General features: G+C 35.4%; 1 protein-coding gene and 1 pseudogene across 1 annotated transcript; one reads left to right on the top strand and one right to left on the bottom strand.

Annotated features, from left to right (window-relative positions):
• Positions 1-67,068: 67,068 nt before the first annotated feature.
• PECT1 (phosphorylethanolamine cytidylyltransferase 1) lies at positions 67,069-110,517 on the bottom strand. The gene is made up of 9 exons (XM_088206683.1): positions 109,856-110,517; positions 109,499-109,734; positions 107,635-107,816; positions 97,755-97,826; positions 93,371-93,438; positions 78,493-78,613; positions 67,837-67,902; positions 67,610-67,732; positions 67,069-67,380 (listed from the first exon to the last, which is right to left on the bottom strand). The coding sequence occupies exons 1-9, from the start codon at positions 110,182-110,184 to the stop codon at positions 67,309-67,311; spliced, it is 1,269 nt and encodes a 422-aa protein (XP_088062809.1). The 5' UTR covers positions 110,185-110,517; the 3' UTR covers positions 67,069-67,308.
• LOC148253445 (U2 spliceosomal RNA) lies at positions 76,754-76,932 on the top strand (annotated as a pseudogene).
• Positions 110,518-144,179: the final 33,662 nt, after the last annotated feature.

The raw sequence follows: 144,179 nt of genomic DNA, 5'->3' as shown, positions 1-144,179 counted from the left end.
CAAGACACCTCAGCAGGTAAGAGAGCCGGTATCGATCATGCCAGCTACCTCCTAATAATTTGGATCCAACCGGGATAACCCACAGAGAGTGAATGGGGTAAGTATCTCCACTTTTGAGTCAAATATCCAAACTGACCAATCTAGTAAAGAACATGGCTACAAAGAGCAACCAATGAGCTCGAGTATGCGGGATTTGTGCACACACGAGGCATCCCACAACTATGTGCCCCATGCTCCAAGATGATGACCAGTAACACGTCAACGCAATAGGTGGTTTCCCTAGCCAACCACAAAGGAGGTATGATCCTTTCTCCAACACATATAATCCCGGATGGAGAGACCACACAAATTTTAGATACATAGCAAGATAACAAAACTACAAGCAATACCCGAGTAGACCAGCACCACCACCATAAGCAGCACCTCCCAAACAAGGTATGTCTCTCGACCAAATTGTTAAGTCACTCACCACTAACACACAACAATTTTAGTAGGAGACAAGAGCTAGAATATAAAATGTAGAGATGCAAGTCAGCCAATTTGTGACTTCTATGAGCCGATTAGAATCTCAAGGCAAATTGCCATCCCAAATAGAAGTAAACCCACGACCCAATATCAAAACTACCCTTGGTCGAGGGTTGCAAAAGGAAGTAACCCCAAAAGCCTTGGGCAATCACTCATACCACCCTTCCTTTAGAGATTGGCCAAAACAAAGAAGGAAAAAAGGGATAGAGAAATCCTAAAAATATTTTACAAGGTCAAAGTTAATCTCCCTCTTTTTGATGCCATAAAGTAAATACCCAGGTACGCCAAATTTTTGAAAGAGTTATGCACACACAAAAGGAAATTGAGCAACAATGAGAACGTAAGTGTGGGAAAAAACGTTTGAGCTATCATCGAAAGAAAGTTACCTCCCAAATGTAAATACCAAGGCATGTTTGCTATTTCTTGCAAAATAAGTACCTTGGGCATAAGGAAGGCCATGTGCGACCTTGGGGCTTCGATCAATGTAATGCCCATATCTATGTACTCCAAGTTGGGGTCAGCACAATTGAAGAAAACAAGGGTTACCATCCAATTAGTAGACAAGTCCATTATTTACCCTGAAGGAGTCCTGAAAGATGTGCTAGTTCAAGTGAACAACCTTATATTCTCAACCGACTTCTATGTGTTAGATATAGAAGATTAAAAATCTCCCAGTTCTTTTAATCTCTTGCTAGATAGACCCTTCCTTAGCATCACAAACATAAAAATTGATGTCTAAGATGGAATCCTCACCATGGAGTTCAACGAAGAGGTGGTAAGATTTAATATGTACGATGCTATGAAATATCCTACTAAATTATCTTATTTGTGCAGCATCGATAGGTTTATAATGACTTAGATGCTAATAATCTACAAGTGTTGGAAGGAGAACACGTGATTGACTAATGCTTGCATAAGTTGCGTTTAAACTAGACTCGTTTAAGTGGGTAAAAAACCTGACCCCATACCTTGATCTCCCCATAACTTACACGAAAATTCCACGTTCTATTTTGTAAGCCCCCAAGATAGAGTTGAAATCATTGCTCGAACACCTCAAGTACATGTTTTTAGGTGAAGAAGAGACCTTTTTAGTGATAGCTTCCAACAAACTCAGTTAGTTTGAAGAAAAAAAATTAGTGAGGGTATTTCGAGAATACAAGGAAGTCATAGGCTGGACAATTACTGATATCAAGGGGATTTCACCCTCTACCTGCATGTACAGGATCCTGCTAGAAGAAGGTAATAAATTGAGCAGACAAGATCAAAGGTGCTTGAACCCACCAATGATGAAGGTGGTGAAGAAAGAAGTCTTCAGACTACTGGATGCTAGGATCATCTACCCAATCTCAGACAGTAGGTGGGTAAACCCAATGCAGATTGTGCTAAAAATATGGGAGTTATCGTGATAGAAAATCAAGAAGGGAGAAGATTTCAGCAAGAGTGCAAAATGGATTATGGGTTTGCAATGACTATAAACTAAATACCTCAACAAAAAAAGTCATTTCTCACTACCCTTCATAGATCAGATGTTGGAAAGACTAGCTGGCAAAACCCATTACTGTTGTCTAGATGCCTACTCCGAGTTTTACCAAATCCTGATGGCCTTTGAAGATCAAAAAAATACCACATTCACTTGCCCCTTTAGGACCTTCACCTATCGGCGAATCCCATTCGCCCTTTGCAATGCACCTGTAACCTTCTAGAGATGCTTGGTCAGTATATTTTCTAATTTTATAAAAAAAAAGCATAGAAGTTTTTATGGATGACTTCACAATCTACAAGGATTCCTTTGATGAGTGCCACGACAACCTCATGAACTTTAGTAGGTTGTTCTCAATTCAGTACTATTTTAATCCTACGTAGATCTACTTATACTCCATCAACTGATATTACATGTCTTAAAAATATGACTCAGTTTGTCCAAGATTCACACTTGCTTAGCTTAATATACGATTTTTTCTCTTTTAGAACTTGTAAGGCCTGTGTCAAATGTTGAGCATGCTCTTCCCTACTCTTGGAGTATATCAAAATAATATCAAAAAAGACTATAATAAACTGATCCAAAAATAGTCTAAAGATTTTATTCATCATATCCATAAAAATCGCAGGTGCATTAGTTAGTCCAAATGACATGACCATAAACTTGTAATGTCCATGTCTTGTTCGAAAAGTTATCTTCAGAATGTCTTTAACTCTAACCTTTAATTGATGATATCCCAAACACAAGTCAATTTTTTTAGAACACCTTGGCACCCTGAAGCTAATCAAAGAGATCATCTCTTGTTTGCAAAGGTGACCCCAACACCCCAAGGTGATACACTATGCCAGATGAAGCCTTTGTATAATAGTTCTTGAATTTGCTTCCCCATTTCTTTCATTTCAAAACGACTCATCCAGTAAGGGGCTATTGAGATTTGATAAATTCCCAATTAGAGGTCAATAGTGAATTCAACATCTCGATCTACCGGGAACCTTGGTAGGTCATCTGGAAAAATATCAGGGAAGTCCCGAGCTATAGGGATGTCTAACAGATTAATCTCTTCTATAGTTTTGCCTATTCTCCAAAAAGACCTTGAGTCAATTTTTTTTAAGCAAAATTTAATTGAATTGATTTTATTCACACATGTAATGAATTAAAATAATGAGAACATTAACAAGAAAATGGCTCTTCATTAAGGATATTGAATATAAGTCTTTTATAGTGACAATCCATGATAACATAATATCTAACCAATCCATTCCTAAAATTACATTAAAATCCTCAAAATCTAACAATATTAAGTCAACCCCTAATTCCTTACCGACAATCTTTATAATATACTTCTTATATATTACATCAGTATATAACACCCCACGTGTCGAAGTTGATACGACTAACTTACAATGCAGTCGGAGTGGATTGACATTTATATATGATGCAAGTGTGGGTGATATGAATGAATGCATGGATCTAGAATCTATTAAAACCGTAACAAGATGTTAAGAGAGAGAAACAATACATGGACAACCCTAGTGTTGCCCGAAGGATTGTGATGTGTTCAGAACACACAGAGGAAGATATAACACAATCTAATATGCTCTTTTTGTACTTTAAAAATTATATTACAGGTAAAGATCAAATCTAAATATATTTGACAGTGGGTTCTTAAATTAAAATTCTTCAAAAACACGAAAACTGTATACGTATCCACACCGAAACTAACTTTTCCTAATCAACTCTTTGATTAACAAAACACACGAATAAATTAAATAATATTTGTGTTAAAATTTCTCACAAAATTTTAACAGAATTAAAAGAAAAATTCACTCAATTTTTTCTTTTTCTTTTGGTGTGCGTGTGGCTATAAGGTTTTCTTTTTATTTTTTTTAGGTTTTTGCAATACCCTCTTAATATATATATCACATATATATATAGATGGCATGGGTAGTTGTTAAGTCCTGTACAAGTCCAAATTAATTTGGATTTATTTCTTTTCTTTTCCTTTCACCCAATTATATATATATATATATATCATATATAAAGTCCAACTTCTTCCTATACATGTCCAAACCAATTTCGACTCCTTTTTTTTCTTTTTAACACCCTGATATATATATATATCTCATATATATATATTGCCTTTTTATTATTATTATTATTTAATAAAATAATTTTATAAATCAATTCAATTTCAAATTGGATTTTACAATAATCTCCATTATTGTAATAGCCACACATATTATATTATTGTGCTAATAACATAGTAACAAAGAAATATAAATATGAATTTTCTATTTCTAAAATAGAAAAATGTAATTTTTCTCCAATATTTATTATATTCTCTGTGCTAATAAAGAATATAATAATATTCTATTTGGATTAAAAATTTTATTTATTTGATTAAATTAAATTCTCTACTTTAATTATAAAATAATTAAAATAATTAATCCATTTAGCAAAAGTCAGAAAACTCGTTAGGGTGCGACTCCCACAAATTCAATACTAAACCGGTAGTGAATTGGTCAAACCAATCTACTAATCAAGGTTGGCTTCTAATAATATTTCTTAATGATCGGATAGTATGAAGTGTACAATTACTCTTAAGAATCTATTAAAGAATGATATAATATTTTCTTCTGTTATTATTGCTATAGGTTAACCCTATGATATAATTTAACTGTCAAATCCTAATAGATAATCAATTATATTTTATTTAATTATAACTGACTAATAAATGACATAAAAAACTATTTTCTTTTTTCATTCAATTGTCCTAGCCAAGGTCTTAGCGTAGTTGTTATAATAAAACCTTGGCTAGGATTATAGTTCTATGACTATAGGTGTGCAAAATCAAAGTATGATAAATAACTTGTTAATTACCATAATGATCTCAAATCAAAGAAAATTCTTACATCATATTATTTTAAGAGAATATTTTATTAACAGTTTAAGATAATATTAACTATTAAAATTCTCAATTCGGTTGTTCAATGATCATATCTCCACATACATTATCTATATATGTAATTTAGTTAATGAGATTAACTAATCTTTATCTTATAGAGACCATCACATATATATTAGTTTTACCGGATCATTACTATCTTATTTTGATGATATAATGACCAAGAACATTTTCGATTAAATCATAAAAAAGTTTACTCTAATTATCGAGATATCCATCTTGATGAAAAGTCTCTAAATTTAATCAATGATTTTATTATATAAATTAAACAACAAGATAATAAATATGATAATAAAATATTATTACCATATATTAAAATAAATTCGCAAAAAAATTATATTCAATATATAACATGAATAATTGGATCTTAGGCCTAACAATTATATCCCTAATAATCTCCTACTTGCACTAGATCCAATTTGTAATATACCTCATTCCCAACTTCTACTTATGCTTGTCAAACTCCTTTACATCAAGAGCATTAGTAAATGGGTCAGTTGCATTATCCTTTCTATCAACCTTTTGAATTTTAACATCCCCACGTTCAAAGATTTCCCTAATCACGTGGTACCTCCGCAGAATGTGTTTGGACTTTTTATGCAATCTCAGCTCCTTTACTTGAGTGATAGCTATAGTATTGTCACAAAATAACGAAACTGGACCTTCTATTGAAGGAACCACACCAAGTTCGGTTAAGAACTTTTTCATCCGAACAGCTTCCTTAGCAGCTTCACTTGCCGCTATATATTCGGCTTCGGTCACTGAATCAACTATCATAACTTGTTTGAAACTTTTTCAACTCACTGCACCACCATTTAAGGTGAACACATAACTAGATATAGATTTTCTATCATCTTTATCTGAAGCAAAACTTGCATTGGTATAACCTTTCAGTTTTAACTTAGATTCTCCATAGATGACGAATTGATCTTTAGTCCTTCTCAAGTATTTGAGAAAAGTCTTTATGTGACACCCTCACCTATCACTGTGCTAAAATGATTTAGAAACTCTAACGTATTATTTTAATATTCAAACAAATAGTTTTTCCTAATTATGAGTTAGGTAAACAAAGAAGCTAAACAGTAAGAAAAATAATAAACTTTTGAAATCTTACGATGTTAATTTAATACTATTTTTCTTACTGAGCATATGGAACTCACTCTTTTTATCTCCTCCCCTCCCTAGATGAATAAGAAAATGAGGAACCGCAGGCAGACCTACTCTTGGAAGTCTATAAGGATCCCGTAGATCCACAAGTCTGAGTACATGTCTATTTTCGCACTCTGATGAATTCTAGTAGCATAGTCAAAGAAGTGGCTCTCATGTTTTATATTTTGTAGCCACTTCTGCCCTCAGCGATGTATGTATTTGGAACATTATATATATATGTATCTGTAAGGGATTTGTTAAGATTTAATTCTAGTGCATGAATATTATCATGCACTCGTTACCAATACTAAGATGTATTGGTAGTCAAGAATGAAGAAGGATATATTTGACTATGTCTCCTGATACTTCTTGTTAACAGATAAAGGCAGAACATCAAAGACCCAGTGGCTTGCTACAGGATTTTCCAATTCCTGAATGGAAATGGGAGCATATAACTATAGATTTTTATCACCAGATTGCCCAAGACCTGCTATGATCGAAATGCCATTTGGGTCTTTATGGATAAGCTGACCAAGACTACCCATTTTTTGCCTATTTAGACCATGGACTCCACTAGTAAGTTAGCCCGCCTATATATGGATGAGATTGTCCGACTCCATAGAGTTCTCTCATCCATTATATCCGACCACGACCCCCAGTTTACCTCTCACTTTTGGGACAGCTTCCAAGAAGCCTTGGAGTTTGGATTATACGTCAACACTGCTTATCATCCCCAGACAGATAGTCTGTCTAAGCGTACGATCCAGACACTAGAAGACATGTTACGTGTTGCGTTCTCGACTTTGGTGATAACTGGTATGAGTATCTTCCTCTTTGTGATTTTGCTTATAATAACAGTTATTATTTCAGTATCGGTATGGCCCCATATGAAGCTTTGTATGAAAGGTCTTGTCGTTTTCCTACTTGCTGGAGTGAAGTCAGGAACTAGCCAGACCTCATTCAGGAGACTATTGAGAAAGTTGCAATCATTTGTAAGAATTTGACAACTGCCCAGAGCCATCAAAGAGCTACACCGATAATCGTAGGTAACCCTTAGAGTTTGTTGTAGGAGATCAAGTTTTCCTGAAAGTCTATCCCTACAAAGGCAAGATACAGTTTGGAAATAGAGGGAAGTTGAACCTTCGATATATGGGACCTTTTTCGATCGTCGAGCGCATTAGACCCGTGGCTTACCGCCTCAATCTATCTCGGGAGTTCACGGGTTTACATGATGTCTTGATATCTTGATGCTCAAGAAGTATCACCCTGATCCTTATCATATTATTCCTCATTATGAGGTACAAGTACAGGCCGATATGACCTACGACGAGGTTCATGTGGAAATTCTCGGGTAGATTGATAAGGCCTTACATAATAAGATGATTCCCATGGTGAAGGTACATTTGTAGCATCACACCCCGAAAAAAACCACGTGGGAGTTGGAGGACAAAATGCATAAGAAGTATCTAGACTTATTCGAGACAAATTTAGGGACAAAATTTTTTTAGGTGGGAGGGATGTCACACCCCGTTTATCACTATACTAAAATGATTTAAAACCAATATTTATTCGAGCATTTGGCCGCCTTAAATTTAATTAATTTACGATGTTCTGAGATCCATGTTTTTAATCTTTTTTTATTTTTTATTTTTTATTTATTTTATTAATTTTATTTTTATTTTATTTTATTTGAAAATAAAAAGTTAGAAAAAAATTAGAAAACGGCGAAACGGGAAAAAACTTACTAGTAAAAAAAATCCCGTGAGAAAATAGTTTGCCCATGTGGGCACTGGGCACTGTGCTAGCGCACATACGTACACAGTGGTCGCAGGGCGAGCGCACAGCATGCACGTCTCATCCACACGCCAGCACGCACGTCACCCTCGCGCCATGGTGCAGGGTCAAGACCTGCGCACGCGTCCTGTCTCGCACAAGAGAGCCGTCTGCGCGTCATTTCGCGCACAGACTGGCACTGCACGTTGTGCGTGTCGTCCGCGCAGTAGGCCTTCGCAGACAAGCCCTGTGCGACTAAGGCTTGCGCACGCGGTACCCAGTGCACTAAGGCTCTATACACATGGTAGAAGGCCTATGCACCTGCAGACTAGCCTATAATGTGTCGGCTGGGCTCTGCCACCTCGGGCAATGCTCTACCATTGCCTTGGGCAGCGTGCCACCGTCGCCGATGAAGGAAATTTTCCTCCCTCGTTTTTGTGCCAGGAATATTTTTTTCCTCTCTCTTTACTAGATTTCACCACTTGGTGCGAATCCAATGATTCTGAAATTCTATAAATTGCCCTCCCCCTTCCCTTCCTCTCCACACTTCCATTTCTTCCATTTTCCAAAGGTTTAGAGAGAGAGATATATAGTAAATTAGTGAGAGAAGAAGAGAAAAAAAGAAAAAATGCTGAAGAAGAAAACATCAAAGTTTTGATAAGGAATCTAGTATTCCTTTTGACATCTTAAGAGGTATTTTTAGATAAGAAAATTTAATATGATAGTTATTTTGCCTGTTTTGCATGCCTCTGTATTCAAATGAGTTAAATTGTTCTGATTTTCAAGCATGATGTGTGATCTATTGACACTTGATAAATTTGCATATAATATATGTAATATGTAGCCCATGATAATAAAAGTAAAATAAAAGAAAAAGAAAAAAAAAGTGAAATGAAACCTATATGGTCTGAAGTGTATCTATATTGATATGCATATTGCATCAAGTGTCTCGTTAGGCTTTATATCTCTGAGGGGTCTCTGTTCCCCTTGCCTTTTCGGGTATCTGTTTTCTCCTCCTCTATCTGGTCGAGAAAGACGTAAGAGCACCACTCCCAGTGGATGACGGTGTGCCCTCTGACGAGAGTGGTATCACACTATTTGTAAGGGTCACCCGTGGCTAAGTAATCTCCTAACTATAGACTATTTGTTAGGATCACTATGGTTTGTACGGCCATCGTCTGAGTGCATGGTTTGGCCAGCCGGAAGTTGGTTTGAGCAAATTGTCATATCTGTATCTCATATGGTCATTCCACTTAGGCAGTTGGTAATCTGTATCTGTATCTGCCCTTAGAGATGGAAGTTTGTAACGACTTCGCGAAGTATGACATGAAAAATCTATGCATTTCATGATTTATTTGATTTTCTCTATTATTTGGCATGATATACGTATATTTGATTTTCTTTGCTAATATACTATTTTGATATTCAAACAAATAGTTTTCCATAATGATGAGTTAGGTAAACGAGGAAGCTGAACAGTAAGAAAAGTAATAAACTTTTAAAATATTATGATATTAATTTAATACTATTTTTTTTACTAAGCATATGAAACTCACTCTTTTTATCCACCAGATAAGGATGAAAATGAGAAACCGCAGGCAGACCTACCCTTGGAAGTCTATAAAGATCCCGTAGATCCACAAGTCTGAGTGCATATTTGTTTCTACACTCTAATGAATTCCAGTAGCATAATGAAAGAAGTGGCCATTATGTTTTGTATTTTGTAGCCACTTTTGGTCTTAATGATGTATGTATTTGGAACATTATATATATATCTATAAGAAATTTGTTAAGGTTTGATTATGTTGCATAAATATTATCATGCACTCGTTATTCTTAATCTGTATCTAAAACACATTTGCCTTAATTGGCACCTGAGATGTTACATTTACCACTTTTCAATGTTCTTCACTAATATTTGTTTGATATCAACTAGTCACTTTGGTGCATACGCCATACCAAGATGTGCACATGTCATGGTATATATGATAACTCCCACTGCGTTTCCATATGAGACTCTACCCATGTGTTCTCTCTCTCCAGAGATCTTAGGACAATTCTCTCTACTGAGAGAAATTTCAGTGCCTATTAGTAGATAGCCCCTTTTGGAATTTTTCATATTAACCCTCTTCAAAATGGTGTCAATGTACACATACTGAAAAAGCCCAAGCAATTTCTTATATCTATCTCTATAAATCTTTATTCCCAATATATAAGTTGCTTCTCCCAAGTCTTTCATGGAGAACTGTTCAGATAGCTAAATCTTAGTATTTTATAATGCTAGTATGTCATTTCCAATGAGCAATATATCATCTATATACAGCACTAAGAAAATAATTATACTCCCACTAACCTTTTTGTACACACAAGGTTCCTCTTTGCATCTAACAAAATTGAACTTTTCAATTATTTTGTTAAAATGAATATTCTAACTCCGGGATGTTTGCTTTAATTCATAAATGGATCTTTGTAGCTTGCATACTTTATCACGATCAGACGAGGATATGAATGAAACCTTCAGGTTGTGTCATATACACTTCATCTTCCAATTCACCATTTAGGAAAGTTATTTTTACATCCATCTTTAATATCTCATAATAATAGTAACCAGTTACAGCAAGTAAAATCCGAATTGATTTTACCATTTCTACAAGAAAAAATGTTTCGTCATAATTGATTCCTTCTTTTTGACGATATCCCTTAGTAACAAGACAGGCTTTATAAGTCTCCACCTTTCTATCTGCTCCAATCTTTTTCTTGAAAACCATTTACAACTAATAGGCTTTATATCCTTTGAAGTTTCCACCAAAGTCCAAACTTTGTTGACCTTCATAGATTCTATTTTAGATTCCATGGCCTTTATCCATTTCTCATAATCAGAGCTTGGCATAGCCTCTTCAGAGGTCTTGAGGTCATCATCATCATGATTAACCTCATTTAATACATCATCTTACACCATAAGATTCAACCTATCTGGTGCATGGTGTTGTCTAGCAAACCTTCTAAGAGGTTTATGTACAACTTGCTCACTTTGTACTAGATTAGGTTGTTGTTCAATCTGATTTTGAACAGGTTCACTAACTAGTTCTTGAACAACATTTATTTCTTGAACCTCAACCATTGGAGATGGTAACTTTCATATCATCTTTAAAACATCTAGTAAAGGTTGTTCAAGCTGTTTCTCATGATCCTCTTATTATATTGATTCATCAGTTTCTTGAACTTCATCAAGTTCAATTCTTTCACCATGATTTCTTTCTAAAAGAAATTCCCTTTCCATAAAGGCTGCTACTCTGGCCACAAACACTTTATGGTTCGATGGGTGATAAAAATAATATCTCATTGTTTCTGTAGGATACCAAATGAATCTACACTTATCAGATCTTAAGTCAAAGTTTTTCGGTTTACAATCTCTTAACATAAGCTTAACAGCCCAAACTTTAACATGTTTATGGCTCGGTTTACGTCCTTTTCATATCTCATATGGTGTTGTAAAGACTAACTTAGTGGGTACTTTATTTAGCAAATATGCTATAGTTTCTAATGCATATCCCATAAATTAATTGAAAGATCTATAAACCCCATCATTAATCTCACTATATCTAATAAGATTCGATTTTTTCTTTCAGACACACCATTGTGTTGTGGTGTTCCAAGAGTGATCCACTATGAGAGAATCTCATTCTCTTTGAGATATCTAGTAAAATCATCACTAAGATATTCTCTTCTTTTATCAGACATTAGCACTTTAATGCTTTTATTAGTCTATTTCTCATCTTCACCATGGAATCTTTTGAACATTTCAAAAGACTCATATTTATGCGTCATAAGATTCACAAATTCATATATTGACATATTATCAGTGAAGGTGATAAAGTAAGAATATCCTCCTCTGGCTCGAATTTTCATCAGGCTACAAACATCAATATGAATTAGTCCCAATAATTCAAAAGCTCTTTCTCCACTTCCAATAAATGGAATTTTGGTCAATTTTCCTTTTAAACAAGATTCATAAGTTGGATATAATTCATAATTATATTTTTCAAGGTAACCTTTTTTGTACAACTTGCTTATTCTTTTCTCTCCAATATGACAAAGCCTATAATGTAAAAGATATGTATGATTTATTTGATTATCTCTTTTTCTCTTAAAGTTAGAAACATGCAAAACTGAATTTTCATTCATATCAAGTAAGACATAAATACCATGTTGGAGATAACCATTTGTATATAAATCATCAACATGATAAATAAAGCAAATTCCATTATTCAAAATAATACAAAAACCATGTTGGTCTAAAAAAGATATTGAAGTTATGTTCAAAACAAATCCTCCAACAATCCTCCAACAAAAGTAGGCATCTTAAAAGAAATTAATCCTATAGCTAGGGCCACAACTTCTGCAACTTTTGCACAATTCTCAACTTGAAGATTAACTTCTCCTTTCTTTAGTCTTCTATTAATTTATAGTCCCTGTATTGTATTACAAATGTCAAAATGACTACCGGTATCTAATACCCATATAGATGGATTAACAAAAGTTAAAGAAATCATGAAAACACTTTTCATTGAGATCTCACCTTGTTTCTTATCTTTCATATATGCAAGATATTCCTTGTAGTTTCTCTTCTAATGTTCTATTTTTTTGTAAAGAAACATTCAGCATCATATTGGTTAGCTTTTCCCTTACCTTTAAGTTTGGTCACACCACCCTTAGGTGCAGTGGGCTTCTTCTTGGGTTTCTTCTTACCCTTACCCTTCTTATAAATAAATGAAAGTTCCTTTCTTCTTCTTAGATGCAATTTAATTCCCATAATCAACCAACATATTGAGCATCTAATGAAGATTAAAATCCATTTTATTCATGTTGAAATTAGTAATGAATTGTGAAAAGGACTAGGGTCGTGATTTTCAAGATCAAATCTTAAGAAAGTTTTTTACCTAGTGTGCACCCTAATTTTTGTAGTTCTTCAATAAGACCAATCATGTTCTAAATATGGAGCCCAACAAGAGAGGTTGTAGTCAACTTGGATCCAAACAGAGACTTATATAGCTAGTATCTCATTGTCCTACTTTGTGCACCATACATCTTCTTTAGATGTTCGATGATTGCAAGGGATCCATATCCTCATGTTTACTCTGGAGTTTAGAACTGGAGTTTAGAACTCATAGAAGTAAGAATGATGCATTTGACAGTAAGATAATATATGAAGTAATTCTGAAAAATCCTTGATTGCCTCAACATCATCCTTAGGTGCAGGCTTATCGATCATATCAATAAGTTTTCATGCATGAGAACTTATTAATATGAGAACAATTCTTAAGTTTCGGTACTAGTTATTAAAATTTAGTCCAACCAACTTGTTGGCATCAATTATGCTTTACAGTGATATAACAGATATATCGAGAAATATGAAATTATGAAAAGAAAATGTAATAATATAAGAACACATTTACATATATCATAAAGAAATGGACTTTTATTTAAATGATATTTCTACTAAATAAATCAAAAACTTTAAGAAATCTATATTTTAATTTAATAGAATAAAGGAATCCTCCAACAATATGAATGAGCCCCTTGGTAGTCAAGTCGATTCTCACACATATTTTAAATGTTGGTATTCTTACCAATTATATCCCTATATAATTTCTATAAATTACTCTATACAAAATAGTTACCTGGTTCTCAAGTCATTCATATTTGTATAGTTGAGTTCAATCATTATAATTATAAAGAATTAATAAAATTTCATATTTCCTAGGTAGTCCAGACAATAATATAAAATTAAAATAATTCTTTCTATATATGTATCTTAAGCAACAAATAACTTTATTTTATTCTTGAACTACAAGTCTCCTGAATATCAAGCCGTTCTTTGTAAAAATAAAAAATAAATTCATTCGTTTTGATGGCAAATTATATAATAAAATATCTTATATTTTGTTATCATGAAATTAATTTTAAATTAGAAAATATAGTTATTAAAATAATTATAAAAAGTATAGTGATCAAATCACTACTATCAAATTAATTTTGTTTAAATAGTCTACATACAATTAGTTCTAATAAATTTACATTACATGTAACACTTAATTTAAAATTACACAAAAGACAAATATACATGCAACAACTAAAAAAAAAATGAATATGCTAATGATATATATTTAGGATTATCAAAATATAAAAAAGATATTCCAAAAATTGTTGTAAATATATAAAAAATTATTCCAAAAATTTTCACCCACACATTATATATATATATATATAAAAGATGGCGACAAGGCCTACAACCCCAATTTGCAAACTATTTTACTGAACAGTTTATATATATATATATATCATATATATATATATTAGCGCAGAGGGTACAACCCCAATTTGTCCTTTCCCTTTTTCCTTTTTTTTTTATATGTATATATATAGATATATCTCATATATACATATATATATTTCAGTAGCAGAGCGGCAGGGGCTACAGCACAAATTTTTTTTTTTGTTTTTTCATTCGCATTATAATATATCTTATATATATGTGTATTTATTGCATCTTAATTTTTCCAGCAGTCCCAAAGATTATGTATATACATCTCATATATATATATATAGATATTACGGCTGCCCTAATTTTTCAGCAGTCGCCAAAAATTGTGTATATATATATATATGAGATATATATAACGGTTGTCCTAATTTTTCAGTAGCTCAATTTAATATATATATATATATGAAAATTTCATATATATATATATATATATGCTGGCAGCAATTAAACTTTTTTTTTCTTTCTAATTCATTATATGAATAAAAAAATTAAAAGAAAATATTCAAAACAAAATTAAAATAACCAAATAATAATTCTTATATTTGAACTCTTCAAATATTTAAAAATTAAAATTTAACAATATAATTTACATACAAAAAATTTATGGCTATTATATTGCTAAAGGATTGTAATGTATTCGCAACATATAGTAAAAAATATAATACTATCTAATCTGATCTATTTGTATTTTAAAAATTATATTATATATTAAAAATTAAATTTAAAATATACTTCACAGCAAGTTCTCAAAGTAAATTTTTTAAAAATATGAAAATTCTATGCGTATTTGCATCAAAATTAATTTTTATTAATTAACTCTTTGATCAATAGAATACATGAATAAATTTTATAATATTTATGTTAAAATTTTCCCCCAAAATTTTAACAGAATTAAAAAAAAAATTCGCTCAATTTTTCCTTTTTCTTTTGGTGTGTGTTCAGCTACAGGGTTTTCTTTTTCTCTTTTTAGGTTTTTGCAATCCCATCCTAATATATATATCACATATATACATATATCATATGTAAAGTCCAACTTCTTCCTGTATACGTCCAAACCCATTTGGACTCCTTTTTTTTCTTTTCAACACCCAATTATATGTACATATATCATATATATGTTGCCTCTTATTATTGTTATTATTATTTAGTAAAAAAATTTATAATTCAATTCAATTTCAAATTGAATTTTACAATAATCTCCATTATTGTAATAGTCACACATATTATATTATTATACTAATAATATAAGAATCAAAAAATATAAATATTGATTTTTTATTTCTAAAATAAAAAATTTTAATTTGTCTTCAATATTACTTATATCCTCTGAGCTAGTAAAGAACATACTACTATTTCATTTAGATTAAAAAAATTTATTTATTTGATTAAATTAAATTCTCTAATTTAATTATCAAATAATTAAAATAATTAATCTATTTACTAAAATTCAGAACACTTATGAGTGTGCGACCTCATAGATTCAATAATAAACCGATAGTATATTGGTCGAACTAATCTACTAATCAAAGTTAGTGTCTACCAACCCTCCTTAATGATCGGATAGCATGAAATGTAAAATTATTCTTAAGAACCTACTAAAGAATGAGGTAATATTTCTTTTCATCATTATTGCCCCAGGTTAATCCCAGAATATGATTTAACTGTCGAATTCAAATAGGTAACTAACTATATTTCATGTCAATTATAACTGACTGATAAATTACACAAGAAACTATTTTCTTCTTTCATTTAATTGTCTTAACCAAGGTCTTAATATAATTGTTATAATAAATGACAACATAGAACTTTAACTTATTACCAAAGTTGACAGATTCCGTCTTGATCAATCACTAATTCTACAAGTATTTAATCACATCCAATATCCTTTCAGCTATAGTTCTATGACTATAGGTGTGCAGAATTAAAGTATGATAAATGACTTGTTAATTATCACGATGATCTCAGGTCAAAAAAAATTCTTACATCTCATTATTTTAAGAGAATATTTTATTAATAGTTTAAGATAATATTAACAATTAAAAATTTTCGATTGAGTCGGTTTAATGATCATATATCTAAATGCATCATCTATATATGTGATTTAGTTAATGAGATCAACTAATTTTTATTTTATAGAGACCATCATATATATATTAGTCTTACTGAATCATTAATGTCTTATTTTGATAATACAACAAATAAGAACATTTTGCATTAAATCATAAAAAATTTTACTCTCATTATCGAGATCTCTATCTTGATGAAAAGTCTCTAAATTTAATCAAGAATTTTATTATATAAATTAAACAACAAGATAATAAATACGATAATAAAAATATTATTGAAATAACTTGTTAAATAAATATGTACTCAATATAGTACATGTATAATTGGATATGGGCATAATAATTATATTCCTAATACTATAGTAATACCCGGACCCGGAATTTAGTCCGGGATTAATTTTAAAATTAAAAAATATATATAAAAATATAATTTTGAAATTACTAAATTTTTATTTAATGTGAAATTAAAAAAAAAAATAGGTTGATGATGAAATTAAAAATAATTTTGGGAAAAAGGGATGAAACTTTGGTTCGGATAGTGTTTTTAAAAGAAAAATCAGAAACTGATGGTCAAAACGCAATTAAAAAAATTGTGTCATGTAGGACTAACGAACCGGAGCGCGTCGTGTGGTAAGGCACGCTGACTTGGTGCTACACAGGAGGGCACACTAGCAATCTACGTGCCCATGATCGGATGGCCTGGAAGCATTCTCATGTGTGTGAACGGTCCAGATCCGTTCCCTCCTCAGGCACGATTGGATGGTCGCGATTAAACGCAATGAACGGCCAAGATATGTTTCCTCTTTAAACGCGATCGGACAGTCGAGATCAAATCGCGATGAACGATCAATATTCATTTTCTCTTTAAACGCAATCAGACGGTCGAGATCAAACTTGACGAATGGTCCAGATTTAAGCGAGACGGGTATAGATATCTTGCATCATACCAAATTCAAACCTTAGCCGCTAGCCTCCCACTAGAGAAGAGGAACCAACCGCCAAAGAAGGGAGCCAATCACCACCTGCCGTCATGTTAGAGCCACCTCCGACCGCCAAAAAAGGCAAAAATTCTCTTATCCGCTCAGAATTTTATTCTGAGCAACCCCATGGCTAAGTCAGAGCAAAAGAAATGGTGGATGAGCTGAAAACTGCGAGTAAAGTCCGGTGGTACCGCTGCGAGCAAAATCCAAAGCCGCTTCCAATGAGCCCCTTTCCGTTTTATGTTTCGTGTGATTTTTTCACAATTGTGTTATCCGTTCTGTTTTCTATAGGTTGAATGAACAAAAACACCCAACTGCAAGGTGAGCCAGCCAAGCCACTGCACTGAAAAATCCTGCCGGCGATAGGTTTTTGTTTTTTGACTTTTTTCAGCCAACCAAGTCCCCCTAACATATTTTCTCGCATGGATGAGTATAAAATTAGCTAGAATTGGTTGAAAACGGCCAGGCGAGGCAAACCATCATCGCGGGCGGCGGTGCCGCCGTGCTGCTATTTTGAAATTGGTCGAAAAAGGTTTTAACACTGATTTTAAATTTTTTGGGGGTATTTTTAGGTACATGAAACGTGTTTTAATCTCTGCAAGAAAATTTTGGAGACCCAGGGACAGGCAATAGGCGTAGTAAAAAGTTCGGTATTTCGGACACCGATTCAGGTAAGAATCCTCACCTTATTCTCTGTTATTACATTAAAGCTTAATAATCGATAATATGATATTTTGTGTAATTTAAAAAACTTTGAGAATAATTACAAGTTACTAATGGAGTCAAAAATTAGTTAGTCATTTATTTGTTGTCCTGTTTAACTTATTGTTAAATTTATAACTTTAAATACATGATGATTTACTGGAATAGTTAATTGATTTAATTGTATTTTCTTGATATATATATTGCTTGTCTTGTCTGATTTACGGTTGATTTATGAAATTGGTAATTAAAATGCAAACGAAAAATTGATTGGTCATGTGAATTAATGAATAATAGCCTTACTAGATATCCTGTGAGATGGTGGATGGACCGGGTACATAGGGAGCCCTACCGTGAACGTTGCCTCATACTGGACGAAGTATTGAGGATTGATATTTTTGGCACTTATATCGGACGGGGTATGGGGACGGTCCGTTCACCCCTCATAGCGGACGGGGTATTGAGAGATGATATTTTTTGCGCTCATATCGGATGGGGTATGGGGACGGTCAGTTTGTTGATAGTTTTGAATATTGGTTCACGCGTAGTGGAACATCTCTATGGGCCCCCAGGGATACCAGTAGACAAATAAAAAAGAAAAGTTATTATTCTTACTCACTCGAATATGAGATTTGAATATTATTTGGGTTATTGTCTCTATAGGTCGATTTTGAAAATCTCACAATGGTAAATATATGCAATGAGTGATTTTCTTTATGATAAATGAATTTACTTAAATCAAGACCTCCACTAGTTATTTTTATGATTTTTACCAACCTTCAGTTTCTGTATCGGTGAGTAGTATGATATTCTTACTGGCTAGTGTAGTTTACCATTTCATTAACTATTCCACATGAAAAAGACCAAGACCCAGATTCCGATCAACAAGAGAGTTGTAAATAGTTTACCACCTTGACTCCCTTTAAAAGTTAGTGAAGGTCATCTTAGAATGCTCAGCATGTTGCCTTTTATTTATTTTCTTGATTTTGTTTGTTTTTTTAAAAGTGTTATTCTCATAACCCTATTGGGCGTTCTAAATTATTATGTAAGGAATGTAAACCTTAAACTCTATTGTTTCGCTTCCGCATTTAATTCATGACTTTATTTCCTTTTAAGTTTTAGGCTTTTACAGTTTAATACCAGAGCCGCGTTTCTCGGAACCATTCCTTACACAAAAACCTTAGGGAAAACAGAAAAAATGAATTATCACTCAACCATTCCTTGTGCAATGCAAGTACAGATAGATGAGGAGAGGAAGACTCCCATTAAACCGAGCAGCCCGGGAGGGTTCGCTTCGAGAGGATGTCGACCGATTATTTAAAAAGTTGGAGAGACTCATCGCTGCCCAACAAGCCTGAGAGAAAAGGAAGGAGCTACCTGACCCTCCCACGCTGCCACAATTTGAGCCACCCCTGCAGCAGCAAGATCCTGAGGCACCCCGGTACGACCCTGCTCCTCTACAATACCATTCGGCACCACCATAGTATAGTCTGGTACCCTAATCGCATCACCCGGTACTACTACAGTACAATCTGGTGCCTCCACTGTATCATCTACTACCACTACAAGGCCATTCGGTCACTCTCCAGCATAATCCAATCCCTCTTCTATGGGAGCCAGTTCCACCCATGATGGACTCCAGCTATATTGAGAGGTATAAAGGATTAAACCCATTTACTTTTGCAGGGGCATCCTCCTTTGAAGATGCTGAGTACTTGTTAGTTAAGATAGAGAAAGCTTTCACGACTCTTGGAGTGATTCCTGAACAAAGAGTTATACTCGCTACGTACATGATGGTGGAAGAGGCAGGTCGCTAGTGGCTACTCAAGTAGGCCACCATGCCCGTTTCAATCACTTGGGAATAGTTCCTGATCGCCTTCAATGTAGAGTACCTCTCAGAGCATTTCTGACATCTAAAGAAAATGGAGTTTACACACCTAGTTCAGGGTGATATGACTGCATTAGAATATGCCCGAAAGTCACTAGAGTTGGGCTGGTATTCCCCTAAGAGCATGATGGATGAAGGCAGAAAGGCAAGAAAGTTCGAGTGGGGCCACCATCCTGAGATTAGATAGCAGCTGTATGTGTTCAAGCTCAGTACTTAATCAACCGTTCTAGCCAAGGCACAACTAGTAGAGATGAACTTTCGCATCTTTCTTCCAGTAATAGGGAACCTTAGGCTCCTAGTTTCATACCGCAGACCAGCACCCACTACACATGTTCAGCAGAACAAGAGACCGAGGCCAATGACTCAGGCTCCTCCTTAGATTCCGACAACAGGACACGATAGGACTTGCTAGTATTGTGGCAAAGATCATGGGGACCGACCTTACTATCACCTCAATAGTACTTGCTGTATATGTGGGAGTGCCTGAGGAATCAGAACCAGGCCAGACCTCCCATACAGGGTAGGGCTTACAATCTCACTCAGTAAGATGCAGAAGGCAACCTAAACATGATTTAGGGTACGTACACTATCTGTAATCATCTTGCACATATTTTGATTGATATTAGTGCCTCATATTCATTTGTTTCATATGCTTTTACACCAGACTTGAATGTATTATCTGAAAAACTTGATTCTGTGTTATTTGTATCTACTCTTGTGAGTAAGACACTATTGGGGGAGGTTATATACAGATCCTATATCATAGATATAACAGATAAAAAATTGAGTGTGGACCTAATAGAGATTGACGTGGGGGACTTTGATGTAATCTTAGGAATGAACTGGTTAGCGGCGTATCATGCTACCGTAGATTGTTTTCACAAGAAACTTATATTCAACCCCCCTAATGAAGAGTCATTTACAAATTAATAAAATTCTTTAAACATTATTCTCCCGTGGTAATTTTCCTATTACCAAGTGTTTTAACTCGATTGTTTTCTCGAACTAGGCAAACCTAAAAAAAAAATTATATTCGAGAGATTTCAGTAGTCCGAGACTTCCCGGATGTGTTCCCGAATGAACTACCCGGACTGTTAGTGGATAAAGAAGTTGAATTCACCATAGATCTTCAGCCAAGTACCCATCCTATTTCGGTTGTTCCTTACCGCATTAGTCATGTTGAGATGGAGGAGTTGAGGAAACAGATCAATGAATTGTAGGATAGTGGATTCATCCGACATAATGTGTCCCCTTGGGGTGCTGGAGTCACATTTACAAAGAAGGGGGAGGGGATATTAAGGTTATGTATTGACTACAGAGGACTGAACAAAGTCACGATCAAGAACAAGTACCCTCTCCCCAAGATCGATGACCTTTTTTATCAATTACAGGGAGCCTAGGTCTTCTCTAAAATAGACCTGCATTCAGGTTACCATCAGGTAAAGATCAAAGTAAAAGACATTCCCAAAACAGCTTTCTGAATCAGGTACAAGCACTATGAGTTCCTGACTAAGCAACGCACCAGCTATCTTCATGGATTTAATGAAGAGGGTTTTTAGATAATTCCTAAATCAGTTCATTATTGTATTTATCGATGATATCCTAGTCTATTCAAAAAGCAAAGAAGAACACGCTTACCATCTGACTTAGGTTTTGTAGGTTCTTAAAGAAAAGAAGTTGTATGCAAAGTTGAGTAAGTGTGAGTTCTATCTCGAGCAGATTACCTTCCTAGGCACATCATATCAAGGGATGAAGTGTTAGTGAACCCCAAAAAAGTTAAGACAGTGCTCTGTTGAGAGAAATTAACCTCGGTCAAGGAGATTCGTAGCTTACTAGAGATAGTAGGTTATTACCACAGGTTTGTGAAAGAATTTTCTAGCCTAGCTGATCCTTTGACTCGGCTCACAAAGAAGAACGTCAAGTTTAAGTGGAAAGAGGACTGTGAAAGGAGCTTTTTAAAACTAAAGAAGCGGTTGACTACTGTACTTGTATTAGCCTTGTCGAGTGGGACATGTGGATATACAATTTATAATGATGCCTCCTATCTGGGGTTAGGTTGTGTTCTGATGCAACATGGGAAGGTTATAGCCTATGGGTCCAGGCAGTTGAAGAGTCATGAGAAAAACTACCCCACCCATGACTTAGAACTTGTCACAATTATCCACGCCTTGAAAACTTGGCGCCATTACTTGTATCGGGAGGCTTTTCAGATCTATACCGACCATAAGAGGTTGAAATACATATTCACTCAAAAGGATCTCAACATGTATTAGAGACGATGGATAGAACTCCTCAAGGACTATAATTACAACATCTTGTATCACCCGGGTGAGAGTAACGTGGTAGCCGACGCACTCAGTAGAAAAAGTGCAGGTATATTAGCTCACCTAATGGTTTCAGAATGCAAGGTAATAAGGGCCACACAACAGGTACAATTTCAAGACTTGAAGAGAGTTACATATTTGGCCCACCTGACTGTTCAACCTGAGTTGATGTAGAGAATAAAAGAAGCTCAATCAGCCGATTCCACCCTAGCAGCCCTCAGGAAAGATGCAAAATATGGAGTAAATTCAGAATTTCGAGTTTTTATCGATGGGTTGCTCAGATTTCAGGACATAGTGTGTGTTCTATGTGACAGTGAACTAAAAAGGGACATCATGATAGAGGTTCATAGCTCAAAATTTGTCATGCATCCCAAAAGTACTAAGATGTATCAAAGTATGCAACTCCGATTTTAGTGGAACGGGATGAAAAGAGAGGTTGACAACTTTGTTTCTAAGTGTCTGGTGTGTTAGCAAGTTAAGGCAGAGCATCAATGTCCAAATAGGTTACTTCAGTCATTACCGATTCTAGAGTAAAAGTGGGAACACACCACAATGGATTTCATGATAGGATTGCCTAGGACACGCTCGGGACATAATGCTATTTAGGTAATTGTTGACTGACTCACCAAGTCTCCTAACTTCTTAGCCATCAAGGTGATCGACCCCTAGGACAAGGTAACAAGAATATATATTCAGGAGATAGTCAAGTTACATGGAGTGCTAGTGACAGTAGTATCCGATAGGAACCTCAGGTTCACTTTTCGATTCTGGTCTACTTTTCAGCAAGCCATGGGAACGAAACTGTCTCTTAGTACCGCATTATATTCTCATATCGATGGACAATTAGAAAGGACCATCCTTACACTGGAGGATATGCTCCGAGCTTGTGTTCTTGACTTTGGGAGCCATTGAGATGATCATTTAGCTTTAATAGAGTTCGCCTACAATAACAGCTACCGAACAAGTATCGACATGTCTCCGTACGAGATGTTATATAGCTGTCCATGCAGATCACCAATCTATTGGCAAGAGGTGGGTGATAGAAAATAGTTCAGCCTAAATCTTATGGAAGAGACTACAGCCAAAATAGTTAAGAGAGAGAAACTAAATCCCTGGTTTATTGGGTCATTTGAAATCTTAGAATTGGTACCACCGCCTACAGACTAGCACTACCTCCAGAACTATCCAAGGTCCATAATGTGTTTCATGTGTCCATGCTACGCAAGTACAACTCAGACCCCTCTCACATCTTGGCCCACAAGTCACCTTTACTTCAGGAGGATCTGTCCTATGAGAATGTACCGGTGGGTATTGTGAGCTGAAAGAGTAGAGTACTCCGCAATCAGAAATTCGTTAAGGTCCTATGACAGAATCACACACACACAGAGGTCACATAGGAGCTAGAATCAGACTTCAGAACCCAGTATCCCCAACTATTTGATTGAGTGAGAGGGAGACAAATTTGAGGGATCAAATTTCTTTTAGGAAGGAGAGAGTTGTAATACCTGGTCTCAGAATTTGACCTAGAATTAATTTTAAAATTAAAAAAAAGTATAAAAATATAATTTTGAATTTAATACATTTTTATTTAATGTGAAATTAGGAAAAAAGTAGGTTGATGATGAAATTGAAAACAATTTTGCAAAAGAGGGGTGAAAATTTAGGTTTGAAGGGTGTTTTTGAAAGAAAAATTAAAAATTAGGGGTCAAAATATAATTAAAGAAAATTGCACCACGTATGATCGCCCAATCAGCATGCTCGATGAACCGGAGTGCGCTACGTGGCAAGGCAGCTGACTCGGTTCCATGCGGGACGCCATACTAACTACCGCGTGCCTACGATCGAATAGCCCGGAAGTGTTCCCGTGCACGTGGACGGTCTAAATTCGTTCTTTCCTCAGGCACGATTAGACGATCGCGATTAAACATTATGAACGGTCCAGATTTGTTTCCTCTTTAAATATGATCGGATGATCGAGATCAAATCACGATGAAAAGTTCATATTCAGTTCTTTCTTAAACGCGATCGGACAGTCGAGATCAAACGTGATTAACGGTTTAAATTTAAGTGAGACAAGTATAAATATTTTACATCACACCAAACCTAAACCCTAGTTGCTAGCCTCCTGGTGGAGACGAAGAACCAAACGCCAAAGAAAGGAGCCGACTGCTGCCCGCCGCCGCGCTAGAGCCACCTCTGATCGCCAAAAAATGTAAAAAATCTCCTATCTGCTTGAAATTTGATTTTGAGCACCCCATGGCTAAATTGGAGAAAAAAAGAATGATAGATAAGCCAAAAACTGCGGATAAAATCCGACGGTGCTGTCATGGATAAAACCCGAAATCGCCTCTGATGAGCCCCTTCTCATTTCTTGTTTCGTGCAATTTTTCTATCATTGTATTTACCGTTCTATTTTTTACAGGTTGATCGAAGAAAAACACCAAGCCATGAAGGTGATAACTCATCGCAAAAATTCTGTCGCTGGTAGGTTTTTATTTTCTGATTTTTTTGGGCCAACCGAAGCCCCTTAACGTGTTTTCTCACAGGGATGGATATAAAACTTATTGAAACCACCCAAAACTGGCCGAAAATGGCCAGACCAAGGCAAACTGCCATTGTGGGCGGTAGTGCCATCGCCGGAGCACGGCAGTGCCATCATGCTGAAATTCTAAAATTGGTCGAAAAAGATTTTTAACAGTGATTTTAGATTTTTTATGGTATTTTTAGGTACGTGAAGCGTGTTTTAATCTCCGCAGAAAAATTCAAGAAACTCAACGACCGCCAGTAGGCGCAGTAGAAAATTCAGTATTTCGGACACCAATTTGGGTAAGTATCTCTCACGTTATTCTTTTTTATGAAATTGAAGCTTAATAATCGGTAACATGGTATTTTGTGTAATTTAAAAAAATTTGAGAATAATTACAGGTTACCAATGGAGCCGTCATTTATTTTTTGTCCTGTTTAACTGATTATTAAATTTACAGCTTTAAATATATGATGATATATTGGAATGGTTAATTGATTCAATTGTGTTTTCTTGATATATATATTGCTTGTCTTCCGTGATTTACGGTTGATTTATGAAATTAGTAATTAATATACAAACGAAAAATTGATTGGTCATGTGAATTAATGAGTGGTAACCTTATTGGATATCCTAATAGATAGTGGACGAACTGGGTACATAGGGAACCCTACTGTGAACGTTGCCTCATACCAGACAGGGTATCGATGATTGGTATTTTTAGCACTCATACCGGATGGGCTATAGTGACAGCCCATTTCACCCTCATACAGGGCAGGGTATTAAGGGATGGTATTCTTGACACTCATACCGAGTAGGGTATAGGGATAGCCAGTTTATTGATAATGTTGAATATTTATTCACGCGTAGTGGGACATCGCTATGGGCCCCTAAGGATACCAGTAGGCAAATAAAAATGGAAAGTTATTGTTCTTGTCCACTTGAATATGAGATTAGAATATTATTCGAGTTATTGTCTCTATATGCTGATTTTAAAAATCTCGCAACGGTAAATCTATGCAACGAATGGTTTTTTTATGATAAATTAATTTACTTAAATCAAGAGCTCCATTGGTTGTTTTTATTATTTTTACCAATCTTCAGTTTCTGTATCGGTGAGTAATGTGATATTCTTTTTGGGATAGTGTAGCTCACTCTTTCATTAACTATCTCAAATCAAAAAGACTAAGACCCAAATTCCAATTAACAAGAGGGTTGTGAATAGTTCACCACCTGGACTCCCTTCAAAAGCTAGTGAAGGTTGTCCTAGAATGCTTAGCATATTGCCTTTTATTTATTTTCTTGATTTTGTTTATTCTTTTAGAAGGATCATTCATGTAGTCATATTGAGTATTCTAAATTATTGTATAAGGAATGTAAACCTTAAACTCTATTGTTTCGCTTCTGCATTTAATTCATGATTTTATTTCCTTTTTAAGTTCTGGACCTTTACAACTGCCTTGACCTCTTTTGTGGAAAGAGAAAATCTCTAGCTTATCCTGAGAGCTCTGGGTTGTTGCGGACCTTGTGTTGGGTACTACCACACTTGTAGCATGCATTGTTGAGACGATAACAAGGTCTAGTCCCATGATTCTTACCACAGTGTTGATAATTTTTATTTTGTCCCATATTCAAATTCTGGGGTGGCATGGATAGTGCAGTCTTAGGTCTCTTACTTTGTTGATCTAGTATTGTGGGTGCGGATCTATGGTTTGGGCTGAGGATCTGGAACTACTTGTAACAGGTTTAAAGCTCTAGAGTTCACTCTCAATCAACTGTGCTTTAGTTAACACTTCTTTGTAGGTACTGAGTTTTAGTACATACAATTGACGTCTGATCTCTGTACGTAAACCCCACTGAAATTTTTTGGCCTTTTCTCCTTCATCAATCATAACCTTTGGAGCATAACGACCTAGTTCTATGAACTTGCGAGCATATTCTATGACTGATAGATTCTCCTATCTAAATTGCATAAATTCTAACTCTCTCTAGTGGCATAGATGCTCCGAAAAATATTCTACGTTAAATGTTGCCACAAAATCCTCCCAAGTGATTAGAGTGGACAAGATGGTCTACTTCACTTCCCATCAATGTCGAGTTTCTCCCACAAGCATGTAGGAGGCATGAAAAACCTTCTATGCTAGAGCAACTTTCAATACTCAAATGCCCTCTTAGTCTCATTCAGCCAATCTTTTGCCTCCTCAATTGTGGATGCACCTGTAAATGTAATAGGATTTAGCCTCTTGTAGCTCTCGATGTAACTTGGATCTATCACAAGTCGTGCCAAGTCACGCTGGGGACGAATTGGATTCTGCTAGGGTAGAGGTGGTGGAGGATAAGATAAGACGATAACAAAGGTCACTTGCAGCATACATTGTTGAGATGATAACAAGTCTAGTTCCGTGATTCTTACCACAGTGTTAACAATTCTTATCTTATCCCATATTCAAATTCTGGGGTGGCATGTATGATTAATGCCTTCTCGCAGAGAGCCTTCATGGGCAGCTTTATATAGTGGGGCCTTCCTCGCCTTATTTCATATTCCCTACAACCACAAGACGATAATTCTCAAGGTTAGTAATTTGGATATTTCAAGAAATTAGGCTCTGATACCAACTGTAACAACTCGAAATTTAATAAGTAGATATGGTTGTTACCTTTCATTCATCTATATCAAAGTAAATAATAACTGTGACTTTGCCAATACTAATTATAGTATAAAGATGTCAGATACCAATGCAGAATATGAGTGCATTAGATAAAATATATGCAGCGAAATTTTTTTTTTTTACATTAACAAAATATATGAGTTTCTAATTACATATAAAACTGAAACCAAAAGTGGTGACAAATGAAAAATAACAAAACGAAAAATAAGGCAACTTCTATCATTATGTAAATGGACTCATCAAAGAGCAAAACAAGACATGCACTCGTCAACGATCATGGATCCACGGGATCTAGACAAACTTCAAGAGGTAACTCAGATAACTCATCGCAAACATCCTCTTCGACGTCATTTGAGAGAGCCCAGCATAGAAAGGGTGAGTTCTATGAAACTTAATAAGGCATGCAGTATTAAAATGACATAACTAAGAAATTTTATAAAATTAAAAGTGTTTAAGAAAGCACTTTTTTCTGCTTACGATTTTTCAACGATCCATTGATGTAAGAAAAATATTTAATATCAAGATCATTAAATAACACAAAGATAATGCATCAAAGGAGAAAATCAAACAAATCATGCAATAACTATTATTAAGTCTTTTACCATACTTCGTGTGAAGTCCGTTAATACAGACTCCTAATTACTATTGTGGTGACACTAACGACAACTTACGAGTTACATGTAATCTATTCTTATATCGATTGCATCTCAACTTCATTTATAAAATAACAATTAAGCCTTTACACGATGCATGTATGATTAAAACAATCATCATAATTAATAACTCATGATACTCTCAAAATCATGCTATAATCATGCAATAAAATCAACATTCTTTTTTTTTAAATCATGCCACAATCAAGTAATAAAATCAACATTCATTTCTTTGTTTTTCAAAAATGTATCTTAGAAATGTTGAATCCTTTACCAATACCGACGACTCTTTGTAAGCTAGTCTTTCTTTCTTCAAACTTTCCTTCTCTCTCTAGAATTTGGTCTTTAAAGGTGAAAATAGGTGAGGAAAAGTGGGGAGGAGGTCCTTATTTATAAAGAAAAAGAATTGTTGGATTTATGACAAGTGTCATAAATTTTTTAGGAGAGAAAAAATGATGATGTTATCGGTGTCAATTGGTCAAGGGAGGCACGATGCCCAAGGCAGCAGTGGCAGCAACACAAAGCTCGAGGTTACAGCAACGTCATCGGCAGCGCGGCGGTAGGGTGACAATAGGGTGGTAGTAGGGTGGAAGTAAGGTGACGGCACGAGGCTCAATGGGCTGCGCACACGGCTAGCCTAAGCACTCGGATGACGCGCTGACTCATGCGTAGGGCTAGGCCCATATGCACACTAGCATCCTGCACTTATCGTGTCGCATAGGCGCGCGTGGAGCTGTGTGCCTAATGCAACAGCACTACTCGCGAGATCTGCGTGGGAGGATGTGCGCGCAGATGGTGCTAGGTACGGCGCCCAGGGGGATGGGTCATATGCCTCATGCATGCGCGCAGGCTGGGGGTTTTCCCATGACAATTTTTTTTCCAATTTTCCTCTTCTTTTCTCTTTTAATTTGAAACCTTCAAAATTTTAATAAGGTAAAGTAAAATAAAATAACATAATAAAATTAAAATAATTTTGATAATTTAAGAAAAAAAGGGCAGAAATTCAAAATAAAATAAAATAAAACGAAAAATATTGCATCTAAAAAATTTAATGGCCAAAGGCCCAAATAAAATAGAGTCTTAATACCACATGAAGTACAAAGGTGCGGGGTGTCAGAATAACATTCATATATTTCCATGAGGATTGTCATTCTCACAACTAATTTCAACATGTTTCAACTATAACCTATTGTAAAGTATTTAAAAAATTTTTCTTAATATACTTGAAATCTAAGGGGTCATATGACACTTTAAATTATGAGAGATCAAATTAACAAAAACAAGTGTCTCTCTATCCTTCGTTCCTTTTAACCAAGATCTTCCTATTTCGACAGTCCCTCGACTTGGTCTTGTATTCCCTGTTCTGGAATTATAAAAAGGAGTGAGCCACCACTTGCTCAGTAAGAATAGTTTAAGAATTTAATCCAAAGATCAAAGATACTTTATTGATTTAAACCATTAACATTGCCTCAGCTCACCATGCCCTTCGCAACAATCTGATTTCCATACCCTACTATAATTACTTAATCTTACCAATCACATGTTTTCACTTATCATATATTTCATTTCACTTTAAAGAATAATCATCATTTCTCAATCTCAATAGCATAACGTCATAACCATATTGATTGCACGTATTCACATATAGAATATCCTTTCTTCTTATCTATTTTCAAATCATCTAACAGGTATCTACTATCACATAACTACATTCTAATATATTACTTTTGGCTCGTTTTTAGGCTCATAAACACAATATTATATTCATATTAATTTCATATATTCACAGAATAATAAATTCTCATCATTTGGTAAACATATCCAATACACATGCATAAACTGTTTTGTTTCATATAAAAACATTTAGCTACAATCATTTTAGAAAATGATACTCACACTAACCCATTCTAGACGACATATATACTCACATCTCAATAATAAGGAAGATTCTTACTACTAATCCCAAGTATTCTCCATCATAATTTACTTCATATAATAGCTTAACATTTCTACTTAATTCATCTTCATTTTAAGACTTATCAACTTCTAAAATATCTTAATTTAATTAGGATATTAAAAGATGAATCACAACTTTTAAACTCCAAATTATTCACATCATGAATTATTTAAATTCTCCACTAATTCATAGTCACCCAACGATTTCTACATATAAAAATATATTTTTTCTCATTGTACATATTGTTATCACAATTGATCAATCGCAACTCCTCTAAAATTTCATAAATAGATTATTCACTATATTAATTATTAAACCAAATCACATATCTAATATTTATTTAAGGTATTATATTCATTGATAATGCTACCTTTTATATAATTTACTTTTTTTTTTTTTTTTTTTTGTTGTAATAAATTTCCTCAACCAATATTCTAGATCTCTAGCCCATCCAAATCATTTCTTGTTTTCTGATTCTGATTCACTACCCATAATGTAGTTTACCCTATTAATTGGCTCATATAATTCTTAATTCAAATTTACTTTATTTACTTCTGGACTAGAGGCCTAATGAAACAACCACCCATTTTATTAATTTCTTAATATTACTAATTCTTTCCATTCTCTTTTTATTTTAAATTAATGTAACCCCTCAAACTAAATTTTATCTTTCTCCCTTAACCCATTTATACGAGCTGGGCTTATTAAAATTTTAATTATTTTTATTGTTTTCCTTTGGGTTAGGCCCACCAGATTTTGGTTATCTTCCTCCTTTATTTTATTTATTAATTTTTTTTGCTCATCTGTCCCATTACTATTCATAGCCTAGTTTGTAAAACATTCCTTTATCTAGTTCAATTCTAACCCAACTTTCTCTTTAGGGATCAGAAGCCATCAACATTAACCCATCTAGACAATTTCTGAATTTCTCTAATATGTCTTTTTTGTAAATTAGCTTTTTTAAGCCAATCCACTACTGCATCTTATTTAAGCTATAGGCTCAAGTCATTCTACTTGGACCTCCCTTTCCTTTTTATTATTTCATTTATTTTAGCCTAATCCACTATTGCATCCCTTTTAATGCCACAGGTTCAACCCATTCTACTTAACCTTCCTTCTCCTCTTTATTATTTTATTTTATTATTCTTTTTACCCATTAGACCCAATCCACTAAATTTTTGAATCCCATACTAAACCCATTTCATTTGTGAGTTTATTCTACCTGACTTCCTTTTTGGATTACATAGTTACTTTTTTTACCTTTTGTTTTCATTTTCCTCCCTTAATTAATTAACTAAGCCCAACCTAGAAATTTCATATTTATGAAATATGGCCTCACAGGTACATGAATCCAACACACTAGAACCCCTTTCCATCTTCTTCAACCTTTGAAAACCTTATTTGCATCTTAGATATTCCAGACAACTCCTTCATCACAAACCCTCAACCATTTCATATTTCACTCATTCACCACATAATCCATCAATAATACTTGTAAAAATCAATAGATATTACAATCTTATAATAAGGAGAGCCTAAATCAACTATATTAATTTAAATTTAGGGATTTAGAGTATAAATTCCTCTCACTTTTTCCTGGATTTAGGACGCATGACGGTCGTAGTGTAACGGCCCCGAAAATTTAAAAGGAAATGTATATAAAAATTTTAAATACGGAAGCGAAATAAAATAGATTATGGTTAACATCCCTTACACAATAACCAAAACGTATTAAATATATAAAAGAATAAACTAACTAAAGAAAATATTAGAAATAAATGCTATAAGGAAAACTATAAAATCTTTAGGCTTTTACTCGCCGTCTTCCTGTGGAACGGTCTCGAGAACCAAGTCCTCCTGATCTAAAATGGTTAAGTAAAAAATGAGGTACACTAGCCTAGTAAAGACGTCACATTATCTCACTGTCACAGAAATAAAGGCTGGTAGAAAACAAAAACAACCAATGGAGCACAATTTGTAACAAATTCATTTATCAATAATAATACCCTTTACTGTCCACTTACCTCGGTGATATTCATGAAAATAACTTATAAAAATAATAACATTATAAATATTATGAAATCATATGCACTCTGTAGCATAACACGTGTCATACTTTTATATTTCAAACATCAAGCAATAAATTTCCTCTTTTATCAACCTACCAGTATCCCTGGGGATCCATAGGGGTCCCCGCTACACGTGAACCATTCACCTTAACAACTTAATTTCAGGGCCGTCCCCATACCCCGTCCGGTATAAGGGTGAAGCGGGCCATCCCCATACCCCGTCCGGTATGAGATAACGTTTCCGGTAGGGTTCCCTATGGACCCGATCTGTCCACCATCTTTCAGGATATCTAGTGAGGCTGTCAACTTATCCAATTATCAATTCAATCCCATTCCTATTTATCCTTAATCTTCGTTACATATTCAAACATAACTATTTAAGCAAGCAACGTGTATACATAAGGCAAGCATATATTAAATTCACAAAATCAAGCAGCAGTGAAGCAAACAGTGATTCATGCATTCAAAATCATAGAATAAATAAGCCACATACCGTAACACATTTAAAACTGTAAAATAAATAAAACAGGAACTAACCGAAAAATATATCAGATTCGGGCTCCATTAGCAACCTTAATTAATTATACATATCTATTAATTCATAAAATACCGTTTTATCATTTATTAAAATTTAATACTGTAATAGGAAATAGGGTGAGAGATCCTTACTTGATTCAAAGTTTAAAACTGATTTTTCACTGCGCCTACAGGGCCAGTCCCTAGATTCCCTGATTTTTTTTTTCAAAAATTAAAACGCACTTACGGTACCTGCAAATGATCCCAAATGACTCAAAATCGGACCCAGGGCCTACTCGGTCAATTTCAGAATTCCAGTACGGCGGCTCCGCCGTGCTTCGGCAAACGGCGGGGATATGTCTCGGGTTGGCCGTATTCGGCCAAACTTACATTGATTCCTATGATAAAACACCCCTAGGGCCCTCAGTAGGCTGAAAAAATACCAAAAACCGAAACTTACCAGTGGTGGGGCTCTCCGGTGCGGTGGCTCCTCTGGCTCGTGTCACAATTTAGTGTTTTGCTCTGGTCAACCTGTAGAGGAAGCAACGGTGGTCACAATAGTGTAAAAATTACATCGAACATGAATCAGGAAGGACCTCATCGGAGGCAAAAATTGAAAAAACTGGCGGCGGCGCCGCTGGACTACGGCGGCATTTTTCGTCCAATTGGCCGGTGGTTTGGCTCCAATTGGCCACAGGTGGGTTTAGAATCAAAATCTGAGCCAAGGGAAAAACTTTTACCTCATTTGGCGACCGGAAAGTGCTCCTGTGCGGCGGCGGGTAGCGGCAATCGGTTCCCTCGGTGGCTAGGCGATCTTCTCCGGCGAGGGCTCTAGTGGCTAGGGTTAGAGTTTGGGTGTGGATGAGATTATTTATAACCTTCCGCTTTTAATCTTAACCATCTATCGCGATTTAATCTGGACCGTCCGATCGTGATTAAAAATGAAATGATTTTGGGTCGTTCATCACAATACAATCTGGGCCTTCCGTGCGCAATTTAATCTGGATCGTTCGTGCGCATGCAATCTGAGCCGTTCAAGTGCGCCTTTGATCTGGGTCATTCGTGCACGCGGGAACGGATCTCAACCATTCGATCGCGCGCACGCGGATCATCCACGTGGCTCCCTTCTGCGTGGCCTCCCGCGTCAGTGTCTCTGCCACGCGGCGTGTCCTGGTTGGCCGGGGCTTCTGACCGGGCTGCTGACGTGGTGCAATTTTTTTAAATTACGTTTTAACCCCTGGTTTCAATTTTCTCTTCATAAACACTCTCAGAACCCAAATTTTTATTCCTTTTTTCTAAAATTATTTTCAATTAAATCTCAAAAATAATTTTATCCATTATTATTATTATTATTATTATTATTATTATTATTTCTATTTAATTAAATTAAACTAATTTAAAAACATAATTATTACATAATAAATTACAATAAAATTTAAAATACAATAAAATAATATATAATAATAATAATAATAATAATAATTTGGGGTGTTGCACGTAATGCGGTGAATCTTTCTTTTATCAGTTATCTGCACAACATGAGCTGACAAACTTTACATTAACTTGGCATTTAGCGTATGATACCAAAGTACCCTTGGGTTTTAGATTAAAATGGATAGAAGTTATCTAAGGCGAAGGATTTACCTTTGGATCAACAACAGTACGTTACTAAAGTGAGCTCGCACGGCTACTCTCCCTCTCCTCCCTTCCTTGGTCGACGGCTCTTAAGTCTCTTAGGGTGTTGATGCTAAATTTTAAAAAAATCTTAATTATATTTATAGCATCTCTAATTAAATTTGAACCGTCAAAATTTAAGGAGTAAATCATAACTATTGATTTTATAACTTTAAATTTCTTAACAATTTTTCAATTAAGTCCCTATGGTCCCTTTTCTTAATTTATTAAAATTTCAAAAACCTCAAATTTATTTAAGTAATTTTACCATTCATTTCATCAACATAAAGCATCCATATATATATAAAAATTTTGGGTCATTACACTTAATGATCGGGCTAGTTAATGATCAGGCTAGAGGCGTAGTAGTTCTGATTCTAGGATCTCTACTTCATTACTAACTGCCTTAATAGAAATCAATTCTCCTAAAAGTTAAATATAATTAAGGCATAATAATATCTGACTTTTAAATCAAGTAATACTTCTAAACACGGTGTTTTATCATGTTTGGCCAATGAGCAAGATGGGATATATATAGAATGAGATAAGGGTTGAAGAGTTATTAGTAAGAAATGGAGAATTAAGCATTATAATACAATAGAATATACCATATAATGTAAGATGTTGTGCATTCTAAAACAAGTAAAAACTTAATGATTTGTTAAGTAGACATGTTCCTCATTAATGTTAATTTTTATATAAAAAGTCAACAAACCATAAAAAAACTCATACATTTTTAATCTTTTATTGAATTTACAAAAGTTCAAGCATTCATATAAGAAGGTATGTAGGTGGCATTAGTTAAGAGTTTTTAACACATTAAAACAAGGGGACTTCGCAAATGATTTATAAAGATTTACTTTGTATTTCACTTTTTAACTATGAATTTGGCTTATTTATAAAGGATGTAATGTGTTATGATTTTTTAACGATTTTTTTATCTATTATTTTGTTTTCTATTTTTAAATATTATAACTCCGTTGTCTATGTCTTATTTAGAGATTACATATATATTTACGATGATTAAAGAATGATTCATTAAATACCACTATGTTTACTTCCCTTTATTTTGTAACAATGGCACCTTATTAATATATATATTTGTGTTTATTGTGTAATTGAATTTTTTTAAATTAAAAATTATGCTAACTATTTAATTAAAAATTTTACTACAATTAGAATTAAATATTAATATAAACAATTATGTGAGAAAATGGAATATCCAATATAATTAATTCTATAATCTATACATAAAACGGGTTGCAAATTTAATTTTAAACAAAGTAATTGAATTTAAATACTTTTATATATCACTAAGTAGACATATTAAAAATAAATAAATATATTCAATACATTATTAATAGAAAATGGCTGAAAATAAAAGTTAACAAATTATATAAAAATGTATATAGATGATAATTTTGTGATTTGTTAACTTTTTATATAAAATTACAAGTAGACATATTCTTCATTAATGGGATCTGATGCCATCCCTTAATGATTGGGCCAAAGGCCCAGTATTTCCAATTTTAGGATATTTACTTCATTACCAACTACCTTGATAGAAATCAATCCTTCTAAAAGTTAAATATAATTAAGGCATGATAACACCTGACTTTTAAATCAGGTGGTACTTTTAGTCATGGTGTTTTGTCGTGTTTGGCCAATGGGGTATATATAGAATGAGATAAGGATTGAAGAGTTATTAGTAAGAAATAGAAAATTGAGCATTGTGATATAATAGAATATACCATGTAATGTAAGATGTGGTGCATTCTAAAACAATAAGTAGAACACCCAACCTATCACTTAATGATTTGTTAAGTAGACATGTTCCTCATTAATATTAACTTTTTTATAAAAAGTTTACAAACCATAAAAAACTTGCACATTTTTAATCTTCTATTGAATTTGCACAAGTTCAAGCATTCATATAAAAAGGTGTGTAGGTGGTATTAGTTATGAGTGTTTAATACATTAAAACAAGGTAACTTCGCATATGATTTATAAAGATTTACTTTGTATTTCACTTCTTAACTATGAATTTGGCTTATTTATAAAGGATGCAATGCGTTATGATTTCTTTTGATATAATGTATTACGATTTTTTTATCTTTTATTTCTTTTTATATTTTTAAATATTATAACTTCGTTGTTTGTGCTATATTTAGAGAGATTATATATATTATGATAAAAAAGTGATTCATCATATACCACTAACCATGTTTACTTCCCTTTATTTTGTAACAATGACACTTTATTAATATGTTGGCTTTGTGTTACTTGTGTAATTGATTTTTTTTTTAAATTAAAAATTATGCTAACTATTTAATTAAAAATTTTACTATAATTAGAATTGTGACGTCCCAATACCAAATGGGGCATCAATGTTCGATAGAGCAGACATAAAGAAAAATATATACATAGCAGCGGAACTATTCATCCCAATACAATGTACAAAACTGTACATTGACACATGAGATCATCTATGCTTACATCCAAATCAAAAGAGATAACCTATATAAAATATATTAGCCTCAAAAGAGTTTTAATAAAATACGTAAGCCTACTTCTATAATTAAACTTCTTGAAAGAGAACTAGGCAAAAGTCCTCAACAACTCCTCAAAATCTGCATCTATGTGGGGGTTGGAATTGGGTAATACCATATGTGACGTCCTGATGCCAAGTGGGGTACAAATGTCCGATAGAACATACTTAAAGAAAAATATATATATAGTAGTGGAACTATTCATCTCAATATAACATATAAAATTGTACATTAAGGCATGATGTCATCTATATTTATATACAAATCAAAAGATATAACTTATACAAAATATACTAGCCCCAAAAGAGTTTTAACAAAATACATAGATTTGATTCTGCAACTAAACTTCTTGGAAGAGAACTAGGAAAAAGTCCTCAACAACTCATCAGAATTTGCATCTATGGGGGGTTAGAATTGAGTGGGCTCCAATACTCAGTAAGATAGACAATAATTTAATTATTGTTTATTTAGATTTTTAATTGGCTTACTTATTTCACTTAATTGTTTTTAGAGTAAATTTTATTGTTTTAATTATCTCAGTCTTAATTATATTCTTTTTAATTTAATGTTTCAAATTTATTTCATTATTGTCTTGTATGTTTTTTTTATTATTTTATCTAGTTTAAATTAATTTTTTTTAATTTTCTTTTTATATAATTCTTTCCCAATCTTTTTTTCAGCTTAAACTTTACATTTGTATCATTCACAATTCCCATTCCAATTAATCTGAAATTTTCATATGTAAATTACAGTATCAATGTAATTTTCTTATGTAAATTTTCTTATGTAAATCTTCTTTTCAGGTGAAACTTTACCATTTTTTTTTATCATTACCATTTCCATTCCAATCAATCATTTTCTAATTTCCCAATACCTTAACTTTTATTATTTATTTTCCAAATACCCATCATTTTCCGTACCTTATACTTTTCATAGTATACCAATCCTTACCCACATCTATATATTTATACATATATCTTTACATGTATTTACATACACATATCTACATATAGTTAGACTTATATATTACTTATATATTTATATATTTATAAATATATATTTGCTCCTTAATTTATTTATTTATTGACATATATATATATATAGTTCAGTTCATATATATATAATATAACTTTTGTATTTATTTATGTTTGAATTATAAAATTTCTTACAAAATAGTATTATTGAAAATACCTCTTTCATTAAAATTTCAAAGAACCAGTTCATATATATATATATATATATATGAATCTCTTTCATATATATATATATATGTTTCCTATCATCCTTGGTCCACTTAAATTGATCCTTATATGGTTCAAAGAACCACATATAACCATGTATGTCTTGAGACTTGATAAATTTTTGAAACAGTCTCTTTTTCAGTTCAAGATTTCATCATGACTCTTGATCTATGTAAAATCTCATCCTCAAGCTTACAATTTTCTAAGACTCACGTATATCTCCAAAGTGGTTTTTTTTTTCAATCTCATAAATTCAAAACTTAAGTGGTTTGACTATAACATAATCCATAACTCTTTATTCTACTTTATATAGTTTTTCAGCAAAATTAGTCTATTACCCTCAAAACTTGTCAAAGTCTGGGGGATTCTAAGGTATTTAAGTATGGAATTCCTTATCATCGGGATTTATTTGGATCTTTCATAAATGGGATCCACCAAGGTCTAGCTAAAGTTGGCTACACTTAAAAATTGATTCCATCTTTCCAATATTGAGTACCATGCACTCCCAAAGATTTTAAATGATTATTCCTAGAGGGCACAACTAGTAAATGTTAAGTTTCCATGGTGATCTCCCCTAACTTACCTTATTCACTTACCTATATTCGCTTAGGATATCTAGGAAACATAGAAGTCTAGTTTAGGTAGGAGGACCCTGAAAAATGTCTGATCATCTACTTTAACTTAGGAATGGGAAATTGGTCTTGATAGGTTGTTCCACTACTGGTTGTTGTTCTCTAGTGGACTTAGGCAAATGTCCTTTGGTAGGGTTATCCAGTATTTTTAAGGACTTCTATTCTAGTTTGGATTTATTTTTAAGTCACTATTTAGTTTCCACTATGGCTTGTTTTTTATTTCTTTTTTTTTTTCTGTTGGGGGATCTTCCCCTCTTTAAGATTTCTTCTGCAACTCAAGGGAAATCCATTATCTTTTCAAAAACTCTTTTTATTCACTTGCTCTTATTGGGTGCTTTCTTCGGTAACAGTTAAGCTTTCTAAGGTTTCATTTGCTAAGATCGATTATGGTTGTTGCTTATTCATCATCTCCGATTGGCTTCGGAATGAATCCCTAACATTTTACTTCATAGACCTTTCACACTTCAAACCCATAAAACTCCTATCTATTTGGACTTTCAGAACCATAATCTTATTTTCTCACATTCACAGAGGTTTTTAAAGGAAGTCTCAAGCATCTCCTAAAGTGCGTATTACCAAATCTCCTTTGACCCAAAATCTCATAAGAATAATAAACCTCGTGTAACAAGGGATGTTTCCAAGAAACATGGGCTCTGATACCAATCGTAACGGTCCGCCTTCTCTATTGAGAAAGAAGTGCTACCACATGTATAAAACTTAATAAATTGTGCAGCAATATACTAAAATTTAAAACTAAATCATATATCCCTTGTGTAAAGTTGTATTCATGAGGCATACAAAATCTTTAATAATATTACTGCAACAAATTTTAGTTCTACTTTGCAAAATGATTTCCCAAAATCATAAGAGGATTCTTTTAAGTCTTCATTTAACTTTAATCTTGCTCTTGGTTTCCCTCTTCTGGAATTGATAAAAAAAGGGTGAGCCACCACTTGCTTAGTAAAAATAATTTAGAACTCCAATCCAAAGATGTGAAATTGTAGCATCCGGAAACAAAAAAAAAAAAAAAAAAAAAAGAAGGGGCCACGTCAGCAGCCACGTCAGCAGGCCCGGTCAGCAGTCCCGGCCAACCGGGGCCTGCCACGTGGCAAGACCGCGTCACTCCGAAAGGAGCCATGTTGGCGATCCGCGTGGGTGCGATCCGACGGCCCAGATCAATCGCGCGATCGGACGGCCCAGATTCAATCGCACGGACGGCCCAGATTCAATCAAAAACGAACGGCTCAGATTAAAACGAAATGGACAGCTGAGATCAAAAGGCAAGGGGTTATAAATAGAACCCCCACACCAGACCACAAACCCTAGCCGCCCGCCGCTCGCCGGAGAAGACGAACCAGAGGCCGACCGCCGCCACCCGCCGCCGCACCGGGGAAATTTCCGACCGCCGATCGAGGTAAATTTCATACCCTCGACTCGTTTTTCCACGCTGATTCCTCCTATGGCCAAATCGAGGCCGAAATCCCGGCTAAACGGCCGGAATACGCGACCGAAGCCCAGCGGCGCCGCCGCGCCCCCTCTCGATTTTTGCCTCCGACGAGGCCCTTCCCGGCCTCCGTTCGATGCAATTTTTATATCACCGTGATCACCATTCTTTTCTCTACAGGTTGACCAGAGCCGAATCACCAAAACACGAACCTCGCCGGAGAGCCGCCGCACCCGAGAGCGCTGCCGCCGGTAAGCTCCGTTTTTCCGTGATTTTTTGGCCCCCCGAGGGCCCTAGGGTTCTTTTCTCACAAGGACCGATGCGAGTGTGGACGAATTCGGCCGAAAACGGCCGAAAACAGCCAACCCGAGGTGACTCGCCGCCGCCAGCGGCGGCGCCGTCGCCGGAGCACGGCGGAGCCGCCGTGCCGGAGTTGCGATTTGGGCCGAAAGAGGCCCTGGGCCTAATTTGGGTTTTTTTTGGAACACGTGCAGGTACTGTTAGTGTGTTTCAGTTCCCCGGGAAAAAATTCAGGGAAAATTAGGGACGGCCTGTAGGCGCACTGTGAATCGTATTCGGATCCCGAAAACAAGTAAGGACCCCTCACCCTATTTCCTATCACGGTATTAAAGTTCAAAATGATAAAACGGTATTTCTTGAATTAATGAATGTGTGAAATTGCTTAAGGTGGCTAATGGAGCCCGAGTCTAGTGTGATTGGTGATTTACTGTTATTTGGCCTGTTTACAGCTTTAAATGCAAAATGAGGTTTGATGTGTTCATTTTACAGATTTGTGTGCATATACTACGTTTTTATCAATTATGGTTGAATGACTGAAAAACTGATACTGTATGTTGTCTGCTTGGCATGAATTACGATTTGTTTGTTAAAATGTGAATTGATGATGCTGACTAAGGAAAAGGAAAATGAAAGATTGTGTAGACTGATAATTGTATTATGGGGGTCAGCCTGACTAGATATCCTGGGAGATGGTGGACGGACCGGGTCCGTAGGGAACCCTACCGAGATTGTGGTCTCACATGCCGGACGGGGTATGGAGATCTTACGGTTTTGGCGCCCATACCGGACGGGGTATGGGGACGGCCCGTTTCACCCTCATACCGGACGGGGTATTGAGGTTTATGGTTTTGGCGCTCATACCGGACGGGGTATGGGGACGGCCCGTTTCACCCTCATACCGAACGGGGTATTGAGGTTCATGGTTTTGGCGCCCATACCGGACGGGGTATGGGGACGGCCCTGGAAACTGATTATGAATGTTAAAGGTTAACGGGTAGCGGAACCCCTATGGACCCCCACGGATACTAGTAGGCTGGTAAATGAGAAAAAGATATGTTGTACAATGATTGAATTACAAGAGGCGTGATAAGTGTTATGTTTTACAGCTTATATTATTCAATGATTATGATAATGTTATTGTTTTTCTTATATTGTTTTCATAAATTCCACCGAAGTAAGTGGATGGTAAAGGTTTTCATGTTAATAAACGAGTTTGTTGTAAATTATGCTCCATTGGTCTTTTTGTGTTTTTCTACCCACCTTTACCTCCGTGACGGTGAGATATCGTGATGTTCTTACTGGGCTAGTGTAGCTCACTCCTTATTTAACCATTTCAGATAAGGAAGACATGGTTCCCGAGCCCGTTCCGCAGGAGGACGACGAAGGGGATGCCTAGAGACTCTGTAGTTATACTCATAGTTTTATTTTCGAGTTTCTCTCTTAGTTAGTTTAATCTTTTATATTTTAAGTACGTTTTTGGTTTTTCGTGTAAGGGATGTTAACTGAAATTTTGATCTCGCTTCCGCATTTGATATATTTAAATACTCATTTCATTTTAATATTTCCGGGGCCGTTATAGAAATAATATACTAATTCAAACCATTATCTTTACCTCAAACTTACCACGCCCTTCACAATCATCTTATTTCCATATTCTACTACAACTACGTCGATCTTACTAATTACATATTTTCACTTCTCATAAACCTCATCTCATTCAAAGGATATCCACAATTTCTCAATCTCAATAGCATAACATCATAATCATATTGATCGCATATATTCAAATATAACATATCTATCCTTCTCATATATTTCAAATCATCCAACAAGTATCCACATTTATATAACTCCGTTCTCATAAATTACTTTGTTTATTTTCAATTTCATAAATGCAATATCGTATTCACATTAGTTACACATATTCATATATGGAATACCCTTCCTTAAACATATATTCACACATAGAATGTCCTTCCTTAAACACATATTCACATATATAATACCTTTCCTTAAACACTTATTCACACATATAATACCTTTTTTTAAACACATATTCACACATATAATACCTTTCCTTAAACACTTATTCACTCATAATATCTTTTCTTAAACACCTAGAATACTCCATCTCATATATATATTCACATAACATCATATTCTCATCATTCACCAACACATCCAATCACATATGCACATAAAATCATTATCCTATCGCATAATATTATTTAGTCACAAATCACAGAAGGAGATGATAATTCACACTATCAACATGAATCAAATTATAACTTTCACAAGTTATAGTTACGATTTATATCGTCCCCCAGGGATATACTATAAAATCTAATTTTGTAACTTAGTTTTGTATAAATTAAGAAAATGAGGTATTTTGCATATTTTATTTTATTCTAATTTAAATAATATTTTAAAACTAATTAAGTTTAAATTAAATAAAAGAAAGGAAAAACAATTGAAAAGAATTAAGAAAATTTGTGAGCGAAGAGGTGGGCGCTGATCTCAGCGCTTGCGGGAGACTAGGTGTTGTGATGGCTACTGCAGCTCACTTGCTAGCCAGCTGTTCAATCAACCATTCATCCTCCTCCAGCCAGCTGCTTCAAAATTACAGCAAGAACTCGCAGCAGGTGCGGGTGCGCCAAAGAAGAAAATCTGGATGGGTGTTCTAGTTTAAAAGGTTTCTCAATCCCATTTTTGTGTCTTCATCCTCGTCTGCAAGAGAGAGAAAAGAGAGATAAATTAGGAGAGAAAATAGAAAGGAAAAAAAAATTTCTAGAGAAAGAAACTAAAAACCAGAAAAATAGAGGGTGCGTAGCATACGCCTCTACTGAGAGAACCCAGCTTTTGCTGCATCTAGGTGATCTCCTTCCCTTCTAATGATTCATATCTACTTTCCCCAGCTTCTTATCATCTTCTATAACCATTTTAAAGACCCAGAATTGCATGGCAACTCCAAAACATAGGCATTTTTCTCTACTGCACCAGAAGCTACTCTATTTTCGGTAAACTTATGCTCTTTTCGTAGCTGCAGCTTCTACCTTCCATTTTTGTTCAATTTCAAGTTTTAGATTAGTTAAATAACATCTTAGGATGATTAGGAATTAATTTCCCATGATAGAAACACTCCAGAACCTGCAAATTTGAGCCGAATTCGTCACTGACTCTGCACTGCCGCACAGGCGAGTTGCGGATTGTGTTTCTTGTTGCAGACATCTTCCATTTGCGCGTTTTGCATTCTGTTTCGTGTGTTAGTGAGGTAAGAGAGACAATAATCTATTTTATACAAATTTGGAGTTTAATAGACGCATTTAAAATGTGAAAATCGCATGAAATTTGGCCCCTTCATACTGTAAACAAAAATAGAGTGTTTGCGTGTGTGTTTATGCATATTTTGTGTAATTAAAACGTGTTTTGAAGGTTGAATAATGTTTATGAATATGTTTAAAGTGTTTTAAATCAATCACAAATGAAAAAAAAAAATGAGATTTTGGATAAAATGGATAAATTGGGGAATTATTGAGATTGAGAGAAAATTTAATCAAAATAAAAAATATATATATATAATAATAATACAAAAATTAAAAATAAAAGTAAAATTAAATTAAATTAATAAATAAAATTTCCTAAAATTTAACTAATTAATTAAAATCAATAAAATAAATTAAGTTAAAAAATTCTTAAAATTAATACTTTAAATATAACAAAGGAAAGAAAAAGGGGATTAAAATTTCAAAGGTAGAAATTAGGCTTAGAATTAAAAATTAAGAAAAAAATAATAATAAATAATTATTAAAGAGTCTAAAACTTAATTTACAAAGAGTTTAGTAAAATCTGAATCACCTAGTTTCCTTCGGAGGACTTGATTATATTATTTTGAGATTTGATCAGAGTGTGTGTGCTGATATTTGGGTTTTAGATTTGGGATCGGTGTTCGGTGTTTCCGAGATGAAAAATTGAACCATTGGATTCATATTATGGCGATCGAGTGAAATAGTGTGCTGATGTCCGGCGTGGTTGAGTGATTGTATTTATTTGCTGTCTATTTATATATTTATTGATTGAGTGATTGACGTCCCCATTCGTGACTTTGATTGATGTTCGTATTGGCTCCTTAGAAAATAGATGTAAATGGTCGCGCGCGTGAGTTTGTAAATAGTGTAATTAAATTAGAGATTAATAAACTATAATAAAACTAAAACAAAAATTCTAATTCAGAGTGCTTGTGTTTTGTGGTTGTGTACGTGCGTTAAGTTATTGAATACGATATTCAGCATTCTTAAAACTATCGTAACAAACATAGATATCATGATCAAATGGATATGATTAAAATAACTAAGTAATATTGTTTTTGTATCAACCCACTTTCTCATATAAAAAAAGAGTGCAACCACACGTATAAAATTTAATAAACAGCGCAGCGGTATGCTAAACTCTAAAACTCAACCATATATTTCTTGCGCAAAGTTACAGTTCATGAGGCTCATAAAATCTTTAATAACGCTTTCTATAATAAATTTTCAATCTACTTTAGAACATAATTTTTCAAAATCATAAAAGGATTCTTCAAGGTCTTCCTTGACTACGAACTTGCTATTAGTCTTCCTATTCTGGAATTGATAAGAAGGAATTGAGCCACACTTACTCAGTAAGAATAATTTAAGACTCTAATACAAAGATCATAGATAATATACTAATTCGAACCATTACATTTACATGAAGCTTACCACGCCCTTCATAACCATCTAATTTTCACATCCTACCACAATTACATCAATTTTACTAATCACATGTTTCTCACTTTTATATACTTCATTTCATTCAAAGGATATCCATAATTTACATAACTACATTCTCATAAATTACTTTTGGTTTAATCATAATTTTATAAACGCAATATCATATTCATATTAATTACACATATTTACACATAAAATGTCATTCCTTAAATTCTTATCTACACATAGAATACCATTCCTTAAACACATCACACATAATACCTTTTTTTGAACACATATTCATGCATATAGTATCTCTCCTTAAACACATAGAATACCCTATCTCATATACATGTTCACCTAACAATATATTTTCATTATTCACTAACACAACTGGTCACATATGCACATAGACTTATAATCGTAATCACATAATATCATTCAGTCACAATCACAGAAAGAGATGATAATTCACACCACCAATATGGACCAAAACATAGCTTCCACAAGTAATAGTTACAGCCACAGTTACGATTCACATCATCCCCCAGGGACACAGTCATAATTAGAGTCACAGTTACAATTCACATCGTCCTCCAAGGACACGGTCATAGTTACAATCAACAAACGATTCATGAGATAGAGTTCATAATCATTCCATACTAATCCTGAACTGCACATATATTTACATTTCAATGATAAGGAAAATCTTTACTGTGAATCCCAAGTATTTTCTATCATAATTTGCTTCATATAATACCTTGACATTTCTACTTAATTCATCCTTATTCTATTGTTGGGGCGAGTCTTAATTTCACAATTTTTCATGCGTAAATTATCCCCAAGTTCTAGAACTCAACCCGCTTCTAAAATGTCTTAATTTATCTAAGATATTAAAAGATGAATCACAATATTTAAACTCCAATTTATTCACGTCATAAATAATTTAAATTGCCCACTGATTCATAGTCACCGAAAAATTTCTATATTTTTCTCATTATACACATTGTTACCAAAATTCGATCAATCGCAACACCTCTATAATTTTGTAAATGGCTTATTCACTCTATTAATTATTAAATCAACTCACATATCTAATATTTATTTAATGTATTATATTCATTAATAATGTTTCATTTTATATAATTTACCTTTTCAAAGTCATAATGAATTTCCTCAACCAATATTCTAGATGTCAAGCCCATCATAATCATTCTTGTTTTCTGACCCGTTACTATTCACTACTTGGAATGTAGTTGACCCTGCTTATTCGGTTGTAAACTAGGAGCCCATACAATCTTTATTTCAAATTTACTTTTTTTTTGCTTCTGGGCTAGAAGCCCAATGAAACAACCCATTTGTCAATTTCTCAAAACTATTACTTATTTGCTATCTCCATTTGTTTTAAATTAATATAACCCCTCAACTAAATTTTATCTTTCTCTCTTAACCCATTTATAAGGGTTGGGTTCACTGAAATTTTAGTTGCTCTTATTCCCTTCCAATAGGCTAGGCCCACTAGATTTAATTTCCTTCCTCTTTTTTTGCTTAATTTCTTCAAGCTTGGCCAAATTCATCATTGAAATTCCTTTATTCTTCCTATGGCCTCAACCCATTTGAGCTGGGCCTTTCTTTCCCTCTTTATTTATTTATTTATTTATTTTTCTTTTCATTAGATTCAATCCATTAAAATTTTGGATCCCTAACTAGGCCCACTTTACTTATGGACTTCATATACCTGACTCGCTTTATGGGTTACTTATTTAGTATATATTTATACATATTTCACCCTTCCATTTTGTTTTCCTCCCCAAATTAATTACTAAACCCGTTCTACGAATCCTTATGGGCTCAAACTCGAGTTAGGGTAAACAAAGCTTGGGCCTTATGGGTACAATCAACCCAACCCACATGAAGCCCTCTTTCCATCTTCTTCAACCTCTGAAAACCCTAATTGCACTTCACGTTCAATTCCAGCCGCCATCTTCATCACATAACACTCAACTAATACAAGTTTCGCTCAGTCATCATACAATCTATCAACAATATCCACAACAATCAATCCTTATTTCAATCCTATGACCAATAATGATCCAAATCAAATATATTAGCTTAAATCTAGGGATTTAGAGTAAAAACTACTCTTACCCTCGACGAGGTGATTCACAATGGTTTCAATTACTCTCCTTTACCCAACCTGCAAAACTGATCACCGATTCGTCTTCATTTGCAAAGAAGAAGATATTGAATGAGAGGAAAGGGTGCAACTACGGCTTACCAGCTAAGGGCTAGCCTCGCCGCGACCTACCTTGGCTGTTCGACGAACAAGGCAACGATGTATCTTCTCTCTTCCCCTTCACTTTCACGCATCTCCCCTCTACTCCTTTCTGTCGCTGCTCATTTGCTCCTAGGGTTTCTTTTTATTATTTGTTTTGTGAACAAGAACCTTCATATAGTAAATAGGATCAAATCGTGGCCGTTTGTTGCAAGATGAGATCTAGACCATTGATTTTCTTTTTTCAAAAAAAAATCAAAATGGCATCATTTTGAAGCACATAGGCTCATTTTTGAAAATTACATAATAACACCAAGTCTCATGATTTTAGTCATTTGGGTTTCCATTTAATTATAGAGTAGACTAAACTTCCAAATTTGTTTTTAGTTTGGTCATTTTACCAATTTTGATGTTTTTTATTATATTTTATATTTTTATATTTTTAAGATCTTTTTTTTTAACCTTTGAAAATACTCCTAATGCTTAAATAAACTCTCTACAGCATGAACTCGCATTCAAATTCTAACTTATGCAAGCCGAGTTATTACAGTTTTTAACTAATAACATTTAATTAACTGTATATTAAAATGAAATGTATATTAAAAATATCAAATGCGGAAGCGAAGTCAAAAATTCGATTAACATCCCTTACACTAAAACCAAAAACGTGCTCACAAAATATAAAAAATCAAACCACCTAAAGGAGAAACTTGAAAATAAAAGCTACGAATATGACTACGGAGTCCTTAGGCGTCCCCTTCGTCGTCCTCCTGCGGAACCGGCTCGGGAACGATGTCCTTTTGATCTGAAATGATTAAATAATGAATGAGCTACACTAGCCCAGTAAAGACATCACGATATCTCACCGTCACGGAGGTAAAGGTGGGTAGAAAACACAAAAAGACCAATGGAGCATAATTTACAACAAATCCTTTTATCAATAATAAAACCTTTACCATTCACTTACCTCGATAGAATCCATAAAACAGTGTACGAAAGCAATAACATCATCATCATAATGAAATCATATATAAACTGTATAACATAATACTTATCAAGCCTTTCGTAATTCAATCGTTACACAACATATTTTTCCTCTTTTACCAGCCCACTAGTATCCATGGGGATCCATAGGGATCCCGCTACCCGTTAACCCTTAACACTTGAAATCATATTCCAGGGCCGTCCCCATACCCCGTCCGATATGGGCGCCAAAACTATAAACCTCATTACCCCGTCCGGTATGAGGGTAAAACGGGCCGTCCCCATACCCCGTCCGGTATGGGCACTAAAACTATAAACCTCATTACCCCGTCCGGTATGAGGGTGAAACGGGCCGTCCCCATACTCCGTCCGGTATGGGCGCCAAAACACATAAGATCTCCATACCCCGTCCGGTATGGGAGACCACAATCCCGGTAGGGTTCCCTACGGACCCAGTCCGTCCACCATCTCCCAAGATATCTAGTCAGGCTGACCACGTTATACAATTACCCATTTACATAATCTTTCATTCTCTTTTTCCTTAATCAGCATCATCAATCCACATACAAACAAGCAAAACGGTAATTTATGCCAAACAGACAACATACAGCATCAATATCCCGGTCATTCAATCCATAATCAGTAAAACAGTAAAATATGCACACGAAACTATAAAATGAAAACATCAAACCTCATACTGCATTTAAAACTGTAAAACAGGCCAAATAACAGTTAACCGACAAACACACTAGACTCGGACTCCATTAGCGACCTTAAGCAATTTCACACATTCGTTGATTCATGAAATACCGTTTTATCATTTATTGAACTTTAAAACCGTGACAGAAAATAGGGTGAGGGGTCCTTACACGTTTCGGGGTCCGAACACGGCTTCACAGTGCGCCTACAAGCTGTCCCTAATTTTCCCTGAATTTTTTCCGGAGAACTGAAACGCACTACTGGTACCTGCACGTATTCCAAAAAATCCCAAATTAGGCCCAGGGCCCCTTTCGGCCAATATCGTATTTCCGGCACAGCGGCTCCGCCGTGCTCCGGCGACGGCGCCGCCGCTTGCAGCAGCACTTCGCCTCGGTTTGGCCGTTTTCAGCCGTTTCCGACCGAATTCGGCCACACTTGTATCGATCCTTGCGATTAAACAACTCTAGGGCCCTCGGGGGGCCAAAAAATTACGAAAAACCGAAGCTTACCGGCGGCGGTTCTCTCGGGTACGGCGGCTCTCCGGTGAAGTTCGTGTTTTGGTGATTCGGCTCCGATCAACCTGTAGAGAAAAGAATGGTGATCACGGTGATATAAAAATTGCATTAAACGGAGGCCGGGAAGGGCCTCATCGGAGGCAAAAATCGAGGAGGGGAGCGGCGGCGGCGCTGGGCTTCGGCCGTGTTTTCCGGCCGTTTGGCTAGGATTTTGGCTCCGATTTGGCCACAGGGGAAATCAGCGTGGAAAAACGAGTCGGGGGTATGAAATTTACCTCGATCGGCGGTCCGAAATCCCTCCGGTGCGGCGGCGGGTGGCGGCGGCCGGCTTCTGGTTCGTCTTCTCCGGCGAGGGCAAGCGGCTAGGGTTTGTGGTCTGGTGTGGGGGTCTTATTTATACCCTTTTGCCTTTTGATCTCAGCCGTCCATTTTGATTTAATCTGAGCTGTCTGTGCGATTACATCTGGGCCGTCCGATCGCACGTTCGATCTGGGCCGTCCGATCGCACATACGCGGATCGCCAACGTGGCCCGTCCTGGATCGACGTGGTCTTGCCAAGTGGCAGGTCCCGGTTGGCCGGAACTGCTGACTGGATCTGCTGACGTGGCTGCTGACGTGGCCCCCCCCCCCCCCCCCTTTTTTTTTTTTTCTCTTCTTCTTCAATTTTCCGGGCGCTACAACTCTCCCCCTCTTAAGGAAATTTGGTCCCCAAATTTGCCTCGTTACTCTTGAGCGAACAGATGGGGATATTGGGCCCTAAATTCTGATTCCAGTTCCCAAGTAGCCTCCCTGGGCGTGTGGTTCTGCCACACGACTTTTACAAATGATATTTCCTGGTTGCGGAGTATTCTGCTCTCTCGGTCTGTGATACTGACCGGTACTTCTTCATAAGACAAGTCCTCTCGGAATGGAAGCGGTTCATGAGCCAAGACATGAGAAGGGTCCGGATTGTACTTACGTAGCATAGATACGTGAAACACATTATGAACCCGGGAGAGCTCAGGAGGCAGTGCAAGTCTGTAGGCAGTGGTACCAATCTTGTCTAAGATTTCAAAGGGTCTAATATATCTAAGGTTTAATTTTCCCCTCCTGCCGAACCTACTAATTCCCTTGAAGGGGGTGACTTTAAGAAACACCCGGTCGCCTTTCTCAAAGGCCAGGTCTCTCCTCCGGGTATCAGCATAACTCTTATGCCTACTCTGAGCTGTCTGGATGTTCTTCTTGATCTTAACTATCTTGGCGTGGTTTCTTCTACCAAATCCGGGCCAAACAATCTTCTATCGCCCACTTCCTCTCAACAAATCGGTGACCTGCACGGACGCCCGTATAGCGCCTCGTATGGGGCCATGCCGATGCTTGCTTGGTAACTGTTGTTGTAAGCAAACTCTATCAGGGGTAGGTGGTCGTCCCAATGGCCCCCGGAGTCAAGGACACAAGCTCGGAGCATATCCTCCAGCGTACGAATTGTCCTCTCTGATTGTCCATCGGTTTGGGGGTGGAAGGCAGTACTAAGAGACAGCTTTGTTCCCATAGCTTGCTGGAAACTATTCCAAAACCGAGAAGTGAATCTGGGATCCCTGTCGGATACTACTGTTACTGGAACTCCATGTAGTCTGACTACCTCCCGGATATACATTCTTGCCAACTTGTCCAAAGGATCAGTCATTCTGATGGCCAGGAAGTGGGAAGACTTAGTGAGTCGGTCAACAATTACCCATATAGCATCATGTCCCGATCGTGCCTTGGGTAGTCCCGATACGAAGTCCATGGTGATGTGTTCCCACTTCCACTCTGGAATCGGTAAAGGCTGAAGTAACCCGCCCGGGCGTTGATGTTCTGCTTTGACCTGCTGACATACCAAGCACTTAGATACAAAGTCGGCTATATCTCTCTTCATCCCATTCCACCAGAACCGAGGTCGCATAGTTTGGTACATTTTCGTACTTCCTGGATGCATGGCGAACCTTGAACTATGGGACTCTGTCATGATGTCTCTTTTTAACTCACTGTCGTCTGGGACACACACTCTGTCCTTGAAACGAATTAATCCGTCAGCAGAGATCTGAAATTCTTAGCTCACTCCCTGTTCTGCATCCTTCTTGCGGGTTACTAGGGCGGGGTCGACTGACTGGGCTTCCTTTATTCTTTGGATTAAATCGGGTTGGACTGCTAGGTGGCCCAAACATGTGACTCTCTTCAGATCTCGCAGGCGAACCTGCTGTGTAGCCCCAATGGACCTACATTCTGAAACCATCAGATGGGCTAGGGTGCCTGCACTTTTCCTGCTGAGGGCATCGGGCACTACGTTGCCCTTACCTGGATGGTATAGGATGTCATAATCATAGTCCTTGAGGAGTTCCATCCACCTTCTCTGACGCATGTTGAGATCTTTTTGAGTGAAGATGTGCTTCAAACTCTTATGATCAGTGTAGATCTGAAAGGTCTCTCCATACAAATAATGGCGCCAGGTTTTCAATGCGTGTATGATTGCGGCAAGCTCCAAGTCATGGGTAGGATAGTTCTTCTCATGATTCTTTAGCTGTCTAGACCCATATGCTATAACCTTTCCATGCTGCATAAGGACACAACCCAGGCCCAGATAGGAGACATCACTATAAACTGTGTACCCTCCTGATCCACTCGGTAGAGCCAGCACTGGTGCAGTAGTCAGTCGCTTCTTCAACTCTGAAAAACTCCTTTCGCAGTTCTCATTCCATTCAAACTTTGCATTCTTCTTTGTGAGTCGGGTTAGAGGAGCTGCTAGACTAGAGAACCCTTCGACAAACCGGCGGTAATAACCTGCCATCCCTAGGAAACTGCGAATTTCCTTAACTGTTGTCAGCCTTTCCCAACCAAGTACCGCTTCAACCTTTTCGGGGTTCACCGACACCCCTTCCTTCGATATAACATGTCCTAGGAAGGCGGTTTGCTCGAGCCAAAATCCACACTTGCTCAACTTTGCATACAACTTCTTTTCCCTGAGTACCTGTAGGACTTGGGCAAGATGATGAGCATGTTCTTCCCTACTTTTTGAGTAGACTAAGATATCATCGATGAACACGATGACAAATTGATCCAAGAATTCTCTGAAGATCCTGTTCATTAGATCCATAAATATGGCCGGGGCGTTGGTTAGCCCAAACGGCATAACCAGGAACTCATAGTGTCCGTACCTAGTTCGGAATGCCGTCTTGGGGATGTTTTCTGCTCTCACTTTTACCTGATGGTAACCTGATCGTAGATCTATTTTAGAAAAGACCTGTGCACCCTGCAACTGATCGAAAAGGTCATCAATCCGGGGAAGATGGTACTTGTTCTTAATTGTTACCTTGTTTATCCTTCTGTAATCAATGCACAGTCTCAACGTTCCATCTCCCTTCTTTGCAAAAGTAACCCCGGCACCTCATGGGGAAATGCTGTGTCTAATGAAACCACTGTTTTGTAGCTCAGTGATCTGTTTCCTTAGTTCTTCCATCTCGATGCAGCTCATTTGGTAAGGAGCTACCGAGATGGACTGGGTTCCTGGCTGTAAGTCTATGGTGAACTCGACCTCTCTGTCCCCTGGTAGACCGGGCAGTTCATCCGAAAATACGTCTGGAAAGTCTCGGACTACTGGAATCTCTTGGATACAAACTTCTTTCTTGGGTTTACCTAGTTAGAGAAAATACAAGATTAAGGCACTGGGGATTAAGAAAAAAAAAGAATTTGCCATTAGGAGAAATCAGTACCGAATAATTTTATTAACTTGTAAATGGCTCCTCGTTGGGAGGATTAAATACAATCTTTTTGTTAAAGCAGTCTATGGTGGCGTGATACGCCCCTAGCCAATCCATTCTTAGGATTACATCAAAATCTCCTGTGTCTAACCCTATCAGGTCTACCCTCAATTTCCTATCTGCTATCTCCACGGCACATGCCCTGTAGACAACCTCTCCTAGCAATGTGCCCCCCCCCCCAGCGGTAGATACAAGCAATAATGAATCAAGTCTATCAGGTGATACACAAATTTTGGAAGCAAGAATATGTGAAATAAAAGAATATGATGCACCAGTATCAAACAAAACATGAGCAATGTGGCCAGAGATAGTATACATACCATGTACCACGTCCGGGTCTGCGTCGGTATCCTTCTGGGTAAGGTTGTAAACTCTGCCCTGGATTGGAGGCCTCCCTTGATTCTGGTTCCTAGGGCACTCCCTTGCATAGTGCTGGGCACTGCCGCATATGTGACAGGTGTTGTTGAGGCGGTAGCAGGGTCGGTCCCCATGATCCCTGCTGCAGTACTGGTATATCTTCCCACATGCTGCCCTCGTAGCCTGAGGAGGGGCCTGGACGGCGGGTCTGGGCCTCTTACTGGGTTGGACAGGCATGGTAGGTGTTGGCCTGCGGAGCGGGGCTGAGGGTCGGGAACTTCCCGCTAGCTGAGGGCGGGTGTCGAAGCTCCTTTCTATGATCTGCGCCTTTACCAAGACTGCCGAATATGTCTCGAGCTCCATCACCAGTAAGTGCTGTATGATCTCCGGGCGGAGATCCCACTGGAATTTCCTGGCCTTTCGGCCCTCATCCAACAATGTCTCCGGGGCATGTCGGCCCAGCTCCAGGAACTTACGGGCATACTCCGACACTGTCATATTTCCCTGGACCAATTGAGCAAATTTCATTTCCTTTAAATGTTGGATATGTTTAGGGAGATACTCCGCATGGAAAGCCGCTAGGAACTGCTCCCAAGTAACTGGTGCAGGCAGGGTGGCCCGCTTGAGCTCCCACCAGCGTACTGCTTCCCCTACCAGCATGTAGGAGGCAATGGCAGCCCTCTGCTCAGGAACTACTCCCAGGGTATCGAAAACTCTCTCAGTCTCTGCCAGCCAGTATTGGGCCTCTTCGAAAGAGGATCCCCCTGAAAAAGTAGAAGGGTTCAGTCTTCTGTACCTCTCTATGAAGCCGGGGTCGATCAAGGAAGGAGCGGGGTCCCGAGGTAGAGGGACTGGGGCCGGCTGAGGGTGAACTGGGGGACCCTGTGGTGGCGCCTGCTGGTACTATGGCTGTGGTACCGGGTCGTACCGCGGCTGTGGTGCCGAGTGGTACTGTGGAGGAACAGGCTCCTGCCGGGGTGGCTCGGGATCAGCCTGCTGCAGCGGGGGCTCAACCTGCGCTAGTGGAGGAGGTCCCGGTAACTCCCTTCTCTCCTCTTGCCTTCGCTGGGCAGCTACGAGAGCCTCCACCATCTCGAATAGTCTATCTAAATCCTCCCGAAGTGAATTATCTGGGGCCGCTCGGTTTAGTGGGGGCCTTCCTCTCCTCATTCCCGTGTACCTGCATTCACAAGGAATGATTGAGTAACGATATATCGGTGAGTATTTCTCTAAGGCACTATTGTGTAAGGGATGGGTCTGAGGAAATGCGGCTCTGATACCAACTGTAACGACCCCGGAAATTTAAAATGAAATGTATATTAAAAATATCAAATTCGGAAGCAAAGTCAAAAATTCGATTAACATCCCTTACACTAAAACTAAAAACGTGCTCACAAAATATAAAAGATCAAACCACCTAAAGGAGAAACTTGAAAATAAAAGTTACGAATATGACTACGGAGTCCTTAGGCGTCCCCTTCGTCGTCCTCCTGCGGAACTGGCTCGGGAACGATGTCCTCTTGATCTGAAATGATTAAATAAGGAATGAGCTACACTAGCCCAGTAAAGACATCACGATATCTCACCGTCACGGAGGTAAAGGTGGGTAGAAAACACAAAAAGACCAATGGAGCATAATTTACAACAAATCCTTTTATCAATAATAAAACCTTTACCATTCACTTACCTCGATAGAATCCATAAAACAGTGTACGAAAGCAATAACATCATCATCATAATGAAATCATATATAAACTGTATAACATAATACTTATCAAGCCTTTCGTAATTCAATCGTTACACAACATATTTTTCTTCTTTTACCAGCCCACTAGTATCCATGGGGATCCATAGGGGTCCCGCTACCCGTTAACCCTTAACACTTGAAATCATATTCTAGGGCCGTCCCCATACCCCGTCCGATATGGGCGCCAAAACTATAAACCTCATTACCCCGTCCGATATGAGGGTGAAACGGGCCGTCCCCATACCCCGTCCGGTATGGGCGCCAAAACTATAAACCTCATTACCCCGTCCGGTATGAGGGTGAAACGGGCCGTCCCCATACCCCGTCCGGTATGGGCGCCAAAACACATAAGATCTCCATACCCTGTCCGGTATGGGAGACCACAATCCCGGTAGGGTTCCCTACGGACCCGGTCCGTCCACCATCTCCCAGGATATCTAGTCAGGCTGACCACGTTATACAATTACCCATTTACATAATCTTTCATTCTCTTTTTCCTCAGTCAGCATCATCAATCCACATACAAACAAGTAAAACGGTAATTTATGCCAAACAGACAACATACAGCATCAATATCCCGGTCATTCAATCCATAATCAGTAAAACAATAAAATATGCACACGAAATTATAAAATGAAAACATCAAACCTCATACTGCATTTAAAACTGTAAAACAGGCCAAATAACAGTTAACCGACAAACACACTAGACTCGGGCTCCATTAGCGACCTTAAGCAATTTCACACATTCGTTGATTCATGAAATACCGTTTTATCATTTATTGAACTTTAAAACCGTGATAGGAAATAGGGTGAGGGGTCCTTACACGTTTCGGGGTCCGAACACGGCTTCACAGTGCGCCTACAGGCTGTCCCTAATTTTTCCTGAATTTTTTCCAGGGAACTGAAACGCACTACTGGTACCTGCACGTGTTCCAAAAAATCCCAAATTAGGCCCAGGGCCCCTTTCGGCCAATATCGCATTTCCGGCACGACGGCTCCGCCATGCTCCGGCGACGGCGCCGTCGCTTGTGGCGGCGATTCGCCTCGGTTTGGCCGTTTTTGGCCGTTTCCGACCGAATTCGGCCACACTTGTATCGATCCTTGCGATTAAACAACTCTAGGGCCCTCGGGGGGCCAAAAAATTACGGAAAACCGAAGCTTACCGGCGGCGGTTCTCCGGTGAAGTTCGTGTTTTGGTGATTCGGCTCCGATCAACCTGTAGAGAAAAGAATGATGATCACGGTGATATAAAATTTGCATTAAACGGAGGCCGGGAAGGGCCTCATCGGAGGCAAAAACCGAGGAGGGGCACGGCGGCGTCGCTGGGCTTCGGCCGTGTTTTCCGGCCGTTTGGCCGGGATTTTGGCTCTGATTTGGCCACAGGGGAAATCAGCGTGGAAAAACGAGTCGGGAGTATGAAATTTACCTCGATCGGCGGTCGGAAATCCCTCTGGTGCTGCGGCGGGTGGCGGCGGCCGGCTTCTGGTTCGTCTTCTCCGGCGAGGGCAGGCAGCTAGGGTTTGTGGTCTGGTGTGGGGGTCTTATTTATACCCTTTTGTCTTTTGATCTCAGCCGTCCATTTTGATTTAATCTGGGCCGTCCGTTTTTGATTGAATCTAGGCCGTCCGTGCGATTGCATCTGGGCCGTCCGATCACACGTTCGATGTGGGCCGTCCGATCGCGCATATGCGGATCGCCAACGTGGCCCGTCCCGGATCGACGTGGTCTTGCCACGTGGCAGGTCCCGGTTGGCCGGGACTGCTGACTGGGTCTGCTGACATGGCTGCTGACGTGCCCCCCCCCCTTTTTTTTTTTTTTTCTCTTCTTCTTCAATTTTCCGGGCGCTACATTAATATTGTCTTTCTTATTGAGTCTTTAGAACTCACCCCAAATCCAAATCCCTTATATGATAAGTTTGAAGGCCTCCCTGAAGAGCTTTGTCTATATCCTTTCTAGAATGAGTAGGAGAGGAGAGGAGATCTTTTTGGTGTTTTGCTTTATGAGGCTAGGTTATGTATTTTTGCATAGGTTATCTTTACTGTATAGATAAATATGGTAACCTTACTTGCCTCATTGTACAGCATATGTAATATATATATGGGATATTTCCTTTGTTATTTTGTCATTTACTCTCTTTTATTTGCTTGATTAGGAGTTGGTACTGTAATTAGCATTAGGACTTCATAGGTGGTATCAGAGCTTAGGATCCTAAGGATATCTCATATAACTGAAGCTTAGTTTTGGGTTCGATTAGAATAGGATATCATTTCTTAGTTAATTTGAAAACTTAGGTATTCTTAATTAATCTCATATTTTCTAAATATTATTGTTCTTTGTGTAGGCAATATGTCATGTGGAAGACCATTTGTAAAGAGACTTGACAATGCCCCACTCGAGCAGAGTTTACTGAGTTGTTTAGGGCTAGTCAGGGCCTTACTCAAGTTATGGGCCAACAAGCTCACATGTTGCAGAATAATGATCGCCCATATCCTGCAGACGACCCGACTAGCCACAACAAACCTATTGCCCATAACATTTTTGAGTTTACAAAGCTGAATCCTCCCAACTTTTAGGGCGGTCTAGATCTTATAATTGCCAAGAGTTGGGTTATACAGATCGAGAAGATTTTTTCTGTGCTAGAGGTGACTGAGGAGCAAAAGGTTCCTCTTACTGCTTTCACTTTTGTTGGCAAGGCAGAACATTGGTGGAGACTAAAAAAGATTTATTACACGTCCCAACCACTTGGGAGCACTTTATTGAGGCTTTTTATCATAATTTCTTTCCATCCTGGGTTCGTGATAAAAAAGAGGAAAAGTTTCAGGAGCTTCATCAGGGTAATCTATCTGTCAGTTACTATGCGGCTAAATTTATAAATTTGTCCCAGTTTGCACCAGAGTTAGTTTCTACAGAGGCCAAGAAGGCTAGGACATTTCTCAAGGGATTGAGGTTGGAGATTTATGATCGTGTGGCCATGTTCAGGCTGACCACGTATGCCTCATGTCTTGAGAATGCTCAGCTTTCAGAATAGTTGATTTATGCTAGGATGAAGCAGGCTGGTAGTTCTCGGTTTCCTGACAACCTAAAGAGGAAACCACTAGTTGTTCAGGGTTCAGTTGACAAGCGACCCAGAGTTGCTCATACTGCTGTTGTTCCACCATCACCGGGTACTATTGCTCCTGCTGGTCCTAAATGTCAGACTTATGGTGGTAGGTATAGTAATCAACCTTGTTATAAAGCAACCAATGCATCTTTCAACTGTGGACATAAAGGCCACTATACGAAGAATTGACCTCAGGGTATTCCCAAACAAGTTAGTAGAGGACGTGCGTATCAACTGAATGAGACAGATGTTGAGGACACACCAACAATCAATGAGGGTATGATTTCTATTTCTGATTCTGTTGCACGTTCTTTAATTGATTATGGTGCTACTCCTTCATTTATCTCACTTTAGTTTGCTAAACATTTAGTTTCTAAACCTATAGCATTGTATAAGACTTTAATAATGGAAACACTAGGAAAGAAAAGTTAGTATCAGACTTGGTATATAAATCTTATAAGGTTATACTATCGAGTAGGGAATTAGTTGTAGATCTACTAGTATTAGACTTTCAAGGGTTCGATGTGATCTTGGGCATGAATTGGTTAGCTGCCTATCATGCCACTCTGGATTGCTTTCATAAGACAGTTGATTTCTATCCTCCTAATAATGAACCTTACTCCCTGTAAATAATCTTTTGTAATCAATGAAAGTAATAATATATTTTGGTGCATTCTGTATTTTATTAAATCATAATTAATTTTATAAATTAAATAATGAAATTTGGATAATAAAATTTAAAATTTGTAATTGACTTTTCTTTTTGGATTTAAGCAAAGTAAATTCTGACTCAAAGCTTCATGACATCCTATTGTGAAGGCTTTCTCGGACGTGTTTCCTGATGATTGCCAATCATGTCTCTGGAAAGGGAAGTTGAATTCTTCATCAACTTATTGTTTAATATCGCTCTTATTTTCAAGAATTTGTATCGGATGGGTCATGTTGAACTCCAGGAGCTGGGTAGTCAATTACAAGAATTACAGACTAAAGGCTTTATTCGACTAAGTACTTCACCTTTGGGTGTTCTGGTTCTTTCTATGAAAAATAGAAGTATGTGTAAACTTGATACTATTATATTTTGTAGGATTTGATGTAATATTAGGAATGAATTGGTTGGAAAAGTATATGTATATTTAATTTTTTGTGCTAACGTACTATTTGATATTCAAATAAATTGTTTCATTTTCTAATGATGAGTTAGGTAAACAAGGAAGCTAAACGGCGAGATAAAATAATAAACTTTTAAAATCTTATGATGTTAATTTAATATTATTTTTCTTACCGAGCATATGAAACTCACTCCTTCCATCCCCCCAGATGAGGAAGAAAATAAGGAACTGCAAGCAGACCTACCCTTAAAAGTCTATGAGAATCCCGTGGATCCACAAGTTTGAGTGTATGACTGTTCCCACACTCTGATGAATTCTAGTAGTATAGTAAAAGAAGTGGCCCTTATGTTTTGTATTTTGTACCTACTTCTGGCCTCAGTGATATATGTATTTGGAACATTATATATATATAGATACATTTGTAAGGAATTTGTTAAGGTTGGCTTTCGCTGTATAAATATTATCATGCACTTGTTATTCTGAATATGTATTTGACACCCATTTGTCTTAATTAGCACATGGGATGTCACATTAATGCTGGCTCTGGTTGCAGCATACGTATAGGAAAAAAGAGAAATCACGTGGGTTGGGTTTATCAAAGAACTTTGGGCCCAATTTAGCCCAACCAAGTTTGAGGACTTTAACGAAGCCCTATTTTATGTGAAACTGATGGGCTTGCTGCGTGACTACCAAAGAGAATTTGAAAGGTTGGGCAATCAAGTGCAAGGCTGGACCCAAAGAGCATTGGTTGGGACCTTCATGAGCGAGCTTAAGCCCGAGATCTTAGATGAGATATGAATGTTTAGGCATAGATTCCTGAAGGAGGCTGATTAACGTAGCCTACATGAGGGAAGAGCAGCAGGGCTGACAGTGAAATCGAAATGAGCACAACCAATTCACCAACCTGCTTCCCTAACCTTCACAAACCCTTCCTTGGTTGTTACTCTCCTCCTTGGTTTAGACTTTGAAATGGTCCATTCTCTCTCTGCTTACGTCATATTTGATGAACAATAAGAAGCCTTTTAGGAACTTTATGAGGAACTAATGAAATTAGGTAGAAAGAATGTTAGGCTCAATAAACAGGTGCAATATCTTTTTAAGGAGGTAGAAACTCTAAAAAGGGAAAATAAAAAATTATGAATGAAAATAGATAAATTGGAATGTGTAAACATGATGGATAAAAATCTTGCATTAGAAAGGAAAATTGATGATTTGAATGGTACACTAGTCAAACTTTTACTATGAAAATAAAAATTAAACTTAATCTTTGCAAAGAAAACAAGTGTATGACAAGGTGGGATTAGATATTATCCCTCCAAGAAATAAATTTTTCTTAAAAACTTTTTTATGAAGTCTAAAAATTCAAATAGTCCATCTAGTAATTGTATTTTTTGTGAAATAAATGGACATATTTCACACTCATGCTCCATTAGAAAAAAATAGTCATAATTTTAGGAAAAAAGATCTTTGTTCTAGATGGAATATATCTCTCTAACATTCATAGACCTAAAAAGATTTGAGTATCAAATCTACTGGGTGAATACACTTTCTTCTAGGTATACTTCAAGTTATCCAAAGTAAATGTATCTTTATAGTGGTTGTTGAAGGCACATGACCAAATGAAGAAGGTTTGAAGGATTTAAAACTTAAAAAGAGGAAAAAATAATATTTGGAGACAACAATAAAGGCAAGATAATTTGAATCGGTAAAATAGGTGATAATTTCTCCTCTATCAAAAATGTTTTGCTTGTAGGAGGTTTTTTTAAGCATAATTTACTAAATATTAGTCAATTGTGTGATGCGGACCATAAAATTCCACCTCTATCAAATCTATCAAATCTACTAACATAAAAGACAACTCAATCAAATTTATTTATCATATACATGACAATATGTATGTTTTTTGCCTTGATGATTTTTCATACTTCACTTGATACTTGACTAGTTGCCTTAAATGATGATGGTTAATTTATAGAAGATTATGATGTGATCCTAGATGGCTCGAATTTAAGCCTACTAATGTAATCCCACATCAAGGAGATATCCTATGGTAATCAAGCCTTCTGTTGGATAAATACCGGCGAGTCTATAGCTGTACAAGAAGAAAGGTATACAGCACACACAACCAAGCTCAAAGACGACGTGCACGCACGCTACACAGCATGCTGACGTTACTGTAATAGTCCTGAAGATCTCATCCCAAAAAAAGCAAGAGATTCTAGATTTAATTAATGTCCGAATTGGGATTATTCTATAAAGTGGGTCAAGTTTGTTCAAAAGGAGTTTAAGACCTAAATGAGATTAACGAGTTTGAAGAATTGTAAGCCCAACCCGAGAGAGAACCAAGCCTTATCCAAGTCGAGGAATCACCAAGGTCCACGGTCTAATGAGATCAAGCTAAAGGGAAGAGGGCTAGCCCATGCTGCATCTTAGGAGGCCTTTACGCGCACGTATGAAGGAACATGCAAGATGTGTAAGCCAGCAGCAACTGCATACCACAGTAGAGCGCATGTGCGTGCATCAGTCTTAAGAGGACACGTGTAGAAGAAAGCCCATGTGCGAGCGACCCAAAGGAGAAGAGCGAGCGACGAGTTGATCCGAAAAGAATATTGGTGCATAGTGTGTCCAGATCCGTGTATAGTGCACGACACACAGCAAGCGACCTATATGAATGAATTTTTCTAGATCTATGCATAACAGAGGAAGGCTAGATCTGTGATGTTCTTTTGGCTAGATTTGTGTGAAGATGCAGATTCGTGCACGACAGCGCGTGACGATCTCGACAAGAGTGTGTGCAGCGGTGTGTGGTGACTCTGGTTATTAGGACCGTGCATTCAAGGTAAAATTAGTTTCTCATTTCGTGTTTTATCATTTCTGACATTATTTATCATTTAATATACATATTTTCTATTTATAAATGAGAAAATTATCTGAAGGGTGTTTGGAATTAAAGGAGACCGTAGACCAGACCTAGTAATGATTTCAACACCTTTTTTGATCAAACTCCAGCTAAGGATACCCCAAAACTTCTTTGTAGTAATTTATTCTAAATTTGGCTCTTAAATACCTAAATTGAAAGTTGTTTGAAAATAAACCCTATGCAAGTGCTGGTGGAACTAGTTGATTTGAAAATAACCCTAAATTAAAAGTTGTATATTAATTATGTATGCTTATGTTTATTCATTTTAAAATTTATACACTACTATAATTGGAAAAAAAACTCTGGGACCAAGGCTCGAGGAAGAATGTGCATGGTTGTATGTGCATGAGTAGAGGCATGTCCATTGATATATATATATGTTGTTATGACTGTGTGCATAGGCACATATGTGTATAGGTAGGTGGGTGTGTGTTGCGGTGTGTTCAGTGTATTTGTAATACGTATGCATAGCCATATTAGTGATATATATATAAATGTGTATGAGTTATGTATAATAAGGTGTAACTTGTTTGTGTGTATATATAGCTATATAGATATATATACACACACAATTTACTAGATATATGGGTGTGACAATGTGCATAATATATATAAATGTGCTTGCTACATAGAATTGTGTGCAATATATTGTGTTTGTGTGTGTGTGTGTGTGTGAACAAGATAGTAGGCGTAGAAAAAAAATATCATGTGTATGTATGGTATGGGGGAACGTATACCATATTGTATATGTGGGAGTATCAACAAAGATATATGAATGACGCTGTGTGAATGTATAATGTGTGAATCATTATGAATTTGAATAATGCCTAAGAAAATAAATAGAATTTAGATATAATATGTAAATACATTTTAGGGAAACCTGAAAAGGGGATATGGCAGAAATGTTTTTGATGATATCATGGTAAAAAGAACATAGGGAAGTTAATAGTAAATAATGACATGGGGGTGAATGAAGAAACCAAACTAGCATAATAAACCAAATTGACCGATAAAGATGAATAAGAATTAAGAATAAAAATGAGAGAAATTTATATCAAAGGACTAAGAATAAGAAACTAAGAATAAAGTTGAAAGAGCGATTTAAAAGGGGAAAGTTTAGCAATTACTAGAGAGGGAGGATCCATGTGTAAGTATGAAATTTGTGGTGAAATCTACTGTGGATACAGTTGATAATTTGTGGCGCTCGTATAGTTTGAGTTACGGGAATAGCCAATGATCTATGATGCTCGTATAGGTTGAGATACGAGGACGACCAATGTGTTATGGCGCTTATATAGGTTGGGGTATGAGGATAGTCAATAATTTGTGACATTCATATAGGTTGAGGTACAAGGGCGACCGATGTTTTGTGGCACTCATAGATTGAGGTATGAGAACGACCAATGACTGTTATGGAAAATGTTGAAGTATCCATATGTAGAGAGGATCCTTGTAGGCCCTCAATGATATTGGTGAAAACGACATCGTGTGATGAAATACTAAAGGGCATAAAAAGAAGAATACTTAAATAAATGAAAACATTTTACATATTGGAAATTATGTTTGTGATGTTGAAAGGTGTTATCTACTTTTGATTTGAGATATTTTGATGTTTGGAAAAATGATGTATGAATGTGAAGTTTGATTACATGAAAGAGAAATTCGAACATGGAATATGGAATATGGATATGAAATATGGAATTTGGATGTGTGAGATTGGTATTAAATGAAGGAAAACGGATATGCGGAATGGCAAATGAAAAGATGTGTTGTTCTGATTGTTTTCTTTCAAATAGGAATTTTCTTCAATAAAAGCTGCATTTGTTTTATCCAAGTTGTATGATTGGTTGTTTGCATATCCCTGTTATATAAATTGTATCTGTATTTTGATATGTTATACTGATAGTATGTTGATGTGAAAAGGAAGATTTAGGGTAAGGGAGTTGAGAGTAAATGAAATAAAAAATTAAAAAGGGTTTCTTAAAATAAAAATAAGTTCTATCAAAATTAAGATTCCATTGATGCTTTTACTGTTTTTTACAATACTTTGATAAACCATTATTTTATTTGATTTTTTGTACCCTTAATGAGATAGTGCAATTCATCCAATTCATTATTTATTTTTTTTCAGATCAAGACACCCAAAACCCCACTCTTGAACAATGAGAGATTCACTAAGAAATTTTTTTTTTTATTTTAGGCACAACTAAAGTCAATTATTTCTCTTTTACTGTTAGTACTTATTTTGAAATGTAGACATACCTCATGGATGTTGTAGATTTAAATTAAATATGTAATGGATATAATTTTATTTTTAATTTGATGCACTTAATTATTATATTCATTAGTCTTATTGATTTAGAAATTGTGTGTGCATATTCGAGACTCTAAAAACGGCCAGGACGCTACAGAAAATCTACGATTCTCTACCATGAGAATAATTTAATCCCAATCAAGACTTGTAATAATAAGATTTTTCTTCTCTTATTTTGATAAGAACTCTTAATTGATGAAAATTCTCAGTTTTGATAACATAGATATCTTAAAATGTGGCCTGACTTAGTAGGATAAGATTGAATCCTTATGACATTTTCTTGAAATTGAAAACTATTCATGAAGAGCATTGTGTTCGGCTAAGATTGTGAAAGAATGAATAATCAAGTGTTCAAGATTTTTAGAACTCTTATTATTCACATGATTAATATGCCCTATAAGAGGGGAGTGTTCGGTTATTACTCTTAAAAAAAAAATAGACGAATCCTCATGTGAATACCCGAGAGTCCATGATTGGGATGACTCTTTTGCCCGTTTGCTTGTAATCATTTTTATTATGGGATCTTAGTATGAGTTGTCCTCCCTTTTGCTCACATCTGTATATTTTTAATATCTAACTTTATAACTAGTTAATAACATCAATCATTATAATGAACATGTTTATTCTTACTTATAATTTAAATCTTTTATTACCTATTAAATTTTTCGTACTTTTATATATTTTTTTTAACAAATTAAAAAATTTGGTTTAACATGCATAATATGATCATATCGTAATCCATGATACCTTTTTTAATAAATTATAATTAATAAATTAATAACCACTATTTTTTACCTTGAAATTTGAAGAGATCTTCAATAAGGTTGCTCGAACAATCATAAAGCTTCAACATATAACGAAGTACCAAGATGGTAAAAGCTAATAGCAAAACCAAGGACTACCAATGATGGTTAGACTTTTACTTAATGTTTTTAGTTAGATTGTTTCCTAATACACGATTTATAAAAATTAGAATAACCCAAATAACTCTTATTAATAAATTTGCAAAATGAAAAGCTATTCTATGGTCTTTATAAAGACTGAAACGGTTTGTTGTAGAAAGAATTAGAAATATGTATGACATGACTGTGTTTCTTTTTGCTTTCAAATATGTTTTTACGTTTTTGTGATATTATGATTTAAAATAAATTATTAAAACGACTTGTTGATTATTGTCTAACTCCTTTTTTTTTTTTCCTTCAATTGAAAAAATAAGAAGTAAAAGATATCTCAGTTTTTTTCAATATTTTATGGACTTATGTTTTAGCACTTGCATTGGTTGAAAAAGAAGTAAATACAGAGATTTATATTTACAAAAAAAAAAAAATACTAAAAGGTTAATCTGAATTAACTAAAGCAAATCAAATTAATAAATTAAAAAGGTTTAATTTTTAAAATTAGTCAAAATATTTAAAATGGTTTGTTATAAGATTTTTTGGACGAGTTCTCAGTATCCACCTCCTTGGAACTTCATTTTTGTCACAAGTTGTATAATGTATGATGTGTTCAACCTTCACTAACAAATATACTAATTCGCTCGAGTAATAGAATGATGAGTATAAAATCATTCTTATGAGAATTAATTAGATTTGTTGTTACCGTAATGATATTAACGATATTATTTCAGAACAAGACAACAATTTAAACTAACAAGTAAACTAAAAGTATAATGAGAATAATTAACCCACTAATAAGGCAACTTTTGTTGAGCAAAAATTTTTCAGAAGATTGAGGTGGTAAAGATTTGACTTCACCTACCCGGTCTGTTGAAAGTATTCAATGAGACGGTTTTAACTTTCTGCTTTTTTTCTTCAAGGGAGAATAAAGAGAATAGCATGACACAAGATAGAATTGGTGACTCAAATCAAGTGTTTAAATAAAGAAAAGTTACACATGAATATGTGTGTATAAATAGACAACACTATTTGATAAAATTATATAAAAATATTTCTTTAATTTTTTTTTTTTACTATTCTCAATATTATGCCATACTTCTAATTTGATTTTTTAAAATTATATTAATTTAACTACCCCTAGATCTAAACAACATCCCAATGCCAGCAAAAATACTAAAAGCCTTGAAGAAATCTTTTTTTCTGAATGTTATAAGCATCCCCTACAAATGACGCCAAAAAGATCGTAATGGTATCACTATTACTCAAATCTTGGATCAAATACCAAGAAAGCAAGATTGAGAATACAAATACTATATAACTGAATGGCAAGATTAAATCAGAACTTGGCTGGCCCTATAAGAAATGATCTCGAAACAAATGCATGCTATCACAATCTCTCTCCACATGATTCTTTTATGTTAAAACTAATAAATATCTACTAAACTTCACACGATAAGTACCTTCAAAATTGAAGTTCAATCAATCGCCAGAAACAAATGTCTTACCCTCGTAATACCTTTTCTCACTTGCCACCTTCTTCTCATTTCGCTTCTGCAAAAGAAAAGGTATTGTTTTAGATGCCAAGAAAGAACATAGGTTAGAGCTATCCAAGGTTACAGAACATAGGTTAGAGCTACCCAAGGTTACAAACTAGTATAACCATTGCCCATTCAAAAATTGGTCATACAGACTAGAATCTACACACCAACTCAATCAAGGTTTAGCTATTGAAGACTCAGAAGTTTGATAATTTAAAATAGCATGTGGGATGTAGGTAAACCTGATACGCTTCATGATTTGATACTATTCGTCTTATTATAGTAGATGTTGTGATATCCAGAGGGCTTTCTAGAACTTTAAAGATACCCATACTGAGAGGAACAGAATATGGGTTGTCTTTCTCCTGCATAAGATATTTTGAAGATCAGAAATGAACAAAATACATCTCAATTTTCTGGTAATCCATCAGGAAAAATATGATTTACAAGAATCTATCTCACAGTTTACCTTCTGAAAGTCATTACTCTCTGCTACTGTCCCATGCACAACCAATGAAATGTTGAAAGTTGTGATCTGCAATAGCAATAACATTTTATGAGTTACGAGTACATATTAACCAATGTCTTTGGCCAAATTGCTTACCTTTTTTACTCAATTAATGAAAAACAGAGTAAGTCAACAACCAGTGGACAGGAAACAAATAGAGCTCTAAGCCTCAATACAGAATTACCATAAATAAATAGCAAATTTCAAATTTGTTACTACCTTGATACTTCTTTGATGTATCCTATAAGAGTGAGAAGGTAGTAACCATACTTTCAATTTCAACCAAAGAAGCTTAATAGCTGCAGGTTAGTGTAATGACGTTGGCAGTGGGAAAAGGGAGTAAACACCTCTAATAAACGCAATTAAGATTACTTCCTCTTCAGATGCATACTTTGACTGAGGCTTAGCTGCATGTTATTTTTATATTTGTTTATCTTCCTGATAATTTAAGTCGTTAGTAGTTGAAGTTTCAAAAAGATTTTTTTATCAAAAATCTCTTTGAAAAACTTATTGTGCTTTAAACTAAATTTTCATTATTTCTTTAGAAAAAAGATAACTTTGTCAAAAATAGTTTCTAAATTATTTTTCAAATGAAATTTATACGTGGAAAAATTTTCAAAGCAAAATAATTTATTTAAGAAAATATTTATTTGCTATCAACAGATGTAATTCTAAAATCACTTCTCTGCGCACACAGGATGATGCCTTAAATTGCTGGTATGTTATGAGAAATGATACAGTAAAACACTTCTCATACCACACAGAAAGGACGTTTTAACATTGGACATAGCTGAACATGAGGATTTCATTATATCACATCTTAAATCATACAGTTTTTATGCCAAAATATATTTATCAACATCAAAAGTAAATCAAAGGTGTTAGGAAAGTCGATTTCAGCAAATTAAGTCAAGATCATACTGTTTTCAAAAAGACAACATATTTAAGGTAGATGTGTCAGAGTACGTGATTTACAGGGTCACGTCAGATGAAAATCTTGCCCTTTTAGGTAACATAATTACAATTGTTTAAAGGGTCATATCTGATTTCAGAATTCCTCCAACTCTATTTGACTTTCCTACATATAAGTACTTCCCTCTAGCAGTTATGCAACTTTTGAGAATCAAATTTAAAAATCAAAAGAAAAATCTTCTTCCCTCTTGTTAAGCCTCCATTAAGCCCTAAGTGTACCTTTCCCTTATAAGTCAGCTTTTTTAAGAGTTAAAATTGTAATCATTTCTTCTATATTTCTAGGGCATTAAAAGAAATGTTTGAGGAAAACTTTAGGAACTTTGGGTGCAGAAACACAAATTATTGGTGACCTAAGCATCAAGAATAACTAATGTATTGTAAAGAAAAAGTTTGAGAAAACATTTGAAAGCCTTTATATTGAGAAAACACAAGTGATTGGTAAGTTAGACATTAAACACAACTAGCGTATTGTAAAAAATGTTTGAGGAATCATATAATAGTTCTTATGTTGAGGATAAGCAAGTGATTGGGCAACTAGCACCAACAACATTTAGCATTTTATAAGAGATTGATGAAAACAGTGGAACCCAAGTGATTAGCTTAAGAAAGAGGATATAGGCACAAGTGATGAGGCCAAACCTCCATAAAAGAGTTTGCCTTCTCTTCCCTTCCCTTCTTTACTTTATCTTTGAGTTACCTTTCTATAGAAGTTGATATTACAACCCAACTCACATTATATACACTCGAGGATTTATTTACAAAAGCAAAGCTCTCTATTGTCATTTGTTCATATCATCACTTGTTAAAGAGAGTGCATTGTATGTACTCCATACATGCCTACCAATTCACAGCTAGCGGATATGTTCACCAAATGCTTGAGCAGTCCAACATTTCAAAACTAATCATTAGCAAGGTAAGGATGCTGAGAATCAAGTAGGAAAACCTTATGTGCCTATATTATGAAAATAAATTAGCCATAAATATTGTCCACAATCTGATACAACATGATCAAATCAATATGGAAGTCTACACACACTTTATGAAAGGAAAACTCCACATTGGTCTATTATGTACTTCATACATGCCTACCAATTCACAGCTAGTAGATATGTTCATCAAAAGCTTGAGCAATCCAACATTCAATAATATCATTGATGGTGGACAATATATATTTCATACCTTGAGGGGGAATATTAAGAAGAATGTATTGTATGTAAATTAGGTTAAAAATAACTGAAGTAAAATACATCATATGTAATTAATTGTTTACTTTTTTTTACTAATTCTAGAAAATCTTGTATATATAGAATTATAGTATTTAATAAAATATACGTTCAACCATTCCTAATATTACTATCTTCCTTGAGAACTCGATTAAAAACGTACTTTTCACTATTATTCATATATTCTACACATTAATTAGTGACAATTTTCTCACAAAAAAATAACTATTCCAAAGTTGGGTAATTATTTAAATACTTAAAAATTTTAAAAACTCAATTTAATTATCCTATTGATATTAGAGCTTCTTCACTTAATTATCTAGAGCAAAGATCAGTTATGGCAACCAATTAAGTGAAGATCAATCTCCACTAGATCTCATTTGTTAATAGTCATCACTACGATTACAAGAAAAATAGAATGAGAATATTTATTCACGTCTCAAACTATGACCTTTAAAAAGTCATTATAGAGAGACCTCATATTCTTTTAGAATCTTTGGAGATCAAGTAGTAATAAAACTAGAAGATGAGTGGGATGAGAATGACAAAAGACTAGAATAATTAAATGCGAGAGCAATAAACCTTTTATATTGAAGACTTAATGTAAATTCATATAAATGTGGTATCAACTTGTGAGTCCGTTAAAGAAATTTGGGATAATCAAGAAGAAATTCATGAGAGAACAAACCGAGATACAGGATAACCAATTGTCCTCAGGCCAAGAAAACTCCAAAAAGGTCAAAAAGAAGGCTATGTTAGCTATATTGAGTGATAGTAAAGAAAGTGGCTCTGAAGATCATGAAGAAAATGAAGTTGCAAACTTGTTTCTCATGTCCATAAATGAAGAAAAAGATGAGTCTCATTCTTCTTATGATGAATTGCAAGATCCCTTTGAAAAACTTTATAATGAATTAGTGAACTTGGGCGCAAACAATATTGAGCTCAAGAAACATGCATCATTTCTCTTTAAAGATTCTCTAAAGATGAGTAAACTTTAAAGAGGGAAAATGAGGAACTCCAAATATAACTAGATGAATTGGAATGTACAAACCTAAAAGATGAAAATCTTGCAATGGAAAAGAAGATCAAAGATTTCAATGACATACTTGCTAAATTTGTACAAGAAAGAGAAAAACTGAACATATTATTCTCATACCAAAAAAGTGTAAATTATAAAACGGAATTTAGATATGATGTCTCTAAAAATAAAAGTTTCTTAGAAGTTTGTAAACTCTACCAACTCAAGTAGTCCATTTATCACTTGTAATTTTTGTGGTAGAAAAGACATTTTCCATTCATGCTCCATTAGAAAAATAGTTGTTATTGTGTGAAAAAGGTTTCGATTCCAAAAGGAACAATTGCCTCTGACATTGATGGACACAAAAAGATTGAGGTAACAAAATCAACTGAATAGTGTATTCTCTTCTAGGTATGCTTTAAAGCCTCCAAGATGAAAAAAAGTTAGTACCTTAACAGTGGGTGTTCAAGGCACATGACTGGCGATAAAGATGATTTCAAAACACTAAGGCCAAAGGAAGAAGGTGAAGTAACCTTTGGGGACAACAACAAACGTAAGATAAACGGAATCACCAAAATAAATAAAAATTTGTAGGTCAAAGGCTATAGAGTTGTCTTTGAATCTAATTATTGCCTCGTTATTGACATCAAAGACAACTTAACCAAATTTGTAGGTCAAAGACATGATCATGAAAAATATCATGTCTCGATGATTTACCTTCTTCGCACAAAACTTGTTTAGCTGCTTTAAATGATGACTACTGCTCGTGGCATATAAAGTTAGTCCATGTTAACATGGACCTAATTTCAGAATACTCTCAAAACGAATTGGTTAAAGGACTTTCAAAGATAAATTTTGAAAAAGAAAGGTTACAAGGTATGCCAACTAGAAAAACAAATGAGAACATCATTTAAATCTAATAAAGAATTTCACCAGCACTAAACCATTAGAGTTACTTCATACGGACTTGTTTGGGCCAACTAAGACCATAAGGATGGGTTGACTTCAATATAACTATGTAATAGTAGATAATTATCCAAGATACTCTTGGGTAATTTTTCTTACTTACAGAGATAAGACATTTTATGTTTTTACAAATTTTTGCAAGAAAGTCCAAAATGGGAAAGGAACTCAAATTGCTAGTGTTAGAAGTAATCATGGGAAAGAATTTGAAAATTAACAATTTACTACTTTTTGTGATAAAACTGGGATCAGTCATAACTTCTCTAGAACTCCACACTAAAATAGAGTACTAAAAAGAAAGAAGAGATTTTTGGAGGAAATGGCTAGAACCCTGTTATGGGAAAGTAATTTGTCTTAAGAACTTTTTAGGGGAAGCGGTTAACACCGCTTGCTATGTAGTGAATAGAGTATTAATACCTCCAATACTACATATGCACCCTCTGAACTTCGGAAAGGAAGGAAACCAAGATATGGGTTAGTTTCACACAATTTGGTGTAAATACTACATATTAAATAACAACATAGACAATCTTAAAAAGCTTGATACAAAGTCCAATAGATGAATTTTTCTAGGATATTCAACTTATAGCAAAAGCCTAAAGAATCTATAATAAAAGAACACTAGTAGTTAAGAAATCCATGCATATATTCTTTGATAGTCAATTCCTCTTTCTCCATGGAAAAATAATATACATGAGGAGTTAAGCGTAATGAACTCACTAGAACAATTAAATATTCAAGAATCATCAAATAATGAGATAAATAACAATGAACAAGAAACATAAGATGTATCACTTAATCAAAACCAAGAATAAGATATATATACAGGTTATCTAAAGATTGGAAATATGCACATGCTCATCCTATATATAAATGTTGTCTAAAGATTGGAAATATGCACATGCTCATCCAAAAGAACAAATTATAGGTGATACATCAGATGGTGTAAGAACTAGAGCTCTTTAAAAAATGAATGCTAATTTGTTATTTTTCTATCCCAAATGGAGCCTAAAAACTTTGAAGAAACCGAAAGAGATGAAAATTGGATTAACAATGTAATAAGAGCTAAATCAACTTGAAATGAATAGGGTATGGAATTCGGTGCCTAGACCCAGTGATAGAACCATTATTGGAAATAAATTGGTATTTAAATAAAAAATATATGAAAATAGGCTTGTAAATAGAAATAAAGCTAGATTAGCAGCAAAAGGATACAATCAAAAAGAATGAATTGATATTGATGAAACTTTTGCTCTCATAGCTAGAGGAGAAACTATTAGAATGTCATTAGCTCTTCATGTGCAAAAGATTTATCTTTTTCTAAATAGCTTTATAGGAAAGGAAATACATATAAAACCAGATGGTTTTGAAGACTCGTACTTTCCTAATCATGTCTACACACTCACTAAAACCTTGTATGAACATCTTAGTTAATTCCTCTTAGAAAAAGAATTCAGAAGAGGAAAAATTAACAATATATTATGTATGAAAATTAATGAAGACAACATTTTAATTGTTCAAATCTATGCAAATGATATAATACTTGGTGCTACAAATAAAAAAATGTGTAAAGATTTTTTTAAAAGCATGTAAGCTGAATTTGAAATGCGAATGATGAAGGAATTAAATTATTTCCCAGGCCTACAAATCAAACAATTAAAAGAAATTATCTTCATAAAGCAGAGCAAATACATCAAATATTTCTTAAAGAAATATAACATAATGTAAAACCAAATTCTACTCCCACGACACATCTATTAAACTTGATATAAGATGAAAATGGAAAATCTATTGATAACAAGCTTTATGGAAGCATGATAGGATCTCTACCATACCTAACAGCAAGTAGACCCACTATTTAGCCTGTTTATGTGTGAGCACTTTCAAACAAATCTAAAAAAAATCATATTCGCATGTCATGAAAAAAAAAATATTCAAGTACTTAAAAGACACTCAATCTCTTGACCTATGGCACTCAAGGAGAAGTTCTTTAGAGTTAACTAGTTATTCTAATGCTGATTTTTTGGGGATTGTAAATTTGATAGACAAGTACCAGCAGGAATTATGTTAATTCTTGGGAAATATGCTTGTTTCTTGGTTTTTTAAGAAATAAAATTTAGTTGCCTCATAAACTGTGGAGGCTGAATATGTTGCTGCCAAAAGAAGTTGTGCTCAAGTTCTATGGAAGAGGCAACAACTTCCAGATTTTGGAATTAGAATAGGAAATGTTCCAATCAAATGTGATCATTCGAGTTACATCAGGATATATACTGTAAACTACTTTGTCATGTTAAAACATGTGATGTTTTAAAAGATGTGATCATTTAAACCATGTAAGATGATTTGATTGGATTATTATTTGCTTAAAGTATATGATGTCTGGAACATGTAATCGCCATAATCACATAAGATGTTTACAATTACTTAGGTCACGTTCAATGCACCTACAAGATAAAAAGTCGAGTGGTATAGATGCCTCTAGGCGAATCAATAACTTAGTTGGAACATCACTTCTCCTAATAACCCCTGAATGACTTGCTCAATGGATGCAAGTCCCCCGGTTGAGGAGTGGCCTTTTACGAAGCTGGTGCATGGCCAACAACAATTCCTGATTTTGATCACCTAAAAGCCCTTGAACTTCTCTCTAGAACCCAGGACTTTCTATAGGATATTCACATCCTGCATCACATCATCAGAATTAAGATAGCACCAAGCTCTGGTGTCATTGCCTGAATGTCCATTATAGAAACTTTGATTATGCGGCATATGATAACTGGGAAATAGGTGAATCCGCCTCATATCATCTTTCAAAAGATGGACATAAGGTCCAAACCTGCCCTACTTCCCTGTGGATCTCTCATCTCCCTGATTGCCACACAAAAATTGAATTCGAATATCCTCAGTAGAGAGGAAGTTCTTAAGATCCCAGCTATCCACATCTATGATCACACAGTTCTCAAGATAATGAAGTCTCTATAACCTTCATCAAGTCATTAAAGACTAAAGCCCACAACTGCAAGCATTCACACTATAGGCACATCACAACAAGCACCTGCTCAAATACCTCAAGTACTTTCACAAACTCCAGTTTCCTTCTCATCTATATTGGAATCTCTATGTAGGTGCATAGTTAAACAAAATGATGAATGATTACTAAGGTAAAGGCCCTCAATCACCATTTAAGCACATAAGTGCAGAGTATAGGATTTCTTTAAGGCCTCTACGATACATCTGAATGATTTAGCGTATTGACTCTTGTAATGATTGACCCTGACCAATATTATTCTGTAATGCTTTTGGAGAATGCTTGTGTACTTTAAATTTGTTGTTTCTTTTGCAGGCTCTCCTGGTATTGTGCTTTCTTTTTACAGTTTGAATATGTTTGAAAAGTTCTGAATTATTTGACCCTGACCAATATATTTCTGTAATGCTTTTGGAGAATGCTTGTGTACTTTAAATTTGTTGTTTCTTTTGCAGGCTCTCCTGGTATTGTGCTTTCTTTGTACAGTTTGAATATGTTTGAAAAGTTCTGAATTATTTGGCTAGTACATATGTTTCTCCTTTACTTTTCCTTTTGCAGGCCCTCTTGGTATTGTGCTTTCTTTGTATAGTTTGAATATGTTTGAAAAGTTCTGAATTATCTGGCTAGTATATATGTTTCTCCTTTCCTTCCATGTTGCTGCCTATCTTTTGATCCTTAATGCACAAGAAATGGGAGAAAAAATCTAAGGGAGACGAGTCATTCTTGCTCTTGTTTACCTTTTTGATTGATGATAAAAAGGGACAGAAAAATTCCAAGGAAAAAGAATCTAATCCCAAGTGGAAGAAGAATGCTTAAATTTAAATTTATCTCATTGATTTACACTGCTTTAAATTGGCTCTGTGAGCTACTTGATTGAATGATAGATAAAAATTACTTATTTGTATCTTAAACAAAAGGAAGAAGAACACTTGGTAAGGGGTTTCCTGAACTTAGTAAGGGGAAGTTATCTTGAATTTGTCTCAAATGCTTCTTATATGACATATATTTGTCTCTTGAAGAAAATAAAATTTTGTCATTCATAAAAAAAAAGATTATTGAACCAAATTAATTGATTTTGATGAATGACATAAATTTAAAAATGACACCAGTTAATTGTTGAGGTAGCAAACAAGGCATGACACAAGGTGGAACAAATTATGAAGCATCACAAGAACATCAAAAAGAGAAACAAATTGAAGACCAAGCATAAATTTGCTTTTAAATTTTTATTCATCTTTTTATGAATTAGGTAACTCTGGTGAACACTCAAGAAGACTTTTTTCTAAAATTCATTGTTGTGAAAACTAATTTTTCATTATTTCTTTAAGAAAGATAATAGTTTTATCAAAAATAATCTGGAATGGGATTGATACACAGAAGAAATTTTGGAAGCAAATGAATTTATTTAAAAAGATATATATTTATTTATGTGCCAGCAGATGTGATTCTAAGAATCACTTCTGCGAGCACATAGAATAATGCATAAACTGGCCAGTGTATCATGAGAAGTAATTCAGTAGAACACTTCTCAGAGCACACAGAGAAGGCACTGAAACATTTGATCTGGCTGGAAACGTATTTTCATCATATCACATCTAAAATCACACGGTCTTTAAGTTAACATATCTTTATTAACATTAAAGGTGTCATGAAAGTGATTTTAATAAATCAAGTCAAATAATACCTTTCTCGGTCTTTTGGCTAAGATCAAGTGTAGTATTTGTTCTTATCAATTTAATAAATCAAGTCAAATATCACCCTGTTTTCAAAACGACTGCTTTTTTAAAGTGGATCAGAGTATGTACTCTGCAGGAACCCGTCATACAAAATATCCTGCACTTTTGAATGTGGCATTTACAGCTATTTAAAGAGTCAAATCTAATTTCAAACTGCCTTCAACAACTCTATTTGACTTTCTCACATATAAATACTTCCCTCAAACAGATTTTAGACAACCTTACATTTTGAGAATCAAATTTGAAAATCAAAAGAAAAATTTTCTTCCCTCCTCTTGAGCTCCATTAAGGTTTACGTGCGTTTTTCACTTATAAATCAACTCTTTGAGAGTGAAAACTGTAATCTTTTCTTTTAGAATTTTGGGGCATTGTAAAAAAGGTTCAAGGAAACCTTTAGGAGCTTTTTGTGTTGAGAAAACACTGTAATTTTTAAATCAAACATCAAGAACAACTACCTTGTTATAAAAAAAAAGATTTGAGGAAACCTTTGGAAGTTTTTGTATCAAGAAAAGACAAGTGATTGATAAGCTAGGCATCAAGAACAACTAGCTTGCTAAAAGAAAGTCTGAGGAAACCTTTAAAAGTTCTTGTGTCGATGATATACAAGTGGTTGGTAAGCTATGCACCAAGAACAACTACCTGGTTATAAGAGATTGAAGAAAGTAATGGAAACTCAAGCAGTTGGCTAGAGAAAGAGGATGTAGGCACAAGTGGTTGGCTGAACCTCTATAAAATAATCTGCACTTCTTCCCTTTCCTTCTTTAGTTTATCTTTGACATATTGTTCAATATAACTTGTCATCACAACCTAACTCATATTCCACATACACACTTAAGGATTTACATACAAAGTTAAGCTCTTTATTGTCATTTGATCATATCATCACTATCATCCTTAAGAACTTGATTAAAAAGTGTATTTTCAATATTATTCATGTAATCTACACATATAAATTAGTGAAAACATTCTCACAAAGGAAAACCCTCTACTTTAGGCCAAGTATTACATAAAGAAAAAGTTTGATCTTGTTTTAAAGCTTAAAAATTTTAAAAACCCAATTCATCTCCCCTCTTGGATTGTCCTACATGTTGACCCAGCAAACATAATATTTATTCTTCCACATTAAGTGTTCTTCCCTTTCCACCTAATGCAATGATAGAAGGGCTCATGAAAGAGAACCCATGAATCTCACGAACAGATTTAAGAAAATAAGAGTTCTTAAATTTTCTTTGCATCAAGTACTTATTCTGTTATCTACACCAGAACTGCAAAGTCTCCTAAAAACTAGTACTTCTTCGATAAAACTGCCTTCCACACTTCAAGCTAACTGCTTTATTAATCCTACATAGTATGATAAAATAAAACTAACTTGTATGCAGGCTGCACAGGGTACCTTCTAAATAATGCCATCTCTTATAAAATAAACCTCCCTCTTAGTGAATTCATAAGACCATCTATCCCTCTCTGAAACAAAGCCTTGATTATGTTATAAACATATTTTTAATCTTTCCCCTCACCTTACAAAAATATTCCACATTTTAATAAATCTTATGTAAGTACGTCAAAAATAGTAGCACAATAAAACCTTTGAAAGTATCCCTTTTTAAAAAAGAAACCTTGGTAAGTGACTCAGAGTATATTACGTAATAAATGGTGAAGAACAATATATATTTAGAGACTAACCATGTCTTTTGACACTTCCCATGGAGCACCAATTATAACTTCGTCCACATAGCGGCAAGCCAAAACACTCAAACTTCGTTCATGAAGATTCATAATAGGACGATGTGCTCCTCTTTTGGCACTGCACGACCATTATACAACAAATACATATATCTATCAACTTCTATAGGGTTATAAAAAATAAAAAGTAATCAAATAAAACATATCGAGTAAAAAATTTACAATAGATTCCTCAAATCTTTACTCTGGCAACCCAAAACTAACAGAAGATAGTAAAGCAAACAGTCATTCAAAATAGAAGCATGTAAAAGCAAGGCCATAATTTTTGAATTATTCGCAGGGGAAAAACCTATATTTCAGTCTGGATTCTAGTTTCATACAAATCCTGATCTATACCATTATATAAATTTTATAGATCTCCAAAAATCTTGACATAAAGTTTCCAAAAATAATTATTTGAAAATAGTTGACCACCATCCATAGAAGCATGAAAAGACTGATTTGATGCATGATGGGTAGTGTTAAGAAGCATACATTAGAGTTACATTAGGATAAAGGGTACATTAGTAATATATCCTAATCCTTGTGATCTCTATAATAAACATTGTTGCTTTATATTATTACTATTTACTTGAATATATAGGATGCTAATATTCAATAAAATCTATATTTATTCTTCTACATGATACTAGAGCTCTAAGTTTTTTTATATAAAAAAAGCGCTAAAGAAGTGGGGCCCACCGTCAGCCACCACCAGCAGCCAAACCAGCCTTCACCGCTGACACACTAACCCTCCAGCCGTGGCCCCAGTCGCACTCTTCTCTGACCAACCACGCGACGAATATCTATGTGCATTCTGTCCAGCTGTATCTGCTGCTGCTCCTGGTCGCTGAACCACCCAGTTTAGCACCCCTCTGCCACACCAGCCACACCTACACCTGTACGCAAAGCCACCAGCCAAGAAGCTTCCTGTCCAGCTGAATCCGTCAAGGTGAGCCGCACACAATTTGTTCGCAACTGGTGCTCTTATCTGCTCAGCCACTACTCTGTGCAACTGTGAGGATCACCAAGCAGAGTCAGCTGCACCTGGCTACACAGCCAACTGCTAATCCCGTCCACCCACCAACACTCCAATAATCTCTTATACCTATTTAATTTGGCCTTATTTGCCTTGAAGATTTTTAAATTGTGTCAGGAGATTACGTCTCAAGTTACTGGAATAAAACCTCACATGAAATATTCACTACAAGTTAAATGTTTAGAAAAACCTAAAAGTACAAGCCTCTTAACACATTCAGGTATGCTTTCTATTTATCATAATTTAAATGTTTCACAAAAACATTTTGCACCATCATGGATTATGGACTCAAGAACTACTGATTACATGACCAACATCTCTAAATTATTTAAAATCTATACTTCATGCTCCAGCAATAAAAAAAAATTTATTATTGCTGATGGTTTACTAATCGTCGCAGGAGTCAGAACCATAAAACTCAATTCCCACTCTACACTTACTAATGTATTACATGTCCCTAAATTATACACCAATCTGATATCAGTATGTTTGAATCCCAACAAAATCAGACAAAAAATGAGGGCCGAAAACAAAGAATCAGAAGAGGAGTACAGAAGGGAAGAGAAGCAAGGAAGCAGAGAACTGAAAAGATGCAAGATGGTAATGGCAACAGGGCATCGCAAAGGTTGCAGGAGGAAGACGGTGAAACCTAGTGCAGGGGAGCAAACTGGCTAAAAGTAAACCAAAAGAGATTAGAACACGTAGACTGATTGAGAAAAGCATTGGGACGTGTCGTACGTTCGAGCCAGAGGATCAAACACGTATCTGTCTTGATTGAAGGAGAGATCATGGCGATGCGATCTCTAGACTGGGACACGTGGAGGGCAATCAGTAGAAGTGTTTAAAGAAAATAATTTTTTTTTGAGATAATAATTGTAGATAGTATAATAAGTGAAGGCACCAAGAGGGTGCCGCCCATCTACAATCTACAAAAAATTTACAAGTCAATTAGTGTATTTATAATGACCCCAAAATCCTCAATGCATAGATGTCATCTTCCAAAACCATGAAAGCAAAATAGTGTAACCATTTATCTCTAAAATTGGCAACAAGGTCTTTCTTTACTCTCCAAAATCCTATTATTTCTCTCTTTCCAAGTAACCCATATAATGAACAAAGGGATGAGTTAAAGCATGCCCTTATCCCCACAAACCCACCCCCACCCCAACATGCTAACAACTCATTCCACACCAACCATGCCATAACCCAATCAATACCTATGAGCCCATAAACTAAGCACCATAGGCTGTATGTGAATGGGTACCATAACGTAATGTGCTTGCTGGACTCGGCATCACATTTACACAAGAAGCATCTATTGATCATGATCTTTCTTCTTTTCATCAAGTTGTCAATAGTTAGCACACGTTCCTTCACCGCTTCCCAAGCAAAAAAATAAATGCAAGGCAGCGCTTTTGATTTCTAAACCATTTTAGTATGGAAAACAATAGGTCCGTTCTCTTTGTGCCCCACCAAATAGTAGTAAAAAGAGTTAACAGTGAACTTTCCATTTTTCTTCAAGTCCCAAAGGAGCCTCTCCAGACTGTAGTGAGGTGCACAATGGCAAGGAGTTGAAGGAGCTCAACATACTCATTGACTTCCCAGTCTTGAAGGTTTCTTGAGACGTCCACAGTCCACATATTGCTACTGTAGGCATTCTTAACGAACATGAGTTTATGTTGGGCAATAGCAAAATTCTTTAGAAACCTGGACACAAATCTCTCATTACCACACCATTTGTCATGCCATAACCGAATTTTGTCATCCAAGCCAACCTGCAACTTTGTACAGTTAAGAACACACTTCTGGCATTGCAAAATGCTCTTCCAAGAACCCACACCATGCTTCCTAATCTCCCAGTTTTGGTCAGTGGAGCAATCCCTGCTTCCCCTGCCCCATTTGGCTTCAATGATGTTCATCCACAAGCTGTTATCCTCTGGCTCCATTTGCCCAATAAAGCTCTATTCAAAACAATTAGTGATCTCAAACCAATGCCCTCCAGCTCCAAGGGACGCTTCACATCCTCCCATTTGACCAAGTGATGTCTTTTGTTACCCTCATGCTCACCCTAAAGAAACCTGCATTGGATGGTTTCCAATTTTTTGGAAGGGATGGTGAGCACAGACATAAAGTAAATGAGGAGGTTGGATAGAGTGTTTTTAATCAATGTCAATCTATCTCCTTTAGAGAGGAATCTCCTCTTTCAACCGGCTAATCTGTTCTCAAAAACCTTAATGGCAGGCTCCCAGCTTCTCTCATCCTTGTGTTTGGTGCCTAATGGGAGACCAAGATATTTGATTGGCAACTGAGCAGCGGAACACCCCAAGACCCGGGCAATAGAACTCCCATCAATGCCTTTGCCGATTCTCACAAGTTCAGATTTATGAATATTGATTTTAAGCCCCGAGACAGTTTGAAAACGAAGTAATACACATCTCAAATTAAGTAACATAGAGGTCTCAGACTGACAAAATAACAAGGTTTCATTGGCGAGGAACAAATGGAAGATTTCCATTTGAGACCTACAATCACCAATGAGAATGCCTTTAAGCAAATTCCACTCTCTAGCTTGCTCCAGGAGTCTGTTCAAGGTCTCCGGTACAATAATAAACAGAAGGGGGGAGAGTGGGTCTCCTTGTCTCAGGCCTCTAGACACCTTGAAAAAAAAAAGAAGGCTCACCATTGACAAGGATCACAAACCTAGTAGTGGAGATGCACCATCTGATCCATTTCCTCCACCTCCAACCACAAAGCTAGTATTGGAGATGTACCATCTTATCCATACCCTTTCCAATATATAATCAAGAAAATCTCAACAAACATGGTCAAAAGCTTTCTCTATGTCCAGTTTGCAAAGAAGCTCCTTTCTCTTTATTATTGATCATGTCATCCACAACTTCATTTACAATCAAAACAGCATCAGTGATTTGCCTCCTACCAACAAAAGCATGTTGACAGTCCCTAATAACCATGTTCAAGACTTTAGATAAACAGTTGGCAAGCACTTTGGAAATTAGTTTGTACATGCAACCCACCAGGCTGATTGGCCTAAACTTCTTAAGGTTTTGGCTCCTATCTTAGAGATCAAGACCAAGAAAGTGGCATTAAGTGCTTTTATAAAGGAGCCAGAATTGTGAAATTCTTTAAATATATCAAACACATCATCCTTGATTATAGACCAGAATTCCCAAATAGACTTTAAGTTGAAGCCATCGGGCCCCGGAGCCTTGTCATCATTGCATTCCCAAAGACAGGAAGCAATTTCCTCCTCAGAGAAATCAGCCTCTAACTGTGAACTAACTAACCGCTTCATCCATCCTCTTAAACTGAAGGTCATCTAATCTGGGTCTTCTGGCGAACTTTTCCTCATATAAATCCTGGAAGAAATCTTTAGCAGCTTCTCTCATACTGTTACCAGTGATACAGCCACAATTAAATAATAATTCTTCAACATAATTGCATCTTCTTCTGTGGTTGGCAAAGCAATAAAAGTACCCAGTGTTCTTGTCACCATCCTTAAAGTCATTTCTCTCTAGCTTTCTGCTACCGAGAAACAGCTTCCAAATGGAGTTTGTTGGCAAGTTCGAGTCTCAAAGCATTACTCTTCTTTTTGACAATAGGGGAAAGGCGCCCACTGCACCCTCCTGCAGGTCCATCATTTCCAAATCCTTCATTAAATCATTGATATTCCCTTGCTCTTTCAGCCCTACCTCCCTGGTCTATTTTTTCACATCAGCCTTCAACAACTTTAGTTTTTTACAGCAATTCTATAACTAGCAGTGCCATTGATCTAAGAGGAAGTCTAAGTATTGCTAACTATAGCTCTAAAACTGTCCATTTTGATCCGTCTATTATCTAACCAAAAGGGGATGAGCCCCTATTGGATTTCATCAGAAACCAAACAAATAGGAAAATGATTAGAGATGGGAAGGGAAAGTACCTTCTGACTTAAACCCGACAGTGAGAGGATGAAATCAGCGGCAACCAAAAATCGATCAGTCTGAGAAAAGGAAGGAGAAGGTTAGCATACTCCAAATCCACTTTCCCCCCTTAAGAGGCAAGTCGGCCAAATCTTATTTGATGATATTATCATTGAATTCTTGAGCACAAGAGCTAGAGAAATGCTCACCAAATCTTTCCTTCCGGTTCAAGACCATGTTGAAGTCACCACCAACCACACCTTCTTTGCCCCACCTTTTCTGACAATTGGCTAATTCTACCAAAACCAGGAGCGCTTTTCAGAAGAGCCCCTACAATACATACCTAAGAAAAACCACTCCTCCATACTATTATTATTAGCAAGAGGCAAGATAAGGACGTCTCACCAAACATAGCCTCCTTGCATGTCAATTTATCTTATTCCAGATCAAAACAATAACCCCCGGCAGAGCCCTTAGCAGGAATATAATGATAGCCCATTTCATTAGAACGCCACCAGCTTTTGATAATTTTCATATCAACTGCTTACAACTTGGATTCTTGAAGGCAAACAACTGAAGGCTGGATATCTGTTCAGGCAGCCCCTAATCACATTTCTCTTTTTTACATCGTTTAGATCCCTAACATTCCAGAAAATGATTTTGTCAAACATCAACAACCGGATTTTCATCTCTCCCTTCTCCATGATGCTCCTGCTTCTCCCTTTATAATTAATAGATGACTGGAATCTTTTGAGTTTTCTCGATCCCTCCCCCGCCTTGTTTCTTTTTAGATTTTCCCACAAGCTCTTCTTCCCTTTTCTTCTTCCTCATTGTTTGCTCAATTTCTGTAAACAACCCCATAACTTGATCTTCGAAGTCTTTGGATGATACCTCTAAGAATTTGCTGATTTTCTGGACATTTTTCAACACCCATTTAGAGTATCTTTCTGCTTCTCCTTTAGAAACACCCCCATCATGATGAAATAAGATTATCGGGTCAGAACCACAAGGAATGATAGTATCACAAACCTGATCATCAATCAATGTTAACTCAAATCCAACCAAAACATCATAAACAACCAAATGAGAAGCCATGGTTTCAACAAGCTGTAGATCCCCACTAGTTAACAACTGGAGCTCATCGACTAAGCAAATGTCCCCCTTAGTCATTTCCGAAACACCCCTTGACCTCAATGTACTTGATAAGTCACCAGAGCAGAGAACAGAAGAGTGAGCTATCAGTTGACTTCCTCTCTCTTATATGTCCTCGCCTAGTTCAACTTGAAAAGGAGCCAAGGATGACTCCAAAAACTTCTCAACCTTGCCCTAATTTTCCTCTCTTTTGTCGAGCCTTCCCAATGCTGATGAGGAAACCCCAGTATGTAAGCAGCCAGTCAAGGGGGAAGATTTCTTTTTGGGTCTCCAAGCTCGTTTAAAGCTCAGTCTTTTTTTAACATTAAGCTCCCTGCTCGACCAGGCATGATCCACACATTATCCTTGTTTCAGCAGAAGTCAATCTGCGCATTTCAGGCCCACATGCATGGAACGTATCAACCCCAGGAATTGGCTCAAATGAGTCCACAGGTTTCCTCTGGGTCAGACGAAAGAAGCCTGCCAGCCAAGAAAAATTGAATTTTGAACCTCAGGCCTCCTCTAGATCGAGTCCTGCACAATGATTGGAAGTGGGTCGGGTTGTTTCTTCTCAACCCGTTTCTCACTAACTCCTTTCCAAACCATTTTTGCAAAGGAAATTCCCTCGTAGGCTTCAACATTTACCGTGAAGCCGTGCTTGCAATGTGGGCACTGGAGCATCCCCGAGCATGAGGGCAATTGCGGCACCCCAGGTTCAATCACTTTCAAGGCAGGGGGCAACCCTAAATCCACGAGTTAAACATTCTTTTCAGTGGTTGCAAAAGGTTTAATCAAATGTACATCCACGAGTTCGAAAATGGACTTCATCATCCGCCACCACCCTCCTGCTTCCACTCCTTCCAAGATGAAAATGCAATTAAACGCTTTGCCTTTTCGTTAAATCATTACAAGGAATCTCCTTTTTCTATTCCATCCAAACACCACCTACAAGTTGTGCCTTTTGCCAAATCTATTTTTTCCCCCAGTAATCTCCTCCTTTATTCCAGTAGAAGCCATTCAAAGAGTCAACCAACCATTTGATATCTTCCTTCTCTAGCCATATGGTTACTCTGAAACTCCTACCATTCTCACAAATTCTTATTCTATCCAAAACTTTCCCTTCACTCATGATGTCAACAGATTTGCTATTAATTAGAACGAACCTCCTGGTCTGGTTCACCGATATCACACAGCCAATGTCTTCCTGCTTCTGTTTCCATTTTGAGAAGTTTAGGTCGGCCCCTCTGGCCAAACCCAACCTTTACTACCTCCACCCACCCACGGTGCCCCCTGAAGCAATATAGGGAAAAAGATTTGTCAAGCTAGGTTTTTGGAGAGAGCCCCTATTAACCTTTCTCATAGTTGATGATGAATAATGTGTAGGGTTTCAGAATCAGTATATTCATCCCCACTACTTAGGGTTTTTTTAATTTGGCTCTCAGGTTTCCATTGACCTAAACAAATTCATGGCATTTTCAGTATATTTTCTTGTATATAATCTCATATTTCTAAAAATATAATATGAAGTATTTTGGATATATTCTCAACTTTCTCATTCAAAATCTCTATCTCTCCTCTCAGTTATGTCTCTTTCTCCCTCTATATTTCTATTCCCATCTATTCTCTCTCCGTTTTTAGGACTTAACTGATGTACATGTCACGGCCAACTCTAACAACGTGGTACCAAAGCAGGTTGAATACAATGAGACTTTTACAAGTTTTGTGGTTACAGTGAAGAACAAGGGAAAGTCCGCAAAAAATGAGTCTCAAAAAATGCAAAACTTAGAAGAAAATGTGCATGAAGTTGACTAGCACCTCTCGATGTTCATGTCTAGGGTGTATGATTCACAGCAACAAATCCGAGCCCTAATTGACCAAAAGACGACTATTCGATCAACTTAAGGCTAAGCTTTCATATGATATATTAACTGCTAAGATTCAGAATATACTAATTTATAGCAACGAATTAGACACAATCAGAGCAAGTCATGTTGCAACCTTGGTGATCTACTAAGAATATAAGTTGGTTTCAATTTTCACTCCATGTGCAATTACACTAGGATCTTTGCGGCATGTCATTACATGGTCACCAACCCTAAGGAATCACTCACTTCCTGGTTGTGTGATTAAATATTTGATGTTGGAGACGTTTAATGAATACGGTAATCATATTATAGATGGCTCTGAAGTTGAATTGAATGTGGATGGATTTCACATCCAAGACCAGCTAGGCTCAAAGCATAAGGTGAATAATGTTGGATATATGGACCTTAGCGGAGTCCTGAAAGTAAATGGGTACCTAAATCCTGCATAGCAGACTCTCACCTGGAAAAAGATAGTTCCTGAAATTGTTGACTCTAATAAGAGGTTGATGGAACTATTCATTGTGATCAAGCATGCAATGGAACCCATACTCTCACAATAAAGTTGGAGCCATTCAATAAGAATCAGTTAATTCTGCAGACTAAGTTTATGTTAAGGCAGGGAACAATTGAAGAACAGTAGTGGAAAGGCAATTCGGTTAACAATTTCCACAAGTTAATCTGGGCAAGGTCCATTGATAAGAGGAGGGAATTGTTATAATCCTAACAAAATCAGAAAAAAATGGAGCTGGAAGCAAAGAATCAGACGAGGAGTACGAAAGGCAAGATAAGCAGAAAAGCAGGGAATTGAAAAGAATGCAGGACGTTAACAACAACAGGGAATCGCAACAGATGCAGGAGGAAGACAGTGAAACTGAGCATAGAGAAGGAAGCCGACTGAAAGTATATCAAAAGAGATTAAAACACATGGCCTGATCGGGAAAAGAATTGGCACGCATGGCACCTTCCAATTCAAAGGATCATACATGCATCTGTGTCAATTAAAGGAGAGATCCTGACATTCGATCTTTAGCATAGGACACAGGGAGGGCAATCAATAGGAGTATTTAATGCAAATAATGTAAATGGTTTAGGAATTGCCAGATTCATCTTCACTGCTTAGAGTTTTCTGAATCTGGCTCTCGGGTTTCCGGCGACCTGGACAGATTCATGGCTTTTTCAGTATCTTTTCTTATATATAATCTCATATTTTCGAAGACTTAAACATGGCATGAAGTATTTTGGATATTTTCTCAACTTTCTCACTCAAAATCTCTATCTCTCCTCTTGGTTCCGTCTCTATCTCCTATATTTCTATTGTCATCTATTCTCTCTCTGTTTTACCGCTCAACTAAGGTACATCTCACGACCAGCTTTTGACACAGAAACTAAGTTGTCCCAAGACCTCAACTATAAATTGATTTTTTTTTTGTCACTTTGTAAATTTCAGGACCAGAACTTGGGGAGAATGATTCGACATACTAAGACTCAGAACAGGTTATATTTCATAGATGTACCTGAGACACCATGGATTGCTCTTGTCACTAGTACTCTTGATAAGATATGACTCTACAACAGAAGGTTAGGTCACCCCTCATTCTTCACCCTTAAGGTTATGTTTCCCTCTTTGTTTTCAAATTCTAGAAATGAAAATTTACACTATGATGTATGTGAATTGGCAGAACACAAATTTATAAAATTCATCCCCCCAAGTAATAGAAGTAATGTTCCTTTAATTTTGTTCGCAGTCATACTTAAGGACCTTCAAGCATTTCTAACATTTAGGGAGTTCAATAGTTTAACTCCTTTATTAAAGATTGTACTTGGATAACTCTGTTTTTTCTTGTTAAAATCTAAAAATGAACTCAATTATATTTTTCCTCTGTCTTTATACTATGAAACATATACAATTTGGGGTAAAAATCAAATGTTTCCAAACTAATAACGCCTGATATTACTTTTACTAAAAGTTGTCATTCTTCTTTCAAAATGAAGGAATTGTTCATAAATCTTCTTATGCCTATACTCAACAAAATGGAGTAGCGGGAAGGAAAAAAGTTATTTTCTTTTACCACTTCCCGAGCATTCTTGCTACAAAACTATATTCCTAAATAACACTAGGGGGAAGTAGCATTAACTGCCACCTATCTCATAAATTGGTTATCATCTAGAATATTAAAATTTTGCAACCCGAAGAAAGTTCTTGCTTCATTTTTCCCTAAGTACGAGTCTCCGAAAATCTTATTACTCATGCTTTTAGGTGTGTTATTTATTTTTACATACATCAATAACAAAGAGGAAAACTTGATCCTGGAGTCATCAAATGTGTCTTTATGAGATACTCGTCAATACAGAAAGAATACAAACGTTATTATCCATCTACCAAAAAAGTTTTATGTATCTTAATATCACTTTTAATTGAGAGCGGATCCTTTTTTCATCACTCTTTTCTTTAGAGGGAGATTGTACTAGAAGATAAGGAGGACTCGTTCTTTGACATGCTTCCCTTACCTTTAAACACTAGACCTTTTAAAACACCAATTCCAGCCATAAATTCCTCCCTTACCCTTAAATAATGTCTCCTTCAAAACAACCATTCCACCATAAAACTAGAATTCCCGATATGAGCCCGAACCTCAAGTCTTACAAAATGAGCTTGAAACCTCAATCCATACAAGGCCCACATTTTTATCATGTATTTTTGAGAGGAACAAAGAAACTTGGACTCTGATTTGGAGCAAATTCAAGGATCTGCTCCGAGCACTGGAAATGAGGTAAGCAGTGAGAATCATTTTCCTTTCAATGTTAATACCTATTGTACTTAGAAAATGGACAAGAGAATGTCTACTCTATCCAATCTCAAATTTTATCTATTTTCAAAAATAGTCACCATTACACAAGAATTTTCTCATAAATTTAAATGCAATGTCCATCCCTAAAACATTATCTGAGGTTTTAAACTATAAAGAATGGAAAAATTCTACAAGTACTGAAATTCAAGCACTTGAAAAAGATCAAACATGGAGTACAAGCCTGACGAAACCATAGAGAGATACAAGACAATATTGGTAGCCAAAAGGTATACCTAAACCTACGGGATTAACTATCAAGAGATATTTGTACCCTTCCTAAAAATGAATACGATACATATCTTATTGTTCTTAATGGCTAACTTCAATTGATAATTGCAGCATGAGGAATTACAAGAAGAAATTTACACGAAAATTCCCCCCAAATTTGAGTAGGAATAGACAAGGTATACAAACTGAAAAAGGCACTACATGGGCTTAAACAATCCCCTCAAGCATGGTTTGGGAGATTTTAAAGGTAATGATATCCATGGAGTACAGATAGTCTTAGGAGATTACACAATGTTTATCAAGCACTCGGAGTCAGAGGGAGTCACAACTCTCCTGGTATATATAAACAATATAATTATTACAAGAAATAATGAAGGAGATAGGTTGTCTCAAACAATATCTGGCTAGAAAGTTCAAGATTAAGGAATTGGAGAAATTAAAGTATTTCCTCCGAATAGAAGTTGCCTACTAGAAGTCTGAAATATGCAACTCACAACAAAAAGTATGTTATAGACCTTTTAAAGAAAACCAATAAACTAGCATCCAAGCCTGCAAGCACACTTGTTGATCTTAATCATAAGCTGGGACTGGCAGAACAAGATCCACAAATGCAGACAAGCAAATGTATCAGAGACTAGTGGAGGAATTTATATACTCGTTCCATACTAGACCAAGCATGGCATATGTAGTAAATTCAGTATGCCAGCTCATGCATAATAGTAAAAAAAGTACACCTACAAACTGCCTACAGGATACTTCACTGCTTAAAGGGTATTCCAGTAAGGGAATTATGTTTCAAAATAAACAATGAGCTACTTCTTGAAGCATATACTAACATGGAGCATGCAGGATCACTAGTTGATAGCAGATCCACTTCCAAATATTAACCTTTCTCAAAAGATAATCTAATGATTTGGGAAAGTAAGATATAGAATGTGGTAGCCCACTCTAATGCAGACTTAGATTTCAATGCTATGCCTCAAGGAGTGTGTGACCTTCTATGGTTTAAAATGATCTTAGAAGACTTGAAAATTCAATTAAATACATCTATGAGACTATTACGACAACAAGTCAGCAATTAGTATATCTCACAATCTAATACAACATGACATAACTAAATACATTGAAGTAGATAGACATTTCATCAAAAGAGAAGTTGGATAATAGGTTGATATGTACTTCATACATGCCCATCAATTTGTAATTTGTTGATGTACTGACTAACGAATTAAGTAACATCTATTCACTAGCTTGAGGAAGAACATTAAGAAGTACATGCTAAGGTCACATTAGGATAAATAATATATTAATAACACACCCTGATCCTTGTGATCTTTGTATGTAATTAATATTGTTTTCTTGTATTATCACTATTCACTTATATTCATAGGACTTAGATATATGATGAGATATACATATTCATCCTTCACAGATAGCCCTCGATTTCCTAAATAGATAAGAATTATAATTCTATTAAATGTAAAACTATTATCCTATTTAGACGTTTATAATTATAGTTCTAGTAACATTAATATTTTGTTATGAATGTATTAGTTTCGTACCCTTATTAGGATTAATATTCCTAATTTTATTAGTTTTAATATCTCTTACTTTGATCCTATTTGGTATACTTCAAGAGTATTATAAATATTTTTGTAGTTTCAATTATAGAGAGCATTCAATTACTTAAAAATATATTGAGAATTTTTTAATACTTAATTATGTGATTCGAGCAACTATGAGGCGTGATACCTTAAGAACCTTAGGTGTGATTTCTAAGTTGTTAATATCAAATTTCTAATTGGACAAATTTGTTGAAAAGTGTATATGTTTGTGATTATATAGAAGAGTTTATTACTAAAACATACTTAAATAATTAACTAATAGGGGTATATTAGTAAAACATACTTGTATAATTAATTGATAGGGTTTATTTCAAAAAAATAATTAACTGATAGGCTTCCCTTTTCTTGTTTCAAAAGTTGTGTATATAAAAGGCTCAATTATTTAATATATAAATCATAACATTTTATTTTCTCACATGGTATCAGAGTTACAAGAAAAATATCCTAACTTTTCCTACAAACCTTAAACCAACTTTTATTGTCAGAACTAAAATAAAAAAATAAAAAAAAACTAAATGCATCAGTCTACCAGTAACAAAATTTGGTCTCACCACCTTAGATTAGTAAATCCTTCCTTTTCATTTATTAAAGTCATGTTTCCCCTTTTATTCAAGGGATTGAACAGTAAGGCTTTGCATTACAATATATGTAAACATAAACATGTAACTTTTTCTAACTTTTCTATTTAGCAATAAAAGAAGTTTTTTTAGAAAAAATAAAAGCAATAAAAAAAGTTGTTCACCTTTTGCTTTAATTCATTGTGATATTTAGAAGCTATCTAGCACATGTAACATCTCAGGAGCTTAGTAGTTGCCTCTCTTGTTGACAGTTATAAAGGATAAGTAGGCTATTTATGCTTAAACCCAAATTTGATGTGAGTAGTGATCTTCCATACTTTCATAAAATAATCTAACATGTTCTGATAATTCCAAGGATTTTTCCAACTAAACCTTTAATCATATTTCCACTAGGAATGGATTATGCATAAATTACTTTGTATCCATACTCCAAAACAAAATGGAGTTACATAAAGAAAAATAGTATCTACTTGCCATAATTAGGACATTTTTGTCATGAAACGCTGTTAATTAAACAATACTGAGGATTCATCCATTCGAAAGCAGTTTTTTTTTAAGCAAAAGTATTGTGTGATTCATTCAGAAGTACCAATAGGGTGTCAACGCATATACAAAAGCGTTTATATGTCAATCAAAATATCTATAAAGTTCCTAAAATCCTCTATTAAACAAAGAGGATGTCTCATTAACAAAAAAGTCAGAAGTTTAAACCATTTATCTCTAATTCTATCAAAGTCATCTTCCACTTCATCAAAAGCTCTCATATTTTTCTCTATCCACTCCACCTAAAAAATAACAAGGGGCATGAAACTAACATGTTTTTTCCCTCCGCCAATACTCTCTTCCACGCCTAAATCTCTTCCCTAACCCGAGCAGTCGTCATCCAACTAATGCTCAATAATCCACAAGCCAAAGTCCACAAGATATACACAAGCAGGCACCAAATAAGGATGTGATTACATGACTCTCCCTCTTTTTTACAGAAAAAACAATTATTCACTAATATTTTTCCCTTCCTAATCAGCTTGTCAGGAACAAGGATACACCCTAGACCTACTTTTCCCGCAAAGAAAGCAACTATGGATAGAGCGTAACTATACAACCAGAAAGAATGATTGGCCATCCACCAGTCATGGCTTTAACTTTTCAGCCAGATCTGACTGCTTGGTTGACCACAGATCTAGCTAGACAGCCAGACTGTTCCAGCCATATGGCAGGTAAGGGATCTTATGGCATTTTGAAAAAATGGCAAGGCAACAAAGGTATTTGGAGAGAAGAAAAAGATTGTGCTCTTACAGGGGACATCTTCATCCATTGCTTTTTAATCGGACAAAGTTGTCCTTTGAAACAACCAGTTTTTGTTCTGTGCTATTCGTTTTCTCTAAGCCGACACTGAATTGAACCTTTTTGGTCCACTCTCTGTAATAAAGGGTTGTTATATGGTACTTCAATGAACATTTTCATATCTAAAGAAAGAACTATTCCCAGGCAGGCTTTCATAATCCCTTCTGTGTAACCCACAAAAAATCAGTTGATATAATTGATTTCAAGAATTTTTAATCAATCCAATGAAACCAAGAAGCATAAATAAATCAACAAATTACCTGACAGTCAGATCATTATGTATTCCAACAAGAAGAAAGTCTCCAAGCTCTCGAGCAACCCTTAAAATCTGTATCAGACAAAAAAGCTGGTTACCAGGAGTCCTCACATGTCAAACAAAAAAGATCCGGTCCTTGGAAAAATCATAGAGAATAATAAAAGTGGAAGAATGATAAACCACATTCTTTACGTGTCAGAATTATCCTAGAATTTCTGAGCCAATAATCAAACAGATAATAAATAGAATAGCAAAAGAAAAAGAAAATACAAAACTAAGACATTAAAACCACTTCTGGGAAATATATAGTAATCAAAATCCTCATCATGTATCAGGATTTTTTTTTTTTTTCAAATAAAGTATGAGTAAAATTACTATGAGCATCAAGGGTGCAACTCATTTACAAAAAATTTACAACTCAGTCATCAAAAGGAAAAAGTTTCTAATAGCCTCGATGATCACTGGAAAATGACCCGACATCAGAAATTTAGGGGTCCTTAACCATCTATCTTTTAGAACATCAAAATCATGTGCTATCAAAACCATCAAAAGCCCCTCTGTTCCTTTCCTTCCACACCGTCTACCACATGATCAGAGGGACCAGCTCAGCAAAAGGGTATCTACCACGCAAGTACTTCCACACCAACAGCTCCTCCCTGACTGACCCTGCCATCACCCAGTCAATGCCAAACGTTCTATACACCAAAGTACACATCTCAAAAACATTAGGGCACAATAGCAGTAAGTGCTTACAGTTCTCTTCATCCTTTCCGCACAGATAACATGTATTCACCAATACCTGTCCCCTCCTTCTCAATTTATCAATAGCATGATGCACTCTCTACGAGCCTCCCGAGCAAAAAAGAAGACCCTTGGGGGAATTTTAGCTTTCCAGATTTGTTTAGAAAGGAAAATAACATCTTCCTCTTCCCTCCTAACCAGAAAATCATACCATTTGGTTAAAGTACACCTCGAGCAGTCCTCGCTATTGTTGAGTGAGATAAGCGAAAGCACACTCAGCAAAACCTCATATTCACAAATCTCCCAATCATTTAGATTTCTAGAAACCAGGATCTGTCACTCCCCATCATCATCGATTCCCCTTCTGTAACAGTCACCAATCTTGCTTCTTTATTCTGGGCAATAGAAAAAATCTTGGAATACTGAACTTTAAATGACCCTCCATTCATTCATGAATCAGGCCAAAAATTTCTTCTGTTCCCCTTTCCCACATTCCAATTGACGCATTTCAAAAATCTCTCTTTCCCATCCCCAATCTTCCTCCATAGGCTTTTTCCATGAGATCTCAAAGTCCCACCTGTAAACCAGCCTCTGTTAACAACCCGAAATTTTGCAGCAATAACTCTTCTCCAGAAAGCCCCTTCCTCATTCATGAACCTCCACAGTCATTTTCCCTGTAGGGCTTGATTCATCTCAATCAGTGATCGAGTACCTAGTCCTCCTCTGTGCTCAAATTTCAACTTCCTTCCAAGCAACCAAATAGTATTCTCTTCGGTCATCCAAATCCCCCCACAGAAATTTACTTTGCAATGCCTCCACCTGCTTAGCAATGCTGGCAGGACTGCTTAAAATGGATAAGTAGTAGATGGGAATGATGCACAAGGTGCTTTTGATTAGGGTGTGTCTCTCACCTTTAGAAAGTAACTCTCTCTTCCAGCTAGCAAGCCTCTGTTCCAATCTGTTCAACACAGGATCCCAAGTCGCTTTTTCTTTGAAGTTTGTGCCCAACAGCATACCCAGATATCTAATAGGGAGTTTGGTCATGCCACAACCCATGACTTCATCCAAACCAACCTGATCCTTCTTCTCTCCTAACCGCACCAGTTTGGATTTAGCCAGATTGATGCTTAGACCCGGCATCTTAATTCAGTGTTGCTTGTTTTTCTGGTTCACAAAATAGAAGAATATCATCAGCAAAAAACAAATAGGTGACCTCTTGCTTTTTTCACCTCTTCCAACACTTGAGCCCCTAAACAGCTTCAATTCCCCTTGCTTTCAGCAGCATTTTATTAAGCCCTTCCATCACCATGATGAACAAGAGTAGGGAAAGTGGCTCACGTTGTCTTAGACCTCTAGAAGCTTTGAAGAAAGTGGATGGCCCTCCGTTTATCATCATAGCATATGAAGCAGTAGAAGTGCACCACTTCATCCAACTCCTCTATTTGTCTCCAAAACCCGATCTCAAAAGTATATAGTCAACAAAGCCCTAGTTGACATGATCATATGTCTTTTCTATATCCAACTTATAAAGAATCTCATCCATCTTTTTACTCACAAAATCATCAACCACTTCATTTGCGATTAATGCAGCATCCAGAATTTGTCTACCCCCCCATAAATGCATGTTGACATTCACCAATAACCTTATCTAATACCTTTATCATTCTCCTCACAAAAACTTTGGCAATTAATTTGTAAACACACCCTACAAGGCTAATCAGTATGAACTCCTTGATATTAGAGGCAGCTCCAGTTTTAACAATAAGTACAATAAATTTGGAATTTATAGCCTCAACAAACCTGCCTGAAGCATGAAGTTCCCTGAAGATAGCAATAAGATCTCCTTTGATCACATCCCAAACTCCTGCAGAAATTCCATTTTGAACCCATCCAAGCCTGGAGCCTTATCATTACTACAAGCCTTTAGCCCCTCAAAGATCTCTTTCTCAGTGAAACATCTCTCCAGGTCTATTTGTAACATTCTTCCAGGCTGGGAAAGCTAATCCCGTCCAAATTCGACCTCCAGTCAACATCTTCCTTGTACAGTAGGGTGAAATATTCCTTGGCTTCACATCTCATCTCATCATTTCCTTCAACATTCTTGCTTCCAAAAGTCAGTGAGGCCACATAATTGTTTCTTCTGTGGTGGCTGGCTAAACAATGAAAAAAATTTGTATTTCTATCTCTTTCCAGCACCCACCTAGCCCTGCACTTTTGCCTCCAACTGATCTCCTCCATCTGCAAGCAAGCGGCATTGTCAAGCTTCAGGGAATCTCTGCGGCTAGCCTCTTCCTCACTCAGACCCCCTTCACCTTCCCGCCCATTCAGACTTTCGAGTTCATCCAGGAAAGACTGTATTTTCAAATCATGCTTGGTCCCCTCTTCCTTACACCACTTCTTAATTTCCGTCTTAATTTCCTTACACCACTTCTTAATGAATCACGACTTCAGCCCTCGCATATCAAAGTTTTGTTCTCCAAACCAAACCATAAACAAGCAATTACTTAATACTCAAAGAAAATCCAAATTTACATGATATATGATCATACTTTAAATAAAAAGTCTGTATGTTTATATAAAGGGCTAAGGGAGGTGAAATTTATGACACATGGCAGTGAAGAGAGAGAAAATCTCCTCTTTTCAAAGTGGGCTACCCCTTTTAGTTAAGTTAAAAAGCAAAAAGAAACAACGGCCCTGGCAATTATTTCATCTATATCTAATCTTCTATATTTACCTTCTTTATCCATTAATAACAACACAAATAAAAGAATTAAAAGATGCAAAACATGAAAGAATGACAAGCCATAGCGCATTTATCAGAATAATTCTAGCATTTCTAGGATAATAACCTAGCAGATGCTAAGTAGGAATAACTAGAGGCAGTTTCAAAGCGTAAAAGGAATTGTACAAATAAACAATCATTTGGAAAATATAGAGAAATTGTGCTCTGTTCTACTTGTTGCTTGCATTAGTCATTTATAGAAGAATCTGTTCTCAAAAACAAAATATATATGTGAAATGTTAAAAATTATATAAGTATACATAGTTGTATTTTGAAATATTTTTAACATACTTGAAGAAATAAAAACTAAGCATCCAGTAGAAGTGCAAGACTGATGCACCACTAGGTGTTAGGATTATCATAAAGTTTCTGAGTCAATAATCTATAAGATAATAAAATTTTCTTTGAAATAAAAGTGTTGTACGTATTGATGTGAAGGTGTCAATGGGCAACCACCCATGTACAAAATTATTTACAAGTCGATAAAACTATCGACCACAAAACCAAGATCATCTAAACAGTCAATATTATGCCCCAAAACAGTAGAGCTAAAAAAATAAAACCAACTGTCAATGAATCTACAAGATAATAAATAGAAAATACGAAAGACATGGCAAAGTAAATAGGTAACTATTTCAATTATTAAACTAAGTTATTGGCATATGGATAAGTAGCTTTTTGTGCTTTCATTGCTCGATTACTCATTTAGTAAGGAATCATTTCCCTAAAAAATGAAGAGGCTTTTTTCGCCAAATCAAGAAGCAAATTTCAATTGAGAAACTTGCCCACCAACAAGAAATTTTATGTGGTTTACTTTCAGACTGCTATTCATTAGAAGAATATAAGAAAAAAAAATACAACATACCTCCACATGTCCAGCATGGAAAAGATCAAATGCACCATCTATATAAACAATGCGAGCATCTGGGCCTGGCCCCTGCATCCGTATGTGAAGAAATGGAAATGTGTGCCTTAAAGAGTATTTTCATAGGAATAAATTTCAATGTGGATAACACAAAGATAAGAAAGATGGGATCTATCAGAGAGAAAGAAGAAAGAGAGAAAATATAACACATTAAAACAGCAGGTAAATGTTTCTCGTTTGTAAGGGAAGAGGAAGGGAATGGGAGAAAGAGATAACAAGAGAAAATGAGAATTGACTTGCCATATTGTGAATGGGCTTCAACTTCTACTTACAGTTACGCATAAGAGGAAAAAAATAAAAATTTTCAACAATATGCACAGAACCGTCCGTCAGACCACTGGCTCATAGTTGGCCAAAGACTATTCTGTTAGTTTCTACGTAATTACATTCTGAGTAGTTACAACTGTTACGTGAGTTAGAGTTCAGTTATGAAGTTGTTAGACATTCAGTTAACAGTTGTTCGTTTTCTGTTGGATGCAAGACAGATTATAAACAAGCTGTTAGTGAGCAGATAATGTATGTTGAATCATAAACTCGAAATGCTCAATGCCATCAGCAGCCACTCTTAAAAACCTTCTAATCTCCGAGTTTCATTACCTCTACTATTCTGTTTCTTTTCTCATCTTACTCCTCTTTCTTTTTTCTTATCTACATCTAAAAATCAAGAGTTAATGTTTAAGACTCTTGATGAAGTGGTACCAGAGCAATTTGACTCCGAAGAAACACAAACAATTTCGGTTTCGATGGCAAGAAACAAAGGCAAGGCAGCAATGTCCTATCAACAGACAATACAACAATTGATTAACAGTTCAAGAAGGTCAATCAAAAACTCAACAAGTTTATGTTTGAAATATATGAAACGCAAAGGCAGAATCAGCCCCAACTTGATCGGAAATTCGATCAAATTCTGGAATTACTGTGAAGAAATGTTCCAATTTCAGATATGCAGTCTCTGGTGAGTCCTCAGCCTTAGCTTTAACCAGCTGATAAAGAATTTTGCCAACACCAAGAGCATGAGAGACCGGAGGAAGCAGAAATATTAATTGTCCTCGAAAAGCCAACCACAAAAATGTACCTACGGTTGATATCTACCATGTTCAACAAAGTAAAACCTATGGGTTGGATACAAAGATGTCTAAAATATTTCCGGTGCATGGAATTCTGGATGAGTAGCAGCCAAGACAGTAACTCTGTTGTTTGGGGGATAAGGCTGATCTACACTGAACTGAATGGGAATTCAACGAGAAGTTGGGTAAAAAGCCATCTACATGCCAACTACTTGTGAAAAGAGAGCTAAAAGGAAGAGATGAAATATAGTGCAATTGGTGAATTGAAAACCAAGTCTGGTCAGTGGCCTGGAGGTGACTTGGAAGACAAAACGTGGGAGGATTACGAGTTGTTACAACAGCAATTTCCAAAAATTAAACCCAGAGGACAAGGTTGTTTTTTTTTTCGGGGGGGGGGGGGGGGGGGGGGTGGGGCACGGGCGGTGTGTGGGGAGAGGGGAGGGTGTGGAGGTATTGTCAAAACTAGTAAATCCTTAAAGGTTTACCACCACAGAAAAAGGAAAAGATAGTTATATGATAACTTGATAAGTTTGACTATTCTGTTTTATTTCAATTTAACTACTTTCTGAGCAGTTAAAATGGTTGTGTTGTTAGACATTCAGTTAGCAGTCGTTTGTTTTCTATTAGATGCAAGACGGCATTATAAATAAACTCTACATGAGCAGATAATATATGTTGATCATAAACTGAAGATATTGAATGCAATCAGTCTGATTTATGAGTTTCCTCATCTCCATTGTTCTGTTTCCCTTCTCATCTTACTCTTTATTCTCTTTACTCTCATCGACAATCTAAAATCAAGAGTTAATGTTTAAAACTATTAACAAAATGGAACCAGAGCTGTTCAACTCCGAAGAAACAACAAATCATTCTAGTTTCTATGACAAGAAATAAAGGCAAGGTAACAATGTCCAATCAACAGAGGAGATAAAAGATTGATGAATAGGTCAAGGTCATCATTAAAAACTCCACGAGCTTATGTCTAAAATATATGAAACACAAAGGCAAGCGGCTCCTATTTGATTAGGTATTTGATCAAACTATGGAACTAATGTGCAGAAATGCTCCAATTTCAGATAAGCAGGCTCCAGCAAGTCCTCAACCTCAGCTAACCGTAGTTGGTAAAGGAATTGTGTGCCCACACTAAGAATGTGAGAGACCTGAAGAAGCACTAATATTTACCGACCTCGAAATGCTAACCACAACAATGTACCTAAGGTTGAAATTCCTATGTTTGACAGAGTAAAATGCATGGTCTGGACAGGTAGGTGTGTAAAATATTTTACTGCACATGAAATTCCATACAAGCAGGAAGTCAAGACAGTGACTCTCTTGTTGGGGAATGATCTACAACAAACTGAAAGGGAATTCAATGAGGAGTTGTGTTAAAAACCACCAGCACACCAACTGTTTTGAAAAGTGTGCTGCGGAAGTAAGAGATCAAATTTATTTTTGTATATGGATTGCAACCCCTTAAGTCCTTTCAATGTATTGAGTTTTTCTGTTGCAGAAAAAAAAGTACTGGTTGAGGGGGCTGGAGGTGACTTGGAAGACAAAGCTTGGGAGGATTATGAGGTCTTACAGCAGGAATTTCCAAAATTAAACCTTGAGAACAAGGTTGTTTTTCGAGGGAGGATACTATAAGACCTAGTAAACAATTAAAGACTTACAACCGTAGAAAATTGTAAAAAAATTTGTATATTGGCTTTGTCAAAAATGAAAATAAATCAAGATATTAAAGAGAAGAGCAAATAAATCAGAGTGTCAAAAAAGAAATAAATCAGAATATTAAAGAAAAAATAAATCAGGGTATTAAATATGAAGAAAATCATAGTATAATTACACCTCTATAAATAATTGTAATTAACTATTTATTTCTTTTCCTATTATAGAAAATCTGTATATATAGAGGTTCAATATTCAATAAAATATGTTGAACCTAGATTCTCCATTGAGGATAATATCAACAAAACCCTATCTGAGGAAAATCTTGTTTCACAATCTTCATCTTTATCTCTCAACATATGTCGCGAGCTGGATATTGTTCAAAACGACTTGGAAGAAGTTCCTATTGTTTTCGCGGGGCAACCAGGAAAGCTGGAATCAGACAATCAGTTATACTCTTCATAGGTCTTGGAAACCATAGGCAGTATCAGCAAAATGATAGGGTTAACCTACCAAGACCATGAAGCACAAACCATGGCATTGTTCGAGGAATTGGAAAGGAGAACGATGGAGAAGAAAACTATTATTGAGAAAACACCAATAGTGAAACAGAAGCAAGCTGATGGTGGTGCCAGAGAGCTGAAACGTCTCGAATGCTCAGTGAACTACGAGGGTAGACAAAAAAAGAGCTCTAACGGGGAGAGAAGTACACAAATTTAATGATTCCAAAAATTATATCTTGAAATGTTAGGGGCCTCAACGACATTCGGAAAAAGAATACTTTGAAAGGCTATCTAAATATATGGAAACCAGCCATTGTTTGTTTCCAAGAGACGAAGATGGAGACGATTACTGACAATACTATCAACAGCATATGGAATATTAGAGAAGCAGGCTGGTTAAATATTCCTGCTAAGGGATCAGTTGGGGGCATTTTGACTGTTTGGAGGAAAGCAATTGTTGAAATCAGAGACTTCTTCATTGGTGAGGTAACGCTCTCTTGCCTCTTTACCAATATTACTAATCAAAAAGTTTGGTTCTTTTCTGGAGTATATTGTAGGGGAAATGTGGCCGAACGAAATTTATTATGGATTGAAATCTCCTCCTGTCTCAATAAGTGGGGGAACAAAGGAATAATTGGCGGCGATTTCAACATGATCCTTAAGCGCAGCGAGAGGTCTGGTGACCAGTTCTCTGATTCCAACGCCAGTGAGTTTCAAGAACAAATTGAGAGACTGGATTTAACTGACCTGCCATTAAAAGGAGGACAACGGACTTAGAGTAACCAAAGAGAGAAGCCCTCATTTTCCAGAATTGACATATTTCTTGTCTCTTCATAACTACTGTTGGAATTAGCATCTCACTCACAAAAGGTACTCCCTAGAACTTTATCTAATAATTTCCCTATTTGTCTTGATCCAGAAGGAATCAAGTGGGGACCTACCCCTTTCAGACTTGATAATCAAGATGGTTTCAGAGCCTTGGTCGAATCGACTTGGTCTTCTATGAATTTCAAAGGCACTACCAGTTTCAAACTTGTCAGTAAGCTCAAATATCTGAAGGAAGAGATCAAAAAATGGGCTATCACTGCCGGCAGGACAGAAGAACTGGAAATCAGAAGCATTATGTCAGAAATTGAAATTACGGACAACGTTGAAGGGGCTTTAGGTCTCACTAATGCTGACAGAGAGAAGAGAACACTTCTGAAACTAAATTTTGCCAACAAATTGAATATGGAAGCTATCTCTTGGAAGTAAAAATCCCAAGAGAAATGGCTTAAGGATAGTACTAGAAACATAACATATTTCAACTGTTTGGCTAATCACAGGAGAAGAAATAACTATGTGGAAGAACTCCTTGTTGACAACAAAAGATTCGAGGGGAACACCGCCATGAGAGAAGCTGCCAAAGACTATTTCCTTGATCTGTATTCTGAGGAATATTGTGCAAGACCTAATTTGAACAAGCTAGAATTTGCCAAAATCGACGACCACGCTATTCTAGATTTGGAAGCTGATTTCAATGAAGGGGAAATTTTGGCCAGCGTGCTTGCAATGGGGACAAGGCCCCGGGACCTGATGATTTCAACCTCAAGTTTTTTCAGGAATATTGGGATGTGGTGAAGCAGGATTTCTTAGAGTTCTTCAATGACTTTCACAAAAATTCCTGCTTCATGAAATCAATCAACTCTACATTTCTTGTCCTTATCCCTAAACAGAAAGATGCTAAGCAAATCAAAGACTTTAAACCAACAAGCCTTATAGGCAGTATCTATAAAATATTATCAAAAATTCTATTCAACTGCTTATCTAAAGTGTTACACTCCATCATCGGGGATTCTCAGCAAGCTTTTGTCCATGGGAGACAAATCACAGACGCTATCCTTATGGCCAACGAAATTGTGGACAAGGTCTAGAGGAAGAAAGGTCAAGGTATACTCTGTAAGCTAGACATAGAAAAGGCTTTTGAGCACATTTCTTGGAACTTTATTGATTACATGCTTGAACGACTGGCTTTTGGACGAAAATGGAGGAGCTGGATATGCATGTGCATCTCTTCCACCAGTTTCGAAGTCCTTATAAACGGTGGTCCGTCTAAATTCTTCAATGCATCTAGAGGCTTGCGACAAGGTGATCCCCTCTCCCCTTTACTCTTTATTTATTGTCATGGAAGCTCCAAATAAAATGGTTGACAAAGCTAGAGACCTACAGCTTCTAAAAGGTATCGTGGTGGGCAGCCAAGATAAACAAACGAAGATTTCACATTTATTTTTTGGCGATGACACCTTATTCTTTTGCCAGCCGGATATAAGTTCAATTTTAAACTTGAGGTGCATTCTTTTATGCTTCCAAGCCGTCTCGAGTTTAAAGATTAATTACAACAAATCTGAATTAGTAGAATTTGGCACCAACTGTCCCGAGCCCTCTTTTGCTAAGATATTGGGATGTAAAGCCACAAATCTACCCATCAAATACTTGGGCATCCCTCTTGATTCTAAACACAAAGACAACAACAGTTGGGAGCCTATAATCGACATTTTCCAAAGCAGACTGGCCAAATGGAAAAAAACATTCTTGTCAAAAGGTGGTAGGATCACACTCATAAAAAGCACTTTATCTAACCTACCCATCTATTACCTCTCGGTCCTTACCATGCCAACTAGTGTAGCCAAAAAATTGAAAAGTATTCAATGTTGTCTTCTTTGGGGTGATTGTGAGAACAGCCGCAAGCTTCACTTGGTCAGTTGGGAAGATATAAAACAGCCTAAAGATAAAGGTGGACTGGGGTTAAGGTCCCTAATGACACTTAACAAAGCATTACGCTGTAAATGGATTTGGAAATTCTGGAACAGCACAAATTGCCTTTGGAAAAATATCATTGAATGCAAATGGTTCAGCAAAGGTCTACATAATATGACTATATTAAACCGAAACAACTATGGAATAAGCCTATGGAAGAGTTCCATGCAACATAATCATATTATTCAGAACTGCTCCACTTGGGTCATCGGTAAAGGCAACAAAATTCGTTTTTCGCAGGATGTGTGACTGGGAAACAGCAACCTCCAATCTCATTTCCCCAACATATTTGCTATCGCCTGCGACAAGGATATCCCAGTTAAAGAATTATTTCAAGGTAACACTTCTCTTCCAGGTGCTGTGGTTGTCAATCGTAATCTCCAAGATTGGAAAATTGTGGAATACATGGAATTAACTGAAGTTACTGCTAATATACAGTTGAACCTTAACGATGACAAACTCATATGGAATTTAAACAAAAATGGCACTTTCTCAGTTACTTCTCTTTATAAGCATCTGACGGGCTCCACAAATGGAAATGAGTATGTTTTTCCTAGTAAAATCATATGAAAGTCGCAAGTTCCACCTAGAATCTCCTTCTTCACTTGGGAGGCTGCAAAAGAACGCATCTTGACCATTGACAATCTCATGAAGAGAGGTTTCCAACTGGTTAATAGATGCCCCTTATGCAAATCCAACTTGGAAAGCTGCAGGCACCTTCTGTTATGGTGCCCAACCACTTACAGTCTGTGGACTGACCTCTACAGTTTAATGGGTATTCACTAGGTTATAGCAGACTCCATCAAGGCTGAACTTCTCGCTTAGGAGGGTCTCACTTTCAAGAACAAGTGCGTCCGACTAATTCCACTCACTATATTCTGAATTGTTTGAAAAGAAAGAAACAATAGAATTTTTTAGGTTATTAAGAGGAATTTTGTTAATATCAAGGACAAACGGTTACATCTTTTTGGTTCTATTATGTTAGGATACAATCTTGATAGTTTTGATGATTTTGGGCTCATTGTAGATATTCTTACCGAGCCATAAATTCCGTGTACTCGGGTGGTAGTACTTGGGTGGCTAATTAATATATGTCTTATACTTTTTAATCTAAAATTTTCATACCATATTGAAATGGTTTTGATTGATATATAATTAATATATGTCTTATACTTTTTTCTCAAAAAAAAAAAAAAATTCAATAAAATATATCAATCAAAACCATTTCAATATGGTATGAAAATTTTAGATTAAAAAATCTCTGAACTCTTTTATAAATCCTATTTAGTCTTCATTACTGAAATAAAATACCCAATTAGCATGATCGTAGGTTTTTGCCATATCTATTTTGCAAAAGACTCCTCTATTCCAAAATAACATATCATTCACAACTTCATTAGCCACCAATACCGCATTCATAATTTATCTTTGTAACAAAAGTATGTCGATATTCACCTACCACTTTATCCATCATTTTGACCACTCTTTAAGCTAACACCTTCCCTATAAGCTTTTAAATGCTCCCTACAAGTCTAATAGGTCTACAGTTCTTGACGTTAGGAGCAACCCTTCACCTTAGCAATTATAACTAAGAAAGAGGAATTTAAAGATTTAATAAAAAAATCCTTAAATACTTTTAGAATATCCTCTTTCGTTACATGCCAAAATTTTTGTATAAAACTCATATCAAAACCAACAAAACCCAAGGGCTTTATCTTTGCTACGATGCATGAGTTCATCAAAGGCTTCCTCTTTAGTAAATTCTCTTTTGAGCGAGACACAGCTCATTTCATCCACAGTCCTAAAATTGATACCATCCAGCTTAGGTCTCCTCCTAAAATTGATACCATCCAGCTTAGGTCTCCTACTAAACTCCTTCTCGTGCAACATGCAGAAGAACTTCCTAACACCTTGTCTCAAATGTTCATTGCCCTTCACAATCAGACCATCAATTTCCATCTCCTCCACATAGTTGATCATCTTATGATGATTTGTCATACTATGAAAGAACTTAGTATTTTTATCCCCCCCTTGATCAACCTGACTCCCGATTTCTGTCACCAAGAAATTTCTTCCATATGCAATCTGTTAGCTGATTCAAATTTCAAGGATGCTATGCAGGCCAAATCTTCAGTTGCAAAAATATCATCGCCCTCCTTTCTGTCAATTGTTTCAATATCCTGAAATAAAGACTGCGTGCACATACTTTCTCTCCGCTCCTCCTTGTGCCATAACTTGATTGTGGTTTTCATTATTTTCAAATTTTGAGCAATTCTAAAACAAAGCTTCACCAATCATCGTAGATCATCTCCACATTCATCAATCTTATCACAAACACCCTTTGTCTTTCAACCATTTATCCTCGAATCTGAATGGGCAAGACTTCATCTCATCAGCTTCAAGATAGATAGGAAAATTGTCAAATATGGTCTATTGCAAAAGCTTCTAGCAAATATCCATTGTTTATAGCTGATGGGATATAGACACCAAGAATCTGTCAATTTGCGAACAAATTGGGTTAAATTTCTTGTTAGACCAAGTCCATTTATCTCCAATGAGAGGTAAATTCGTTAAATCGAATCTATAAAGAGTCTCCTTAAAGTCATCAGCATAAACCGTTGGAAAGTGTTCATGTGACCTTCCATATCTACTCAAAACTACTTCCTCCCACTTCTAAGACCTTCGAACAAACATTATCTCCTCACATTTAAGAGACCCCTCCTTCCATGAAACAAGAATCCCTCCAGATACTCCTCTACCTGGCAAGACTCTCCACCCTATTTCTTTGTCTTCCATAAGCTCTGGATGATCCAATTAGAGATGGAAACCATTTTTATTCCTGCAAGGGAATCATGTCAGGTTTCCATCTACTCATACATCCCCTAATAACTTTGTTTTGACTCCCCTATCTCTGATTTCTCTTGATTGTCCAAAACAACGGTTTTTTGCATTTTGAGCTTCAACAAAATAGCACTCCCCCTCCAGATACTCGACCTCAATGTTGGTTTTGTCTTCCCTACGCGACTCACCTGCCTCGAGCTCCTTTCACTGCTTCTGTGAAACTCTTATCTCTCTTTGCTTCCAGGCTCATCCTCAGCTCTGTTCAACAGTTGAGACAACAAAGAAAGACCAGAGACATTTTGCAACTTTCTTTTGACCTCTTCTCTATCTTTTTCCCAGTCAAATGGCTTGTCCTAACCTTCTCCAATTGCTCGCATTTTCTTCCCGCTACTTCAAACAGTGCAATCATCATCCTCCACCATTCACTGTCCCTTCCTTCTAGTATGAATATTCTCCTCACTGTCTCCCCCTTTTCCTCTGTTAATATTCTACAACTAAATCAATAAGAGAAAACACAAGAAAGATAACCAAAAATGTATCCGTAGCCCTTTCAGGTCCTGATGTTAAGCATGGGTATAACAGCCAACATATAGTGAAAGCTTTGCTCTCTCCTTTCAAGAATTTATCAAGAAAAAGGGAGAAAGTTTCATGCATGCAAAGGAATTTTCCTACAGAAGCTAAATATAATAGATAGAAAACAGGATCTGAAATCTGTATAAAGGTAATAAAACTTACATGCACAATTATTGAAGAACTGGACTCACATCTTTCTGTTTAACATGCAATAATGTTGTGCAATCAATAAAATTAAAAAGTGGAACCCAGGTTCATAAACCAAAGAATCCGTTGCCAATCTGTACACCTTGGCATACTTTTTTCCCTTTTGGTGTCTGGTTTCAGAATGCAAAATGTCCAGGATTTTGATGAAAACTATTTATGTATGCATACCTTCCCATTTGAGAACTGCACAATCCTGCGGGATGTTGGCAGAAAATGAGATACCCGAGTCCCACTGCCAGATCCACCGTCTTCAAATTTTTGACCGTGACCATGGCTAAACTGTCTTTGCAAGGAAGAATGATTGTGGCTGTCACTGACTGATCTTTCTCTCACACAAAGAAGCATTCTACCTGGCAAAGAATTTTACCCTGATTTCAAAGCAACACTTGTACAGGCTAAAGGATATTATAGGAGAAAAATAAACCATCACAACTCCAAACATCAAGAAACATGCTTGATGATGAAAAATGTTCCACCAGTGGACAAGCAAATGGTATAGTAAGAGTAAAGTGAAGAATAAAAAGCACTTAAATGATAACATGGAGGGAAAAGCATATCCAAACAAGAGAATAAAAAATACATTGGCCAAAAGGCTAGCATGTCAAGAAAGGATCATATCTGCAGCACCACAACTAAGAAGATGAATATTGTTTTTGGGACAAAAACATGTATATGAACATGAATATAATGAAGAAATAAAGCAGAATTTGTTATCTTGCAATATGAACATGAATATAATGAGGAATATGCTTTTGTATCAGATTTCTATATGGGTCAGAATTTCTAATTTGTATAGTTTTTTTCATATTGAGTTGGTCAAAAAATCAAACATAAGTTCCCATGGGTAAGATTCACTTGTAAAAATTGATAGCTTCAGCCCAAAGGTTAAAAGCTATCCTTTTTATGGGAGTGTAATTGACCGAAAAATATGTATTTATAAGATTTTGTTGCAAAACTATAATTGAGAGGACTAAAAGATTTCCTGGATAATTTGCATCAGCATTTTCATATTTTATTCATTAGATTTTGGGATATAATAATATTAATATGAGGTAGGAATGAACCACTTCACTTTGTGCATGTTTTCATCTGTTAATTTTACACAAATCCATAAACAATTAGTAACAGAATTGTGCTTGATGTGATTGTGACTCAATATGAAAACCAAGTGACAAAGAAAATAAGAGGACAAAGAAGACCAAGTGACGACATAAAAACCAAAACTTAATAGGTGCAAAATTGCCCATGCTTTAAGAGCCTCAACAGTCATAGTAGCTGCTAAAATATAAGAGATTGTCACGATGAAGGAGAAAGACTATTGATAAATATGAACTTTGGTTCAAAATTAAACTTTGTTAGAATTATCTGAATTCATAGTTGATTAGGGTTCCTCATAGAAATTTTTATTTAGGCTATGTTTGGAACAAGTGAACTATTTTTAGAGAATTCATTTGGAAATTTACACTCATGTCAAATTAGAGAGATAGATGATGAAAGTTCAATTAGAATATGACAAATATTAATTTGATGGAATTAAAATAACTAATTCCAAATTCAATGATACTGTGAATTTTCTAAAAGATCAGTTTCCATGCTCTGAATTATATTTTTACTATCTCCCCATTGTGTTAGGTGTGAATTTCTAAATAAATTTCACATGAAGTTCATCTCTTCCAAACTTAGCCTTCATGCTTACTTTCAACAGTAAAATTAGTTGTTTATAAATAAGATCAAATTGTTATTTCAAAAAAAAAAGATCGAATTGTGAACATTTAAGAATATTCTATCTCAAAAGACATAGGAGGTTTCAACTCAGAGGAGCCCTGATTTCAGGTAAGCATTTTCTCCTGTACCAGTGATATATTAGAATTCAGTGATACCCGACCCTACCTCAAAAACATTAAAAGAGACAAAAAAGCTCAAGAATGCAAAGAAAAAAGCTCAACAATGCTACAAGCAGATATAACAAATTGGAAAAGATGGAAGAACAGACGGAGAAATCAGAGAAAAAAGTTAAGAGTAAAATGGGTACCAACGATATCGGTGCTAGAGACTCCTTCTGTGCGCTTGATCTGCTTGTAGCGGCCAGCCTTCTTGGCAAGCGCATAAGCATCGGTTCCATCAGGAAGAACGCAAGGATCATCTCCATGAATGATGTAATCGATATTGTAATCATCAAACAACTTGTGCATGAAATCTTCAGTGATGGCATAAGGGGCGTCGGAGATCACCTCATCCACCCACTTTACAGCTTTAACCATGATCATCCTAAATGGTGGATAGCAGATTATATGAGAAAGATGGAACAATTTCGTTTACTTCATCTCATTTCGATCCAAATACATATTAAGGAAACAAAATGAGAAGCAATTAAATAACAGATGAAAACCTCTCGTGTAGAGGAGTAACCGGAGGACCTTTGTTGGCAATGATTTCAGCATCGCTGACAACGCCGACCACCAACTGGTCGCCGAGCGCGCGAGCCTGCCGAAGGGCGTTGCAGTGACCGTAGTGCATCATGTCGAAGCAACCATCCATGTACACTCGTACAAGCTTCTTCTTCTTCCTTGACCTTCTCCACGGCCAACCCAATTCGAAACCTAATCCCAACGGCAGAGACGCACCATTAATGTACAAATGCATCAAAGAGGCCCCTACCGCCACCACCACACCACCTACCAGACACGTGGCCGCTATCTTCCTCGCATCTGAATCCATGTCTAGAAAAGTTCTTGCTTTCTTCGGTCCTCAGATCCCTTGTTTCTTATCCTCCATTCCGAAATTTCTCTTCCAATTGCTTCACTGCACGCTTGTATTTCCTTTTCTTTACAACAGTTTAACGAATCATGTGCTCTACTTTATGCAAATCAAATGCGTGAATTTGAATTCCCACTTGCTTTCCAATGTTTTTTTTTTGGAGTTTCCCGTTAGTGTCTTTCTGGACCTTTCGAAACGAGAATAGGATATACGCAGCCCTGGTCGCCCGCGCTTCTTTTCTGATTCTCTCTGTTGTTCTCTGCTGTTTGGTGGAATGCTACTCCATTTAGCTTTTCTTTTTTATTTTTATTGTTTATATAATAAATTTTAAAGAAAGTGCCTAAAATTTTGTACATGTTATAATTTATTCTAGAATATTTTTAATTATAATGGATTGTTATAATTCTTTATTTATTTTAATGTAAATTTTTTTAATAAAATTTAAAATAATTAAATTATATTTAAAAATTTTAACCAATAATTTAAAAATATAACTCTAAAATAGAAAGTTCATTTGCTAGAATGGTAATAATTTGTTAAAATAAAGCCTAAATTAATATAACTTCATGAACATATAGGTAAATATTAAATTTAAAAAAGTAAGCATTACTACCACTTGTCACTATGTTATTGACTGCATATAAATTTTAAATTTATTAATGTAAACACAGTATTTTAAATAAGATAAATTAAAAAAATTATTGTAAGATTTATTATAAAGTACAAGTACCTCCAATTTTTTTAAATTGAACCAAAAAAAAACTTAGTATTGCAAATTTTATTCCTTAACTATTGGCATTGAACTGTTAAATGAAATTAAAACAATCAAATTATTGTTGTATTTTTTTCATAATAGTTTTTAATAATTTTTTAAATTAAATAACAAAGTAAATATTAAAATAATAAACAACATTATATTTATTAGCTTATTATATTTTTTATATTGCAAACTTGTTATCTTTTCTTTTCTCTTGAATATTTTTTTATAGTTTTTAATAATTTCTCTTGAATATTGTGGGAGTTCTCAAACTTATATCTATTCCACACACTTTTTTTCAAATGTATAGATATACACAACATATGTACACATGTTTATAAATATATGCTCTATAACAAATATAAATAAGGTCAATAAGAAAGAAAAATAAAGTCTTTTATTATAACATAACCAGTGAAAATGGTTGGAAAATATATAACATATAAGTACATTTAACACTTATGTAGAACTTAATGATTTAACATGCCTATACTATACATATCTTGGTATAGGTTTTGAAAATTGATCTGCTACCATATCGTGCATAGTTATGTACTTCATATTCACTTTTTTTGGTACAACCATATCATTCACGAAATTGTATTTAATATTTATATGTCTCATTTTTCTATAAAATTTGAGATTTTTGGTATATTTTGTTGTTGCTTAACTGTCACATATTACAATTATTGGTTCACTGGCAATACCATTGACTCCCAAATGGTTCATAAATCTTTTTATCTAAACAATTTCTTGTACTCAGTTGAAAAAGCTACAAACTCAACTTCTATTGTGGAAATGGCTATACGTGATTGATTCTTACTACTCCATAATATGGCCCCACCAGTTAGTAAGAAAACAAATCTAGAAATAGATTTTCTCTCATCTAAATCTCGTCTCCAATCAACATATGTATAACCCTTCAAGTATAAATTAACCCCTTGATAACACAATGAATAATCAGTTGTGCCTTTGAGATAACGTAAGATTCTTTTCATCGCTTTCTAATGTACTTGACTAGGGTTGGATTGATATCTACTTATCATTCCAACTACATGATATATATTAGGCTTTATGCACATCATAACATACATAAGGCTTCCAACTGCACTTGAATAAGGAACTTTGTTCATTTGTTCCTTTTCTTGTGGTGTTTTACGACACAACCTTTAGCCTAAGGGTATCGATGAGTTTATAATCTTACATATGAAATCGTTCAAAAATCTTTTTAATATATGATTCTTGTGAAAGAGATAACAAATTCTTTAAACAATCTCTTAAAATCTTAACTCTAATGATATATGCAATCTCACCCATATCTTTTATCTTAAAATGAAATAACAACTAATCTTTAATTTTTTTTATATAACCCTTATCATTTTCAACTAGAAGTATGTCATCCACATACAGTGATAAGATAATAACCCCTTGATAACACAATGAATAATCAGTTGTGCCTTTGAGATAACGTAAGATTCTTTTCATCGCTTTCTAATGTACTTGACTAGGGTTGGATTGATATCTACTTATCATTCCAACTACATGATATATATTAGGCTTTATGCACATCATAACATACATAAGGCTTCCAACTGCACTTGAATAAGGAACTTTGTTCATTTGTTCCTTTTCTTGTGGTGTTTTACGACACAACCTTTAGCCTAAGGGTATCGATGAGTTTATAATCTTATATATGAAATCGTTCAAAAATCTTTTTAATATATGATTCTTGTGAAAGAGATAACAAATTCTTTAAACAATCTCTTAAAATCTTAACTCTAATGATATATGCAATCTCACCCATATCTTTTATCTTAAAATGAAATAACAACTAATCTTTAATTTTTTTTATATAACCCTTATCATTTTCAACTAGAAGTATGTCATCCACATACAGTGATAAGATAATAAATTTATCTTTAGATCTTTTAATATATACACAATGGTCTTCTTCAATCATATTAAAGTTATGCGATATTATCACATTATGAAATTGAACATACCATTGTCTTGAAGATTGTTTAAGATTATATATTAACTTTAAAAGTTAATACACTTTATGTTCTTAGCATTTTCCATAAAACCTATTGGTTGTTTCTTGTAGATCTCTTCTTTTAATTCTCAATTGAGAAAAGCAATCTTTGCATCTATTTGATTTAATTCAAGATCCATGCATGTTATTATAGCTAGAATTAGTTGGATTGAGGTAAATCTAACAATAGATGAAAATGTTTCTTCATAATCTATTCTTTCCTGTTGTGTATACCCCTTCGCGACTAAGTGAACTTTATATGTTTCAATATTGCCATCAACTTTTCTTTTAATTTTGAGAACCTTTTGTTCTTAATGTAGCATGGGAGGATATGAGAATGATTGTTTTGACTCTTGGAACCTCAACCCAATCGCATGCAATATCAAAACTCAAATAACCTAATTAAAATCCTTCCCTCTAGTTGAATTCACAACTTTAAAATTAGAAATGTAAAAATAAAAACTATAAAAAAAAACGAGAAAAAGAAAAATGCCACAAACTTACCCGACAAGTTGAACCCAACTTCTCGGCTCAATCAAGACTTCAACAAACTCACTTACCTTGGAAGAACTTATAGAGAAAACTTAGCACAAGGCTAATAAAATGTCAAAGCTTAAACTTTATTAATTCTCAAGATGATGTGTTTACAATGTTTGAGTTATGGCATTTATATAGGCTGGTAATTATTACTTCTACACGGAATAGGATTTAGGATTCTTATCCATATTTTAATTTTTAATTTAATTGAAAAAATACTTAATTATTTAAATAATAAAATTTATCCTAATTTGAATTTAAATACATAAAATAAATAATTATCCTTTTCTAAATAATAATTAATTAATCATATGGCTAAAGCTTATATTAAAATATTAATAAAATAATATTAAATAATAGTTCCCTCTTCTTAGTTCTTTAAGGATATCTTCCTTTCAATCTTGAGTAGAATTAGACCTTCATAATTAACATATTTTGCACATGGAAAAATTATGGAAGCTTGGACACCTTGTAAAAATACGAAAAATGGGATTTTGGAGTCCAAAAAGGATTAGGAAGAACAACCACTTGGATTAGCAGTTTGGAGCACAGATCAAGCCACGAGTCGTAGGGGTTAGGCTGCGGGTTGCCTGACTGAGCTGGTTGGGCTGCACAGATCTCCTTTGTGGGTGTGGGTCTTGCGCGTGTGGGTTACTGCATGTGAACCAGCCGCTTGCGCGCATGCACTTACCGCATCCATGCTACATGTATCGTGCGCATGCTAGTTTGCGTGGGCATGTAGGTTGGTTTAGCCATATGCCTCGCATGCTTCCTCACCTGGGTGAGGCTCCCGCATATGTGGGCGGGCATTCCCACACATGTGAGGGTCGATCTGCACTTGTGCCAAAGGGGTCACATGAGTGACACGTTCGTTCATGGATCTCTTTTGGGCCTTGGCCCATTTTGGCCATGAGATCTTTAGGCCACCTTTGGTTGGGCCATAAATTAGATTTTCGTCTTACCCTTATAATTTCTCCAAGCCCATAAAGCATTACATCGACTTCAAGTTTCATTTGGACAAACTTAGCTCACTCTTTGGAATAGTCCCATTTAGGAAACTAGTCAGGGATGTAATTATTTTCCTTTTAGGATGTCCCAATTTAGGAAATTAGAATTTATTTTCGTGTTCAGGGCGTTCTCGTTTAAGAAACTAAAACTTACTTTCCTGTTCAGGGTGTTCCTATTTAGGAAACTGGAAGTTACTTTTTCGTTTGAGCCAATCCCATTTAAGAAATAAAGAAATTCTGGACTTACTTGCCTATTTGGGATTGGACTTGCGAGACCTGCATGTGCATGTCCATGTCCATTATGTTATATGAGCATGACCTCATGCTGCAACTAACTTGCGAGTAATTATTTTGCAAGAGTTTGGATTTTTATGAGGTTCCTCTTTAATGTAGAATTGCATCTTTGAAACTAATTTTTAGCTATCCAAGATCACATCACAACGGCTTTGCATCATTTAGGTAAATCGACCACCTCCCAGTGTGACATTCCAAATACTAATTAAGGCATATGAGTGCCAGATACAGAAATAGATTACAAGTACATAATAGATAAATATATGCAGTTGAACAAATAATTACATATCCCTTATAAAATATATGAGTTCCTAATATTATATATATATATATCTAAGACCAGAAGTAGCGACAAAATATAAAAAGACACTTCTATCATTATGTAATAGACTCATCAGGGTGCAGGACAGGTCATGCACTCATAAAAGTTTATGAATCCAAGGGATCTTCAAAAACTTTAAGGGATAGGTCAACAATCTATTCCTTACTATCTTCCTCATCTGGAGGGGGAGCATGGAAAAAAATGAGTTCCATATACTTAGTTAGATTGCACCTTGTGTCCTGCACAAACTAGACATACCCACAGTGTGCACATCCTGCGTTAGTTGCGTGTGGTAAGCGGAGCCTGTGCAAGCGTCGCGGGGAGCTCTTCGTACGTCATATCAGCTTGAACCTGTATCTCTTGGTGAGGAATGATGTGGAAAGGGTAAGGATGGTACCTTTTGAGCATAGATACATGGAAAACATCATATAAACCTACAAATTCTCGGAGTAGAGCAATGTGGTATACCACAGGTCCAACACATTCCATGATCTGAAAAGGTCCCACATAACGGGTAAACATTTCCTTTTTACCAAATCACATTTTTCCCTTGTAATAGAATATCTTAAGGAAGACTTGATTGCCAACAACAAATTCCAAGGGTCTTCGATGGTTGTCGGAATAACTTTTCTGGTGACTTTAGACAGTGGCTAAACTTCTTCGAATGATAGCAACTTTTCCGATAGTCTCCAGGATAAAATCAGGTCCTAAACAACGATGGTTCCCGACTTCATTTTAATAAATGGGAGAACAGTAATCATACCATATAGGGCTTCATACGGAGCCACGCTGATGCTAGAATAATAACCGTTATTATAAGCAAATTCATACAAGAGAAGATACTCATACCAGTTATCGCTAAAGTCAAGGACGTAACTGCACAACATGTCTTCCAGTATCTGGATAGTACGTTCAGACTAGTCATCGGCTTTTGATAATAAGCAGTGCTGAAGTATAATCCCAAACCAAGTGCTTCTTAAAATTTGTCCCAAAAATAGGAGGTAAATCGAGGATCTCAGCTGGACACAATCGACGGGGGGAGCCGTAGAGTCAAACAATCTCATCAATGTACAGGTAAACTACTCTATTGGTGTAATCTGTGGTTCTGATTAGTAGAAAATGGACAGTCTTAGTCAACCTATCAATAATGATCCAAATTGCATTGTAACTGGAATAGGTCCTAAGTAGACCAGTGACAAAGTCCATGGTCACATGCTCCCACTTTATTCTGAAATAGGGAAGCGTTACAATAAACTGTCAGGTCTCTGGTATTCTGCCTTAACTCGTTGGCAAGTAAGATATCGGGAGACATTGTTGACAATGTCTTTCTTCATTGTAGACCACCAATATTGACGCTTTAGGTCCCGATACATCTTAGTACTATTAGGATAGATGGACAGTTTAGAGGCATAAGTGGCCTTAAGAACATTCGTCTTGACAGCGACATGGACCAAAATACGATCCCAAAATTTGCACAATCCATCATCTGCATGCCTGAAATAAAAAAAACTTGTCAAAAGTAAACTTATTCAAATTCTTGGTATTTATGGTTCTATGGACTGAGCTTCCCAAACCTTTATGAAAAAATTAGGTAAAGTTCAAATTTGAGTGAGAAAGGCACCATTGCCATAGTGGTTAAGGTGGAGTGCCTGCATAAAATCAATTAATTTCCAATTAGAGGCCATGGTTTGGGCCAATAAAGTGGACTACTTCTATCTCAAAGCATTTACAACTACATTACTTCTACCGAGGTGGTAGATGATCTTGAAGTTCTAGTCCTTCAAAAGGTCCATCCAACATCTTTGTCTCATGTTCAATTTCCTCTACAAAAATATATATTTCAAACTTTTATGATCAGTATAGATTTCAAATGTCTGATAATACAAATAGTGGTATCATATCTTCAAGGCAAAAATTATAGTCACCAATTTTAGGTCGTGAATAGGGTAGTTACGCTCACGGGACTTTAATTGTCTGGATCCATAAGCAACTACCCGACCGTGATACATCAAAACATAACCCAAACCTACGTGAGATGCATCACGTTAAACCTGAAATCTTCCAATATTATTAGGGAGGATCAACACAGGAGCAGAAGTGAGATGATACTTTAATTCAATAAAACTTTTACCACATTCATAACCCTAAATAAAATTTATACCTTTTCTAGTGAGACGGGTCAACAGAGCAGCAATCTTGACAAATCCATCGATGAATCACCGGTAATAACCTATTAAACCAAGAAAACTACGTACCTTAGCTATATTTGTTGGCTGGTTCTAGTTAATAACTTATTCAACTTTGTATGGATCCATAAAAACTCCTTCGCCCGAAATTACATGGCCAATGAATGAGACTCAATCCAACTAAAAAAAACACTTGCTAAACTTAGCATATAGCTAGTTCCAACGAAGGGTCTCCAATACCTAAGACAAATGGACTGCATATTCTTTCAGACTCTTAGAATACACCAAGATGTTATCAATGAATACGATGACATATTAATCTAGTGCATGCTTGAAAACTCTGTTCATAAGATCCATAAAAGCAGCAGGGGCATTAATTAGTCCAAAAGGCATAACCTTGAACTCGTACAGACTGTATCAGCATCGAAAAATAATTTTCAAAATATCTTCTTCTTTGACCCGTAACTGGTACTATCCTGATATGAGATCGATCTTTGAGAACACTGTAGCTCCTTACAACTGATTGAAAAGGTCATCGATACGAGGTAGGGGATACTTATTTTTTACTGTTACTCAATTAAGCTCTCTATAATCTATGCATAGTCTGAGGGAGCCGTCTTTATTCTTTACAAATAACACCGGGGCACCCCAAGGGGAATGACTGGGGCAGATGAATTTTTGACCAAGAAGTTCGGAAAGCTGGCTCTCTAATTCTGCAAGCTCAATACGACTCATGTGATAAACATGTTTTGAAATAAATTGTGTTATAGGAAACAAGTTAATAGAAAACTCTATCTCCCGTAAGAGAGGCTGACCAGGTAGATCTTTCGGAAAGACTTCTAGAGATTTATAAATAGTAGAAAAGATGTATACAATGTGATCAACATCCATATTCATGTTCATTCAGATGTCAAAAAATAACAAAATTAGATTTTTATTTCATTTTTTTTTGTAATCGCAAGGTTATAACTTTACTTTCACAATTAATGATTGCTCTATATTTTTCTAACCAATCCATTCCTAAAATAAAATCATACCCTGAAAAATCTAAGAGTATTAGATCTACTAACAGTTCTACTTCTGAAGCTTTTATTTTATAATTCATATACACACAATGAGCTTTTAATAAACTCTAGAGAGAGTTTCTACTATTAACACTTCATCTAAAGGTTCAGGCCTAATATCAAATTTACAAGTAAATGAATAAAAAATGAAAAAGTAGGTGGCACCTGTATCAATAAGAGCTTTGATAGAAATATCATGAATAGAAGCATATCTTGGATGAGCACAGGAGTGGTGAGGGCACTGAACTCATTAAGGTGATACACACGACCTTAGGCTACTAGTCTGACCATATTTTTCTACTGCTGGGGGCAGTCTTTTATAAAGTACTGAGTGCTTCCACACTTATAGCAGACATTGTTTAAATGCTAACGGGGGTGATCACCATGCAAATGTTTACAATGCTGGTATGGTTAGAAGATTGGGCAAGTTGTCTAGTAGATAGAGATAGAATAGAGGGTGGGGCAACTTGGGGTCGTTTATTAGGATGGCTACTAACTATGTCAGACAGTCTTCTTCTAGGTTATTGGGGTTGGTGTTGTTGTGATTGGGTACAGACTCGAGTGATGCATTAGTATCTAGTCAAGATAAAGTCTTTAGCCACTTAAGAATGTTCTAACACATTGACATACGAGGTGGGTCTCAGCATTGCTACCCGGTCGTAGATATCGACACGAAGTCTCTTTAGAAACTTTTTAGTTTTGTGACTCTCAAGGGTGACCATTAATGGCGCAAACCTAGACAACTAGACAAATCAGACTACGTATTGGGCAACCGTCAAGTTTTCCAAGTAGAGGTCCTGAAATTCATCTTTTTTCTTTTTTTGAACATAGACTGGGAAGAAGTTCTAAAAAAATACGTCTATAAAAACTTTCCAATTGGTATGGGTAAGTAGGACCTCCTTTTTAAACCGTCACCAATGCTCGACTTCACCTGTTAGCATGGAGGCTGCTAAGGGGACTTTTTACTCCTTGGTTAGGTTTAAAATAGAGAAAAATTTCTCTATCTACAAGATCTAAGCTTCAGCTACTAAGGGGTCGGGGCCTCCTTAAAAGCAGAGTGGGTTAAGTTTCCTAAATTCTGCTATGTTGTAAGAGATAGACATTTCGGTTAGTCGGTAGTTAGGGGCAGAAGGATGTTGACAAGGGTTGACTTGGTTTTATCCTACGGTTATGGTTAGACCTTAGATGGCTCGAAAGAGTTCGGTAACTTCAGCCATGGTCGAATGATCTTAAGCCTCAGATCTTTCGGTACATTCTACAAAAGGTCTTTCTTGCATCATTCCTACCAAAAAAAAAGGAAGACACAAGTTTGTGGTCTAGTTTTTGAAAGATGACTTATTTCCTAAGCATCTTAGAGGTGTTTTCTTGCTACAGCCTCAGTTGTAAGGGACTGTTCTACGTAACTACTCTGATACCATTTATGACATCTCAAATGCTAATGAAAGCATATGGGTGACAGATACAGAAACAGATTACAAGTGCATATTAGATAAATGCATGCAGCGAAATAAATAATTATAGATTCCTTATAAAATATATGAGTTCCCAATTACATATATATTTGAGATCAAATGTAGCAAAAAAATACAAAATAACAAAATATAAAAGAGGACCCCTTATATAATTATGTAAATGGACTCATTAGAGATCAAGACAAGTCATGCACTCATAAAAGTTTATAAATCCAGGGGATCCTCAAAGACTTCAAGGGGTAGCTCAGTGATCGGTTCCTCAATGTCTTCCTCATCTTAGAGGGGGACATGAAAATGGGTGAGTTCTATATACTCCATAAAGAAAATAATATTTAAATAACATCATAAGATTTTAAAGGTAATTAAAGGTATTATTATTACTTACCATTATGAGTCATATCAATGTTCTCATTAAATTATGAAAATAATTTATTTCATTAAGAAAAACATCAAATCCATCATGTCATAATCATATCATATCAATCAAATCAATCATGCTGATAATAGAGAAAATTAAACAAATCATGATATGTATCATCTTTCATTTTTTTCTTCGTGCGAAGTTGTTCCGACTTTTATTTACAGAGGGTAATATGGATTCCTGACTACTAATGTGGAATGACAAATTCATTTCATTTATAACAGTAATTTATGGCTTGCTAAACCAACAACATATTTATGGCTTAGTAAACTATGACACGATCTATGACCACGGTCATGCCAACCACAATGGCCCTACATATTAACTATGGCTAAGTCATACTTCGCTAAAGGTGATCCCTATAATCATATTGTATTACCATTTTCGTCAAAGAGTATGTCGTCATCCACATGTAGCGGTCATCTCGCATCTTTTCATACTAGATGAGGGGAGAAATAGTAACCCCTCAGAGATAAAAAGCCTAACGAAACACTTTATAAATTATGCATGCCAATACCGTTATATATTTATCATGTCTATCATTCCATACTTTATTATTTTTCCATCGTAAATTACATCATATACCAATATATACCTCGAGTATTTAATCATTTAAATTTCACATCCCAAATAATCAGATCATATATGTCCATTAAACATGTAATTAACAATATAAATCATTTCACTCAAGTATATAAAATAACCATGCAAATATTTAGTTTAACATTGTTAATTTTATCTATAAATGCTCCTTAAGATGTTAGAAATAAATACTAAATTCCTTGTCGAAATCTTGAAGTTTTTCCTCTGCCTTTTCTTCTTCTCCTTCTCTTCCTCTCTCTCTAAAGCTCTTGGAGGATGAAAGAATGGAAATGGAAGTGATGAGGAAATAGTGAAGGGAAGATCCCTATTTATAAAAAATAAAGATGGTTCGATTTGCACCAAGTGGTAAAATCTAGTAAGGAAAGAAAGTCAATGGGAAAGGTGTGATGTGATGACTGATGGATGTGACTGACAGATGGACGACGTGACGTGACAGCAGCATGAAAATCAGAGACACGCCACCCAAATGACAGTGGCACGTCACCCAAGTAACGGCGGCATGTTGCCAAAGCCAACAGCGATCTGCCGCCCAATTCATGGAGTGCGCCACCCGAAGGTAGCCCGCGGTGCCCTACGGGCTGCGTGTGCTCCCTGAGGCAACGCTCACTGCCCCAGCCACCAACGCATCGCAGGCCTAGCCTGCTGCGCACGCAGGCTAGGTCTCCTAGGCGTGCAGGCTTACCACACGTTGGCCAGTGCATGCAGGCCTGCAGCGCGCACAGAAAGTACAGAGTCGCACCCGTCTGTGCGTGATAGGATGCGTCCACAAATTGTGCCTCGTGCCCCATGCGGGTGGAATCCTTCCCCCGAGCGTTCCATGTGTGATTTTTCACCTTTTTCTTTGTTTTTGTCTTGAAATCTTTTTAAATAATAAATAAAATGAAATTTTCATACAATAAAACAAAATGGTTAATTTTAAGAATTATTTAACCGAATAAAATACAAAATTAAAATACAAAATACGATATTGATCAAGAAAATTATAAATACGAAATATTCAGGAGTTTTAAATGACCTTAAGGTCCGAATAAATAGGGGTTCATATTATAAATTAAGTGCGAATATTTTCAGGTTGTTATACCCAGACTTAGTTTGATTTCATGGACTTCATTTCGTCTTCCATTGCTTTTATCCATTTTTCCTTTATATGGCATTTGAGAGCCCTATTTATATTCTTTGGCTCTTCCTCATCTTCTAGAGTAACTAAGAATATTCCCATTCAATCTCAAAAGAACGACGAAGCATAGTTTTTCTATTTATTCAACATATTTGAGATTCTTCTACGTTACTCCCATTGGGATCAGTTTTCATACTTGGGCCCACCTTGTGTTGTGATTGGGGTTCAATTTAAACAGATCATTGAATCTCAAATCACTCCCACTCAATATAGTGGATTGATTTATATCTGGTGGGTGGAAATAATTTGGTCTTGAGTTTTATGTATAGATAAGTCTTGACATATCTCATCATTTTTAAGAAAATTGTTATATAAGAATGTGACATTTCATTATTCAAATTGAGTCACATGACTATTTTCTTGTGTGTACGAACATGTATCCTTTTGATTGTTTAGAATATCTTATAAAGATACTCTTCTTCCCTTTTGGACCTAATGTTCCATATTTGTAGGAAGATTCATGAACAAATGTGGCACAATCCCAAGGTTTTAGAAAACATAGTCAAATAACAAATTATCAAGATGGACTAGCTGGTAAAAATTTAGCTAAAAGATTTTTAAGTCTTACTTTCAAACCCTTGGACGCATAAAATTAATTTTTTTATCATTCTATGCAGAGGATAAAATAAGAATTTTTCATATGTTGTCTTATACAAAAACAATTGTTGAATTAAATGTTAAGTATATACTATAAGTCAAGTGTGGAGGGATCAAATCCTTGGTTAAACTAAAATTTTCCATCAATTTTTTTAGAAAAAGACGAAATAGAGAAAAAAAACAAAAAAGTCCTCATCTTCAACCTTTATATGCTAGGTAAAAGAAAAATATGCAAGACAAAAGAAGAACATTTTTCTCGAAACAAAATCAACTAAAAAAAATTGCATAGCTCTCTTATTTTTTTATCCAAAAATTACAAATAATATATCAAATTAAAATCTTGGTCTCTACTTTCATTTAAGACCAATATTGCACCTATTTAAGTAATAAAATACAAAATTATTTTACCATCAAAGCAAAAAAACAAATTTTACACAAAAATTCAACAAAATGCAAATTGTAATAAAATTAAATATGCAATGAATCAACCTGTCTCTAATACCAATGTTAGGAATTCATAAAATTAACATATAATCCACAAACAAACATAATTTTTCAATATCAATGTGCATAACAACACATACAATTACATTATTAAATAATGAATTGTAGGAAAATATTCATGGCACAAATATCTCTTATAGAAACCTAAACTTTTGAAAAAAAAAAATCTATTAAAAAAATTCACTTTTCTTCACGAGAATCAAAGAAGAAGAACTTTAGAGAGAGAGAGAGCAATTTTTCTTTTTTATACTTTTTTTTCAACTTTCTATCAGATTGTGGTAACTAACCACTCATTGGATTTAAGTGGTAACTGCTAGGTAATTACCACTACTAATTAATAATTAATTATTAATTATTATTAATCCAAACTGGGTTGGGTCCCATCATGGGCGACCCAGACAATTAAATTTAACACTAATAAAATATGTTCGATTAAACTAGTTTAAGTTTTTGATGATTCACGAAACTGAGTTCATTTCATCTTATTTCCTTATAGATTTTCAAGAATATATTGCATATGGGGACTTGAGACAATTGATTAACTGAGGAACTAATTTAAAAGTTAAAATACATTAATCTAAATTTCTAATAATTTGAAGATAATATATTATAACAATGAATAAAAATAAGTACTTAACTTCCTAAAATTATTTTTAATTACATTTAAAAAGCATATAATTAAAAAAAAATCAATTACTAAATGGTGGCCCTAATCATTCCAACCATGTGCCAATCAAAAGTTACATAATGCATCATAATAACAAATAATGATTCCAATCATGATTCATAACATGAGAATATATGGATCCACAACAATGGAATGGCTTGAATTTATATAGGATAAATAATCATAAGAATTGTTTTTTATGAGTTAAAATGTGACACCCTTTTTTCTCCACTGAGGGTTACAGTCGTCAATTACTAACAATTTTAGAGAATTGGCCAACAACAACACATGTACATCATAAAAAATGGTAATCTATTCATCCATTGACCATATTGTAATAATATCTATAATAAACATGCGGTTCAAAATATAGAGCCAAAACAAAATGCTATAATTTTTGTTTTGTACAAAATAATAAACTCTGCCTCGGGCACTACTGCTCCTCTTTTACTGATCTGGTTCTGGCTCCAGATCCTTTTGATCTAAAAAAAATTATAATATAATTGAGTGAGCTTTACACGTGCCTAAGAAGTATAAAAAGTGAACTACATCCTAGATATGCGAACAAACAATTCATATAGTCATTCAGAGATGTACAAATTTTCTTTTATATAAAAAAATGATGAATGAATTATTAACGTCTTATGCTTCTTTTTTCTTTTTTTTATTCTACTTCTTAATTCTATTATCTGAATAGGCATTTAATCTAAATTTTCTTTACTTTTTATTTCTTTTTCACTTCAAAATTTTCATTCTACATATCTCATCAGTTAACATTCTTCCTTATTTTACTTATAAATTTACATTCTTTCAATACACATTGGATATCACGTTAGAATTTTGCAACTTATAGTTCCCACGAGCATTATTAATTACTTGAACATTTAAATTTCTTAATGTTTTATTTTGAAATTTTTTATTGTTAATTCTTTTTGTTTCTTAATAATTCTTCATTTTTATTAAATGATTTATTGTATGACTCTATTTTACAACTTGTACCATTATGGGATCAAGATTCTCATTACTACATGGGCAGGAATAGAAACACACATTCAACATTTGGTCACAGCAGTACGTTGCCAAGTGACCTAGACCAGAACACGCATCACATCCACATCTGATTGGATCTGGTTCTAGGTAAAATCTATAGTAATACACTCTCATTTTTATTCTAGAATAGGTAAAGGTAGGAGCAAACCACCTGGTTTCTAGTGATCAATCTTAACTTTTTGATATGTGAGACATTTGCTAACAAATTCAAATATATCTTTCTTTAATCCTATCCACTAGTGCTGAGATATCATATTCTGATACATGTTTGTGCTACTTGGGTAAACAATCATTCTGGAGTTATGTGCTTATTTTAGAATGAGTTTCTTGAGATCCTTATAATTGGGAATGCACAAGATGCCTTTAAATCTAAGTAGACCATCATTATAAACCCTGAAGTCAGTCTTCTAATCTTATCCAGCCTCATTCTTCATAGCTTACATAGCTAAATTGACCATTTAAGCATCTTGAATTTTTATTTTAGGCTATCGACATATATTCCCTATTTGTGAGTTCCCCATTAAAGTTCTTAAATTACTTCTAAAGTCTTCCACTCAAAAACTCTTGTCATCATAAAAAAGCTTTTTTGGCTCAACGCATTAGCCACTACATTTCCTTTACTTGAATGGTGGGAGATGTTACAGTCGTAATCTTTCAAAAGATTCATCCATCGTCATTAGTGCATTTCAATTTGTTATATTTGAAAAGGTATTTGAAACTTTATGGTTTGTGAAAACGTCCAATATTTTGTCATATAGATAATAATGTCAAGCTTGAGAGCAAGTATTATAATAGCTAACTCTAAGTCATTGGTTGGGTAATTATGTTAATGGTTCTTTAATTTTTTAGATCTATAAATAATGACTTTGCCACTTTGCATTAAAACACATCTAAAACCTAGTTTTGAGATATATTCGTATACTGTATAACTTCTAGAACCACTAAGTAGAGTCAACACTGGAGTAGTGATAAACTGATTCTTAAGCTCCTTATAACTATTTTCACAATCATCAATCCATTGGAACTCAACCTTTTTTCTAGTAAACTGAGTAAGGAGGGCTGTAATTTTGGAAAATTCCTCAACGAACCTACGTAATAACTCATTAATCCTAAGAAACTTTAAATCTTAGTAACAATGGTGGGACGTTTTTGATTCATTATTGCTTTAATTTTTGAAGTATCTAATGTTATCTCATCTTTAAAGACTATATGATGCGAGGTAGAGAACGATTATTCAACGGATCAAAAATACATCCATCATGAACCCACTATATCATCAATTTAAAGCTTAACTCTCTAAATAAAAACCCTTCCTATTGGAATCATAATCAATGTATTGAAAGCTTATTTAAGTAACTCAAAAAAAAAATAAAATGAATATAGAATAACACCACAACTTATCCAATAAGTCGATCTCGATTCCCTGCTCAATGAAGCTGTCTAAAGTTCTTAATTTGAAAACACCTAAAGAACTTGAAAATTAATAGAGCTAATTTAAAGCAAAAGCTATATTTTATTTAACTTTTAAAATGTGTTATTTACAAGATGTGGTGAGCTCTGATATAGGTTTTTACCTAAATAGTTTATCTAGAATACAAATACCTCAAAAATAATAAAATAAAACTATATCTTAATTATTATCTTAAAAGTATTAATTAAATAATCATAAGCGATAAATTTACATTAAAAAATTATAATAAATAAAATTTAAAAATTATATATTATCCCATGTGATTTTAGTTTAAATCACATGGAAAAATAGTGGTAAAAGAGTCCTAATCGACAGTAAGGTCCCCAACTGAATGATTCTCATGTGCGGGAAGGCACCTGCATGTATGTTCACCTGCAGGCCTGTGCATGGTGTGCACGTGGCATGCTCTAGGTGTATCCGAAGTCTCCTCGCACGTTGGGTGCACGTGTGGACTCTCTTGGTGCGAGTGTAACGCCTCTGTGCATACACAATCTTCTCTCGTGCATTGCACGAGCATGATCTACTCTAGTGTGTGCATAGTGCGCTACTCGGGATGTAAGGCCTTTGCCCGTGCACGACTATCTCTCGTGTGTACAATCACCCCCTTGCATGTTTACCTACTGTGCAAATGTAGTGATCATGCTAGTTGTTGTCTTTACATACGTGGGCGTGCGGCAGTTTCTTTCTTTGGCATGATCTTCTTGGGTCGTGGCCCACCTTGGTCATTAATCCTCGAAGCCATCATGGATTGGGCCAAAAAATTGGTCTTTCTTCTTACCTTGTGACTCTTTAAGCCCATTAAAGATCACTAGGGTCTTAAAGTATTCTTGCTTGAATAAACTTAGCACATCCTTTAGAATAATCTCAACTATGAAAGTATTTAGAGATGTAGTTACTTTCATTTTCAGGCTGATTCAGTTTAAAAAATTTGGATTCACTTTCTTATTCGAGATGATCCAGTTTAGGAAACATAAATATTTGAAACCTGCTTATTTGTTTGGGCTGGGTCCTGCAAGATTGCATTTTTAGCGCTAACTTTAGGTCATCTAGGATAACATCATTATATGTTCAAAGAAAAACATTCACTCGAGCCAGAATTCACACTTGCTTAGCTTATTCTATAGTTTCTCTTTTATAAGGATCTTTAAAACGCATCTCAAGTGTTCAATATGTTTATTCTCATTCTTGGAGTAAACTAAGATATCATCAATAAGCACAATAAAATTTTTTGTCCTGGTAAGGCATGAATACCAATTCATTATATCTATAAATACTACTGGTGCATTAGTTAATCAAAAGATAAGACTCATAATTCATTATGGTTATACCTTGATCAGAATGCAGTCTTCGGAGTGTCCTCAGTCTTAATCTTTAACTGGTGATATTTGGACACTAGATTAATCATAAGAAACTTGATGACACATTGTAATTGATCGAAGAGATCATCAATCCTCAACAAAGGATACATGTTCTTGACGGTGACTTGGTTGAGTTCTTTGTAATCAATATATAACCACTAAGTTTCATTCATCTCTTTCACAAACAACAAAAGTGCACTCCATGGAGGAATACTGGGGCAAATGATTCCTTTATCCAAGTGTTCTTGCAACTATTTCTATAATTCTTCTAATTCAACTCTCCCCATTCGATAATGAGTAATAGAAATAGGCTGAGTGTTGGGCAGAAGATTAATGGAGAATTCAATCTCATGATCCGGTGGTAAACCTGGTAATTCTTCATAAAGTACATTAGGAAATACTTGAACCATTGGTATTTCTTGGAGTGTAACCTTTTTTTTTTTGTCTACCACATCATTATTTGATAATGGTTAGTTTTGGTATTTAATTTAGTTCATTTTATAGTTTAAATTCATAATACTACTTATTATTATTTACAATAAATAAATTAAGAAGTAAAAGGCTTTTTATTAAGAAACTTCAAAGCAATTTTTTTTGTTTTAGCAGTCTACATTTACATGGTAAGCTACTAGTCGGTCTATTCCTAAAATTATATCAAAGTATTTCATGCCTAAAAGTATTAGATCTATTTCTAATTCTCTTTATGCTAGTTTTATTACAGAAGAATTATATATAATATTGGAAATTAAAACATCATTAGATGGTGTGGAAACAATCTTGATTATATCTAAATTAATAAGTGTAACACTTAATCATGGTGCAAAAGTGGGTTATACGAATGAGTGTGTGGATCCAGAATCAATCAATAGGTGTGCATGAGTCTTAGAGATAAGATATGTACCTTGGATGATATTTAAGTTAGCCTTTGCATCAAGTGTTGTGAGAGCATACACTCTACTCTAGGTCATTTGTGCAGGCTACCCTTAACGAATTTGACAGTCTCAAAACTTGTGTTGCTTACTCCCACACTTGAAACCTACATTGGTGGCACAATAATAAGGCTGATCTCCATGATTCTTACCATAATAAGGGCACCCTATAGTCTATCTTGTAAAAGTGACATATCAGATAGGCTGAGTTATGGTGATTCTAGGTCTCTTATCCATGGATATAAAAAGGCTGAGCTATGATGATTCTAGGCCAAAGAAACTCTGAAACTGCCTACAGAGGGTGTGGATCTTCTACTTAGTCACTCAATCACTTGTGTTTTCTCTATTAGGGTCTAAAAATCATTAATCTCGAACATGACAACCTTCTTCAGGATCTCTAACCTCAAACCTTCTTAAAATGTACGAGCTTTCTTACCCTCAATAGTCATAACCTCAGGTGCATGTCTGTCGAGTTCACGAAACTTCTTTGTATACTTTACCACTATTTTATCTTCTTGTTGCAGGTTGGAGAATTCTTTCTCCTTCTTGTGGTGAACAAAGTCTAAAAAGTACTTAGCATTAAAGGCTTCCAGGAAACTCTCCCAAGTAAGAAGACTAGGTAGGACCATTTGTTTTAGTGCCCACCATCTCTCAACTTCACCTTCCAGCGTTAAAGTTGCTAAGATCACTTTATTGTCAAAAGTGGCCCCCAAAACTTGTAATACTTCTATGTGGACCAAATCTATTATTCTGTTATGGTTGGATTACTTCCCCTGTAAATATTGATGGATCAGGTCTCCCAAACTTCTCAAAGTTGCCAGCATCAATCTCAGATGGCTCTAGAACATATCGGGGTGGATCATGAGGAAGAGGTGAAAGAGGCGCAGGAACAGGAGTAAGAGCAGGAGCAGGAGCAGGAGACAATGGTGGTGGCGCTTCCATGTTCTTATCAATTATTATGGCTTCCATCATATAGAGAAGTCGGTTGAACTACTCCTTAGTGAGACCACTATAGGGAGGTTGCTTAATTGGAGGTCTCCCACGACACATCTTGTTTGCCTATATACAGAAAATATTGTTTAAATATTGCTTATAGGTATGATATTTATTACTTGATGCTTTTCAAATAATATGTATTTATATTTAGACTCCTCTAGAACCTCACGTGTCAGGAGTGATCCTAGGGTCGTGTTGCTCTGATAGTACTTGTGACATTTTTTTCCCCATTGAGGGTTACAGTCGTCGGCTACTAACTATCTCAAGGACTTAGCCAACAACAACACATGCACATCACAAAAAGGATAATTTATCCATCCTTTGACTATATTGTAATAATATTTACAATAAACATGAGGTTTAAAATATAGAGTGAAAACAAAACATAATAATACCCGTTCATTATAGAATGATAAATTCTACCTTGGACACGACTGCTAGTCTTTCATTGATTTGGTTCTGCCTCTGGATCTTATTGTTTTGAAAAAGTATATAATATAAATGGGTAAGCTTTGCACGTGCTCAATAAGTATACGAAGTAAACTAAGCCCTAGGCATACAAACATACAATTCACATAATCACTTAGAGATGTAAATTTTTTCTTTTATATAAAAAAAAATGACGAACAAAATATTAACATCCTATTCTTCTCTTTTCTTTTTTATATCCTACTTCTTAATTTTATTCTTTAAACTGGCATTTAACCGAAATTTTATTTACTTCTTATTTCTTTTTCACTTCAAATTTCTCAGTCTTTTTATCTCATGAACTAACGTTCTTCCTTATTTTATTTACGAATATAGATTCTTTCACAACACATCGAATATCACATCAGAATTTCACAACTTATTATTCCCACGAGCATGATTAATTATTTGACCATTTAAAATTTATAATGTTTTATTTTGGAGTTTTTTTTTATTGTTAGTTCTTTTTGTTTATTAATAATTCTTCATTCGTATTAAACACTTTAATTTATCACTCCGTTTTACAACTGGTACCATTATGGGATCAAGATTCTCACAACTACATGGGCAAGAACATAAACATACATGCAATATTTGGTTACAACAGTACATCCCCAGGTGACCCAGATAAGAACATGCATCCTATCCATATCTGGTTGGACTTTCATTCACCCATGGATAGTGTTTACTCGTCGAATTTCATCGATACCAGTTTTAAACGGGATTCCTTAAGTTTTCTATTGTTTTAAATTTCGTATTTTCCCTTTTATTTTTCTTTTGTTTTACTTTGGAAGATTGATATAAATGCTTTCCTTATTCAATTTTTTTTAAATTTTATTTTTTATTTATTAATTTCGAAGACTTTTTCTTGACTAAAAAGTTTCCCTTTTTAATTTGCAATTCACTCCATTCAATTTAAATTTTTCCATCACTTTGTTTAAATTAGCTATGTCTTTCTTTTTATTTGTCATTTTCTGAATTTTATTTTCCTAAATATTTTGTTTACCCCTTATTTTATTCACGTCCTTGCTTATTTCTCTATTTACACAATAATGTTATTGACTAATTTTCCTTACATTATTAAGTTATTTTGCTTAACAATTCTTCATTCATCTTAATCTTTCTAAATTTTATTTTCTCTTGTTTACTTGCATTCTTATTATTTTTATTACATGTTTTATAGTTTTTTGCATTATTAACGCTATCTACTTATCATTTATTTTTATTCCTTTAAATTTTTATTAATTGAATTATATTTATTTGAGTAAATCCCTTCTTTAATTGTTTTTTATTTGTCTTTTTTTTTTGTAAATTTTACTCATTTATTAGTTTACCATGTTTTTAATTTAATTTCATATTTTTTCTTAATCTCAAAATTAACATTTTAATATTTTCTATATTTTTTAATTATTTATAACCAATCCATTTAATCTAAATTCATGCATTTTTTCCACTTTCTTTTAACTGTTCTTACAGAATCAAGATTTCATAAAGTGCAGTCAAGCATTCACAAAAATCCAGCTAGCAAATGTGTAAGAAAATTTAGAGATATCACTAAAAATCTCATTTTAAGACTTCTCCCCTTGGTCTAACAGCCTGGGTAATGCCCAAAACTGGTTTTTCAAACTGGATTTTCTTCCCCTACTTGCATGCATATAACTTCAAAAAAAAAAAAGACTTACTATATATATATATATAAAGGCACTCGGTTGGTTGCTACTTATATTTACAGACTTTAAAGTGAAAGGATTCAGATTTGACCTCTAAAAATCGTCCCAAAATTAATAAAAAATATGCACAGTAAGGAAGCCTTCTTGGGTCAGTGATGAACCCAAGAGTTTCATGCAATTTCTTTGCATGTAGAGGTTCTTTTCTTGGTTTATTTGAGTTACCTATATGTTATACTACATGTGAACTACTTCTTGGATAGATTAACGACTTAATATAGAATAGGAAACATATTTAAAACGCCCTAGAAATCTAGGGTTTGAACATTCATCGAAGGAAGATTAAGTGAATGACTTCTTCTCAATTTTCTGAGCTGGGATTAATCTGAAGGTTCTATAAAGCACCTTCAACTTTTATTAATAAGGCCTCAATGGGAATAAAGATCATTGTCAAATAAGGAACGAAAACCTTACCAAATTTTGGTGGTCAGGTCGTATGGTCACCTCACAAAGTCTTTTGGGTTTCCCTATTTTCTTCAATTTTTCGATGCCTCTTATACGCCTATAGTGGCCTCTAGTAACATTCACAACAATATTTTGGTAAAGATGTGTCCCGATGGCTTATCATCACGCTCTTTCTCTCGGCCGAGCTCACTAGATAGAGCTCTCATTCTTCAATTTTCCTTTATGTTCGTCGAAAGGAAAAAAAAGAAAGTGACTTTAACTTGGAGGTAAAAAGAGGAAAAAAATTTGGACTCTTCAATGTCATGAAATGCATTATCGCTATTAGATATATTTTAATTCGAGGGTAAAATCTTCTTTTCGTATGTGTTTTGAATTTCAGCCATTAGATTAAACTTGAATGCGGTTTGGGTCACCGGTGTGACATCCCATATGCTAATTAACCATGTGGGTGTCAGATACAGAAACAGAATTATGAGTGCATGATGAAAAATATATGCACTGGAGTTAATTAATACAAATCCTTTACAAATATATTAGTTCCAATTATATATATATAACTGAGACAAGAAGTGGCTGCAAAATATAATGTCAAAATACAGAAGAGGGCTTCTTCTTTCACTATACTATTGGACTCATCAGAGTGCGAGGAAGATCATGCACTCAAGTTTTGCGGATCCACGGGATCCTCATAAACTTCAATAGGTAGGTTAGCTGGCAGTTCCTCATTATATTCCTCATCTAGGGGGGGTCATGAAAAGAGTAAGTTCTATATGCTCAATAAGAAAAATAGTATTTAGATAACATTGTAAGATTTTAAATAGTGAATTATTTAAACATAAACACTTACCATTTGTTTACACCATAGACCTATTTTGCCTTATGAAAATAATTTACTTATTTTAAAAAAAAACATCAGGCTATAGCTAATAATCAAAATAAACACACAACATACCAAACAATAAAGAAAATCAAATAAATCATGAAATTCTCATATTTTTGTATCATGCTTCGCGAAATCGTTATAACTTCCATCTTTGATACAAAATTCTGACTACCCATGTGAAATGACCAAATCAGATACAGATAACGAAAAATTGCTCAGGCATATTTTTGGCTTACCAAACTATTATACGATATATGACTACAGCCGTACCAACTATAATGGTCTTATCAGATATTCTATGGTCATAACAGTAGTTAGCCAAAGGTGACCCCTAACAGATATTCGCATCGCCACTCTCGTCAGAGGGTACGTCGTCATCCACAAGGAGCGGTCCACTTATATTTTTCCATATCAGATAGAGGAGGAAGAAAATAGATACCACATATGGGGATAGGGAAACATATACCCCTAAAAGATAAAAAACCTAATGATAAACTTGATGCATTATGCATGTCAATATACATACATACTTCGAACCATTTATGCTTCATCCCACTTCTCTTTTCTTTTTTTTGTTTTTTTTATTTTCCAGATAACCTTATCGGTTTCATATTATTTTAATTTCATGTAAATCATCAAGTGTCTATTACTCACATAACATCCTTAAAATCACGAACAATTCAACTTATTAAGTCTACAAACACAAAGCATGAAAAATAGGCAAAATCATAGAATTAATAATTTAATCTTTTTTTGTCTAAAAATACTCATTAAGATGTTTTAAAAAATACTAAATTCCTTTCTAAAACCTTAATAATTTCTTATACACCGTTCTTCTTTTCTTCATCTCCTTCTCTCTCCAAATTACTTTTTTTTTTCTCTCTCTCTCTCTAATTCTTGAAAGGTGGAAGAAAGAAAGTGTGGAGAAAATGGGAGGAAGGGCCCTTATTTATAGAAAATGGGAGCTGTAGGATTTGTGCCAAGTAGCAAAATTCAGTGAAAAGAGAGAGTAAAAGATGTTTGACACGAAAAATGGAGGAGAAAACCTTCTTCCACCTGCGGCGGCACCACCAGTAGCAACACGCTACCTAAGGCAGTAGTGGCCTTACCCGCCCAACGCGCACGTTGCAAGCCTAGCCTTTAGGCGCAAGGCTACCCTTCCCCGCGCATGCCCTTTGCGTGTTGGGGTGCCACGCGTAGGCCCTAAGCGCAAAGGCCTATTCGCGCAGGCCTACTACACCGACGGTGCACACGCAGTGTACGATGCCTGCTTGTTCGTGCGCAGACGGGTCCTACCTGCGTGCAACAAGACGTGCGCGTAGGCTTGTCGTTTGCGCCGCGCGCGATGGGGTGTGTGCATTATGTGCAAGAGCGCTCGCGCTGGCAGCCTATTCTCACGGGATATTTCATGCGAAATTTTTCTCCTTGTTTTTCGTTTTTTCTTAAATTTATTTATTTTTTTAAAAATTGATGATTAAGTAATTAAATTAAAATGAAGTTAAATAAAATTAAATAAAATTAAAATAAATAAAAATCAGCATAATCTACGAATTATGATAATAAGCTGCAAAATAAAATAAGTGAGTTCAGTGTGACCTTAAGGACCATATAATTAGGATTTTTCAAATACAAATTAAGCACAATGGTGAGCGCGGTGTTACATCCCTCTAATTTAGAAAAATTTGGTCTCCAAATTTGTCTCGATTAGGTCAAAAAACTTTTCCCTCATCTCGCTTTCCAACTCCCATGTCGCCTCTTCTGGTGTACGATGCTGCCATTGTACCTTCACCATGGGAATCATCTTTTGGTGCAAGACCATGACAGTCCATCCAAGAATCTCTATGGAGAACTTCTCATAAGTCATATCGGCTTGTACCTACGTCTCATCGTGAGGAATGATGTGAGAAGGGTTAGAGTGGTACCTTTAAAGTATCGAAAGGTTTAAAACATCATGTAAAGTCATAAACTCTCAGAGTAGAGTAAGGCAATATGCCATGGGTCTAATGCATTCAACGATCCAAAAAGGTCCCATATACCGAGGGCATAGTTTCCCTATTTTCCTGAACCGTATTTTTCATTGTAAAGGAAAACCTTGAGGAAGGCCTAGTCTCCAACGGAGAATTCTAGGGGTCACCTACGATTATTGGTGTAACTCTTCTAACGGCTCTAGGCCTTAGCCAGGTTATTATGAATGATCGCAACCTTCTCAACAGTCTCTTGGATGAAATCCGGTCTCAAATGATGCTGGTTTTCGACTTCACTCAAATAAGTGAGAGAATGACAAGGCCTACCGTACAAGACTTCATACAGAGCCATACCGATAGTGGAATAATAACTGTTATTATTAGAAATTTTACATAGGAGAAGATACTCATACCCATTATTCCCAAAGTCAAGGACGCAAGCACATAACATATCTTCCAACATCTAGATCGTACTTTCTGACTGGCCATCCATTTTGGGATGATAAGCGGTGATGAAGTACAATCTAGACCCCAGATCTTCTTGAAAGTTATCCCAAAAATGGGAGGTAAATCAAAGATCTTGATCGGACACAATGGATGAGGAAACGCCATAAAGTCGAACGATCTCATCAACATAAAGGCGAGCCAATTTGTTGATGGAGTCAGTGATCCTGATAGTCATGAAATATGTGGTCTCAGTTAGTCTATCAACGATGAGGCAAATAGCATTTCGATCAGAACATGTCCTAGACAGTCCGCTGACAAAATCCATGGATACATGCTCCCACTTCCATTCTGAAATCAAAAAGCCTTGTAATAAACCGTTGGGTCTCTACTGTTCTGCCCTAATCATCTGACATGTAAGGCATAAGGAGACGTAGTTGACTATGTCCTTCTTCATTCCCGACCACTAGTATTAACACTTTAAATCTCGGTATAACTCTCCCAAGATGGATAGATAGCTTGGAGACATAGGCAATTTTGAGAACATTCACCCTTACAGCGATGGAAACCAAAATTCGATTATGAAATCTAAACAGTCCATTATATGAAATCTTAAAATCAAGAAATTTGTCAAAAGAGAACTTATCTAGATTCTTGGTGAGTTCCTGATCCGTGAACTGAGCTTCCCAAATCTTCTTGAAGAGATCCAGCACGACTTAAATATGAGCGAGATAGGTACATTTACCATAATAGTTGAGGCAAAGGGACTGCATAGAGTTAATTTGTAACACCCAAGTGTTATTATTTTTATTTTTTAATTATTTGAATTTTTTAGATTTTTAATTAATTTAATTTGATTTAATTTAATTTAATTTCATAAAAATAAAAATAATAATAATGATAAAATTGGGTAAAAATATTATTTGGATTTAATTGAAATTAATTTTGAGAAAAAGGGGTGAAAATTTGGATTCTGTGGGTGTTTTTGAGAAGAAAATCGGAAATCGGGGGTCAAAACGTAATTTAAAAAAGTTGTGCCACGTCAGCACCCACGTCAGTAGCCACGTCAGCGGCCCGGTCAGCAGCCTCGGCCAACCAGGGCATGCCGCGTGGCAAAGAAACGCTGATCAGGGGACGGGCCACGTGGGCGTTCTGCGTGCGCGCGATCGGATGACCCAGATCCGTTCCTGGGTGCACGGACGGCCTAGATCAAACGTAGTACGGACGACCCAGATTGTATCGCGATGGATGGCCCAGATTTAATCCCAATTAAATCGCGATCGAACAGTCCAGATTTAATCTTGATGGACGGTTGAGATTAAAAGGCAAATGGTATAAATAATCCCACCCACACTTGACCACAAAAACCCTAGCCGCCAATGCCTCGCCGGAGAAGAAGAACCAGACGCCAGAGGAGCCGGCCGCCGCACCGGAGAAGTTTTTGACCGCCGATCGAGGTAAATTTTCTCCCCCTGGCTCATTTTTTGATGTTGAGTCCGCCTATGGCCAAACCGGAGCCAAACTACCGGCCAAACGGCCGAAAAACCCAGGCGAAGCCTAGCGGCACCGTCACGCCCCTCCTTTATTTTTGCCTCCGATGAGGCGCTTCCCGGCCTCCGTTCGATGCAAATTTTATATCACTGTGATTATCGTTCTTTTCTCTACAAGTTGATCAGAGCCAAACATCAAATCGCGACTCACGTCGGAGGAGCCGCCGCACCCGAGAGCACCGCCGCCGGTAAGTCTCAGTTTTTTGTATTTTTTGGCCCACTGAGGGCCCTAGGGTTGTTTTATCACAGGGACCGATGCAAGTGTGGCTGAATTCGGCCGAAAACAGCTAACCCGAGGTGAATCACCGTCGCAAGCGGCGGAGCCGCCGTGCTAGAATTCCGATATTTGCCGAAAGGGGCCCTAGGTCCGATTTGGGATTTTTTGGGACACGTGTAGGTAACATCAGCTTCCGAAAAAAATTTAAAAATAAGGGATAGTCTGTAGGCACACTGTAGAGTCGAATTCAGACCCCAAAACAGGTAAGGACCCCTCACCCTATTTCCTATCACGGTATTAAAGCTAAATAAATAATTAAATTGTACTTTGTGACTTTATAGATGTATAATTGATTAAGGTTGCCAATGGAGCCCGAGTCTGATACAGTGTTGGTCTGTTATTGTTTGATCTAATTTTCAGTATTAAATGCAGCATGATGTTTGATGTAATTATGTTGTGGTCTCGTATGCATGAATCATGGTTTCTTTTATTATGGTTTGTATTATGGTGAACCCGATACTGTGTTGTTTTGTGTAGTGTCAATTACTGGTTTAAATGTTGTGTATGATTGGATGATTCAGATTAAGGAAAAAGACAAAAAAGGTTATGTGAATTGATAAGTGAAAAATGTAGACAGCCTGACTAGATATCCTGGGAGATGGTGGACGGACCAGATCCGTAGGGAACCCTACCGAGAACGTGGTCCCTCATACCGGACGGGGTATGGAGACCTTATTTGTTTTGGCGCCCATACCGGACGGGGTATGGGGACGGCCCGTTTCACCCTCATACCGGACGGGGTATTGAGGTTCATAGTTTTGGCGCCCATACCGGACGGGGTATGGGAACGGCCCTGGAATCAGGTTGTAAATGTTAATGGTTCAAGTATAGAGGGGACCCCCTATGGATCCCCAGGGATACTAGTAGGCTGGTAAAAGATGAAATTTGTTTTCTGATGATTGAAATGTAAAGGTATGATATGTGTTATATTATAAAGTGTGTATGATTTTATGATATTATAAGGTTATTGTTTCATACGTTGTTTTCATGGATCTCACCGAGGTAAGTGGACAGTAAAGGTTTTTATATTAATAAACGAGTTCGTTATAAATTATGCTTCATTGGTCATTTTTGTTTTCTACCCACCTTTACTTTCGTGGCGGTGAGATAGTGTGATGTCTTTATTGGGCTGGTGTAGCTTATTCCTTATTTAACCATTTCAGATCAGGAAGACATTATTCCCGAGCCCGTTTCGCAGGAAGACAGCGAAAGGGACGCTTAAGGACTCCATAGTTATATTTATAGTTCTTAATTCGAGTATATCTTTTAGTTAGTTTGTTCTTTCATATTTTGAGTACGTTTTGGTTATTGTGTAAGGGATGTTAATCAAAATTTTTATTACGCTTCCGCATTTGAGATTTTTAATACATATATTCCATTTAAATTTCCGGGTCCGTTACATAATTAACTTCCGATTGGAGGCCATGGTTTGGGCCAACATCGCGAACTCCTTTCAATTTAGTGCATAAACGACTACATTTTCTCTACTGTGGTAATAGAAGATCTTGTAGCCATAGTCTTTTAAGAGATCCATCTAGCATCTGTGTCTAATATTTAACTCTTTCTGCAAAAAGATGTACTTTAATCTCTTGGGGTCAGTGTAAATCTCGAAGGTTTGACCAAACAAGTAATGACGTCATATTTTTAAGGCAACTATAATGGCTGCAAATTTCAGGTTGTGAGTACGGTAGTTTCACTGATGCAGTTTTAACTATCGGGATCCATAAGCAACCATTCTACCATGTTGCATCAAAACGCATCCCAAGCCAAAATAAGATGCATCACAGTAAACTTGAAATCTTCCAGTATTGTCAGAGAGGATCAACACCAGAGTAGAGGTAAGATGACGCTTTAATTCTATAAGGCTTTCATCTTATTCATAATTTCAGACAAATGGCACACCTTTTTGAGTGAGTGGGGTCAATGAAGCAGCAATCTTAGAAAATCTATTGATGAATTGTCAATAGTATCCTGCCAAGCCAAGAAAACTACGTACCTCGACCATATTGGTAGGTGGATTCTAACTGATTACTGTTTCAACCTTGGATGGATCCACAGAAACTTCTTCACATAAAATTACATAACTAAAGAAGGAAACACGATCCAACCAGAAAGAGCATTTGCTAAGTTTAACATACAGTTGGTTCTTGCAAAGGGTCTCCAACACTTCAGACAAGTGTACTGCATGTTCCTCCAAGCTCTTGGAGTACACTAAGATGTCATCGATAAATACAATGACATACTAATCTAGTGAGTGCCAAAAAACTCTGTTCATGAGATCCATGGAGGCTCCAGGGGCATTGGTTAACCCGAATGACATTACTTTAAACTCGTACAAATCGTACCTTCATCGAAAAGTGGTCTCCAGAATATCTTCCTTGTTAACTCTTAGCTGGTGATATCCCATTCTAATATTGATCTTTGAGAAGACCATGGCTCCTTACAATTAGTTAAAGAGATCGTTAATTTAAGGTAAGGAGTACTTATTTTTAACCATTACTCAGTTAAGTTCCCAGTAGTCCATACAGAGTATGAGGGAACCATGCTTCTTTTTCACGAACAATACTAGAGTGCTCTAAGGAGAATGACTAGGGCGGATAAACTCCTATGCAATCAGTTCAGAAAGCTGATTTTCTAGCTCTGCGAACTCAACACGACTTATACGATAGGCAGGTTCACGATTGATTGGGTTCCGAGTAGCAGTTCAATTAGAAACTCCACCTCTCGTGGGAGAGGTAGTCAAGGAACTTTGATGAGAAAGACTTCCAAAAAATTATGAACAATCGGTTTTGAACACACAGCAAGATCAACACCTATATTCCTGTTTATTCAATTGTTAGGAAAAATAATAACAATAGATTTTATTTCTTTTTCGAAGATCGCAATTTTATTTCTTTACTTTCAAAATTAATTATTGCTCTATATTTTTCTAACTAGTCTATTCCTAATATCACATCAAATCATGAAAAACCTAACGTTACCTACTTGTCCACGCATGATGTGATGCGAGCAGATGGGTCCTTCTTGTGTGCAATATGACATGCGTGCAGGCCTGTCCTCTACACCGTGCAGGCAACCCATCCCATGGGATTTTTCTCGCAGGATTTTTCCCCTTGTTTTCCTTTTTTATGAAATTCATTTATTTTTTAAAATATGATGATTAAATAATTAAATTAAAATAAAATTAAATAAAATCAATATAAATAAAAATTGGCATAATTTACAAATTGTTATAATAAGCTATGGAATAAAATAAATTAGTTTAGTGTGACCTTAAGAATCGAATAATTAGGGTTTTTCAAATACAAATTAAGTACAGTGGTGAGTGGGGTGTTACAATCGGTTCCTCTCCTCTCAGCTTTATTATGAATGAATTAATGTCGTTCGATCTCTATCAGAAGCGATTATAATCGTTGATAATGCGTATCTCAGTTTTTCCTGTGTACAAACACGGACTGTCTTATATTTGCCACGGACGATCATAACTATTCACGACGCACGTCTCTGCTTTTGGCAAGTAGATCTTGGCCATTCAAATGACATCTTAAGTTGATGTGGCTTAATCTTTATTGTCCATGAAAATTCGTATTACTGACGCATGCCCACATGGCCTCCACGAGGCACGCTCGAATTGGTCATCTGTATACGTTAACCTAACATGTACTGACTTTAAAAATTTATAGTTTTCCTCCAAAAATCAAAATTTCCTTCACTTGGATCCCTAACTCCCAATTAAATTCAAAAATGCCTCCATAAATTTTAATTTTTAATTGATTAGGTCCCTAACCTTTATAAGTTATGTCTTAAAAGGAAAAAAAATTAATTTTTAAATCTCAAAGGAGTTTAATTTCATAATTAAAATGATAAAATTACATGAATTAATTCCCAATTGAGGTTAAATTAGTTCCATAGTTTGAGTTGCATATACAACGTTTACATAAAAGTGACAACTTGTTTTGGTTGTAAAAATGCATACTATATATCTTATGAAAGGAGCATGGATGATTATCGATCGATTATAGTCTTTCTTAAAACATATAATGACGTCACGTTACACCATCAACAATGTTTTACATGATAACATATATGTTCAAAAAGGATTATGGTTAGTCAGGTTTTCTCTATGGTAGGATCATGATATATAATGCATACGTTCTCACCATTAAAACGAGTTGGACTTTAACTTGTTAAAAACAATTTTTTCTATTATTATTATTCTATATGAATTCAAAATATTCCTACTATTATGATGATAATTACCATATATTATTTGACTTCTCTTAGAATTATTTGTATGTTAAATGTATAAGTACTGGGGATTTCCTCCTCATTACAATCTTACATCTTCCGAATTTCATCCACATACAATAAAGGTACAAAATGAGTCATAATTATACTTCAATTTACAACAAACTAAGACTTAAAAATAAGGGAATTACTAATAAATTGTTATTGGTAGTTAAGTAATTCATGGCTATTGCATGTCAACAACGTGTTTATGGGAAAAAAATTGGTCCATATGCTAAAAATGTAAGAATCTAAAATTTGAATACTTAAATGACGTATCTACCCATCTTTATGAACGAGTATTCAAACAAAACCACTTTTATTGGATTACATGTAAGGTGGACTTTTTTGTAGATAAGAGTGTATATTAAAACGTGATTGTGTATGATGTTATAAATCAAGCTTAATCCCTCTTAATGAAGTTGTCCACAAGTATGTTCACAATCATACTACATATTGGTAATAGAAGCAACATGACAATAATTTCATTATGACTATGAGAATAAATATATTGCAGCTAGTTCTTGAGATACAATCAAAACATAGAAAGGAATCAAAATCTAAAATAAGATCTGAACTTAGATGTTAAGATATTTTTAGATATGCTAAAAGCTATTGAGGAAACTTTATAACCAAAATGTGAAGCGCGCTCTCAACTATTAGTAGATGTTTAATTGTTAAGTATTGCTTTGATTTTAACCTCTCATGAAATTGTCTTAATCTTATTACTCAATTAGTGGGTAAGACATATCTAAAAGATATATGGTTTATAAAAGATTTTTATAGCATAGAGCACGTTGGTTTCTTGGTCTACTAGTTGAAAAAAATTAACGCATGTCCAATAGATGCAAACTTGAGGAAGTGTTTTTTTTTATGATAATTGATGCAAAATGAGTAAAACATAAGAAAATGTGAAGAACAGGAAAAAAGTGGTATGCAAAGTGTTGAAGTACTTACAACTCCCACCTTTCATTACTTATAATTGCGAAACACATGACATGACATTTCAATAATTTGTGTGAACTGATGAATCAATTTTATATCAACTAATTTTGTACTAAAAAGCTTAAAATTATTCATAAAATGTTGTAAGGACATACGTAGACATGTTTTAGTTCTTTTTATAAAGTATGAATAACATTCTAGTAAAGTGCTATGAATGTTTCAATTTAATTATAGAAACCCCAAAAGCAAGAATTTTTAGAAAATTATAAAAAATGATGATTATTGAAGGAATCCTAACTACAAGATCTTTAATATGAAATAATATATGGAAAATAGAATATTTTTGTAGTTATGAAAGATAAGCCTAAAATCTATAGATTTTATCATTCTTTCAAAATCAAGTATATACTTCCTTATAAACGGATAAATAAAAGATATACTTAGACTATTTATAAAAAAAGATTATTTTAATTTAAATCTAAAGAAGATATTTTGTTATTCATGTTTCCACTTTTATTGCATAAATAATGAGGTGTCATCTTCTCTATACCCATTGAACTCTTATAAGGTTGTTCTCCTTAAAATATTAAGAGACACACTATGTAAATTAAGGTCTCATAAGCATCCAAAACAACCTTACTCCCAATTCTTGGTTCTTATCCTTTTTGTAGCTTTTATCCAATATCTCTTCATAGTACAATTACAAGTACTAAGATGTCTTTAAAATATAAATAACAACTTAATATAATTTTTTTCTTATATAGACTTTTATGTTTTATAATTAACATTAAGTACAAACAATTTCATGAAATAGTTCATGTCTAACTTTTTATAACTAATACATTACGTACATAAACTAGATGGTATTAATATTTATTTTTTTAAGTTAATTTATACTTATATATTGTTATATGCTAATAGTGGTTGACAATTTTCTCTTAAAATTAGTTGCAATTCTTTAGTTGTTCCTTTAGTTAAAAGATGGAAGAGATGTCATCAAATATTATATCCTAATAACTGTAACCTTTCAAGTTGCAAAGAATAATGTTTTAAAAAACATATTAGAAATGGACAATGTATTAAAAAGCCCTTGGGTTTTGAAAAATATTTCTATAATTAGATTATAAAAGTTGAGCTTGATTTAACCTTTTTTATGTGAGTTTGAATTTTAAAAGTGATATAATATCATAAAATAATAAAATCGATGATAAAAACAAGTTATTCTGTGTTTACTTTGTGTTTTGAATTACTATATTTAGAAAATGGTACCCAATATTGACTTCTAATTTGGGCACAGGTTTTTCGAGGGAAAGAAGAGAAGAGGGAGATGTGTGATAGAATGATGAAATCTCGGGTATGATAACAGAGAGTAAGAAAGGAGAAGTTTTAAGATTTTGGCATTTACAAATGTATATTTCGACTTAAGATGGGGGATTTCTTTGAGGAAATTTTTGGCTTTTTCTGTCAGTAGAAATCAGGGAAAACAAGAGGGAGATAGTGAAAAGAGAGGGCTGAGATTTGTAAAAGAAAGGGTGTCACAAACCATACTCCGTCTTATAGGG

Source organism: Carica papaya, chromosome 6 (assembly GCF_054855325.1).
Source record: "Carica papaya isolate Zhongbai chromosome 6, ASM5485532v1, whole genome shotgun sequence".
Lineage (NCBI taxonomy): Eukaryota > Viridiplantae > Streptophyta > Magnoliopsida > Brassicales > Caricaceae > Carica > Carica papaya.
The sequence above is the reverse complement of the archived record's forward strand: the minus strand, read 5'-3'. Positions and strand labels throughout refer to the sequence as shown.

Coding starts and splice junctions, on each gene's coding strand:
- PECT1 (XM_088206683.1), bottom strand. CDS start 110,184: ATGGATTCAGATGCGAGGAAGATAGCGGCCACGTGTCTGGTAGGTGGT. Junction 97,827..107,634: donor TGCAGTTCTCAAATGGGAAG/GTATGCATACAT, acceptor ATACGGATGCAG/GGGCCAGGCCCAGATGCTCG. Junction 67,903..78,492: donor GGGAAGTGTCAAAAGACATG/GTTAGTCTCTAA, acceptor TTGCTATTGCAG/ATCACAACTTTCAACATTTC.